We start from the raw sequence: 136,686 nt of genomic DNA on the forward strand, positions 1-136,686 counted from the left end.
CATTTAAGTAAATAAATAAGTTTCATGTTGCTTTATCAGGTCAGACCCACCTTTAAGAGCAAGATTTAATCATATGACCAAAAGTCTTCAGCAGAGGAATATTGTCACACTGCAGTAGCTGGCTGCTGTTTATCTCTGGTTTCTTGGATTTAGTCTGTGCCAGTGTCTATCAGGTTTAGTCTGTGCCAGTGTCTATCAGGTTTAGTCTGTGCCAGCCAAAGGAGCCACTTAGACCTGATGAGACCCTGATTATCGCAGCGTGCAGGACTGTTGCGTGTGTGTGTGTGTGTGTGTGTGTGTGTGTGTGTGTGTGTGTGTGTGTGTGTGTGTGTGTGTGTGTGTGTGTGTGTGTGTGTGTGTGTGTGTGTATGTGTGTTTGCCGTCTGCATGGACACGCTTACAACCTAAACACCTATCAGCAGTGAGTTTTGCTGATGTGCTCTTTTTTTTTTTTTTAGATCTGTCCTGATGCTATAGTAAGTGTAAGGAAAACCATATGTCCATGAAACAGTAGAGAGAAAAGACGCTTGACTGTATCACCTTTACACTTCTGTATGGTTTACAGAAATAGTAAAAAAGCATTTGCGTGTAAAAGTGAAATCAGTACATCCATCACATTACAGACAGATGTGTAGAAATGATTATGAGGACAGTGCGAAGTGTGGAGGAAAGTGAACCTATTGTTAGGCTTTTCCTGTTAGGTATACAGTAACGAGTATATATATATATATATATATATATATATATATATATATATATATATATATATATATATATATATATATATATATATATATATAAACATACCATTCGCAGTATAATTGTAGCATTAACAATAAACACAAAAAAAGGTATCAAAACAATAAATTTAATTTAAAGCTACATTCTGGTTAAACTTCGAACTTCGAACTGAATTAAAACTGAACTACAGTTCTGATTAAGTGTATGTTCCTTATGCTTAAAAGAACAGGCTGGCAACTATGTAATTCAATTCTTTCATACTGTATATTTAAGTATAAATACACACATACCCTGACATGAGCACTAGCTGTTAGAAGATTTTGCGCATCCAGTAAAACTGTTTAAATAATTTTGTAAACTTGGATATTCTTCATTAAAGCTCTTTAAAATAAAGTTTAGGATGAGAACTTTTTCAGGAAGATTCTTATAAGGTATTTATCAACCAGATTTGCAAATTTCATACATTACATCTACTGAACTCTATGGGCTCATGGCACAAAACTAACCTGTGTGACTTAATACCTGACTCATTTCCTGCTGTAGTGTCTGATACAGTCTTTAAGCTTCACAGTCTACAGTTTTTAAGCACTTCTTTTTATTAGATATTTAAAAAGTGATGTCCATTCAACTTTAATTACATACACTCAAAATCCAGGCCAAAGAGCCGATTTTATCTGCAGGCGATGACCAGTTCATTCCTCTATTCCCTCTGTCACTTTACATTATACTTCAACAATAATGAGATTCTTTTGCACTACTCTTATTGGGCACTTGTGTATCAGTTCTTTAATTAGGGTGTTTGGGAATGTGATCACAGGCTGAACTGAACTGAACCGAACCATAGACACATATTAACTCTTACATATTTTAGGGCGTCGTATTTTTTGTTTGATAATTGAGTGTCCATTCTGTTTGTTTTGGGCTGCTTTTGGATTGTAAATTTACCCATATAAGCACATGATACATTTTTGTATTTAACAGAATGTTCATGAATACCATATTTCTTCTGTGAAGTCCTTCATATTGGAATATACAGTAGATTAAAATAATTTCATTTTTAACCAGCGTGACAAATAAAAGCCAGTGTTTTTTTTTTTTTTACTTTATATCTTATATTTCTATTTTAATGTTACTCTTTTTCTGTGACTGTTACCGAACTGAACAGCTGATCATGAATACACTACTGCACTGTCACTTTCCGTCTATATTGCACCGCTTCATCCCACTATGCATATTTGCACCGTCCATAGTTTATCAGTGTACTACTGTATATTCCACCCATATTTATTCTGTATATACTGTATCATATATTCCTCATGTCCGCACACATGGACCCATGACATTATTTATTACATTCGTTATTTATTATAAATAGGCTACTTATGCACTTCTGGTTAGATGTCAATGGCTGTGTCCATGTACTTTCTACAATGACAATAAAGTTGAACCTAATCTAATATAAATTAGGCAGATAGCTGTCACTCTTGTGCGGATTCTGTTTAGAAGTAGCCTTTTTTTTTAGTTATTATTTTTTTGTTTTTGATTGACAGCAGGTAGGTAGGCTTGCAAAACCAGACAATGCACTACAATTTTAATTTGTGGCTGTGTTTCTACAAAGATGTGGTATACCAGCAGAGCCGCAGACTATATTTCCATATTCAGGACAGTGTTTCAATCTACAAACAACAATTTGCATTATTAATTGATAGGTTCTAAGAATAACCACAAAAACATCAAATGAAATGTAAATTACTACAGTATATTACTGTCAGAGCTCCTGGCATCTCTGTAGGCCTTTAGAATGTCAAGAGACCTTTGAACTGTGAAATTAATGAGCTTTTGTTAGATTTTTTTTCTCTTTTTCTTGGATTTGCAGGTGTTGAGGCAAACTGGCACCGTTTCTCTTGGAACTACGCAAGTGGGCAAGTGGGATAAAACCTTCCAGCCAAATATGTCCACCTCAGCAGCAAGTAGTGGTCTAAGCTTGGATTTAAGTTTCCTTTGAGGCTGAGCTCTGTCAGTAACTTTGCAAAGACAGACTTGTATATTGTGAAGGTTCTGTATTTGCAGAACGAATGAAACTGCATAAGAGACCTGAAACTTGTGTAAGGTGTGTACGATTGCTTTCATATATGCAGTGTTTAGTCTACTAGAATTGGTTCCTGGTGCGTCATCAGTCTTGCTGCAGGTCATCCAGGCAGGAGTCCAGGAAGTTTCAGCCGATAAACAAAAAGAGAAAATAAAAGGTGAAGGTGATACAAAAAATATCTGAGCTCCATTTTTAATACTCAGGCGATTGTCTCATTTCTGCACACACTTGGTGTTCGCTATTACATAGATATACAGTACATACCCTTTAAACCCTACGTGCAGTGTGAAACCGGAACAGCAAATGAACCGAAGGCTCTGATTTGGATTAATAGGTGTGAAAGTGGGATAAGTGCATAAAAACACAACATAAAAGAGATTCCAAAGACACTCAAGTGTTCCCTCTCTCTCTCTCTCTCTAAGGAGTGCAACATAGTTTATCCAGCACGTGTCAGTTGTCATGTCTTCCCAACCTTGAAACCTGTAGTGGCATGACAAATTCGCCTACCCGTCCAGCACGCAGCTTGTGTTAAGAGGTCTAAGTGGGGAGGCAGCGTGTCTGAACAAAGGGGCGACTCTTGAGCTAAGTGCTTTACTATGAGGGGGCCTCAGTCAGCGTAACCTGATCACCGTTTGAGCTTAACACGAGTGACAAGCCAGTGATTGGCATCATCCTCTCCCCCCCCTCAGATACGGACGCCATCCAACTGGATAAGGAGAAGGAGAGGAGCCTTTGTGTTCTTATCTGTATATACATAGAGTCGCCAGCTGAGTTTGCGATCTGTCTAGCTGTCTCTCTTTCACCTCCCTCAGAGAGCTTTAACAATAACAATCAGCATCACTGAAAGCTTAACACATACTGTACCTCATGGCGCTCATGCTTAGATGTGCGCTAAGGGCGGATGGAGCAGGGTTTATTATGGGAATTGCTGTGGGAAATGTCTTACAGGTTGCTGTGCTGATGCTACAGAAGATCTTTGCTCACCAGAGATAAAAGAATAAAGGAATACAAGTTATACCGCTGATATCTGTTAACCTTTACATACTGATTGTGGCTATGACATGTTGCATTTCAGCAAGGTTAGGTTTAAATTTTATGTTCTGAAAATTTTATATAATAATAACAATAAGATGGAAAATCATCGAATTCTCCAGGATATGAAATGTCTTACTGTATATCACATGAAATCACAAATTAGGTTTGTCATATTGGTCTGAATATAAATTTAATGTCAATTATGTTGGAAGTCACCTGATATTTGTTGGCAATCGACTTAATTTCCCCGAGCTCTGTCATGGGGGAGGGATGAGAGGAACTCGCACTCCCAGATTAATTACAGCTTTTCAGCCAATCAGGGGCGTCTGTGAGCTCGCGCACGCGAAAGGAGCGGCTAGCGCTTTCCTCCGAGTGTACGAGGCCAAGCAGACAAAGAGTCCAAAGACACCAACCAGACTTGCAAAGTTCTGAGATCACAATCTGATTGAGATCACTTGGGATGCACCGGACAAACAAGTCCAATCAATGGAATCCCCAATCCACATCCAAAGTACCCAAACAATCCACCGACAACGTCCTGGTGCCAGACACACCTACGTGGAAGCATGACCCAAGGGGCCAGAGCCGCCTCGATGGCACAAGGTGAAACCTGGGTGTTTTTAAAGTTACTGCTTTTAATGTAATGGCTGATTGGTGTATACTGTATGCAATCATTACACATACACTAATCAGGACATTTAAACACTTAAACCTGTGACCTGACTACAATAGTCCTTAAGTAATATTTAAACTATTACACATGTTAAAGAGGAAGTTGTATGATCTGAAATAAAAAATAAATAAATAAATACTTTCTGTCCTTTTTTGTCCCTCCAACTTTTTACATTCAACACTGTTGTTGTTGCTCATTTAAGGGCTGGATGCAGCTGTTAACAGCAAATAAACTTTATTAAAAAAAATCACAAATTGATCCCATGAGTTAGCGAGTTATCTTAGATGTAATACAATTAAAAATTAAAGTTTATTGTTTAAGAATTAGAAATGCTAAATAGAACAGAGGTCTTAACATCACCCACTTAGAAAACATTCCGATAAGTGTCTTGTTTAAGCAGTTGCTCACTGCATGAACACAACCAGCTGACACGCTCAATCATATTTAATTCCAGCTTCACAGATGAGCCATGCATTATTTAACCAGTTTGCATCTCATAGCCAAAATAATGACTCTAGAGATCTCCTCTAAATGACTTGATTTAAATTACACAGAAACTGTCAACATGGGACTTGTACAGATGCACAAGGTAAGTAAAAGGGCAAAATGACCTGGGCATAAGGAGAAGGGTGAGAAACCTATTTTTTAACTATACATGCAGTAACTGCTATCAGTCAGATGGTCAGGCATAATCTTATTGCAAAATAGTTATTAGGATTTTACTATTTGGATCTTTTCCAAATATCAGGGATTGTTAATTAATCTCACAATAGTTTGAGAGAGCAATTCATGCTTTTATTAGCTCAAGACTGGATTATTGCAACTTAATTTATGTTGTGATTAACCAGTCGTCCCTTGCTTGCCTCGGGGTAGTGCATAGTGCAACACATCACACCTGTTCTCCGCTCTCTCCATTGGCTCCTGGTGGATTTTAAAATAGATTTTTAAGATTTTATTGTTTGTTTTTAGGGTGTTAAATGGACTCGCACCTATCTATTTGACTGATCTTTTGACTATGCAGAATTGAGACAGACACTTGGCTGTCTGGAGGTGCCCAGGTCGAGGTGTACCCAGCCCAGCCGCGGTTGGTTATTAAAAAAACCTGGTTCTCTTCAACTCTGGAGTCAAGACACATCTGTTTTCTCTTGCATATCATTCCCACTAGAGCACAGTCTTTCTTCCTCTTCTGCTTCTTCTTCTTCTTATTATTATTATTATTTATCTGCCAGTTTTATTATAGGTTTTCTTCCTAATTTTCATGTTTTATTTTAACCTTGTAAAGCACCTTGGGCAACCGTCAGTTGTTTTAAAGTGCTTTATCAATAATGTTTTGATTTAATTTAGTATTTCTCCAGGATAGGACAAGAAAGATCACAGCTAGCAGGGAAGTGGTGAGGAGGGACTTTAAGTATTAACAGCCTGTCTGGAAATCCCATCCAAATACTACGTTAATAAAGTAAACTGAAATGCATAAAGTTTCTAATTCATGAAATTGCCAATCATAAATAAAAGGGAAAAAGAGCATATGATTTAGTTTGACAGAGTAGCTGCACCACGTTTGGCCCGTGAAGTGAACAGCTCATCATAAAGGTTTAATGGGCCATCTTCGATTCTGTTTGAACGTAACGAGATCATCAGTCTCAGTTTTATGATCCCTTGGCAGCAATTTCGCGATAACTGTGTTGGCTCTGTTCCTCCCATGCTATGAGACTTTAATATATGCAGTAAACAACACTCAAATAATATTAGTTTCTTCGCAGTGCAATAATCTAACATTGGGTGTCTGAAGTGGATGGAAATGCAACCTAGTTTTATTTAACTAGGCTTGAAAGAGAAAGTATTGTAGCATCGCACATTTTATAGATAACAGACTGTGAAGTTAGATTTTCTGTTGCATGGAACTTCCTGCACTTAACGTGTGGCTTGTCTTGTCCATACAACTATGGTTGGCTGAGAAATATTTTTTAAGATCCTTTTTTTAACCTGGGGATGGTTCCACATGACCATGATGCAAACAGCTGTTCTCTGGTGACTTGTGACCGCAGATGCTCAATAGTTCAGGACTGGAATTCCCTCGGCCAACTCGGCCTCCTAACACACAGTATGACTGCAGAATAACCCTGCTATCCACTATTACCCAAATGAGGATGGGTTCCCTGTTGTGTCTGGTTCCTTTCAAGGTTTCTCAGGGAGTTTTTCCCTGCCACCGTCGCCCTCGCCCTTGGCTTGATCATCAGGGAAAATCTGATCATTATGATTTATACGTATTTCCCTACACATTTCAAACTCATTTCCATATTGTTTTTATTCTGTAAAAATGCTTTGCATTAACCAATAACCATTGTTAAAAGTGCTATATAAATAAAAATTGAATTGAATTAAAATAGATCCGTCTTCTTATTTTTTCTTCATGTTCTTAACACACCTAAACACCTCTACTTCTCCTTCCAGCTCGTGGAACAAGGTCCAAGCAGGCCCAAGTCCCAATTGATACTCTACAAACATTGCTGGGCTTCTCCGAGGTAACTCGATATCTCTTTTGTGTCTGAGCATAAGTGGTAGCTGAGGACAGATGTGACATTTAGCTGGCTTGTCAGTTAGTGAGGGAGGGATAGCATATCCTGTTCTGTCCACGTTGGGAAAGAAATGAATCACAGCTACACGGGCTTTTAAGAGATTAAAATTCGCACTTGAATTTAATTATGCAATAAGGATAAAAAAAAAACATAAGGGTATCACCACAATGATGAGGTGCAGTGTACTTTTTTGCTGAGTGTGCATATTAGGTACTGAACATAGCATTTAAAGTTTTCATTCCTATGGAGAACGTTATTAATGTAGATTAATATCTATAATATCGGAATCTATGTAGAACAGTGCATACCATTATGTACCTCAAATGAGTTTTAAAGGTTCCCACCTTCCCCAATTGCAGGAAACATACTGAATTCCCCCTTAAAGTATATCACTCCGAGACAAGCATCCTCTTCCCTGAAGGGGACAGTTTAGCATCTTTTTTTTAAAGACTGTATCAAAAGTAATAAACGTCAGAGCATTGGTGTGTTAGACATGCGGCCTACTGTGTCCATTGACATTTACCACTATATAAAAACTTAGTAGGGCAGAACTATCAGATGAGCAGATCTTCATGAGTTAAAAGAAATCTGGCAAGCAGAAGACAGAGCAGAGTGTCTATGGCATGCCCGCAGATTCAGTGGCCTTTTCACGTTCAGCAGCTCTCATTCTCATATCTATTCTCACCTGTCAAACACACACCTCATTCACACTTCATTCCTGGGTGACTCTCACTGTGTTCAAGTCTTTTCCCCAAACAAAAGCCACTTTACGGAGGAATGTGACATGAGCAATGAACCTTTCCTCGCTCAGTGCATACTCTACTTCAGCTGATGGATCACTGACAGATAATGTAGTGGCACTTATTCAATTCAGGGGCCGGTGGAAACAAAATTATTTGCTATACCACCCGGTTTATTGCACGAGGGGCGTTCAACTCAAACTGGGACTTGTCGTGTCTGATATATGGATAGATTGTCTCCAAGTTGTGGTAGAGACGCATCTGTCTGTGGGAACTCAATACACAATCACGAATGATAATATACATTTTGCATTTTGACACAGCAGGGCCAGTAAGTCCAAACATGGCTCCAATTTACAGTACGGAGAAAACTTTCTACCTTGCTGGTATCCAAGCACTGGTGAAACCATAGGATACGGTAAGTGTATTAGTGTAGCAGGGGAATATATCAAGAAATAAAGGTAGCTTTTACTCTCATAACTGTGTTATTTTATTCTGCACAATCAAATGTCCTGGTTTGTACTGAACACCCCTCAAACCTCCCAAACTCCTATGAAATCCATGTGGGTATTTTTATGTGGACCGCTTCACTTTACATTTTACTACAATGTGTAAAGTCGATCAGATAAATTTCTGCAAAGACGAATACAAGCAAAATGGAATAAAGGAACGTATGTGTCAAAATAATAGCTGAAAACAACATTCAACATCAGCAAGTGCTTAACAGTGCTGAGAAAGTGCTCAATGATTAAGGTGTTGGACTACTGATCAGAAAGTCATGGGTTCAAACCAAAATCAAAAAGTGGATTCTCAGTAAGACTTCAGTATCATTTTATGATAGGATTGAGTATATGTTGAATATGTTATACATTATACAAACCGTCATGTTCAGTCCTCATTTCTGATTGGTAGAAAGGGTTCTCAATTCAGATTGATACTGTATGACTGGTTGTATAACAATATTAGACACTAGGCACAGTACCGCACTGTTACCAATGCACATTGTCACAAAGCCCCTTTACAGAAATCTGTACAAAATGTCAAAATGTGTTACTTATGATAATGGGAATTTGCATACTGTATGCTCGCACCATGATTAGAGTTTTACCTGTAGTATAAACTTACACAGAGGATGAGAAGCTTCTTTTTTGCATTTTTGGGAGGAGTCACAAGTGCCAAAGCTTTTGTAAAGCTCAGTAAAGAAGTAAAGTTGTAAATTTAAGGTTTCTGAAACAGGTGACTCCTCAGGACAGATATTGATCCTTGTGCTTTATTGGTAATATGATGAGTTTTTACTTATTATTTTTCAAATAAAACAAAGAGATAATGAGGAAATAACAATTGAAAGAAATGTGTTATTTATTTATTATATACAGTATGAAACTCTATATAACCTGTTGACCTCTCTCTCTCTCTCTCTCTCTCTCTCTCTCTATATATATATATATATATATATATATATATATATACAGTAGCAAAGACAGGAAAAGATAAGAAGAATAAAGTTTGGAATAATAAAGCATTCGGAGAGGGGGTGGAAAAACTGGTTGTAATAGAACCACATCAGTTCCCCTTGTGCCACTAGGTTGGCTCTGACCCCCTGGGGCATGACTTCAAAAGACCTCTGAGGGTGTGCTGTGGTGTCTGGCACCAGGATGAATAGATGATTTGGGTTCTGTGGGTCCTCCATGTGATGGAGCCTCCATAGATCACACTTGCATCCTATGGTAGGCTCAATCAGATTAGGATCTAGAAAGTTTAGAGGCCGGGTGGCAGCCTTGGGCTCTTTACAGAATAGGCATTTGGTAAAGTTGAATCAGACAAAAAGACATTGCCTTACGCTACACCAATTTCATATGGTGTAGTTTGCAAGTTAGCAAGACCTGCGGTTTGCCTGAACTGACCTGTGTTGAATGTGAATCATTTGACTAATGTTCTTCTAAACAAATTGGAGGCTTGAAACCCCTTGAGGAAACACAGTTAGTGAAAACGAAACCATCAGGACAATAGCAACAGTCATGATGTTTTTTCCCAGTGCCACAACATTAATGAATATTTTAGCAAATTAAGGTTCTTTTTTTTTCATTAGTATTGCATCGCACTAGACAAAAATACGGGCCTCTAGAATTTTCTTTTTTTTAACACAAGCTTATTCTTACTGCTTATGGGAATGAATAAATATTTATAAATTATGCAAAAAGAAAGCACGATTCAGTTATATTTTCAGCAAAAGTTCATTAATGATTTTGGTTCATGATCCAGACGGACCTTTCAGGCCATGAGGGCATCTTGTTTCAGTGCCAAACCCACACACACAAGCACACACACACACATATGCACACACACATATTCATCTAATCAACCTTACTAATGCGCCAGTGGTATAATCAATCCCTCGCTCACGAGAAACAACAGCATAATGATTAATCCACAGTGTTTATTTGAGAATAAATGAGGTGGACAGAAGGAGAGGTGATAATTGCTGGCTACTGTCCTCTAGTGGCTCAAACTACTATGTGTGGTGTAGAAATATCAATAAGAAAATACATATGACATCATAATACTAGGGAGTTGCTATAACATTATTGTACTGTATAACGACGGAAATCATGAGTGATAAAAAGTTGTTTAGATCTAAATAGGTTTAGAAAATATGTTTGTGATCAGTTTGGATGAGTACCAAGCTTTAGGAAGTTACCATCTACCATATACCATCATATCATATAATCTGGATATGTATAATATCTCACTGATTTCTATTTGTAATCATATGACTTGTTATTAGTGATCGCCTTATGTGATGTTAGATGTAAGGTTAATATGTATGACGAGGGTTCATCAGTGGCATAGAACAAATATTATGAGGCAAACTACAGTGTTCCCCTGAAAAATTGTCTTTAGTCTACTTTCATCTGCTTTTACATTTAATCTCCCAGTGAACAATTTTACAGCAAAATTAGATTTTTCAGGCATTTTTCCGATTTTTAGATTTTTCTGAATTTTTGAAATGAAGAAAGGAGTATTGCAAAAAGAATATTTGTGCATGTATTCTTTGAGTTATGGTTGTAAAAAGCACAAATGCCAAAATATTATGCTCAAATTGTTTTGTTTATATCAGCCATAATTTCACCTTCCCTAGTTTTTGTCAGAATGGATAAATCAGATCAAGCTAAGAAGTGCAGTGTTTTGTTGCTCAAAATTTTTCTTTTATTTGCAAATACAAAAACCTCAGGTTACATTATTTTACAGCTGTTTTAGTTTCACTTCTTTACTCGCCCACAGTTCCCTGTCATAGTACAGGTATGCACCGTATGACGTGTGTTTGTGAATCAACCGACCACATCCTTCTGTTTGCTTCATCTCAGTGGTAGATGAAGTACACAGAAAGACAAAGCGACCATGACAGCTTTCCAAACACAGCTTGTGCATCTCATGTCTCTTGTAAACAAATCGCTTGTGTGTCTGTCAAGTGTTGTAATGGTATTTTCCCACATTATTTCCTTTTGCAAATATTACCGTAAATGCATAATGACTCCTAAAAACTCCCCCAAAACCACAAAAACACTTTTAGTGACAGCAGGAGCATGAGGAAAAAGGGAAATGTTGAAGATTGCACTTCCAAATAACTTTACTACAGTGCTTACACTATAATATACCACATGGCTTTGTTGGGTATCTATTACATTATGCTTGAACAACATTCTGATTGCATAAAGTCCTATTTTACAGAACGTATCACAATGCCCTTTTATGGCTTCAACATTCTCCAAAAATTCACAAATTTGCATTTAATCCACTCGCAATATGATTAAATCAAATTCAAATTCAAATTTTATGTACAGTACGATATGAAATGAAATGCTTATACGACCGCCCATGACCTTAAAAATAAAAGTTTATTTATAAGAAATAAATATGAATAAAACAGAAATACAATAGAAAAAAAAATAGCTAGGTTATAAAATAAAAATATTCTGTACAATATAGAAAAAATAGAAATTTTAGTGTAAATAAAGAAAAATTACTGGGGGGGATACATAAAGGGTCTTATTAAAGTGACTTGTGTGACTGGTGTGATTAGCGTTTGCTTGAAAACATGTGGTTTGTTTCAAATGTGAAAGTTTAAAGCTTCTAAAATAAAAGTATATAGCAGTTTTCAAATATTAAAAGTTTTGTTAAAGTCAACCTGCAGATTGTTTATAGCATTTTTAAATCAAATAGTTTAAATGCATACAATCCAATCCATCCCAAACACCACTGAAGATGTTGTTAAGAATATATCAGAGAAACAAATGAAAAATTTCAGCTTAAATGTGAATAGATCAAATCTAGGAGGCGTTTTATTCAATCTAATCCCCTGACATGACTTTGACATGACTATGAATCTGCAGTCTGTTCTAGTAATAAATCAACCTCACTTCTTCAAATGACTTTGTGTAATAATTGTGATGGTGGGTGGCTCTGATGTAGTTGATTCCACGAGACTCGCAAAATAATCTACATTTTGTTTAAAGCATAAACAAATCTGACGTGGATGCCAAAACTGAAACTTTATCTCGGCAAGACAATAGGGGGTGCTAGCCATATGAATAAGATGTAGACGGCGTAGATAAACAAGAAAGACACCTGAGGAGCACTTTCCCATGACTAGGTAATAGATGTACTGGATCCTGGTGAGTATACACAGAATTATCAATGTTATCAGTTCGACTGGGGTTTATCTAACAAATTTGTCTTCCCGGATTATCCGTCCTTTAGCAGCTGTGTCTGGGGTTGGCGGGTGGGAGTTGGGGGGGGGGAGGTGGGGGGGTGTCGCTATGGTGGTAAAATCGCCCTCAAAGTGGGCAAACGCTGTACATTTGATAACAGGGGCATTTATCTAAAGACACACACATACACACACACATGCTCATAGACTTACAGGCCTCTTTGTGTTATGAGATAGTGACGTGCATGTTGTGTGTGTGGAGACAACAGGTCAATAGGCAGCGTGTGTTTGGATTTTGAGAACAGATTGTGGTTTTGGATGACTGCTTGTCACAGACACAGTGGGGGTTCCAGACTTTCTCAGTATTTTCTCACAGTCTCCATCCTGCCGAGAGCGATACCACATGTGTCCTTAATAATTATGGTCATGTCATGTAAATGCTTAGAAATGCAAATAATTATTATTTATGATGTTATCCTGTCATTCATCACATGAAGATAGCAGAATGCCTTTGAATAAAGAATTCAAATATGCATCCTAAGCGACAAAATCGATGACTTCAGAAATTATTGAGTCTACTATAAAAGGGAGTGCACATTTAAGGTACCACTTTTTACTTCAGTTATTAATCTATTTATTTCTCTCTAAAATTTTAATAGATTTAAAGCTTAAAAAGATAAAAAATATCTAATATGGTTAAAGATTAAAGCTCTACATGACAAAAAAAACTACAAGTTAAAAGATTTTACTTATTTAAATTTCACTTTTTTATTTAATAGATTAATCAAAAACTATTCCTGTAATATTATTTATTCTAATAATTAAAATGCCTAATATTTATATCTCCTCACTCACTCACTCACTCACTCATCATCATTACCCCTTAATCCTGTATTTAGGGTCACGGGGGCCTAATCCAGGAAACTTAGGGCACGAGGCAGGATAGGACAGGGTGCCAGTCCATCGCTGGTATTTATATCTCCTGTTTCTTTAAAAAAAAAAAAATTTAGTGGTGCAAGAACTATTCTTTTATTATTATTTTTACTAATATAATTAGTACTATTATATTTTTCATGAGGAAATATGTGTGGTTTAGTCTTTTAATTACCTACAGTATTACATATAATTTATACTTTAGTTAAAGGGCTATCACTATTAATGTCTAATTATGGCACTGTACAACACAAATTATTCAATTTCTTTCTTTTTTTATTTTTATAATTAACCATAATTATAAACATTTGTTCTAATTCAGTTGTAACCTAAATGATGAGTCTCATGTGCTGGATTAAAATGAATGTGTGATAATCATTTTATTTCAAAAAATATATAGCTAACATCTATATAACTATTTAAATATTCCTGGCATGAATTTCACATGGCACATCACTGCGGGTTGCTCCATATTGTATAATCTGACATGATCTCTCCACACACTAAACACACACACCCACACACAGGGACACGCACACACAGTCTGAAGACGTCTGGACAGCCGCAAGCAGCAGACGGCGACATCGTTTGAAGCTTTCAGCACTTATGAGTCACATGCTGTTGTAGATGGTCCCATATGAAAAATCCTAAAGATTAGCACTTACCCAAAACAAGTTACTCCCAACTTTCACCCTTTGCTTCAATTGATAGTCTCTCATGGATATTGTAAGTTTGTCTCCTGTAACATTCTTTCATATTGGACATCCTTATAAAACTCTTAGTACTGTTTGTCCTTATAGTATCACAAGTAAAAGATGCCATTATACGGCACCCCAGGAGCAGACAGGGTTAAGGGCTTTGCTCAAGGGTCCAACAGCGGCAACCTGGTGGAGCTGGGGTTCGAACCACCAACCTTTCAATCAGTGCCTCGACACAGCCAGCCCCGTAGGTAAGAGACAGAGGACCAGATTCTCATTGACGTACTTCAAGTCTCTTCATGTAAGAGATAGAGTACACGAGTGTGTATTAATCATCTGGGACATTATAACGTTTTAAATGACACCATAACACCACCTTCTGAGATTTCTTCCTAATCTGTTCTTTTGTGTTTCTGGTTAATAATAAAGTCATAAAACTTCAATAAAACCTCATTCTGATGTGTGCTTTCCTTCCAAAAGCAGGTGATTCATGAACTGATCTGGTCCGGTAAGTCCTGGGGACACACAATAATAGCTTTAGAAAGACAAGATTGGAAAGCAACAAAGGTGTGAAACTGGGTAAGGATAGTGGGGAATAAGATTGGAATTGGATAAAGTGTAAACAAAGTAAAAAGTAAATAAAATATACAACAAGACTTTGTGGCTAATTCTTTTCCTGTGAGATAGCGTTCATATTTTACATCTGAAAAAATAATAGACGTTAAAACTATGAATAAAAAAAACCCTGGGTACTCCAGTTTCCTCCCAAAGCACAAAGACATGCAGATTAGGCAAATTGGAATTTCCCAATTGCCTGCAGTGTGTGAGTGTCTGTGACTATGCTTATGTGCTCTGTGATGGATTGGCACCCTGTCCAGGGTGTACCCCGGCTAGTGCCCTGAGTCTCCTGGGTTATGCTCCAGACAGCCCATGACTCTGTACAGAATAAGCAGTATGGAATGAATAAATAAGTATTAGACAAGATCTCCAAGTCTTATGTGCTGTTGATAAAAAGTTTAAGTCAATGGTAGCACTTTACTCAAAAGGTATGTACAGCTTTATACAAACATTTTGCAAAGTTTTTTTTTTAAAGCAATTCTGGAGAATTTATGAATGCCTACAGCAATGCTGGAGGATTTATCAAAGCCTTATTTTATAAAAAGTAAGATGATATTATATAAGATTTTTATGTAACTTTCCATACACCATCCATAAATTATTATTATGAGAGAGATGATTGAGATACTATGTTATTGTCATTTTTTTTATCCGTATCTTGTACTATACTCTACTGTATTAGCTTGCTTTACTACCAGCACAACGCAAAAGACATGTACAGTGCTTCGCAGAAATGTTATATCTTGTATTTGAGGTTATTAAAACCATTTTTCTGTCTGGCATATGAGCGTCATAAAAATAAACTTTACCATCATCGTTTTTAAACAGAGCTATCATGTAGTTTCATGCTCATACTGTATAGGAAGTACACATTGTACCATGCAAGATTTGCTTAAGATATCACTTAAAATAATAATAATAAATTATTTAACTACGAAATGATTATCCACATTACAAAACCATGAAGTTTCCACTGCATTCTAAAAAATATTAAAGAATGATCGAACAGAGTTATTACTATGTCCTATCAGATTGCACCATGATCCTACCAGGTGCTTATCACGCACTTCCTACGTTGTCACTGCGTCCGGTGGTCTGTGTCATGCATATAGTACGTCAGTGAAGTTTCATGCATCTTGCTTTAATCACATCCTCATAAGACTTTTTCAAACAATACTACGTCCTTATACTAAACCATACTACTGTAATATTACTGCGTTTACTCAATTTCTTTTGCAGAAGTAGTGGGAGCTTAGTGCAGAGTGACAGGGTGTTTTATTAATTATTTATTCAGAAATATGATTTCAAGTTGGCATTTTGCTCATATTTTCACTGCTGGGATATCCATACTTCTCGGTTTTAATAGGTACCAAATGTTTCACACTGCGCCAAAAGTATTTAAAGAGTCTAAAACAGACTGAGACATATAACTTGCATTGGGTTTTTAAAGTACAATTACACATTGCTGTACAGAACTTTTAGAGGCCACAAGTTAATATAAGTTAACAATACGTTACTTAGTTGACTAATAATTAGTTGGTGATAATAAGGACATGTTATAAAATCGACATTATTATCATTGTTAGGTTAAATTAAAAGTGTAAATCTGTCGATCTGAGCCAGTCAGCTAATTAGATCTCTTAGTTCGCTAGCTGGTTTCGGTAAAGTGTGTTGTTAATTTATGTTGTGTTGTTAGGCCTTGTTCACACGAACGTTAAATTTTTGGATAAACGAACGCGCTCTGAACGTCCTGGACGTTTATGTTGTGTTTTGTAGTGGCGCTTGATTGACTTCTACACCGGCGTTCGTTTGGCTCTGTCTAACGCCAGCCTGCAGCCCAAATTGTTGTTTGTTTGTTAACCTGTGAGGTCAGTGTGTCGGGAACTGGATATGAAAGCCCTTGTCATTTTATTAGAGGTGCCTCCTTTTAATATGGACCATTTTGCTATATTAGACATTAATCTTCTTATTTTAAAAATTCTCATTATACGGCAATTTAGGGAAAGAAAAAATTGCCGCCGATTAAAGGATTTCGGATTAAAGGGAGTTTTTTTTGTGGTTTATGAAGAAATGCGAAAATTTTGATTGTCTGCTGCAGCTGGTGCAATACCACATTGCATGCCAATCAACCAATATGCGATTTGGTGTTAGCCCCAAAGAGAGACTCTGTGTCACTTTATTTGGCTTTTTTTTCCGCATTTCCCTATGTATAGCATGTAGGATTATCGGATATATCCGGTCCTCCAAAGTGTAAAATGAACGCGAAAAAAAGGCACTAGAAGCGTTTTCCCTGCGTTCGTTGGGATTTGAATGCCAAGAAAAAGTTGCATGCAACATTTTTTGGACGCCGTATAAACGCGCAGCCGCCAAACGCATGTCACCAAAGCCCATGTGAACACTCTCATTGACTCCTATGTGTAGAAAACCCTAGGCACTTGATCCGCGCTCACCGAACGCCACGAACGCCAGAAAAACGCTCGATTTTACCGCTCATGTAAACAAGGCCTTAATTTATGTTGTTGCATGTATGTAGCAGGAGGTACGTTGTTTCGTTTCCAACCATGTACTGAACTGTATATGGTTGGAATGACAATAAAAGCCTACTTGACTTGACTTGACTACTTGTTTTTACATAATTATGTAATTAATTACAAATTATTCTTACTAACTTACTCATTGTCTGTGCCGCTTTATCCTGTATACAGGATTGTGGGGACATGGAGCCTATTCCAAGAAACACAGAAACAAGTTACTGCACTGCTGCACCATGGTCACACTTTATTACATTACATGCCGGGAAGATGATGATCTAATGAGCATCTTGTTGTTATTTATACTCTGTTATTTATAACCATGACAAAGTAAAATTAAATTGAATAGAGTACGAAGCAGGATACATCCTGGACAGGGTGCCAATCCATCACAGGACACTCACACACATACTCAGTCACACACTATGGACAATTTGAGGCCAGCAGTTAGCTTAATCTGTGTGTCTTTAAACTGTGGGAGGAAACCGGAGTACCCGGATGAAACCCACAAGGACCAATAGAAACATACAAACACAGACACGGGGGAGGGGCACAAAGCAGGGTACACACTGGATGGAGTGCCACACAGTATGGGAAATTTGGAAACGCCACTTAGACTCATCTGCATGTCTTTGGACTTTGGGAGGAAACGGGAGTCCCAGAAGAAAACTCACCAAGCATGGGGAGAACATGCAAACTCCTTGCGGACAGACCTGAAGTGGGAATCGAACCCAGACCCTGGAGGTGCAAAGTGAAAGTTTTAACCACTACGCCACCTTATTATTGTTATCATTATTAATGTCAGTCATCACCAGCAGCAGTCATCAACTTCTACTTAAGGCGGAGTTGCATGTAAACTGGTGTGTTGTAAGTTTTATAACCTGTAAGACATTGTAAGACATTGTAAGACATCGTAAACTAATAAGAAGATTCCTGAGCCCCGTCACTTCCTTATGCCTTATGTGGTAACACCTTCTATATCCTGTACCTAGACGAATATACTGTACATCCAAATGTCTCTTGTCTGCTATGACCCTTTTGTTTAATCAGGAGAATGTCTCCCTCTATGACTGACATGTTAATGACTGGTTCTTTTAATGTTCGGGACGTAGCACCGTTTAAATGTGTTCTCTTAGCTGAGAATAAACAGAGATCTTCAGACATCATACCTGTGTGTGTGTGTGTGTGTGTGTGTGTCGGTCGCTTAGGCCTGGACCAGTGAGAATATCAAGGTAGGTTGGACACAACAAGCAATAACTCCTAATCCCCTAGCTTAAAACTTATCTTGGACACACTTGTTCTTCATTTCAACCTAACACTTGCTTAAGGGCCGAGTGGTGGCATCTTAAACCCCTGAGCTTTTAATCAGTGTCCCAGAGCCTCAACCTCCAGAGTCAACAAAATATTATTTTTAATGACTATTTAAATTCGTTCATTCATTAAAATCATTATTTAGATTAACTAATTTGTATGTGTCAGTCAAAGATTGTTCATTTTTTTCATTCCCAAAAATCCCTTTTATCCATCCTTCGACTGTAAACCGTTTATCCGGGTCACGTGATTAAGTGTGCCCGCGGGACTACTGGAACGTTAGTCTCGCTCGCCCTCTAGTGACGCGACAATGCCACTACGACTAACAGTTTGTTTGTGGTTGCCGGGCAACAGCAACCGGAAGCTGAAACTACAAGATTTAACACGAAGATTGAACTTTAATTCAGCATTGGGGGGGAAAGAAGATATGGCAACGGAAAGAAGAGTGAAAGAGAAAGAGCCCCTGGATATTGTTCACCAAAATGCCATTCATGTGGAGACGATCCTGAAAGAGCAGCGCTGCCAGAAGCTTTACACCGAGTTCACCATCAACCCTTTCAGAAAGTGTGAGTCGATAGCTGTTGTTGTTGTTGATGGGTTTATAAAAGACAAATAATAGCTCCCTGTGAAGCCCTGCCCAGTGATCCATGATTTTATAATTTTAATAGTATCATATTAAAGGTATAAAAGTATGCTATTGCTAAGCTGTTATAGTTATTTGCCCATTTGATTAGGCACTTCAGTTTGATGGTTTTAATTAAACTCTAAATAGCTTTCAATAAAACAGGGACTATAAAATATTAAATGCAGCCTAATGTATTCTAAGGCTTAAAAGGTCTAATAAAATTAAATAAAATAAAGCTGGAGATCTCAAATTATTACTTAACTATCTCAGTACACATCTGAGAAGTGACTTTAATATTTAAATCTGATCATGTTCAGAGCAGGTTCATGTATTTGTATTGTACATTTGTGCACATGTTGCATGGTTAAAAGGTTTTAAAACTGCAGAATTAAACGATATAATCAGTAGTATTTATTAGGATATACCTTTATTCGTCCCATAGTGGGGAAATTTCTAATAATTTTTACACTTTTTGGCAAGGTGAGTGAAGATTTAGTTTAAAAAATGACATTTTTGAGTCTCAAAAGACTCACCTCCAGGGTCCGGGGTCGATTCCCACATTAATATCCGCGTTAGTGTTTACTCTGTGTTAATAAAAACTAACTTATTTCACAGACATACCTTCATGTTAAATGCAAATATAAATATTTATTTATTTATGACAGACAGCACTGTGGCCTCACACCTCCAGGGTTTGAGCATTCAATTCCTGCCTCGGGTCTGTGAGCATGGAGTGTTGCGTGTTAGGTTAATAAATTATCCCAAATTGCCCATAGTGTGGGTTTGCACCCCGTCCTGGAGGGTGTACCTCGTTCTCCCAGTGACCCTGTATACAGGATAAAGCGGTATAGATGATAAGTGAGTGAGTCTCAAAAGAGTACTGAATTATACAGTTAATTTCCCTAATATTTTGGTCAGTTTTTCTCAAACATTTTGCAGTGCTACCCATTTTAAAAATATAATAATAATAATAATAATCTCTAGTAATCAAATGTCACCCAGTCTGTGAAAACCTAGCTAAAGACCATTTAATACATAAATCTGTATTAATTTATAAGTTTATACACCCTTCCTGATTTTTTTAAAATCAGAATTCACTGAATAGCTCCAAAAAACTCATTGCCAGTTATTGCAAATGCTTAATTACAATTGTTGACACCAAGGTTTGCACAAAGCGTTATATTAGGTTTAGGGGCAATTACTTTTTCAAATAGGGATAGGTAGGTTTGAACAGCATTTTTTCTCTTTATAAATGAAATCATCTTTTAAGAACTGCATTGGGATAAGGGAGTTGCTGATTAGGGAAGGAAGCACTTTATATTTTTATTCTAAGGAAGACTGGACTGGAAAGCACAGGGAAGCTGAGGAGAGTGAGACCTATAGATGGCGGTGATGCAACTTACAGAACTAAAGCATGCTGAGTGTTACTGAAAGGAAACATGTCAAGAAGAAAGTGTGTGAAAATTCCAGATAAAGGGTTTAATAAACAGAACAAGACAAGACAAGATCAGGGAAGGAAGCATTAGATGTTTTTTTTTTTTTTTTTAAGGAAGGCTGGAAAGATGAGGGAGGTCTACGTACATTTGGCGGTAGTGTAACCAACCTACTAGATACCAACCTTTAAACAACAAAGAACAAGAAGGAGAAGGAAAACTGCATTTCCTATTTACTCAGGTTATCTTTGTTTAATACTCCTAACTTAATATTATTATGTGTTTGACAATCTCAATCATTTACTGTAAGTGTGACAAACGCGCAAAACAAAAAGAATTCAGAAGGGGGCAAATACTTATTATAGCACTGTACGTAGAAAACAGTGAATGACAAGGGGGAAAACATTTCCGTAGCTCGTTTTTAGAGAATGGGTCTAATATTTGATTACTAGAGCTTCTTACTCTTGACCTTTGCACTCACCAGTGCTCTTTCTATTATGTATGTTTTATTAAAATTCTTATTTTAATAAAATTTTTATTTTCTTATTGACATTATTATGGTCATTTATGGGCAAACTTGCTTTGGGGTTTAAATGGCAGGTTACTGCCAGAGCTCAATAAGACTTACAGGATAATCATTTTTATAATGCCGGCTTATGAGTTCTAATACGGTATGGAGCCCATGGAGGTTTCATATTTGGATATATACTGTATCTAAGGATATCCTCAGGATGTTACAGTAAAAATAAAAAGTGTAGAGAAGTACATGTACTGCAGTTTTGAATCAAGAGCTTGAGTTCTGGATAAACAGTAAATCATCATCTTCATCTTTTATTTGTCTGACCATTAATTCAACATTAACCTCAACACTGTTTATGCTACTGCATGATCACTATGTGTATCAATGACAATGTTGTACATTTTCTTCCAGTGCATGTTTTACCTGATAAACCCATGTCACGAAAAACAAACGAAGAAGTTGAGGAGGACCGTATGTACATCTTTACAGAATTTACATTCACTCATCTGTATCAGGAATCATTTTATTTACATATTGGAAAAGCTATGTATGCTAATCTGTAAATAAATAAAGCTACAAAGCTATGTATGCTAATCTGCAAAAATCTTAGGCATAATATTATCTTTAATATAAATTTTTTTAGGTATGTTTATCATGTCTGCATTATTATGTACAAAACCGTTAATATTTCCAAACTTAATTTAAAAATTAATAAATAAATAATCTTACAGAAGAATATCTATCTATCTATCTATCTATCTATCTATATATATATATATAAAAAAAAAACTCAGATAAGACTTTTTGACCGAATAACATTGAACAATATTTAATGGGGAAAATACGTCAGCAACAGTAACTACGAGGGGTGTTCAAGTCAAACTTTTAAATGAGAAGAATAACAAAGCACAGTTATGAGAGTAAAAACTACCTTTATTTATCTACAGTTATAAAATCCCTGCTACACTAATGCATGTATCCCAGTTTTTCACTTTTCTTAGTACTATTTTCTTAGTACGCCAGTGCCATGATCGGACTGCCTGATTCACATCTGATACTCCCAGGGCCTCCCAGGAACTTCTATAATAACCCAAACATGAGGAAATGGCTCAGAGAGAGATCAGGGCCCATATTTACTAAGCGGCACGGAGTAGGAAATCTCTCCTAAGTGGACATACATTCTCAGAATTATGCCACTTTTAGGAGTAGGAGTAAGAGCTATTTATTAAGATTTAAAAAATAGGAAATCACTCCACCATCACTTAGGACAGCTCCAGAGGTGAGCTCATAAAAAAGATAGTTTTTTTTTTTTTTTTGCTTTGCGTCCAGGATGTAACTGGCCCATTAATGAACATTCCATATGCTGTTTGCGCAGGTTATAGGGGTTTCCCTTTACTCTAGAGGCTTTTTTACCGTTGTGATTGGAGCAGTCTGATTAGGATAACATCATGCAGCCGGGCTACACATCTGTAGGTTTTGTCTGTGTGCATAAAACTTTCATAAAACCGCCGCTGATTTCACTATTTCGCTTTTTCCAAAAACCTGTCAAAACTACAACACCCACTATAACGTGCAACAAATTCCAAACTGTCCCTAAAATCTTCTGTAATAGCTTTTTTTCCTCATTTATGAGAAATTTCATCATCAGTCTCGTTTTGACTTGAATGGCCCTTGTACTTTATGATAATTAAACAAAAAAAATAAAAATAATTGAAGTTCTCTGGATGTGACACAAATCCAGAAACCTTATTATGGCACTTTCGACATTGCTTCATTAATAATTAAGGTGATGTAGTGCAAAGACATAATATTTGACCTGAAGATTTGATTATTTCTGTAACTGGGAGCAGTGATTTGCACTTATAGTGTGTTTTTTAGCCTCTTCCACAGCTTTGCATTTTACATATTACAGTATGTTATTACCTGACATGGTTCTTTTGTGAACGAAGTAGTCCACAATCCAGCCATAGGTAAATGGGTGCTTAATCAAATTGATGTTGAATTAAATCATATAGGTGCTGAATCAAATCGCTGTTAAGTCGTTGGTATGGGTGCTGAATCAAATCGGTGTTAAAATGAATTGTATGGGTGCTGGATTGAATCATATTGGTACTGAATTGACTTACCTTACTAAAATTTGGCTTTCTTTTTTACCCTTAATGGTAAAGAACAATCTGTATAATGTACATAATTATCCTGGTATGTTGTCATTTAACATTAAGTATTATCTTTTATGGCAGCTGCTTTCCTGAAGCTCATTCGAAGATCATATTCAGAACCAACGAAAAAGTATCCTCGTCCAATGACGGAGTCTCAAGAAATTGGATGGATTTCCACTCCTCTGGTAGGGCAGTAAGGCAGCGAAGTAAGATATATTCCCTGTTATTAACTTATTAGAAAAAAAAAAAGTAACAGAGTGTATGCACTTTACATTTCAGATTGATTCAGATCGCTCGGACAGAAGACTGAACTTCCCACGGCAGAATTCTGAAATCACCAAATACATGGAACATGCCTGGCGTCTGAAGGAACAAACTCAAAACCTTAGATGAAAGAAGGCACATTTTTGTATCTTGTCTTTAACTGCCTTAAAAACATATTTTGCTTTAATCCTCCAATCATGCCATGTTCACTAAAAATCAACTCATCACAATAAAAGAAGTTAACTATCTATGAAAAAAAGAACAGAAATTTGTTCCGTAGTTAATCGGGTATCTAAAGGTATGTTTTTTGGAATGTGGGAGGAAACTGAAGAGCCCAGAGAAAACCCACATAGACAACTTGAGCACAGGATCAAACACGGGACCGTGGAGGTGTGAGGTGGCAAAATGCTACCCACTGCACCATCATACTGCCTGAAATTCACATATTTTGAGAAAAACTTGAAAGAGACAGATTTAGTTTGTCACGGAAAAAAGGTGGCTAAATTGTGAATCATGCCTAGCTATGTCTCTTGAAAATGGATTATATTTGAGTATTGCGGCAAAAGGTCATGTGATGGAGAAATATGATTTACAAGGAATAATTCTGCAAATGTGCACTTTATAAAAAGAAAAATCCATAATAATCAGCGCTGAGCTACATCTAAGCTAGTGAATCTGGTTAGCATGGAAACATTACATAGCTCCTGTTGTGGACTTTAAACATCAAAGCCAGCACAACCTTTACTAAAGTCCATCCTAAACAGTTCTACACTACTGGCATCATATTTGCAGCCACTTATCTACTTATAGAATATGAATGGAGGCTAGAGAACACTAGTTAACCACGCTGTAGATCTCCAGAGATAATAACACATCCTGTTCATAAATAGAGCCAGATGTTGAGTGCAATTACAAAAATTATATCTCAAGTCATTTATGCATAACACATACAAGCAATGTTAACTGCTGCCAGATATATGAATTTGGATTGCTGGCAATATGCCTTACAGGCTGCCTTTTATTCATAATGTATTTCTACAAGGCATGTTCTATTTCGCATGCTGAAGCAGGTCAATAGTAAATGAATAAATGAGGAATAAAACACTTGAGGTTGTGCTGTAATAGGAAAATAATCAACAACAGGGTGTTAATATGAAAAAAGCAAGTTACACTTATCACACATAATTTAATTATTTTTGGAGATTCATTGAACAATCTACTGTTTCCTCCCTTTCTGAATTCTGTTGAGCTCTTTTTATTATGGATAGATGGACATGCATCTACTGTATATAAAAAAAACCTGTATCAGAGAATAACACCATGGAGTAGAGAGGTGTGTTGATCAGGAAAACATACGTAGTGTGTGACGCGGCTGACGAACAGCTTGATGAACTTGTCTGAACCCACAGAATCAGTGAGCGCAATTTCCCGTAATCTATTTAGTCACATACTGTAAGCATTACATCAAGTATAGGAATAATAACAATAGTTTCAAATGCGTAAATATTGGAAAACATGCCATTTAAGAAACATCACAGTATTGCTTTGCTTTTCAAAAATATGTTTACTGTGAGGGAAAAATCGAGGCTGTCCAAACATTTAAACATTTAGGATGTTTACTTATCCTAATAAAACTTTTTTTTTTTATTGTGGGAACAACACTAATTGGTTCAATAATATAATTTGTGTTGTATTAACTACATAAATTTGGTTCACCGTGTGTCCGGTGCAGGGGATGCTGTTTGAGGTGAAAACACACTAATTAAACGCCCTGGAGACCCTGGAGCTGTAGGGCAAGAACACTTCTCACTACACCATGGTAAAGCGGGTAAGCAAGGCGCAGAAATCCCTTCAGATTACATTAGCGAAGGAAATTATTGACCCAAAAAATATAATAATAATAATAATAAGTCTATTGTCTCAGCATGAATAAAAGAATACACAACTTAAAATAAAATTGTTCACTATATTTTAATTAAGTCAACTAAACATTTAAGGTGCAACAAGTTACTTAACTATTTCAAGTCGGAATGTTAAAGTGAAATTAAAAAATAATAACAGTTTACTATAATTGCGTTAAAGCTTAACAAATCTGCAGTTTTTAGATCTGAGAAAAAAGCAGCATTTCATTTAGAGTGAACTGTTTTAGAGACATTTTATTTCTAAAAAGTTCTTTTTTATTTACCATTATTTTATTTATAACTTATTTAAACCTGAATATACATACAAGAAGTATTCGAGTGAAATCCGAACTTGTGATGAAATGTCTCATGAACAAAGGCACCAGGAGGGATAAGTGTATTAGTGTAGCAGGGGGTTATATAGAGAAATAAAGGGAGTTTTTACTCTCATAACTGTGTTCTGCACAATCAAAAGTCCTGGTTTGGCTTGAATGTCCATCACCATTAGTAGACTGTACTTTATTTAAGCCAACTAAACATTTTAGGTGCAACAAATCACTGAACAATATTAAGTTGGATTGTTAAAGTAAAAAAATATATAGATAAATATAATTAAGAGAAATCTGAGAAAAACAGCATTTCATTTTGTAGTGCAATATACACAGTTTGGAGTGTTTTATTCTGGCTGTGTTAACTAAAAACATATTAAAAACACATTAAAGACACAAAGTCCACTGAAACATCTTATATTCACCTTATTGGCCGATACAGTTAAACTTACTGAAAACTGGTTAGATGTTTCCTAAATAAAGTATAACGGGAAAATTGAAATTTGATTAAAAGGTAAATTCTGATCCCAATGTAATAATACATCAGTACAATATTTGGTCAACTATAAGAGCTTTGGAAAATAGAATGTGTAGTAAACAATCTTCCTGTTTTCAACAGATCTTGTGATTCAGATCTTCTTTCTAAAGCCAGTGACTGGTACCGTCGAGACGTGGATTAAATCTCCAATGACTCCCTGTTGCATGTGTAGTGCGCTACTGAGAATAATGTAACACTCTCTAGTCTCTATAGGAAACTTAAGGAAAGTAAGGAACCATTTAGGTATTAGCCTTGAGCTGAGTATTTTGACTGAACATGATGCAGCTTGGGTGTTAGATTAAATTGATTAGATTAGATTAGATTAGATTAGATTAGATTAGATTAGATTAGACTCTATTTTATTGTCATTGCACAAAGTACAGTACATGTACAAAGGCAATAAAATCATCACAACAAATATTCGTGTTTAGGTCGTTAGTATTTCTTTTTTTTATTTCTTTTTTTTCTATGTTTTCTTTCCACAGTTCTTGCATGAGGTATGCATAAAAACCGTAAAAAAAAAAGGTAAACAACAGCAAAGCTACTACACGTCTGTTTCTAATACGTACATATTTTGAGTAAGTCATTTTTTTATAATGTAAAGCTGTCAACAAAAAAAAAAATGACTACCTCATACTTCCCGAAAAGCAAACAAGATGTCTACAGAAATCAGGAATAAATAATCACCTGTCATTATTCCATCCACAGAACAAAAATGGATGCTTTTTCTTCCCCACTGGCTGGCTATACTGTAATATACTTATCATGGTTTATACAACGAAGCAAGGGTTGCTGTATAGTAAGTGTATGTCTGGCTGATTTAGCTAGTTGGTTTTCTTGATCGGCAAATGATTGAATTACACAGCCGAAGTTTTGACATTAAGCTCATACTGGCCTGAGGTTTAAAATGTCTTTTGGACTTCAATACACTTCGCTGGTGACTCACATATTTCCCCAATGCTGCTTTTTTAAGTACTGTAAGTTCAGATAGACTGTGTGCTCCAGATCCCGGAGTTGCTAGTAGATATCCAGACATCATTCATTCATTCACTACTGCAATCCAAGAAACCTGAAAGCAGGTTCGTTCCTGGCTAAAGCGGAACATTGAAAACTTGAACAACATGATCTAATTCGGATTTCATTTGGACAGCACGAAGAAGCATGGCTTGTAAGTGATATTTTATTTTTTTTGCTATCAACTGTATATGTTTTAATGACAGTCTGACTATTCGCTTGAAACACTTTATACCACTATGTCTCATTCAGAACACATATTGGGGTAATCACTGTGCAGTCGGGAAATCCACGTGACCATGACTGCACCTTTGAAACTGCCTTTTGAACCCCTGTCCTGGTCAAGTACATTTCCTGTGATTGATGCTCAGCTGGAGCCCTGGAGATCCCAGTGTCCTTATATGGTCATAACTTAAAAAAAAAAAAACAGCACCTGATTACAATCTTTGAGGAAGGGTGTATGCTTAGCTGGAAGATCATAGATGAGGCTGAAAAAGACCGCAAGGAGATCCTTAGCACGAAAAACAACCTGGAAGGAAATTAACGTATGACTATGGTCATGTCACCCTAACACAGAAACCACATGTCTTTCATGGTGCCTGGTGATAATGACTTTTTCTGCTCTGGAACAGAGTAACAGGTTTGGCCTCAGCAACGCATCTAAAGATAGTCCTGTTGGTAGATGAGGCTCTGCTGATTGTCAGCACCTCACATCACGGCAGGTGGCGATTTGGAGGAAACCATTCTCTGTGCTGTTTGTACTTTCTTTTCACTTGTAAAATGACTTCTTCCAGATGTCATGTCAATAAGGATCACACCCTGCTGTGTCTAGAATTCCTTTTTCTGCAAGTGCTGCCCTGGATAAAGACCTAAGGTGGCTTGTTTCCAGCATAGTGTCAAAGCCTTGGTCTTCCTTCAGCCCCAATATTAACAACATTTGTGGGGCCTGGGAGGACATATCCACCAATCTTGCTGTAGTGTTCCCACTGCTCTTGGCAGCTTTTTTTTTTCTTCCACCATTCTGTGGAACCATCACTCAGACTGGACCTTATCCCTCCTTTCTCTTGGTTTGGCTGGATTTCCCAAAGCTTGATCAAGGGACTTAAGCTATTATTCAAATGAAGACATTTTTCCCACTGGTCCCACTTTGTCATCGATGCAGTTATGTAAAGGCAACACTTGCATTGACACTTTAGTTAGGTCCCTGAAGGGAAATTGTAGTTTGATCCCTGGGCTGCACCAGTCGATGTTAGTAAAGCTCTTTAATACTACATGTGAACTCTCTTGAATTTGTCCTACTGTTTTGCCAAACCATCAAATTTTATATGTTGTACATTTTATTAACAATACAATCAGATCAGAAGCAGTAGCTCACTAGGATCTAGGCAAAGAAAGGCAAATCAGAGATTTTTTTAGGAATGATAATAGAGGTGGAGATAGAGCAGTGCACAGGTTTTTTCACCAAGGATTTAGATGTGCTTGTATGAACGTGTCTATCAATTTCACCCAGCTCTTATCTCTTCTCACAACACAAGAGCGGGAAAAAGCTGATAATGAATAATGAACCTTACTGGAAGCTTCAGATACTAACTCAATGTGTTTCAAATGATTACTACAATATAATTTGTTTATATTTTAACAAGAGAAAGAGCATGGTCAGATTTATTATAAACAGGCGAAGAAGTGGACTTTTAACCATGTCAGTTTTTGTGTTGGCCCTGATTACAATGAATGCTTGTTCTTAGGGCTGTTGAGTGTATCATAACTTTAAGAAAACCGTTATATATAAACGACTGTGATGATGACTGGCCTGAACTCTTGAGGCAGGTAGAATGGATGCATTTGACTGTGGTGTGTTCCATGTTTGGTGACCACGAATGGCAGCGAACAGTCATGTTCTTATCATCGCACCATTTGTCGCAAGTCATAAAATAAACTCCCTGTCCTTTCAAATTTCAATATTTGTCCAATCTGTCCTTGTAGACTGAACAGGGGGTTAAATAAACTGGTCTTGTACTAGGCAACTGAACCATGTTGTGCTGAACGAAGAGAGAATATCGCAGTTCATCATGTCACATTGCAAACAAATTTATGTCTTGACATTATCATGTTTATTTACTATGGACTGTACATTGGCACGCAGTATGCTGGGCAGAAGTGGAAAAATGCGCTTCAAGTTTTACACACCTGATTGCTTCTCCCGGTGATTTATTCATCTCCTCCAGACCGAGCTCCCATTGTTTTGATCACATTCTCTGCAAGCAAAAAGTAACTAATATTAGATTGTGATTTAAAATTCTTAAGAGCAGCAGTCGAGACAACATCTGGCGTAGATGCACCATCTGTGCCATCTTGGTGTGGCCTTTTTTATGTATGGAACATAAGAGGGTTATCAAACACATGGAGGAGGAAAAAAGAGTCGAGCTACAGTGCATCACAAGGCTGAGATGGAAAAGCAAATGCTGGTACTGTATCAAGTCAGGATTTGCCTTACATTTTAATATGTGTTTGTCAAAAAAAAAAAAAGGGTAAGAATATGTTTAATCCGGGCCAGCACTTAAATGTGGGCATTCTTGATTGAGTGTGTCAGATTGTAAATTTGTATTTATAGTTGAGTGTCTGCAGGAGGTCAGTCTCATAAAACAGCCCCAAATCAGTGTGTGAAGGCATGGTGTTTAAAACACATGGCAGCTCTCTCCTACCGGGACAATGATTAGAAGAGAGGGGACAGATTAATCAAAGGAGAGCTGGCGTGTGGCCGAGGACATAGCTGCCATGGTGAAGGAAAGGCGACGTTGGCCTCCATCAGTCCGGAACAGCGGGAGGGAATGAGCAATGAAGGGCTTGGCATAATAACCTTATTATGTCACTTTATAGCCAGTGGTAAATTAGAATTATTAGGTCATAATGCCAGCAAGGCAACCCTACAGAGGGAAAAAGAGACAAAATGATAGAACTTTAGTTGAGAAAAGCTTTTCTGTTTAGGTCAGTTTAGTAGATGCACTGATTCCACTTTATTTTCTGGTTCAAATAGTCGCCCCTGCTCCATTCTTGTTCCTTCACTTAACCTTTATAATTAGGTCTGTCTCTTTCTTTTCTTTTCTTTTATCTATGCGTGCATGTCTGTGCGTGTGTGTTTGTTTTGTGTGTGGAATTGTTTAATCCATTTGATAATTTTTTTTACGCTTCATGCACGTAGACCAGTTGATGTACTTCATATTCATGTAGACATCCATACTGCTGCTTTTTCTTTTCATTCAGAAGCAGACAGAACAGAATTCAGATATGGAAATGCTGGAAATGTATATGCAAATTAATATATATTTCTTGCAAACACTGCAAACTCTGAAATGAATAAAAAAAGGAATTTTATTGCATATTTGTGGATTTAAAAAAGCATGGTCCTGAGAGAGAGAGAGAGAGAGAGAGAGAGAGAGAGAGAGAGCGAGAGAGGGAGAGAGGGAGAGAGAGAGAGACGGAGAAGTATGAGTAAGAGTGTTGCAGGATATGTGCGAGGACATTGTGACAGTGGTGAGGTGTGTGCTAAGAATGACGGACTGGTTCAAGGTGGAGGTGGGATTGCATCAAGGATTGGCTCTTATCCCTTTCTAGTTTGCAATGGTGATGGATAAGGTCAGACAGGAGTCTCTGTATGACTATGATGTTGAAATGAGACTGAAGAGGTGGGAGCATGGACTGGAGAGAAGGCCGAGTACATGTGCATGAACTTGAAGTCTAGAGAAAAGAAAAAACACAGTGCAGGCAGAGTGGACTGAGGAAGATGTATAAAAGTTATAGGGAGATTTTAGAAGATGGTAGTCAGGCCAGCTATAATATAAAATAGGATGTGGTGCTGGAGTTGAAGATGCTGCAATTTTCAGTGGGAGTTATAAAAATTAACAGGGCTAGAAATGAGTATAATAGAGAGAGACTGGGTGAGCAGGATGCTTTGGAGTAAAAGTGAGACAGGTGAGATTGAAGTGGTTTTGGAATGTGCGGCGGAGGGATGTGTGGTATAATGGGAGAAGATTGCTGAGCATGGGCCACCAGGCGGTTAGAGAAGAGGGAGGCCAAAAAGGAAGTTTAAGGACGTAGTAAGGGAGGACATGACGGAGGAAGAAGACGAGAACAGTGTGCGGTGGAGACAAATGATGTGTTGTGGCAACCCTTAATGGGAGAAGCTGAAGTATGAAGAAGAAGAAGACAAAAAATACTGCAAACTCTGGAAAACGTTGAAAAGAAATCAAGAAGTTAAAATGTCAGCACTGTCAGCATGGTCTGTAGATTCCGGCTCTGACAGTTTCCTGATAACTAGAAATGGCCATTATTATACAGATAAGCTTCCAAAAATATGGTTTTCTTTTTGCCTTAATAACACACAGACATACTGTAGAGACTCAGCAGTTTCTTCTGCCCCAGATATACTCTAGATAATGATTATGGCTAATCAAAGCTCCATATGGCCTGTTTATTAAAACCTGTGATATGAATGGTTCTACACAGCAGGACTCTCTTGCAAAAAATAGATTCGAGGGATTGTGTCAGACAGAGATGAAGAAGGATGACTCCTTCGATAGTTTCGTTCATCCATCCACATACAGTACGATTGAAAGTATGAATGCACCGAAACTGCATATATAGCAGATTAAAATCGGGTTCAAATTACATTTAGGCACATTTTACATCTGTAAATCCATATGCCTCTTTAAGGTACATTAAATATTGAGGTTTTACCAAGATTAATGAGAATAAAACATTTTTATAAAACAACGTAAAAAACAAATGTAAGGAAATATTTTCGGCTGTAATGGTAACTCTGTCTATGTAACTAAAATGACTTTTTACTTTAAGAGTGTGTCTATTGTGTACAGTTTGTTTATACGCTGAAACATGCTAAAGAAGTCTCTCCTGTTACTCATTTAAGAGCAGCCCTTATCATCAAAAAAGAAAAAAAATCTTACCTTTTTGTGGTTAAAAGCATCTTATCTTAAGTTCAAACTTATAGTACAATTTTCTCTTGGGCTTTGTCCCTTTTATCCTAGGGAGGGCGACATACAGTATCAGATCATTTGATTGGAGTGACCCGGCACAAGTTCAATGCCAGATGCCCTTCCTGTCGCAACTCTCCTATTTTCTAACCAGGCTTGTGATTAGATTACAGTTTTACAGTAGGGTTTTTGTTTGTTTGTTTGTTTTTTTAAATAGGCTACTACTAGACAGTTGGTGTTTCCAAAAATTGGTGCTTTGAACCAATTAACCCTAACCTGCGTTGCGTGTCTTTGGACTGTGGGAAAGAACCAGAGGAAACCCACAAAACACAGGGAGAACATGCAAACTCCACTCATAGAGTGGGATTCGAACCCTCGCCCTGGAGATACCATGCCATCCCGTAGATTTAAGGGTCTTGCCCCAGGACCCAACAGTGGTGACCTGGCAGTGGCATGGCTCAAACCCCTGACCCTCTAATCAGCAACCCACAGCTTTAATCGTCTAAGCCACCACCTCCCCTCAGACTTACAGTGCAATGTCTGGTGCAAATGGCATCCCAATTGAATAAACATCCAAAAATATCTTTCTAATAATAATTTAATTTGTAAAACTTGCTTTGCCTTACTGATTCCCAAGACCCAAGACTTCCCAATCCCAAGACTATGGAAAACTGCTTCAGATTTGTTTCCTAATTTAAATATTTTTTGTTTTAGATGTTTAACAGTTCCTCAATGTCAGTACAGGGCCTGAACTTCTTTGGAGATACTACATATTTTCCAATGCATAATTCATACTGTATGAATTTCTAAGCTAATTTGGGTTTGTTAAGAAAAAGTAAGAAATACTCGTACACTGCTCAGTGATGCTCAGGAGGTGGATTTCTGAGGAGATGAATGCTGACAGATTGAGCAAATGAAGTCAGAACAGAAGAAATTCAAGGCTATGATCAATTCTCTAGAGGAAAAAAAGTTCCATGCACTTAATAATGAGATCCAAGAGAAAGATGAGAGCATCGAGACAAGGTATGTGTGTGAACAGGATGGTGTTGGATGGAAAAACGCGAGTTAAAAAAATAATAAGCGTGCCTTTGTGCCACATGGAGTCATGTATAAAAAATAACTCTCCATCATTACTGGTGGAATAATGTCTGACATTTAACTACACACTTCCACTGAGCTGCCATAAGACAAAGCAAAGGGAGGTGTCTTCGTTGCTCAGGAGTGTGCTAGCAGCACGACTGCATCTCATAAATAATCACACACTATTGGCATGTAAGACTCATTTCACACACCTGTTTTCTTTCTCCCTCTCCCTCTCTCTCTCTCTCCCTTATTCTCTTTTGCTCATAGTAATGGGTCAGTACAGGCCTGTCTCTTTTCATATCTCTATTTTTCTCTGCCTTTTGACAGTGCACATCTATTACCTCTCCGTCATTCCTCCATGCATGCAGCCCAATATCAACCACAAGGCTTGCAGTGAATAGCAGCTGCCACAACGCTCTGGTTGTAATACAGTGAAGGGGAGTAAATGCATGAGGCACTTTGTGTGCATTGAAAGACATTTCTTTTTTTTTTTTTCATGAAGATGCGATAGAACTGTATAAGATGCCTTTCCTCCATGTTCCTTTCATCGTCCCATGAATTTAGTCATAAATGTGTAAATAACCTGAGCTTTATGCACTTGCCACAAATGCTCGAGGAGAATGATTATAATAATATAATAGACACAGGGACAGCTCAAATGCCCCATCAATGTCACCTTCATTTTGGCATGAATTAAAAAATGGTAGGCATTACGCATGCATGCTGCCTACCTGCTTTTAAGTGTATACAGTATGTAATAATTTGTCTCCTTATTATGATCAAGGAAACCGCATGACATGATGATGTGTTGCTAATCCTAGTGATTTTATTGGCGAGATATTGACAGATATTGCATAAAGGAAAGCTAATATAATTAGAATATTGTTCATGATGTGATTACTTACGCTAGTCAGGCTGCTGATGCACACAATTACAAACTGTGGGTTCGGACCAAAGTATGTTTCTATTGTCACATATATATATATATATATGACATTTGGACAACAGAAAGTGTTGTTTAAACTGCCAGAGGAAATCGGGAAAAGTGGAAATTCGAATACAGTTGATGAATCTGCTTCTGCCGCTGGAAAAGTTTGCAGAGGTAAAATCTTACTAGCTGCAGTACCTCAAACCACACAAATCTCTCTAACCAAAGCTGTGTGGGATCGGGGGACAGGGACACAAAAGACCACCGGGTTAAGTTTAAAGTCATGTTTATTAAGCTGGTGATTTATGGTTAAAGAGGAAGCAATTAAACAAAAGGAATTGCCTTGAACATAATTTTAATGCTGTCTCATCACCTGTGAGGCCAATAAACTAGTGTCTCTGAATTTACTGTGACCCTGACTAGGATTAAGTGTTTATGATAGATAGATAGATAGATAGATAGATAGATAGATAGATAGATAGATAGATAGATAGATAGATAGATAGACGGATGGACGGATAGACGGATAGATAGATAGACGGATGGACGGATAACTACAAAGGATGATGAGGGCACTTATTTTTTCCAGCCACTGGGTGTCATCATAATTTTTTGTATAACAAGGTAAATGATTTAAAAATAAAAATAAGCATCAAGTATTTTTTCTTTTTAATAAAAAGGTTTAAACATTGTTGTGGGTCCTTATTTACTTTTACTAACAGAACCAGCTTTAACTATATATATACAGCCACCAATTGTACAAGTTCTCCCACTTAAAAAGATAAGAGAGGCCTGTAGTTTTCATCATAGGTATACCTCAACTATGAGAGGCAAAATACGAAGAAAAAAAAATCCAGAAAATTACATTGTAGGAGTTTAAAAAAAAAAAAAATGCAAATTATGGTGGAAAATAAGTATTTGGTCAAAAACAATCTTTCGTCTCAATACTTTGTTATATATGGTTTGTTGGCAATGACAGAAGTCAAACCTTTTCTGTAAGTCTTCACAAGGTTTTCACACACTGTTGCTGGTATTTTGGCCCATTCCTCCATGCAGATCTCCTCTAGAGCAGTGATGTTTTGGGGCTGTCACTGGACAACACAGACTTTCTATGGGATTGAGATCTGGAGAATGGTTAGGCCACTCCAGGACCTTAAAATGCTTCTTACGAAGCCACTCCTTTATTGCCCAGGCGGTGTGTTGGTGATCATTGTTATGCTGAAAGATCCAGCCACGTTTCATCTTTAGTGCGCTTGCTGATGGAAGGAGGTTTTCACTCAAAATCTCACTATACATGGCCCCATTCATTCTTTCCTTTACACGGATCAGTCGTCCTGGTCCCTTTGCAGATAAACAGCCCCAAAGCATGATGTCTCCACCCCCATGCTTCACAGTAGGTCTGGTGTTCTTTGGATGCAACTCAGCATTCTTTCTCCTCCAAACATGACAAGTTAAGTTTTTACCAAAAAGTTCTATTTTGGTTTAATCTGACCATATGACATTCTTCCAATCCTTTTCTGGATCATCAACATGCTCTCTAACAAACTTCAGATGGGCCTGAACATGTACTGGCTTAAGCAGAGGGACACATCTGGCACTGCCGGATTTGAGTCCCTGGCGGCGCAGTGTGTTACTGATGGTAGCCTTTGCGGTTACCATCGATTTTGGGGTAACCATGTGATTCTGGGATTTTTGCTCACAGTTCTTGTGATCTTTTTGACCCCACGGGGTGAGATCTTGCGTGGAGCCCCAGATCGAGGGAGATTATCAGTGGTCTTGTATTCTTCCATTTTCTAATAATTGCTCCTACAGTTGATTTCTTCACACCAAGCTGCTTACCTATTGCAGATTTAGTCTTCCCAGCCTGGTGCAGGTCTAAAATTTTGTTTCTGGTGTCCTTTGACAGCTCTTTGGTCTTGGCCATGGTGGAGTTTGGAGTGTGACTGTTAGAGGTTATGGAGAGGTGTCTTTTATACTGATAACAGATGCCATTAATACAGGTAACAAGTAGAGGACAGAGGAGCCTCTTAAAGAATAAGTTACAGAGCCAGAAATCTTGCTTGTTTGTAGGTGACCAAATACTTATTTTACCCTGGAATTTACCAATTAATTCATAAAAAATCCTACAATGTGATTTTCTGGATTTTTCCCCTCGTAAAATATTACAGGCCTCTCTTATCTTTTTAAGTGGGGGAACTTCCACAATTAGTGGCTGACTAAATACTTTTTTGCCCCACTGTACTGTATATAGCCATTCTGTGAGCGTGACACAGGCGTTGTAACAGTAGCAAAAATAGGTACGTCAGGGCAGAGAGTTTTACTGTAGGTTTTTAAATTTTTTAATTGGCTACTACTAGACAGTTGGTGTTTCCTGAAACAATTAGGGGATTATCTTATACGTCATCAGTTATAGTTTAATATAATAATCATAATAATATAGCCATTTTACATTTTATAACCAATTAATCTGACCTTTGGACTGTGAAAAGAAACCGGAGGAAACTCACAAAACACAGAGAAAAAATGCAAACTCCACACATACAGACTTGAGGTGGGAATCGAACCCTTGCCCTGGAGATGCAAGGTGATAGCGCAAAGCACTGGGCCACCATGCTGCCTTTATATAACAGTTACTTTGTCTGCAGTTGGTACTACTCATAGTTTTCACTTGAGCTAGACTTTTTTTTTAACTTTCTATAAATGAGAATGTAGAAGATATCTACAATTAATTTAAGAAACGAAGGGCCGGGTTCGATAGCCAATGCCCAAACTCCAGCCACTGTTAAATCTGGAAGGGGTCACCCGGCGTCAAACCTGTGACAAGTTGTTGTACAGATCAATAAGTAAACTGGTTGGTAACGTCTAGTGTGCATAAACATATACACACTAAATGTTTATACATGAGCATATATATATATATATATATACTGTATATGTGTGTGTAAAAGGCGAAAGGCAAGCTCATGTATAAACACTTAGTGTTTTTTATATATACAATAAAATATTTATAAAATAAATAAATAAATAAATATATATAACAATTATTGTGTTAACATATAAAAAATTATATATATATATATATATATATATATATATATATATATGTGTGTGTGTGTGTGTGTGTGTGTGTGTGTGTTATATACGCAAATTATTTTATATTTTATATTATAATATTTTAGGGTTTTATAATTAAAATCTAAATAAAATAATTGATTAAATATTATATTAATTAGGTTAAAATAATTATTATAATATTTTATAAACCTATACACACTAAGTGTTTATACATGAGCATATATATATATACGTATATGTATACTGTATATGTGTGTGTAAAAGACGAAAGGCAAGCTCATGTATAAACGCTTAGTGTTTTTTATATATACAATAAAATATTTATAAAAATAAATATATATATAATAGTTATTGTGTTTACATATAAAATATGATAACAAATATATATATAAATATATATATATATATATATATATATATATATATATATATATATATATGTGTGTGTGTGTGTGTGTGTGTGTGTGTGTGTGTGTTATATACGCAAATCATTTTATATTAAAATATTTTAGGGTTTTATTTAAAATTTAAATAAAATAATTAAAATAAGGATTAAATATTATATTAATTGGGTTAAAAAATGTATTATAATATTTTATATGTAAACACAGTATTTTATATATACATATATAGTATAAATAAGTTTAATTATAATTGTTATAAAAATAATTGTAATCATTTGTATAATTGTTAGCCAAAAAAATGTATACACACTTCAGGAAAGGAAAAACTTATATATGTTATATATTGTTATATATGATAATAGTATTATAATAATAATAATAATATGATAACATCACATCATACTATTTTTTTTCTCTTTTCCTGGTGTGTGTGTGTGTGTGTGTGTTACCTGCGTTAGTTACTGTAGTTACTCCCCTGGAGTCGACTCTCGGATTCCCAATACCTGAAATAGAGTCGACTCTTCGTTTCGATCGATTCTCAGGCACTTCTCAGGAAGGTGCGATATGAGACCGGTTTTTTTTTAAACCATTATCTACCTTTGGACCCGGACTTGTGTTCCTGAGAGAGACAGTGAGCGGTAGAGCGAGAGAGAGAGAGAGAGAGAGAGAGAGAGTCACCTGCCATGCTGTTCGCCCGGAGAGACCGACAGACAGCAGGAGCGATTTGTCGACGCAGAGAGAGGAGAGAAGTTGCTGATATGTTGTTGTTCCTCCTCCAGGTTTTGAAGCCATGCTGGTGCTGGGGTGGAGGAGCCGGCTTCAGGAGGGATTATAGGATTTAAGGAGCGGGAATGGAGGTAAGACCCGAGGTGTAGAGTGTGGAGGAGGGAAACACACCAAGTTTGTTCTTAATGTGGAACATCAAAGAGACGCCTTTAAATGTAGCGTTTCACTTAAACCTTCACTTTGATGTATGTATATAAAACCAGAGCTTATTAAAGTTCTCAGGTAAGTAAGACTTGTGTAAGGACTAGGCTTTAACTGTTTTAAATACATGTTTGTGTAATCATGTTACTGGATCACACTGAGGATATTTGATCTCTGTGCTATATTTTCATGTTGGAGAAGCAGGAAACAGTCCCAAGCCATTCACCCTTTGACCAGCATTATTGACTATAAAATGCATGATCTGTGCATGGACTATCGGTTTGATACACAACAAAATAACACGTGTTGTACTGTATTATACAAAATAAACCATTCGGGAAACCCTCTAGAGATACACAATATATCATTTATACATTTATATTGCAGTATTAGAATTTTCAGGTACAATACTTCCTTATAAAAAAAAAAATTAGTCCGCTTTTCTTTTTACAAGGGCTGTTCAAGTCAAACCGGGACCGGTGATGAAATGTCTCGTGAAGGAAGGCTTAAATCCGATCGATATTTACAGATGATTACAAGCACAATGTGGTGATGAGACTCCTAACTGCAATAAAACATTTGCAAATGTTTTAAAGAAGGCTGTACAGTATGTCTGTGAATGGCGATCGTTGTCAAGGTGGCACAGAGCCCAACTAAAGTCTTCCCGAACATTTAGCCTGAATTGATTGAAAGACAACACACAATCATTCACGAACACCACTTGCACATTACAGGAACTCAGCTGGGAGTTGTTGCCACAACCGTACATACAGTCCTGTCCTCGCTTCAAGCCGTTTCCACATGTTTGGGCTATTAAAGGAGTTCCTGGGAGGCCAGCATTTCGGGCAAGAAGCAAGTAGTCCAATCATGGTTTTGGTGTGCTGAGAAAACTTTCCACCTTGATGGTATCCAAGCACTAGTGAAACGCTGGGATGAGTGTATTAGTGCAGCAGGGGATTATATATAGAAAAATAAAGTGTGTTTTTACTCTCATAACTGTGTTTTGTTAATCTGCAGAATTAAAAGTCCAGGTTTGACTTGAACGCCTCTTTTATAATTTTATCCACTTGCAATAATGTTTTTCTCTGACTAGTGACAAAGATGTGTGTCCATTTTCCCAACCAAAAAATGTTAGGCTCTTAAAAATAAGGTTAAAGGTTAGGCTAAATTAAGACTTTCATAAAACCACAATAGTCAGTGAAAAGACATGCCTAACAAGATTGTTAAAGACTTATTTTTCTCTGATTGCTGGCTTTATCTTTAACCATTTCACATTAAACATTCATTGGTGTCTTTAAAATATATTTAAAGTGTTCTGTAGCCAATTAAACATAGCTTGTCACCAGGGTGGTACCCTTATCTTTTGGACCTTTGATATATATCATAGAATTTCATAAGTGTTTAAGGAGGAGTTAAGTTTGGCACTAAAGAAATAAACACACACGCAGTTCCTCATCCGTAGTCAGAAGGGCAATGCAAACCTGACATTCAGTTTGTAGCGTGGCAGACATCGGGCTACTGAGATTCCAGAAAGTTCTGCAGCAAAAAGGGAGAGAGAGAGAAAGAGAGAGAGAGAGAGAGAGTGGTGACTCAGAAGCTTTGAGAGAGAGACGGAATGGGTGCAGTCATCTAACCTGGCCTAATACTGATCACCACCAATGGAGGTCAGAATGGAGCACGGTGCCAGGTGGAAAGCTAGAACCCTGCCATCCTCCGATTCAGGTTAGGATTTTTGGGTATTGCACAGATGACCTGGAGGAAAGCCAGAGGTCTGCACTGTGTTTGAGGGAATGGAGATGAGGGGAGGGAAAGGTGAAGCGGTTTCCTTTCGGTCAGCAATGTAGAGCTGGGTGGATGTGCATGCTAATTGGTGATTTAATTAGTTCTTAAATATTGCAGCTGTGCACAATAACAGCAGGTTAGATGCTGACAAAAAGGACTAAACCAGAGGCGACGAAACAGCTTTGTAGTTGCAGTGCAAACAAATCTAAGCTACATTTGTTCAGTGTGTATTTTCCAGATCTATATCAGAATGTTCTTTGCAGGAAGAACACGTACATTAAACACTGAAGTGAGATAGAGCTATCCATCTTTGTTCTGTTTGTTTTCTGCTCAAGTGAAATGGACCAGCAATAGTGAGGACCTTTGAGAGAGAGAGAGAGAGAGAGAGAGAGAGAGACAGGTGGTTACAAAAGCAGATCCTGATGTGATACAGTGAGACGGTTACAACAGTAAACATCGGTTAAAACGCAGGGTAATAAAAGTAGAGTTTGTTGAAAGGCGGAGGGCGAGAGAGAAAACGCGAAAAAGGAGGAGAACCACCTTTGATTTTCCATCACATTAACCTGGCCAGCCAGCAAAACGCCAATAGTTCGACTGAGAGGGAGTTAGGGAGGCAGACATAAGAGGCCATTGAAGAAAAAAAAAAAAGGATAAAGACAGATTAAGGCAGGAACTCGGGAGATATGTATTAAGTTTAGTTGTACATCGTGAAGAGTTTCCTCGCTCTTCCTCATCTATCGCGGTAATCAGTAATCAGAGCTGTATGTGCAATCTGAAAAATGTGTTAGCAGGGTTTGCATTAGAACGCATTGATCTATCAGAAATGGTTGTTTCTGTACCTAACGTACTGTACGATGAATTCTGATTAATATACTCATAGATTGCAGGTACATGGTGTGTCTTTTATAGGTTGGAAAATGCCAGATAAAGAAAGGACACTCCAAAGGCTTTTTGTTTCTTTACATTACAATTTCTCAGATAAAAGCTCAGCTAAAAAGATAAACCCATGACAAATGCAAGCGCAAAGGGATTATGCACTGTACAGTGACTGTCCTAGTAAAAGAATCCATCACTTCATGTGTAAACATATTGTTAGCTAAATATTAATCAAAGCATGGGACTTAGCGACACATTGGAGCATTTACAGTACTTGCCTGGTGGTCTAGTTTATATATTATAAAGGAAACGATCCATTATATTAATAATAATAATCGCACTAAACAGGATGCAAGACAGAGTAGCCTCTTAATCCGACAGCTTCCACCTTGAAATGTCAATGCCTTTTTTTTCCCCTTTTTTTTTTCCTCTTTAGGACAGTGAGAAGTTAACCTCATCCAGGCCTAGACAAAGACACAGAGTCTCACTTCACGGTCTGTGTCCTGCAACCAGCCTGGCGAGAAACAAGGCATCGGCTGTTGCACGCTGACCAAAGACAAGAAAAAAGGAGGCTTTGTGAACGCTTCCTATTCAGACACGTCTCCCGTAGCTCTACAGAGCCTGACACCAAAGGATACTGCTTCACTCTGGATCAGACTGTGAACCCAGACGGCCTCGATGTTTGGCACGAATCAATCAGGAGAGGGTGGAGCCCTGTTTGCGCTTTACAGAGTTTTATATTAACCGCTCAGAACACCAAGAGGATATTTAGTCAAGGTGGTACGCACAGGTAAAAAGCCTTTCAAAAAACAAAAGTCACATAAATGACGTACGAGTATGATTTATATGTGTGTTTTTAAGGCAATTTACTCATACAGTCACATGTAAGAAACATATCATCATACAGTAGATATATATATATATATATATATATATATATATATATATATATATATATATATGAAATGTGTTTTTTGGTCATATTGAAACAAAATGACACCAAAGTCAGACCAACCTTGTGATCCTATCTCATGCCAACACCGGCATTTTTGTTTAAAGCTAGTTGTAGCTAGTTCTCCAGCTGGATGTGTGCTGTTTTCTTATCAGCGTCCGCCCATTTCTCGTTACCGTTTGTGTAAATTCCTGACCTGAAGAGATAAACAATCCTGTCAATAATCTTGTCTTGATCTGAGGAATTAGCTGCTTTTACAGTTACAGCTCATTTGCAAAACCCTCACACTGACATCAATCATTACAAAGATTTAAGCCAAGGTTTGCACTGCCATTTGAAGTGTCCATTTTTTTCCAATTCAATTTTCTTATTTAAAATGTACTGTAATTGAATCAGATCAGTTTACCATTTAATTGGCATATCTAGCTTTGAAGGTGCAAAATGGTATTATATTGTGAAATAAAGGATAATTAGACCCCCCAAAAAACAGATTTTGTGTACACCTCCTAGAGACCTAACGATTGAAAAGCTGGAAGGCTTGTAGCATATGTCTTTATCAGCTCTGCTCATCAGGATCCTGATATTTTTGCACAGTTTTCTTTGGAATTTCATAAGGGGTATTGGTGGCTCAGGGGAAGGCTTCTTAACATGCTACTGTATGTGGAACGCGTCCAGTTCAATTCCCACTTTATGCCCCAAAACTAGCCACTGGACCCAAGGCATTCTTAGTGCCAGTCTCAAGCCTGGATAAAAAATGTAAAAAAATAAATGGGAGGGTTGCATCCAGCATAAAAACTGTGCCAAGCTGAATCTGCAGATCAGATGATCCACTGTGGCGACCCCTTATAAGGAGCAGCGGAAAACAGCAACATCATCAACAACTTTGAAATTGCTTAAGCTCTGCGAGATTGGATGGAAACCATTGGGGAACAACAACTATCAAGTTCTGACACAGCATGCCCAGCCATCTTGCCCTCAACCCTGATAATAATAATAATACCACAATCCCTACTGATGAACATAATCCCCACAACAGGAAGCTTCACTGAGAGCATTCTGATCAGTTTCCATGGTCTCATTAGGTCAGAGAACCTTTCCCTTTTCACACATTTAATTGGATTTAATAGTAGATGGCTCAGTGGTAGGTTTCTTGCCTGCCATGTGGAAGGCCCAATGCCCAAACCTCAGCCACTGGATGCAGTGCCAATCCCAAGACAGGATAAAATGGCAGTAAAACCTGCTGCCAAAACTTTGTTGAACCCTTGATGGGAACAGCCAAAAGTCCAACAACATAACGACAACATTTCTTTAATCTTGTTTAGATTACATCTTGGATGTAGAAATCTCCAGCACCTCTTCAGCTTCCTGGTTGCTTCTGTGACTCATGTCATCCTTACTCAGTCACTGGCTTCTGGTGGATAACCTCTAGGAAGCGTTTTCCTGATTTTCTCCCTAATTTAGTTGTGTCCAATTCCTCCCCGTCACTAGGGGGCTCCCACATTAAGGCTACTACTTCCACTCAGTCGGAAGGGCCGGAGACTATCACGTGTTTCCTTCGAACGGAGTAACACACTCGGAGGACAGCGCTATACGATGGGATGAAGTACCTCTCATCCCTCCCCTCTGAGTGAGCTCGGCCAATCAGCTCTCTCTAGACCTCCGGCTGCGAGAGGTTACAGCATCACCCGGGAATCGAACCAGCGATCTCCGGATGATAGAGCGAGCAGTTTACCACTGCGCCACTCAGAGGCCTTCTTTTTCTTTTTATAGTATTGAATTATGAATAATGATTTATCGACTGTTCAATTACTAAAACTAATTTTGTTGTATTTTTATTCGTTAATAAATTTGTAAATCATTTTGCCAACTTTTAAATGGAAAGTCTATTTCCAATCCAGTTTAATGGTGGTAAATATTCTAAGGCTCTCCGTATGTACTTTTCCATTCTATGTACTGTTTGATGTCCCTTTGTAATGACGGGAAAACACCTGTTTGCATGCCACTCGTCATGCCAACACACCCGGTCTAGGTTTATGATAAATCATCTTATCGATGACGTCCCATATTATTTCTGGATGAATACATTTCCATTTTAGCATTGTTTATCTCCAGTGCTTTGCTCAGGTGCTTTCTTTAAATACAGCAAGCTATTTCAAAGCATTGCATGCTGGTGACCAGAGTCTACAGAGACTTAATTAACAATATCACATATGCTCTCATTGAACCATACTGTGATTTTAAGCACTCCGGATGAAAAACAATTATAGCCAACAGGAAAAATAACCTGCAAGGTGTTCGTATTGAGCAAGACTTGCGGCACTAGAGAAGTTTTTTTTTTCTTCTCTCGCTTTCTCTGGTTTATAGATCGGCCTTGCGCAGTAGTGTCTTTATTTTTTGAGAGTAGAGGTGATATTCTGCCAGGAAGCTGACTGCTGACTGCTCCACTAAAGCTGCTGACAGGATTTTAATGAAAAGCTGTCAGTGCCACAACCTCACTTTGAGGTTCACAGAGACCAAAGGGACATGCTGTTGATGGACAAATTAACATAGCAAGTGGGAATTTCTTCTCATAATATCCGCTCTTCCATTTATGTTTTAATAATAATAAGATGATCATAATAATAAAATAATAATAATAAGTGGGGTGTTCAAGTCAAACAGGGACTTCTCATGAATGAAGGCCTTAAAACAGATTAATATTTACACAGTACAAGGATTTTTTTATCAGAAGGCTTTAGGTCTGTGAATTAGTTCCCATGAACATTTAGCGTTGAAATTGTCACAACAGAGACACAACTGTCTGCGGAAACTGTTTACGCAAACACCCTTTGAACTTACAGTACAAGCATTTTCCACATGTTTGGGCCATTAAAGGGGTTCCTGGGAGGCCAGAGTTTCAGAAATGAAGCAGGCAGTCCGATCATGGCTCTGACGTACTCTTTTTAACTTTTTAACTTAACTTCAAGTATCAAAACTTTAAATCCATGAAATAAGTGCATTAGTGTAGCGATAAATTATATAGAGAAATAAAGGGAGTTTTTACTCGTTCTGTTTTTCTGCACTATTAAAAGTCCCAGTTTGACTTAAACACTCCTCGTAATAATAATAATAATAATAATCGAGTCTTGTATGTCGCTTTGCATAAAAGCATCTGGCTATTAAACCAACCTCAATAACACAATGTCTTTTTCCTGCATGGCAGGTGTTGCTCTCTGCCCCATCCCTGACATTGGCAGCGTTCCACCAAATTCCTAACAAGCAACATGTCGGAGCTAGACGACTTCCCTCCTACTCTTCCTTCTCGCGGCCTCAATCAAGCCGATCCGTCCCGTATTCAGCAGGACATCCTGGAGGAGCAGGTGGAGCTGTGGTGGTTCAGCGAGCCGAGGAAGTCTCTGCTGTGTTACAGCGCCTCCGTGGCCTTGGTGGTGGGTTGCGGCGTAGGTGGAGTCGGCCTGTTGTCCAGCACCACCAGCCTGTCCAGCGAGTGGCGCCTGGGAGCGGGCACGGCGCTGTGCATGCTGGCGTTAGCCGTGGTGCTCAAGCAGCTGCTCAGCTCGGCTGTCCAGGACATGAACTGCGTGCGCAGCCGTCAGCGCATAGACGTCCTGAAAAGCGGAGGCTTGTCCGACGTGCTGGTCGTGCTCCTCACTGGAATTTCCTTGGTCATCTGCGGAGCTGTGCTGCTCAACGTGGCTCTGGGATACCACATGCCCAAACCGGGCCAGGCTCTCAATGATATGTATATATCGGGAGTGGTGTTGTTGGCAGGTGGCGGGTTCACGGTGGTGGCCGTCACAGTTTACTCACTTGTGGTTTTCATCTTGGCGAGGATAAGATCCCAGAGGAGCTTGAGAGACAGAATGCTGGGAATTTTCACTGTATCGGGGCAGATGCGTGCCCGGCGGGAGACAGCATCAAGCCTGGCACAACTCATATGACTGTGGAATATTTTATATATATATATATATATATATATATATATATATATATATATATATATATATATAATAACTTGGACAGAACTACAGAATCTATTAAAAAAAATGGACCATCAATGTTAAAATTTTTTATGTTCTTCAGAAACTACACTGCAGAAGAGGTAATCAATAAAGAAACACAGCCACTAGTGACCATTTTTGCACATTTTGATGGATGAATGTATAAAACTAGAAGCGCGATGGTATACAATACATACTGTATTATCTCTCTTATATTATGTATACTAGTCTCACTGTGCTCCCAAGCCCAAGCCCTTTTATCGTTATGCACCACTATGTTTTACACAAACCGATGAAATACGGAATTTATTTTTTTTCTTCATTATGGACGTCGGCTCCTCACTGCACAAGCGTCGCATCCAAAACATGTTAATGAGCTTCACCAAACATCAATTCACCATCTGTGGGGAATCGACTGCGTGTGTCCTTCACACATTTATTTATGTGAGCGAAGAGGCGTGTCCCAAACATAGATCCATCTGGACCTTGCTTGTCAGAGCTGCTTAACGTGTGGTAGGACGCATCAGCCATGTCGGTTTGCACGTCTGTGACCTCCGTGTGGGCTCGGCTCGAGCACTACACACCGTCCGTCAAATAAAACCAGCGTTCCAGCTATACGAAGAGTGAAGACATTGACTGTATTTTAATTTACAGCTGTTTATTATTATTATTATTATTGATTATTATTATTGATTATTATTATTATTGATTATTATTATTGCACTTTTATCGACAAGTCATTTAATATGGCATAAAGTCATTTATCATTTTAAAAATATTGTAACTCTCGGTCAGTCGGGAGAGCTAATTAAAAAATGTTCAGAATTTCGATTGTGGGGGAAAAAGAAAAAAGTTTTCTATACAACACTTAAAAAAAAATTATTAAGCTCAGATTTAAATATGCTGTTGAATTATGGGCTCTTTCTTACATAATGAGAATATCATCATATCATACAGCTTGATTGAGTGTGAATTGAGGCTTATCAACATATTTTATTTGGGAAAGAATACACAAATATAGAATTATGAAGAAATATGAAGAAATATACATGGTCAATGTTAGCATTGTTATTAATATATTATACAGTGTTGAATGTTTAGGGATCATTTAAATAAATTCATTTTATTGTTTCATTGAAATAAAAGAAGAATCCTTGTTTTCTCAAGATATGCGTCTTTGTTGTTAATGAATAGATGATTATTATACATTTAGGTAAAAAAACAGGTTATGTTACATGTTCGAAAAAATTTACATTTAACCAAAAATACAAATAAATAGATGTTATGAGGAATGAGTAAAAAGTAAAAAGGAGCTTCATTTCTCTATATAATCCCCTGCTACACTAATACACTTATCTCAGCATTTCACTACTGCTTGCATACCATTAGGGTAGAAAGTTTTCTCAGTATGCCGGAACCATGATCGGACTGCCTGCTTCACCTCTGAAACACTGGCCTCCCAGGAACTCCTTTAATGGCCCAAACATCAGCAAGTTATCCATCGATTTTCAAGGATGATGGTTTCAACCGCTGAATGTAACGGGAACAACTGTAGTATATACGACGGAAGTATGGCATTCTTTAAAATGTTAGCTCCATTTAAATTTCCCACTGCGGATCAGTATCTCATCACCGTAATGTGCTTGAAGTCTTCTGTATAAGAAGCAAAAAGTTTTACACCTTATTTCTCGAGAAATTTCATCACTAGTCCCGGTTTGACTTGAACCTCTCTCCTATAAAATACTCACTCACTGACTACATTAGGAGGAAAACCTGTACACTAAAATCATTCCAAATTATAATTTGCCTTCATTACGAATATATCAACACATAATGTAATAAATGCTCACTGCTACATGACAAAGTTTCCTACTTATTTGTTTACATTACTGCGAGTTTAACCTTTAAAAATGCCAATGAAGAAACCTAGAGGCCATGAGAAATTGACTGAGTGAGTGCAACATTTGCACTTTTTTCCCCCCTGAAATTTATAAGCATGAAAACCTTAGAGAAACATGAATTAGGTCTAAATAAATGATTAAAGTCGTCCTTTATTGTTTGTAGTAGTGCTGTTAAAAATGCATGTTGAAATAAATAGCCACAGGCAGAATATTCCAGTCGTAGAGTATATGGTGTCTCTGTTTACTGACTGTGTGTGTGTGTGTGTGTGTGTGTGCATTGATCTTCCAGCTGAGTCAGTACAGGTCATGGAATGAAGGATGGGACAGGATGAGGGGGAGGCAGGACTGTGGTGATGTTGGTTCTTGCTTTCGACAGGCAGGCCATTGTGTTTAAACTCTGTTCACTCACGAACCGAACAATGACTGTGTCTGAAACCCCATTGTTGTTAAACCCGTGACCTCGTCCGAGCAGGGAACTAATTACAGTAGGGCTTGTATCTGGTGCCATGATGTACGCAGCAGATCTCTAAAGTCCTGTAAGTTGTGAAGTAATGCCTCCATGGATGGGAATTGTTTCTCCAGCGTGTCCCGCAGATTTTTGATTGGATTGAGATCTTCGGAAGGGCTTAGAAATCTTCATCACGCTCCTCAAACCATTCCTGCATTATTTCTTTTACAGTGTGCTGCTGAAAGAGGTTCCATGAAGGAGGTGTACATCAATGATCTGATGTACAGTAGCATCCACATGATGGGCAGGACTTAAGGTTTCCCAGCAGAACATAGCCAAGAATATCATACTCAATGAGTCTGGCTTGCCTTCTAATCATAGTTTATTCTGGTACCATCTGTTCCCCAGGTATAGTAAGTGATGCAGATGCACGTGGCCAACCGCATGATGTAAAATATAATGTGATGCATCGAACCAGGCCATGTTCTTCCATTGCTCCGTGCTGTCAAGCTCTGACGCTCACATGTCCATTTGGTAGTGGAGACTGGTTAGACCAGTTTGTGGCTTCACAGCCCCATACATAGCAAGCTGTGATGCACTGTGGGTTCTGACACCCTTCTATCACAGCCAGCAAATTGTGCAACAGTAGATCTTCTGTGACATACAGTAAGCCAGCCTTTGCTTCCTATTCCTAAGGTTTTCTATACAACTAGGTGTAATTTAATATGCTGTTGCAGTATCGGCTCTTTCTTACATATTGAGAATATCATCACATTTTATTTGGTAAAAAAATTAAAAAATTATAGAATTTTGAAGAATTAAACATGTTCCATGTTAGCATCGTTCTTCTTCTTTTTCTTTGTCTTTCGGCTGGTTTGGACATGTTCAGAGGAGAGATTGTGAATATATCGGTAGAAGGAGGCTGAGGTTGGAACTGCCAGGCAGGAGGTCAAGAGAAAGACCAAAGTGGAGATTTATAGATTTAGTGAGAGAGAACATGAAGTTAGTTGGTGTGAGAGAAAAGAATGCAGAGGATAGGGTTAGATGGAGGCAGATGATTCGCTGTATACAATGTTGAACGTCTTGGGATTATTTAGGCTAAATAAATTCATTTTATCGTTTCATTGAAGTAAAAAAAATCCTTTTTAAAAAGAAAATCCTGTTTTATCATGATGTGCTGCTTTTTTGTTAATGAACAGATGATTATTATACATTCAGGTGTAAGGCAGGCTATGTTCCTGTGAATTGTTTAATAACTCCATGTTTGAAAAATGAAAGAATAATACATAAATAATACAAATAAATAGATGCTAGTAGTAATAGAGCAACATGTGTAATGCATATAAGATATTAAAATAGCATTTCTTTTTTTTTAAATGAATGTTTGTACATGAGGGATGAGAGCCAAACTGGACTTTTGATTGTGAAGAATAACAGAACACAGTTATAACTCCCTTAATTTCTATCTATTTTCAATCCACTGCTTGACTAATGCACTTAGACTAGCATTTCACTAGCACTTGATTTCATGCACCATCAAGGTAGAAAATGTTCTCAGAACACCAAAGCCATGATTGTAATGCCTGGTTCACCTCTGAAATTCTGGCCTCCCAGGAACTCCTTTAATGCACCAAACACGTGGAAATGCCTTGGAGCGAGGTCAGGACTCTACCGTGGATGTGGCAATATGTCCTGTAATGCGCAAGGGTTGTGCAAGTCGATTTTCAAGGATCAGGCGTTCATCCGCAGTGGTCCTTCCTTGGACTACTTTTGGATACTAACCATCTCATACCAGGAACAACCAGAAGACCTGCTGTTTGGGAGATGCACTGACGCTGACTCAGTCATCCAGCCATCACAACTTGACCCGTGTCAAAGTCACTCAGATCCTTACACTTACCCATTTTTTTCAATGTTATTCAGGTCACCCTTCAGTGTTTATAATGTTATAGCTGATCAGTGTATACAGACAGTCAATTAAAGGACTTCTTCGCATAATCGACAATCACACAATACACAGTGACTATCTAAGCATTTAGATACATACACATTTTTTTAATTTCATTCAATAATAATTGGTGAAAACGCTATACAAAGAAAAATAAATTGAATCAAATTGAATTGAACGATGATGCTTTCACATTTGTAGGCAGGTGATACAGTTTTCAAATAATCCTGGTGTATGCTAGCACTAAAGTAAGGCACACTGCAAGTTTTACTTCCTATTCTTAAAAGGCATTCACTTTCTTTTTGTATAAAAGATGGACTTTTTATTCTTATGAACATCTATTTTCAAGATCGCAAACACATATAGTGTGTTCAGAACCTTATTCTGTTTTCCCCCAAAGTCCTTTAATTATATATATATATATATCATAATATAATGTTATAGTCTACTTTGCAATATACAGAATAAAGGCTACAGTGCAATATTTTTTGTATGATCACTACAATTGCTTTAATTCAATTTGATTTGCCTAGCGCTTTGAACATCGTCACAATGTATGCGGCTGGATTTAGATTTGGATCTCTAAGAAGCAAACCGGGATTGACAAAGAAAAGTAAAAAAAAAAAAAAAACTTTCTGAGAAAGCCTGAGGAATAAAACTTTGAGAGGAACCAGATTCCCAGGCGAACCCGTTCTCTTCTGATGTGACGCAGAGCAGTGGATTATAAATCATTACTCATCTACAAGTGCACGCTACACAGTGCGGTATTGACTAAAGATGACTGTACACACCCAGCAACAGCCTGATAACATTTTCCCTCCTTTCCTTCTATCCTACCTGTTTATCAGATCTAAAGGTTGATTGTCGAAAGGCACACTAACTTTGACTTCTTTCACCCTTTCATAACCTCTTATCAATAAATGAGAAACTGACTGAGTCCATAACTGGGGAGTAAATTATCCCTTGCATGTCACTGGTCTCTAGTGAGGAATGGGGGAGGATAATAATATACTGTATTATTTATATTGTATGTATTATATAGTGCACATAATATGTATTCAGCTGGCTCTGCAGAAGCGCGGTATAATATTCCAGACTCCCACCAGCCTTGCTGATACAGTAATGTAATGTTCTGAGTGCTGAATATGGAGAATTACTGATTTCTCCGCAATCAAATTTCAATGACAGTGGCAGAAAGGACGTGATTAATCATAAGACTTTTAGACAGAGCAAGAGGTATAATATTGATTCTCGTTCTTTCTCACTGTTGCATAATTCAATTGAAGCTGAACTAACACAGTTTATAGTTATATAACAAAAAAAAAAAAAACTCTTTCAAAGTATGAGGCTGTACAACTAAAGTTTCCTGGATGATAAACTTTCGTTCTTACACTACCTGACAAATCAGCACTTCTCTGCACCCGTGTTCTCTATTTTACCTTTGTGTACAGTATGTGTGTGTGTGGTTTGTGAGGAGCGAATCTCTTGACAATATACACATGGGACTTTGGAGATTACTAGGACATTTGGTCCTCAAACTTTGTTTTTTAAATGACATATACAAAAAGACACACACACACACACCATGCTCTAGTTGATAAGTTACTAAGGCTAAGGTTGTAAATGGATTCACAAACCATGAAGATTGTGTGTTACATGTGTTTATTTTTGTGTTTGTGTTCATATATATCTTCCTTTTTTGTGCATGTACGTCTGGTGTGCTTGTGTATTTGTGTTTGTGAGTGTGTGTCTAAGTGCAAAGAAACCCTCCAGGCTGCAGTGCTTGTGCGGCGAATATATAGAGTTACATGACCAACAGCCTTATTAATGATTGATTTCATGCACCAGGTATTTATTTCTTCGCTCAGTAAGGTTCTGTAGAAAAGAAGCAATAAAAACTCGGACATCATTCTGTATCTGTGATTATAATAGATAACAAGTCATATAAGATATATTTATTGTAGTATCCCTAAAAACAAAACAAAAAAACAGTTTTCAAACTGAACAATGTAACTGTAAAATATACTGCACAAAAATGAAGGGAACACTTAGTCCAAGTTTGACTTGAACACCACACATACAGTATGTGTAAATATACATATACATACACACACACACACACACATATATATATATATATATATATATATATATATATAGTGAAATCCATGTTACCCGGATTGCGAGTTAAGTTTCCACTATTTCTTATGGGAAAAGGGTTTACGAGTGTTTTGGAATACGAGCTCGCTTTCGGACCAAATTATGCTTGTAATCCAAGGCTCCACTATATATATATATATATATATACTATAGATATGATAAAACTGTAAAGTGCCTCTAGGGTCCGGGTTCGATTCCCGGCCAGGCTCGATTCCCGTCTCTGTGTGCATGTTCTCCCTGTGCTTGGTGGGTTTTCTCCGGGTATTTCGGGTGCCACCCAAAATCCAAAGATATGCAGGTTAGGCTAACTGGCGTTCCAAAATTGCCCGTTGTGTGTGAATGGGTGTGTGAGTGTGTGTATGCCCTGCGATGGATTGGCACCCTGTCCAGGGTGTACCCTGCCTCGTGTCCTAATCCTCCTGGGATAGGCTCCAGGTCCCCGCGACCCTAAATGCAGGATAAAGCGGTATCGACGATGAGTAAGTGAGTGAGTGAGTTGGCGTGTCTGTTCTTCGAAGATAATTGCGAAAAGATCATTTGGTGGGATGTAAGATGAGTAATAGAACACATCAAGATGGTTTTTGAATTTTTTCTGTCTGTTTCAAACTGTTTGTTTGTGCACGCATCAGGTAAGAACTACTGAACGAATTTTAGTTTTAATTCACAGGTGTATTTGGCCGAGCTTGAGTTAACATATAGGCTTTGTTTCATCACAATCGGGAAGAGAAGATATGATACTTTGAAATTTAAATAGAAAACGCCCTTATATCATTAAAAAACTTCAACAGATGGTGCTGTACATTTTATAATACATGCTTATGAGTGAGCAATAAAATACAACTTGAACAAAATCGTGGGCCGACAAACAAAGGGCAATTTGGAAACGCCATTTAGTCTAATCTGCATGTCTTTGGATTGTGTGGAGGAAACCTGAGTACCTGGAGAAAACCCATGAAAACTCCACATACTGGACAACAGTCAACAGTGCCAACCACTACAACCTGTGCCACCCTATATATATATATATATATATATATATATACATATACATACACACACACACAAGTCAAACCAGGAGTAAGAATTCCCTTTGTATGTATATATTTATTTACTGATCAGTATACAAAAAAAATTATAAACTTTACACAGGAACCGTAACAGACCACAATTATAAACAAAGTAAATACAAAACAACACTAAGCTAAATTTTCAAATCCATATTAGACTAATATCCATTGTTCTACATTGTTAGTTTTGTGTTCATCAATACCATTATCTGAACACACTCGATCACATACCTGAGCGATGCACACCCACACACCCACACACCCACACAAATCGTAAAAGGAACAGGCCGTAACGGCTCGACCGTTGTGTGAGAACAACACCACACTGTCTCGGTCTCTCTGTTTCTCTTATCTTCATGGAACAACCAGACGGAAGGTCAGCACTTCCTGTGCGATCCTCCGACCCACTCTGAACACTCCTTTCAGTTTGTCCTTAGCTGATAATCTGCCAAATTGGATCATTTTAAGAACACTGTTAGATGATATATCACTGTATGAACAGGTGTATCACTGTGTGTGTATTATCTGTGTACATTCAAATTTCTAGCAAATAACTGAAGCGAGATGAAAGATTCAAGTGTGTCTCGCTGTCCTCAGGTGTCGCTGATGCAAATGGAAAACTGATAGTCTACACTGTTGGTGTGTGAGAGAAAGAGAGAGTGAATGTCTCGCTCTTTCTGCCTTTAGACAGAGACTGTCTGAAATTCTGTGTGTGTGTGTGTGTGTGTGTGTGTGTGTGTGTGTGTGTGTGTGTGTGTGTGTTTGGCTCACCTCCACTCTGTGTAATATATCGCACCCATGGTAATGCCTGATATCCACTCTTCTCAATGATCTTTAGGTATCGGACCTGAACACATGAGGACACACATCGTTATACACACAGCTAGCCACTTTACTTAACACAGCTTTACTCTTTAAACACACCTGAACGCCACACTTCTGACTCTCGATATCCTGATTCACGATACTATGACACATGGTTTTGAATAATTTAACTTGCATTATTCATGGATTGTGAGTGAAAGATTAGTAAACTGTTCAAAATCGAATCGGAGGATGTCAGGGTTCTAGCTTTGCACCTGGCTCTGTGCTCTATTCTGACCTCCATTGGTGGTGATCATTATTAGACCAAGTTAGACGATGCACCTCAAAGGGTCACCACTCTCTCTCTCTCTCTCTCTCTTTTTTGCTGCAGAACTTTCTGGAATCTCAGTAGCCCGATGTCTGCCACGCTACAAACTGAATGTCAGGTTTGCATTGCCCTGCTGACTACGGATGAGGAACTGATCATGTGTGTGTGTGTGTGTTTGGGGGATAAGTGTTAAACTTATCTCGTCCTGGAATAAACATACATTTCTATAATACATATCAAAGGTCCAAAAGATAAGAGCTTTTCTGTGGGATGAGACTGGTGACTAGCTATGGTACTGTTTAATGGGCTACAGAACACTTTAAATATATTACACCACCGAATGTTCAGTGTGAAATGATAAAAAAAAAAATTATTTAAATTAAAAGTTTTTAAGCTCTATATATTTAGGAGCCAAACATGATCAAAAAACATTTTTTGCTTGGCGAAATGGAAACACATGGATGTCACTGGTCAGTCAGGGATCCCTTATTGCGAGTAGTCAAAATTATACAAAGAGAGTTCAAATCAAACCGGGACTTTTTGATTGTGCAGAATAACAAGACAATTATAAAAGAGTACAAACTCCCTTTATTTCTCTATAATCCCCCGCTACACTAATGCACTTATCATCCCAGTGTTTCACCAGAGCTTGGATACCATCACGGTAGAAATTTTTCTCAGTACACCAGAGCCATGATCTGACTTCCTGCTTCACGTCTGCTGAAACTCCTATAATGGCCCGTGTGGAAATGGATCGGAGTGAGATCAGGACTGTTCAGGGGATGTGGCGATAACTTGCTTGGGTGGAATGATTTTCCTCCCGCAAGTTAGCGACAAGTTATCTGTCAATTTTCAATGATCAGGTGTTCCACTCACTGAATGTTTAAGGAAAAGACTGCAGTGGGCTCCGAGCCACCTAGGCCGGGGTCATCATTCCCGGACGTATGGCCTTCTTCAAAAAATTTGCACCATTCAAGTATTTTACCGCACCTAAGAGTCTCATCAGCGTACTCTGCTTGAAGTCTTCTGTAAATGTCAATCGGTTTTACGGCTTCACTCACTTCAAAGTGTCTTTGAGCTTTGTGTAAAGCATTATAACTCCTCATTCAAACTCATTAGAAAGAAGCTTTAAGGAATAAAAAATAAGCTCTGTCTAGCCTTTGTGAGCTGTGTGTATATAAATATGGGTTAAAAAGTCAGTATTGATTTAAAGAGATTAAAGATGTATTTGGATTATCTCATTGAATTTTTTTTATCCTTTTTCACGAGCACAGGGGAATGTATTGATTAGCTATGACATTAAGACGACCGACACATTAATTAAATGACATTGATTATGAATTATTCAATTATATACCAGTAGGATGGTGACAAGATCATGGGCATCATGGGCACCCGAGGCTCATTTACGCCTGTGGGGAGCAAAGACCAGCCCGTCCGGTCTGATCCCACAGAAAAGCCAATGCTGCACAAACTGCTAAAAACGTTAATGTTGGCCAGGATTGAAGGGTATCAAAATATTAATTGCATTGTAGCCTTCTGCACACGGGGCTTAGCAAGGAACCTGTTCAAGGTTGTTCATCTGACAACTAAATTCCCCAAATCTCAATCCGACCGAGCATCCATGGGATTTGCCAGACAAGCCAGTTGGGTCCATGGAGGCCTTAAAGAATCTGGTGTTAACTTCCTGGTGCCAGTCACCACAGCACACACCCAGAGGTCTTGTGTAGTCATACCTCCTGGGGCCAGAGCTGTTTTGGTGCACAAACTGAACTTACGCAATATCTGGCTTAATGTTTCGGGTTGTAATGTTATGGTTGATTGGTGTATACTCTATATAGACGGGGATGAGGGATGAACAGAAAAAAATGATTATGAACATCCATGACATGATAGGGTGAAAAAGCACTAGGCAGCATGCTTCATAGAGATGGCGTGAATTTGTGACTGTAATGATTAGAAAGTGAGACTCACCTGAATACCAGACACTGTGAAATAAGGGATCTCAAACTTCACTGTGATTGGTCTCTTTGCCTCTTGTTCATCACTCTCCACGCTTGGCAGTCCAAAATGAGCTCTCATTATGTACTCCTTTCCTCCCTGCACGTACACACATGCCACACACACACACACACAATAATGGCTTATTATTTCAGGACACCATTGTTAAACTGAGCTCAAATATGTTACATCTGTTACATGATGTTCTGTTACATCTTGCTCCTTTTACGTTGACTGACGATAAAGATCAGTATAAAAACTAGTTTTGTACTACGCCAACGGGGGGCAGCACAAAGCTGCGCAGGGATCACTGACCTTCCTAAGCCATTGTTTTGTATACAACTGGTGCTAATCTGACCACGTGTAATAGTTACGACGTCTTCTTTTTCATCATGGACAGCAAGTTAGAACAAAGAGAAAATGTGAAATTTTTGACCGAGTGCATGCTCATCCTCTTTTTCGTGGCATTGTACATCGAGAATTCGTCCTCGGGGGCCAGACCAATTACGGCGAATTCAACTGCAAGGCTTTAAGTCATCTGAGGAAGGACATACGGCGAAAGCGATTGGATCTGTGTCGCGCGGATCACAAAACTATTTTATTCCACCCCATAGCTCGGCTTATGTGTGAATAAAACAACACAGAGCTAATTGAGAAGGACTTAGAAACTATTTTCAAGGAGACAAATTCTTGTTCAAAATGACAGCATTATAAGATCAGGTATTTCCTTGCTAAAACGCATCCATGACTGTTTTTTTTTTCAGTAACTGCTATCCCCTCAGTACTGCATTCCATACTGACCTACAGTACCTTCATTCATGCTGCAACCGACAGTTAGGGTAATTAATGATTGTAGATCACCTGAGACTCTGAGTGATGCATGTAGTTAAATGTCCCAGTGTTGTTACCATCCATTATCATTGAGATCACCGTCCGATTGCTCGCTCAGGACTAACTGCTTTACAATATTTCGTATGGAATCATTTATTATTCACAACCTGATGGATGTGACTGGGCATTGAGTCAAAAACAATTTGCAGTATTCTGGTGTCACTCACTGATCATGTACAGACATTCGCCACAGAAGTTTGCAATTCATATGAGAATTCCCTAGATTTAGCCATTTTTGTGCAGAGGTGGACACCCCGGCTTCAGAAAGCAAAATCCCAGCAGCTGATTCTAATTAGCAAAACTGTTCATCCAGATAAGAGAGAACTAATGAGTGACACCACCTGTTCCCTTATGCACACGGAGAAGCTACGTACAAATACTTTTTGGGCACTATTGTACTGTTTATAGACAGGAAGAGAGAGTAAGTTGACTTGAATTCACCCTATGAATAACTATGGTGAATTTTAAAAGTTTAATTGTCACTCGTCATTGTGGTTGTTTTTCAACAAATTTCTTATTTGTTAAGCTTTTTGCATTATAGCGCTTTTAAAAAAAAAAAACTTTTGTTCAGTCATTAGTTAGCTATTCACACTGGATGTTGACCTTCTTAGATAGATAGATAGATAGATAGATAGATAGATAGATAGATAGATAGATAGATAGATAGATAGATAGATACTAAAAAAGATTTCTTAGCACTTTAAATAATATTAAATATTTATTATTATAATAATATTAATAATAAATATGATGTAAAAATAAGATTAAAACAAACCATATATAAGACTATTAAGTTTATTTCCAGTCTAATTTTACTAGAATTGCAGGTATCTTGTTCTATTGGCGAATAAATTTAGCTACTTTCAAGAAATTAATTCCTAAAAACTAGCTAAATTATCTGCCAATAGAACATAATACTTTTCACTTGACAATTAATTATTTGCAAATTTGAGTAACATCTAGCTAGAAATAAGCTCAGTAACCTGATAATCTTCTATTTGGTTGGTTCTAAACTTATTTTTTACTAAATTACAGCTTAGATAGATTAAGAAATATTTTACTTGCTAAGGTGCTAAGATTTTCAGTGTAGGTCACTCTGTTTATCCTAGTTGCAGTACAGTGTAACCTTTTTAAACAGCAATTAAATTCTTAGGATTATACAGTATTAGTATTGTATTGAGTGAACACCAGAACCAAATTGAACATAGAAGTGACGGTGCATATACGTATAAATAGTGGTTAATGGTAAAGTTCATCTATTGCCTAATTAACTTATCTTAAGCCTGGCTCAGTGATAATGTGTCCTTCATCACCACTGCCTCAAAACAGTCCAGAAACCAGCCCAATCCCAAGTCAGACTTTTTGATCTGTGTGTTGAGTTTTTGCCCTCCCAGAACAGTGTTACGAAGAATGATCCACTGGCAACCACGGCCTGGATAAAAACATATTTCTGAAAACATTAAAGCACTTGAGCTTTCTCAGAAAGTAAGGCCTGCTCGTCCATTTTCTATACACCGCCTCGTAGCTGACCTTCCAGTCCAGCTTTAGTGTCAAGATCTACCTCAAGTTGGACAAAATAATCCAACTGTATCCAAATACATACACTTCAATATGGAGTTGGTCCCCCTCTTGCAGCGATAACTGCTTCCACTCTTCTTGGAAGGCTGTCTTTAAAGCAAAGTCCTTGCTTTGTGCACAGTCATGTTGGAATAGAAAAGGGCCTTCCCCAAACTGTTGCCTCAAATGTGCAAGCATAGCATTGTCCATGATGTCTTGGCATGCTGGAGCATTAGGATTGCCCTTCACTGATTATAGAGGGCCTGATTAAAACACCTCAATTCAATGATTAACAGGTTTGGCCAAATACTTTTGTTCATATAGTGTCTCTGTAGGTTTCAACATGCTCAGTGTAGTCCATAGTGAAGAAAAAGTGAGACCATACCAAGACCAAGACCATTCTTTGTGCACAACCTTCTGTGCAGCAGGTAATATATTTAGAATAGTGAAACTTTAATGATGTTATGAGTTAGGTTAAATAGTGTGTCTTCCCCACACCACAGGATGTAATGTTGTCATTGTTTTAGCCCTGTGACATCCTCCTTTATTCTTATTCCTCTGGCTCCTTCAAATACTATAGCAAAACTCATTTTCTAACAAACTGCCATATGTGATGCATCATGACTCCATATTCTCATATATTCTCATAATTTGTCCCCATTGTGTAATAAAGACGTGACAGTTTAATATGAGTAACTCATTGCTTCAGTATATACTATGGCTCTAACTAGCAGGTGTCTGCTTGTTCCCTTGAGCGTCATTATAGCGATCTGTCAGCAAATGACTTAAACCATATGTCTGGAGTGTTTAATTGCTAATTGGACATGTATTTGCATACCAATCACACTTTAGTTTGGACTTTTCCTACTTTTTCAGGGGTATATCACAACAGAAAAAAAAAATTAGGAAAGAAACACATGAATGCAAAACAGTGTTCTATTGTACCAAATGTTATTCATTATTCCATGAATGTTATCATTTCATTCTTGGGACCTAAAAATGTCTTAACATAAAAAAGTATGCTTCGAAATAACAGCCCATGCTGCAATACTAATATCAGTATGGGACTATTTTCCCCTGCCAAGCTGGGGAGACATTTTCTCTCTTCCGTCGCTACTGGGACTTTTCCTCCCTGTCCTGCTGTTACTAAAACAGTTAAATTCCCGGACTGTGCAATTTATTTTTTAACTTTTTGAAAGATTTTTATTTGCATTTACACACTCTTTGTTAGCACTCCTAGAATTACAGGCGGAGTCGTGGTTTAGCACGAGTCTGCAAAAGGGAGTGCTGTGATTGGTGGACAAACAAAAGGAGTTTGGATTTGAGATGCTAAAATTAAGCAATTGCTCTATAACCCTACAGGTGGTGCGCTCTAAACTATTCACACCACTCTAAACAGGCAGCATGGTAGGAGGAGCGAACTATTTATTACGTTTGTAACTGCAAATAATAATAATTTTAATTTATTAATGTTAATAATAATAAATTATTAAATATTACATGTCATGGAACAGAATCGCAATACAAACAGAATCGTGATGATATTATATTGGCTGATCCCTTTCCATTTACATCCCTAGTGTTCCGTCATTATATATTTGTTTTACAGTATGATGGATTGCAATTGGTTTGTTGTAGTGTCACTGTGTTCTTGTGTTGCAGTATAGTCCTGAACAAACTATATTATGTTCAAATATATACCAGTTATACAAATGATCTGCGAGTAAAATCATATTATATTAAGTTATATTAACTTTATAAAAATGTTATAACAGAAAAATCACATACCATAGTACATACTGAACACCACAATGGACTAAAACATACTTGTTGCACACTACACTTTATGGACATTTGCTCACACCAAAAAGACATTTATGGACATTTACATACATTTGAACATTCATGCACATTTGCACACTTTTTCACATTGCACATTTATGGTCATTACATCTTCACATTTCATACATATTTGCACGCTCCCTGGATATTTCTATTTAAATTCTGTCAATTTCCACAACAGTTTCCATATTTGTACAGCCATTGTCTATACTTTGTACAGCTAGGTTTTTTTTTTATTATTATATTTTATATTTTGCTCTTCTATTTTTTTTTCCTACAGCTAATTTGTTCTATATTTTATTTTTATTCTATTCCATAATTAATTTCTTATTGTTAATCTTGATTTTAAGGTCATGAGCGGTCGTATAAGCATTTCACTGCATATTGTACTGTATATGTGACAAATAAAATTTTACCTTTAATTTACTGTATAGTATAGCATTTATTGTTCATGTACTACTTAAATTTTTCACTTATTTTTTTGGGCCAATGTTTGACCTTGGGATAACCTCTATGCCAAAGTTCAGGTTAAAACTTTACTGAACGTTTAACTTCTAGGCTTTATAATAGTTAGTTTAGTTTTACATGCTAAAAAGGTTTTAACCCATTAATTGCAAATATTGATTGCATGCCATGTTTTTATAAAATTTTTTAAATAACCTATTCCTTCAAGGTTCTTCAATTCTTAAACATTAGCTGAATCACGATGATTACATAAAAGTCTCTTATAATAAAGGCTGAGGTATTTCCTTCTGGAAACAAGAAGCCAAGCACTTAACATTACAGTTGCTGACGTATAATGTAGCACTTTTAGACGTGAGAACTGCCTGTCCATTTCTGTATACATAAGGTTGATTGAACAAGGAGAGACGAAGGTCAGCCTGGCAACTAAGAAAACAGGATCAGCGCTCACTGTGTTTGTGACACTGCTGGGATCCTTGCTAAAATGTCAGCTTTTAAACATACAATAGGATTCCAGTAATTTCAGAGATTCCAGAGTCATTGTGTTTATGCATATTGGGTGTAATACAGTACATGGCACGGGTGAACAATGAACACATTACTGAGTACTGAATAGAATAAGATGGCGAGAAAAGTAGGGTAAAAGTGTCACTCACTGGGAAGGATTTGATGGTCCACTCCACGGCACTCTTCTCAGGTACCCACTTGGCATAGCCTGTGCTGGTCTTAAATTTGGGCGAGTCAGCGTCACTAGGCACGGGCACCAGGATAACAACGTTGTTGGCAGTGGAGCGGCTCTTAAACTGGCTACGGGCCTGCAGGACACCGTACACCAAACTGAAGTAAATATACAACAGCCACAAAACCGGCAAAACTACATAGTATTAAGAATAGAATTCATTAGAATTAAGAATAGCTTTCCCAAAGCTGAATGATTAAGTTTATATTTATGTGAATGATTGTGTTGTTGAAGCTTTGTAGCTTCAGTGCAAGAATAAAGAAGCCAAAATTGGACAGCGAACTTAGCTGTCTTGGCACTAAATTCACTTTCCCAGGTAAAATAAGGATCCAAAAAGACAAAAGTACCCTTGAGGGTTCAACCTCACTGACAAGGATCTGTGCCCTAAAAGGTACAGTTACAGTCCTGAGAGTTTAATAAAACAAATTGATGTATTGTAAGAGGAGAGAGGACTGCAGAGAGAAAGAAAGAGAAAGCGAGAGAGAGCGAGAGAGAGAGAGAGAGAGAGAGAAAAGAAATATACTAGTACCTTAACTTTGATCTCTACTCGGCTGTGGGAGAATTTCTCGATCACACTTTCAATCCATATGAGGGGCTTCACCTGTAGCAAGCACAGGCAATCAACATACAGTAAGGCATAATGAAAAAAGACAAGTCAAAAAGATATGGAGCTTTGAAGTAGGTGCTCACGGTGGTGTTGAGGCGGTAAGACATGAGTTCACTCTCTCCATCGGGGGGAATAAAGGAGATGGTCCGGTCATTCTCAAAGCGGGAGAGCCGCACACACTGATGAAATTTCACATCCTCCAACTCCACAGACTTGCTCTTCTCCCCTGTGGGTTAAAAGTCACACATGCACACAGAGATAAAGCAACAAAAAAAAGAAGAGGAAGTCACTGAGGAGAGCATAATTAGTTTTAAAATAACTAAACACCACATCGGATTTTGTACCATCTTAAATACTTTACATTCAACTTGTATAGATACTGTTTGACTATAAATTAATATAATATAAAGCAATAATGTTCAATGAAAGTTGCATGTATCATATATAAAAAGCTTTTTATACATTAATGCAATCTTGAGCGTGCATATACTGCATAGGGCAGAAACTATACATTCTTTCTTTCTTTATTTTTTTTTACATTGTCTATTTAGGCCAGATATTTCATTTCTGTTCAATGCCTTAGACAGTACTTTGGCCTACACATTTTTTTTAAATGTGCTAGGTATATAAAGGTGATCTGATATGTGTATGCTTATACAATAGAAAGACACATGAAATAAACATGCGACCTTTAGAATCCTGGAAAGCTGGCCAGAGTATCTGAAGCTGAGGCTACTTGCAAAATGACCACAGCTTTCTAGGAACGTAAAATAATAATAATAATAATAATAATAATAAAAAAAGGAAACAATATGATAAACCCCCTAATATGCTGTTGGTCTTCTGGGTGGCACTAAAACAGTTACGACCTGCCAAGACAAGACCTCTGAAGGTGTGTTGTGTGGTATCTGGCACCAAGACAAGACAGAGTGTGAGGTGAGTATTTTCGCTCCAGCACATCCTACAGATGCTCGTATCCAGCTATCTTTGGCAAGGAAAAAAAAACAAAAACACTCCGGAACAATGTGTGCAATGTGAGAGCATGTATTACCTTGCTGAAAGAGGCCACTGCACTAAGGGGAATAACGTTGCCATGACGGTGTATACCCGGTGTGCAACAATGTTTAGGGAGGCAGCATGTGTCAAATTGAAGTCTACATAAAAGTGTGGACATAGGGTGTCTCATGAGAACGTTGCCCATTGTATCAAAGTCCTTCCACCAACTTGTCTTCTTCACACAGGATATCTTCATGCTGTCACACAATAATTACATTTTCTATGACCTGCAGCCTTTTTGTTGATTTGGATTAGATGGGAAAGCCTTGCACATCGATGAGCCTTCAGGTGCTCAACACCCGGTCGATATTTCATAGTTTGTCCCTTCTTGGACCACTGTTGGTTTCCACTCACCAGCACAAGTGTTTCCACATTTGGGGTGTTCCAACCCAGTGTCAAAGGTGCTGAGGTTTTCTCGTCTCCCCATTTCTCCCACTTGACTGTGAGAACTGTCTGCTCGCATTATTTGCTTTGTCTGTGAGGGGTTCATTAAATTTTTATTTAAAAGTGATAAATAACTGCTTTCCTTCTTTTCCTCTTCTAAAAGAAATATCAATTAAGTTCAAGTTCAACTGCTTTTAACGTTTTTTTCTCAACCGTTCTTCTCAGTGATGGTAGGATGATGAAGAAATATCATACCGGCAAATGTCAAATGTTACCGCAGCTTGTTCGACCTGCCAAGCGTCCCAATTACAACATGCACTCTGTGCTTGTCTTCTGACTCATTTATCAAGCTGGACGCAATCTCATTTATTCAGACCATTTTAAACAAATCCAGGTAGTTCAGAAAAAAAAAATCTGATTCTGCAAGAGCAGGATATGCTCCTGAGTTTATGTAAATTTATGTATAGACTCATGTACAAGACTCTCTAATGTGAACCTTGATTGATAAGTTTTAAAGCGTATTAAAGTGCTGAGACTAATTTAATAACCGGATCACAATGTCAAGAAAAATCTTCAGAACCCAGTCATTTCATAGCAATGATCAGCCGTTTAATCAGGGCAAAAGAAATGGCACCCTATTAACAGTAAGGAGGATGCATTAATTCAATCCTGAGTGGAGAGACAAATTTTGCAATTTCTTTGTACTGTAGATCCCCAAAACAAACAGGTACGAAGTCTTGCTACTCTAAATTTTCCATGGATGTGATCGAGCGTGTGAGTAAATGTGAACGAGGGTCGTGCTGCCTATGCTGCAGGGTGTATTCCAGCTTCATCCTCAATGTTTCTGGAATAAATGAATAAATTTGAGGAGAAGCTCAGTGGTTACAGGTTTCACTGGATTAGGCTGGTGATTCATACTGGAAGGCTAAAAATCAAACACAACCAAGCTGTCACTTCTGGAGCCTTGATTAAGGTCCCCTAATTATCATCTATTCATTTATATCCTGCTTTATGTAATTGTATGTTGCCTCGGATGAAAGCGTCGTCCAAATCAAATGCATGCAAATTATTTTTTGACTATGAGACATTCATTTAAGACTGCTCATCAGATTGCCCTGTGTAATTTGGCAGACACTGAAAATGGACCAATGATGACCGAACTGCTTTTTTAAAACCCATTTAATTGTACCTTGCCTAAGAGAATGTTGGTTGTTTCATTCTGTTTACGGCTCAGCTGTATTTAGCATACTAAAACCCCTAATACAATCAACACTGGGAGATTAATGCCGTACCCTCAGCTCCAGACTACTGATTTACCAATGTACAAAACTGGGCTTGCTCCATGTGTGTGTGTGTGTGTGTGTGTGTGTGTTCACAACAGCATCACAATAAAGGAATGGCGCCTTTAGACAGGTGATCCAGGTCAATGCCGAGTATTCTGAATCGTCTCCATTTATGCAGTTCATCCCTTTCTACATATTAAATACATTTTCATTGGTGCACATAGATGTGTCTGTCTCTCTGTCTCATGGCTATTGGCATTTACAGATGCACATGAAAGCGCCATGAGGACAGTGTGGAAGGCAGAGCTCAGCAGTCTGTGTGCTCCCTCGGCAGCGGTGGAGGCCTGCTGAGACCCGACACTCATTGCTCATACTCAAACACCTTGGATGTCATCAGCCACGCTGCCTAAAGGTCACACAGGGGGATGCAGCCTCTATTTCTAATTTCTGTCTCCTGATTGATTCCCCAGGGGCAAGAATAAGAAAAACTGATTAGTGTGCTGGGATAAAGAGAACTTGTCTGTTTTAGCTTCTGATAATATTCTAGACATTTCAAAATTTAATGTCATGCTTATCGAATGATGGCTAAGAAAATAACCACAACTTACATTTACTATGACATGACAGTTACTGAATCATTTTTAGTAGTTTATGAAATCAAGAACCACAAGCTAAACTTTAACAGCCTAAAAATATCACAACTTGATACGCCTCTATTATCTTTAAAGAAATGTTGTCCAGAAAATCCTTAATAATCACAATAATTTACAAGACATATGGTACAAAGTATGCGCAACACATAAACATAAACACGTCCTCTGCTGATTTATCAGTCCTGTCCTGAAGAGGGCACTGTTTCCTCTCAGCTAAAGAACATCCATCACTGGTTTCGAATATCCATCACATCTGAGGTCAGATGACAGCAGAGTAATCATATCAGTTTGAAGCAGCTGTGTGATGCATTAGAGCATCATTTTAAAGGAAGGAAATCAGGACGTTGGTCTGTCTTCATCACTTCCTTAGAACTCTGTCACGATCATTTTCTTTCTAGACTTCTTGTTCTCTACTTATTCCTGCTGCAAATTTTAACACAGTGGCTTATTAACTGTTTACTCAATGCTATTTTTAGCACTCGACATGGATTACCTGTAACTCTCCGCACTGTCAGACTGCATAAGTGGGTGTGGATCATGGGGTTATTGACAGCTACGGTATGGTGATTCAGCAACAGATGGGAAGGTATCTATGACAGCAATCCAAATACAGTAGGGTAGACAATAAGGCCTTTTTTAAAAAATCATCTCCTCCTACTCATCTGTTGTCACATATCACTTCTTCTACATCGAACATGTCTTTCTGAGAGTAATAATTTTGTATGCAAATGAACTCTGCTCCTCTCAGTCTTTCATCCACTATGCAAACACATGCACACCTAGGGACAATTTAGCTCAGCCAGTTTACCCACTAGGAAAGTAGGATGAAAGCCCTAAAGAAGATGTTACAGTACTGTATACAGTAGACCTGCTTGATGTCCTACATTAGGTTTGTATGACTCGTCTCAGCCTTTTCCAATTGTCCTTTGTATCTAAAGCTCCTAGATCAGTAAGGAAACCTCTTTCAAAGTTACTAACAATCAGTCCCCAAAATAGTTATTGTTATTTTGCACTGTCTCCCACACTATTTTGGAGCTTAAACTCAATTATGCATATAGCAACACATGAATGGAACCCACAGACATCACCTACTGTAACTTCCTTAGTTCCTCAGGAAAACATGCTATTGTTAAGGGTCCTCCAAAGGTCCGGTTTCATTAGATGTTTTTTTTTTATTTTCTTCAGATGAGAGATTAATCACAGTCTCTTGTCTCAAAGTTTGCCTGGAAATCCCATCACCGGACGTTCTTCGGTCTGCCCTATTTCCTCTTCCCAGTACCATTTCAGGGCTTGTACGGCAGTCTTTCATTTCTGGCTGCTGGTGGTAGTTGTTGAGTCCTAACTCACATATTATTAAGGCTAATCTTGTCTGAAGAGTTTGATATTAAGAATATGTAACCACATACTTCCTGATGGTCCTCTGGCAGATTTTACTGCAGCTGTCTTCGTTCCAACTTGTTCTCTGTGAGTGACATGCATGGATGATTGACATTCCAATACTTCACCTAAAAGGTTCTGGGTTGCTTTCAATGTATGATTTGGGGCAGTGTCCATCTGCACTGTGAAGTACTGTTCAATGAGTTGTATATCATTTGACTGGACCTGAGCAGATAGGTTAACCAAATACAGTTTGGAATCTATCCTGTTGCTTTAGTCAGCAGTCACATCATCAATAAATATAAAAGGGAACCAGTTTCACTGGCAGCCAAACATGCCAATGCCATACGATAATATACTTCAAACCATGAACTGTTCTGAACTCAGCTCTTTATAATCTCCTTTTCCTATCATTTTGGCACTGGTTGGCGTTTGCCTTACCTGTTGCAGAACTGCACTTTAGATGTTTTACGAGGGTGAGCCAAAAAATATCCGCACTCTGTAGAACTGTAGAATTTATTTTAATTAACTTTTAGAAGGGACAAATACACTTTGTCCATCTGTCAATAAGCTTTCGGATTCCCTAATTAAAAAATGCACTCCTGTCTTCACTCCTTCATCAAAAGTGAATTTCCGTCCTCGCTGGAATGTCAGGACTGAAAGTCAGGACTATACAGTGGCTAGGATGCTTTAACGACTCAAAAGGAAGTTTTTTGCAGGGTGTCGAGCAGACGTTTGTGGACGTGCATCGTCAGGCAAGATCTGCGTTCAATCCGAGGTTTAGGCTTCAGCTCTTTAATAAGCGTCTTATTATATATATGCAACGACCATGTCTCGTCACCAGTAATGCTTGTCTTTAAGAAATTCATACTTTCAGCATCCTTTTATTTGTTTTCTTTTGTTGTATTTTTGCAGATACTAAATACATGATTTGATCCAATTTAATGTTTTTTCATCTCTCTGTGATGAATCCGATTCGAGTTTTCAGGCAAATAATGGCTAGCTTCAGTGGCAGTTACAAGTGTTTTGACTTCATATATCGAGAGCTAACAGCAACAGATTCTAAATTCAAATGCTACACTTGACGTGAACTCTAGACATCAAGGATCTACTTACTTTTAAGTCTATAATGAGAAAATAACACACCTCTTACCGTGAAATAGCTCATCAGCCACTGTTCCAAAAACTCTTAGTTCTTTAAAAAACAGGGGATTGCATAAAATTCCCCACACTGTTCACCCAATTTGGTTGCAAATACCTTCAAATTAAAGCTTTAAGTCTACATTTTGAGCTCATAATCATTATTTTCTTTCAACTCCAGTGTGGTAGGCAAAAAAAGAAATATGCACTGACTGTATTTCATTTCCTCTTGCCTTCTAATTCCAAAAATCAAGGTTAACTGAGCTTTTGTTGATCATTTTTATACATGCCGTAAAGCATGATAATTGCGTGTGCAGTACTTTGTTCTCTTTAGGTTTCTTCCATCATTTATTTAAGGTTTTTCCTTTAATTATATATAAATAAATGTAGACTGGTCAAAAATAATAGAACACAATTTCGCCCCGTAATATTTCACATATATCATCTCTACGTTCTTATGGGCAAAATGCAGTGTTGTTTACTATATTCCATTTACAAAGGCAATAAATATGTGCACTCACTGCCAGTGATTTCGAAGAGCACTTTGTCATTGAGGCCTAGCCTCAGCTCGGGCATTCCAGAGAGAACAACCTTCAATTTGATGGAGCCCAGAATCTCGCTGCGCAGGACGCTGCCTGTAGCACTGACCTGAGTGAAACAAAGGAGAAAGATAACATCATCATCATCATCGTTATCATCCTCATTGTTATCATCATCGTTATCGTTATCATCAAATGAAAATAAAACAAAAAATATGAAATAAGGATTTTAAATAAAAACCTAATCAGCTAGAATTTCCAGCAGCAATAGAGAAAGAAGCTGCATGGATGGATAATAAAGTCTCATTAGAAAGCAATAGGATGTGGTTCTTGTGAAATGAACTGCTGTGTGCTCATCTTAGGACAAGGCAGAGACCAGACCTAGAGAAAAAGTAAACAATCTTACTTCATGACTTTAGGCTCTGGAGAGCTTGACACTGCCTAGAGAAATTGCAGTGAAGGAGGCACAGAAGCCATCAAGATCCACCAAGAACATTGTATGCTGAATTGGTTCCATGTCACACTATAGGGAACTGAACTTGTTTAATGACAAAGGACACTTGCATCTTGTCATAACAGTTCAAGACTACCAGTCTAAATAACTCCAAGCTCCATTACTGGAAAAGATGTGTTGAGTCATTCCCAGGTAATTGTAAGTGTACAAGCATGTATATGGCAGGCAATGCCACACGTGTGCCACCCACACATTTGCAGATGGTTCCTTCCAGTTCCAGTCACAGATAACCTCTCTTAGGCCTGAAACATGATTAATGCAAATACAAATGATGGCACTTTGCCCAGGCAGCACCAATGTGCATCTCTGGTAAACATAGTGTACTTGACGTAGGCTGCTACGTACCTACAGTATGGATGCCGTCCACAAGGTGGCGATATATTCTATTAACTGCTTAGACCATTTCCATAACAATAGTAGTAAAAAAATGTGACATCCACTGTGGAATGTGTAAAACTGTTGTCATGGCAGTACTTACTAATCATAAGGAGAAAAAAATGATAGAATGAAGATGATAGAATGTGCGACCACTGAATCGTTCATGGAAGAAGGACAGAATTTCACAATGCGTTTTGATGAGAAAGAGAAGACAGGGTCAGCTTTCTCGTGATGTTTCATGCTATCGCGAACCATAGCAGCCATGCTAAGACTGCAGTTTGCGTGCCATTTTAAAATATTTCAGGTGATGCACTCATAAACGCAACGATGCACGCAACGGTCTTGTGTACCCTGAAGGGCCTGCATTTACATACCAGTGTGGACCATCATCATTTCAGACATCAGACCTCTGACAACCCTATCATAATCTCTATCTGATTGTGTACATTGTCCTTAAATAAGACTGCTTTGGTCTTTAGGGTTAAAAAGTAAATCTTACATGAAAAGTCTGTCGCTTTCTATTAAGATGTGCACCAATAAACTGGAGTAATGTTTTAATACACACATCTGTGCCCAAACTGGACTGTGTGTAATCAGTTTGTTCTGCTCCTGTTGCTCCATCGCAGTGGCCTTCCACCAACAAGGGCTCATTGACTGCTCACTAAACCTCGGTACAATCAGTGCCTGTGCCACTCAATTTACTCCTCTGCAGACAATTCAAGGCTTATATTGACTAAGGACAAAGCCTCTTTTAGGAATATTGTCAGCTGTACCAAGCTATGTGACCAAATATGGATTGTCATGGCGAGTGACTGTGATGGGCAAATCAATATCCCTCCTCGCTCACTAAATAGGCGGCCTCCCCTATCGGCAGGTGTGCGAAGGAGCAGGGTCGCGGAATTCAAAGGCGTACTCGCCTCTTTGAAGTCCCTGGGACGCGTTCCATTGCCCCGCTAGCTTGTCACTCTTCCTCGTTCTGTGCGAGTACGCCTTTGATCGCCGCGAAAAGGACAGCCAGGAGCTCACTACTGGAGCTCCCGCGACTCTTCAGCTCTCAATGGAGAGGCACTGCCCACCAGACCTGCACGTGCACATTCATTAATTCCCTTTCTTTCCGTCCTTTAACCCTTTCCTGCCCCAATTTTACCTTAATAAATTACCCTTACTCCCTTAAGACCTCGCCTCGTGTCCGTGCTTTATGGTGCCGCCAGTGCAACATGGGTCCAACCTGTTACAGGATACATATGGTATCTAGCAACCTTCTTGGATCTGTTAGAAACACTGCACATTATGGCATCCTGGGCACACAGTTTAAAACGGTGTTTCTTACCTAAATTATGCTTAAACTCTTGTAACCACCTTGCTCTTTCAGTGTCTGTGAAAATGAGCTACCGATGAACCACACCACCGCGAGAGAACAGCAGTACTGAGTGGAGTTGAGCAACAACCTCGGGTAGGGGCGATTCTGATCACAATATGGGAAGAACTAATTGGCTTGTTTAATACAAAAAATTAAAAAAGGACACATTTGTTTGGAAACCCATGTGAATGTGTATTACTGACGTCATACACAACAGAACACACATGATGTCACTTATGAATCCAACAGAGTTTCATTGTTTAGATTTTCTCACCAGTGATTGAAACCTACTGCCACACTTAGACATTAATTATATACAAATCTGAGTCATCAGGATTAAAGATATTAACGATTATTATTTAACAAACTTATTATAATTGGTTATCATACCAGTAGGTTGACAGACTCAATGACGTCCATGAACACTTCATTCTTCCTGTATCTGATGCCTTCTGATCTCCAGGATACAGCATTGGTAACTGTTGCCGGGGGGCGTGGTGCTCCCACCTCTAGTTTATGCCCTTGCTGGGTGATGTACCTGTAAACACCAACAAAAGAAACCAAGTAATTTAAAAAAAGTCACATTGTGTTATTTGAAACTGAGTGTTATAAGATATAAGATAAACGAGGTGAATATTTAAATAAAGGCAAATTATTTTACCGCAACAATTCTGTTTAACAATATAATAGTATATATAATATATAATAATGTTTGTAATAGTGGGCGGATAAAATGCATGGTATTAAAATAGGGGAAAATACTAGAGTTGATAATCGATACGTATGTGATGTACTCTCCAATAGAGTTGTGTGGTTACTTTTTCAGACAGGGTGGTTTGGGGTTGTTTTAATATGATTGGCTAAGGGTCTACCAAACAGTTTTACATACCCCTACCTGGTAGTCTGTTTAGTTTGGTCCACATGACCACATCGCACCCAGTTTGAAACCTTCTGGTGTCAAATGCCACATCAGTGGTGTCATTAGGTCAGAACATTTGGGGCAATAGTAGTTACCCCCTGAATATTTTAGGCTCATCCCCGTATATTTTCACTTTGAGATTAAGGTGTTTTATAGCAAAGCATCAGACAGACAGACAGAGTTACAGAGTGAAACTTTTCTTGCACTCAGGATTTAAGAGGAAGTAAGTACTGCACGCATAACTGGAAGACACACACCCAGACATCAAAAAAAGCTCTGGTTTTATAAAAAAAAAAAAAAAAAAAAAATATAGCTTTTTGCGCTCTTTCGAAAATATAAATTTAGATAAGTGCCAGTTTCATCCCAAGAGCCATGAATACACTTAATTAAATGCCCTCTTTAAAAACGTAGCATTTAGAATTACAACGGCTTTAATGAATAATTTGCACAAGAACTGTAATATTGCACAACCTGAACCAATTGTAATATGGAACATTTGCAAAACATGTACACTTAGTTTTTATATATACTGTATATATATATATATATATATATATATATATAGTTTGTTTAAAAAAATATATATATGGCATTGATGAAATTGAAGTTGCACATTGAATTTTGTTGTGCTTTAATTTAATTCAATATTAGCCTTTCACTACAACTAACTTGCCTAAAGGTAAAGTACCCCCCCCCCATATTAATATATGCCTAAATGGTATACTAGCATCCTTACCCCTAATAACCTACTAATTACTTATCTAAGCTGATCCTGATTACATGATCATTAATTTATTCTACTTATGTAAAGTGAATACATAAAGATTAAGCATTGCCCGCACAACCTATTCCACACCCTCAACTCACCCCCATCCCTGGAAGTGTGTCGACCCAAGGGTCGTTTTTTGGATTGAGGTCAACAGCTTTATGATACAAGCATAACCATTGTAGTAATAGGAAATGATTAAAACAGGGTAGGGTATAATTTAACAGTAAAATTATGAGGTGGTTTTGAAAAAACCATCATACCGTGAAGAGATATATTGTTTGTATAACAGCAATGTGTCCGTGATTACAATATCTTACTTTACGTGTGCAATATCCTTTTTTTTCTGTTTCATTAATTATTTGAACTATTTGCAAAACAAGTTACTTCCTATTATTATAAACATATATATGGCAGCTATAAATGTTCTTGCTAAATAACAAATAGATTTATCATTAGAAGGCTTAGAACCAATATAAATGTGCACATAAACATAAGCCTGAGGATTTAATCCTACTTAACATGACTTGAGCTCTATAATGATAGCATAAATGATTGGCTCGTTATTATTAATAAGTGCTACAGTCCCAAATAATACATAGCTGAGTAGGTGATGAATGTCATTGGATGATTTATGGTAGCAACTAACAGGGGATACAAGCATGACTACTTATATCTCCTGTAACCTTCAAAATTATACAAAGGTAATGAAAAGATCACTAGAAACAAGCATGACCATCATCATTATCATCATCATCATCATCATCATCATCAGGGTGTCTGAAATTGAAGTGTACATTATATAATTGGATTTAATGCAAATTATGTTAAAAATAAATAAATAAAGCATTCAATAAAGGCAGTGACCAAGGTGTTGTACTCAGTAAACAAAGCTCTGCTGTTAGTGAGTGTGTGTATGTGTGTGTCAGTGCAGCCAAAGACTCCTGGGACAATCAGGACATCCACAGGGACACACAGACACACAAACAACCTGTTTTTAATCTATTTGTGTCACCTACATGGTCCTGATACACATTTTAAGGCTCATGCCATACTCATAAAACATGGTCTTTAAAGTATTTCATGGATATTGACTTTAAGGACAATAAAAATACTGGTTGAAGGTTTTACACTAAATCGTGACTCAGTATTAAAAGGGTATGTGAGGGCAATAGATGTTATAGCTGCAATATAAATTCTTAGTGAAATAGAGAATAACAAGCCTAATACCAGAAGGACAAATCTAAATACAGATTTAGAGTATGTACTGTATACTTACTGGGATTAAGATTATATATTTGGGTTAGGGTTAGCAATCCTATGGATTATATCCAGGGGCTTAGAATTAACATATTAAACTAAATTAATTACAAATAAGTAATTATACTGTATAATTGTATGATTGCATAAGTAAAATTTTACTTAACGTTAAGTTTGTTCTGTTCCTGTAGACCCTAATTAGTTTTGTTCCAGTCAATTTTGCTGCAATCAGAAGTCCCATAATTGCTGAATAGAGTCCGACTGTGGGCAATTAAAGGGTCACATGATGCCAACATGAATACACCTGTTCCTGGAATACCCCATAGTTAGTGAGTAAATTAATCCAGCACTTAAACACTGGATTATTACAAAGACCAAGAAGTTCTCTAAACAAGTCTGGGACTACAGTATGTTCTGGCCAGTGCTGGGCTATACAACCTTAAATCAATTTTACAATTAGTTGAACCTTTTACGTTTGTTTACGATTATGTTTAATGGACTACTATTTTTAAATTATTATTTGTTATTGTTTTTTGCACTCATTGTTCACTGATAAAGTTTGTACAGTAAATCTCACTCACTCACTTACTCACTCATCTTCTATACTGCAAGATCCTGTATTTAGGGTCACAGGGACCTGGAGCCTATCCCAGAAGACTTAGGGCACGAGGCAGGGTACACCCTGGACAGGGTGCCAATCCATCGCAGGGCACACACACACTCACATTCACACACTACGGGCAATTTGGGAACGCCAATTAGCCTAACCTGCAGATCTTTGGGCTGTGGGAGAAAACCAGAGTACCCGAAGGAAACCCAACAAGCACAGGGAAAACATGCAAACTCCATGGATACAGAGACAGGAATCGAACCTGGCTGGGAATCGAACATAGACCCTGGAGGTGCAAGGCGACGGTGATAACCACGACACCATCATGCCTCCTCAAGTCATTAACAGAATAATAAAAATATATATACATGGGTTGGACAATGAAACTTGAAACGCCTGGTTTAAGACCATGATAATTCGAATGTACAGTATGGTGTAGGGCAACCTTTTGCGGCCAATACAGCATCATTTCGTGTTGGGAATGACAGATACCAGTCCTGCACAGTAGCCAGAGGGATTTTGCCCCATTCTTGCAGAATAGCGGCCAGGTCACCACGTGATACTGGTGGAGGAAAACCTTACCTGACTCGCTCCAACCCAACATGGTTTAATAATATTTAAATCTCGTGACTGTGCAGGCCATGAGAGATGTTCAACTTCACTTTCATGTTTATCAAACTACTTTGTCACCAGTCTTGCTGTGTGTATTGGTGCATTATCATCGGCACCAATACACGGCACCACCTTCAGGATACAATGTTTGAACCATGGGGTGCACATGGTCCTCCAGAATGGTTCGGTAGTCCATGGCAGTGACGCGCCCATCAAGCGCAAGTATTAGACCCAGGGAATGCCATGATATTGCAGCCCAAACCTGATCCAAACCCTGGGCATGTAACAGTCTGGGTGGTATGTTTCTTTGGGGCTTCACCACACCGTAACTCCCCAATACATGTTTCACATTGTCCACAGCCTTAGATTTTCGATGCTGGCACCATTGAAACCGACGGTTGGCATTGGAATGAGTGACCAATTGTTTGGCTATAGCAGCCCGTTTTTTAGTTTTTTGGATACAATCTGGGTTAGCACCCGGACATCCCTTTACCCTGGATACTGCGGCTCTTGGTACATCACAAAGACTTGCTGTCTTGGTCACAGATGCGCCAGCGAGACGTGCACCAACAATTTGTCCTCTTTTAAACTCTGATATGAACACTGATATGTCACCCATAATATTGTGTGCATTGCAATATTTTAAGCAAAACTGTGCTATAACTCTGCTAATTAAACCTTCACACTCTGTTCTTACTGGTGGAATGTGTGATCATTGAAGATTGGCCATCAGGCTGGTCAAATTTAGTCATGAAACCTCCAACACTAAATTGGCCAGTCTTTCAGTTTCATTGTCCAACCCCTGTATATATCTATCTACATGATTTTAAAAAATCTAAACCATTGAATTTGAATGATTCAACTGAGTTAATTGCCATGCCATTGTATGGCCTTTACCTGTTAGATAAAGTGTGTAAATCAAAAAGTAAATACTGTATTCTAATAAACCTCATTTCAGACTACCACACTACAACATCTAGAAAAGTTCAAAGAGGTGAATAGTTATGCAATGTACAGTATCTGTAATGGTGGTAGTAGAAAAAGTAAAAAAAAAAAGGAATACATACATAAATAAAATTAACAGTAAGGTACTTATATACAGTCAGTATATAGTGCAGTTCTGCATAGTCAACGCTACTTACATTATACACAGGTTGTTCAAGTCAAACTGGGATTTTGATTGTGCAGAATAACTGAACACAGGTATGAGAGTACAAATATAAAACTCATTTTATTTCCCCACAGTACTGTATATACCCCCTGCTACACTGGATAACATCCTGGTAGAAAGTTTTCTCAGTACACTGGAGCCATTTTCAGACTGCCTGACTCTATTCACGTGAAAATTTATCACAAGTCCCTGTTTCATTTGAACACATCTTGCATTTGCATACCTGCTGAACACAAGTACATCTCACATACCATATCAGGCAGTGCCTTTGTGTGAATTACTGTAAACCTCTGTTCGTGAAATATTATCTAGCTCACAGAGCATGAATGGAGCACAGACAGTGTGTGTGTCACAGCTGTGACTAGTAAATGGTGGATGGCGCTGGTTTGAGTGACTAATAATAAACAAACTGCAATTCTGCCAGTACTCACTCTAGTAAGATCTTGCTGTCTGTGGTCTGAGGAAAACCAAAATCCATGATCTCATCCAATAGCTCATAGACAGTCACAAAGTTGTCACGTATGCTCTCCTCCTCAACGACCTTGAAATACTCTGTGAAAACCTGTAACACATAAACACAGTGTTCAGCACAGGGCTCAAACGGAGTTCTGTCGACGGTCCACAACAATTACGGCATGCAATAATAAATGTATAAAAAGACAACCATGCTGTTTTTGAATAAATTAAATGTTGGTAACTGTGCCTCGAACCAAAGCATCTGTGATAATTTAACTATAATGCCACACACCCACTTTTTTACATATAGGGATCAGTGACAGCCATTACAACTTACAGGTCGTGCTGAGTAGGCAGGAACATGTGGAAAGGACACTCACCTCCACTAGCTTGTAGAGAAAAGAATACACAAGAGCAGCATTTGTATTCTTCTTAGTCACTGCTACCACTGACATGTGACTGTTAAGGATCTTTCAGTTTCTCCTAAAAATTTATACAGACAGTCAGAGAAATATACTGTAAAGTAGATTGAAAAAAAAAAAGACTTGGCAAAAAGAAGAAAAGATCAGTGACGGGAATAGCAACAGAGTAGTGGAGGATACAGTAGATGTTGTTGTGTTTGATGTACAGGAAGTGAGTCGAGCCGTGGCTCACTAGTGGTGACAATTCTGCCTCTTCCTCCCTCTTCATCATGATAGGCATGAGGTGGTCGATCTCACTCATGTTTACGTTACCCATGTAGTTCCGGCATATAAGCACCTAGACGGGTGACATTAAACTCCTTAGTACACAAAACAGCAATACAAATGTAGAAATTAGTAAAATACAGAATTTATGCAGTTTATGCAATGATCTTTTTTTTTTTTTTTTTTTTAGTTTTCTTCTACGTGGAATACTGGAAGTGTTATGAAACCCACATTCACGTGCTATAGTAGATGGTATCAGGTTCAGTCTTATTTGATCAAACAATAAGAGCTGATTCATAATGAGTGAGCAAGTGGGGGAAGCCGAGAGGAAGTCAAATATTTACTTTCAACTTTCACTAAATAAACTTTCGTTTATTTGCAAAAAAAAAAAATTATATATATGTATATATAATATATATATAAAATGCATGAATGCAAAAATAAATACATTCTGGACATAATTTAAAAAAATGCTCAGGTCTCTAATCACACTGTGTTGAGCAGAATCTATAAAACTAAAATAAAAAATAAAAATCATACATGCTGTTTGTATTCCACTAATTACTCAACAAGTTTCTGTAGTGTTTGTTTATATCTTAGCTGTGGTTTTGATCTTAAAAAACGATAAAGGTTTGATGAGGCAGCATGGTTGCTTAGTGGTTAGCGTTGTCACCTTGCACCTCCAGGGTCCCGCCTTGGAGTTTGCATGTTCTCCCTGTGCTTGGTGGGTTACCTCCCACAGTCCAAATACGTGCTGAATAGACTAATTAGTGTGTGTGCATTATGTGTGTGTGTGCTCTGCAATGGATTGGCACCCCACTCAGGGTGTACCTCTCCAGGCCATCTGTGATTCTGTATAAAGGATAAAGTGTTATAAGTGACATATAAGTGTTATAAGATATAAGATAAGTGAGTGAGTGTGGGTGAGTAATTTGATAAAAGATAAAATTCTGAGAAAATGTGATGTTCTCTCGTTATAAGGAAACAAGTTGTGGTGTGAAACTTTGGGCTGACAGCAAGGTTGCAAATAGGCCAGTATGGTCAACAGTACTGGAAAGTGGGGAGAGCAGCTGCCTGCCAAAAACCACATTTAAAACCAGTCACAGTATCACTTTCAGCAAAAAAACACAACTGATAAGGGTATGTCACCTTAACAACACTTAGTTTTTTTAGTAATTGCTTCTAGTTTATTCTGAATTGACCCTAAAGTTTTGATTAACAAGGCTTAATCCCAAATCCCTCTCTAACCCCAGAACAAGGCAATACTTGGTGTGTGGCACAGGGGATAGTACACCCTTTAGGTTTCCATTTTTTACGATATTTGGGATTCAACCCCAAAACAGGTAGAAAGCTGAAGTGGAATAAGTTTATATACAGTATGAGAGAAACAGAGGAGATGTTACTTTCACCTCTGACAAGATGAGGCTGATTAACTAACAGTGTACAGCATGGCTATGTACTAGTTTATAACAGAGAAGTTAAGCACTAAACTACACTGCTCTCTCCTTGCCTCCTTGCCAAATATTTAGTTATTGCACTTGTCAATTCACAACATGCGATAACCTTATGGGTTTTTACCTACACAGATTAACTTATTGTCTTATCATGTTAACCCCCATGTCTCTTAGTTTTAGCATTTTATAGTCTCTTAACCTATAAGTTAATGATAACTAGGCCATTCAACTGCTTAAATTTATAAAAAAGCTTAAAAATGCTTTCAGTGTGCTGAATTCTTTTCTTTGTAATGAGTTCTCAGGAGTTTTTCAGCTCTCTGTCACTCTTGGTGTTACAGTATCTAGTGGGCATAATCAGCAAGCTGAAAAACTCATACTCATCTAGTTGCAGCATTCTGTTTAACTACAGTCTATAAAGATCAAGCCTCATCGCCTTTGATAATAAAAGGTTTCTTTATCATGAATGAGTACTACCAACGTCTATTCTAGTTGTTGCATGCTTTTGTCATGACTGGGTGGGGCGGAGTCATGTCATTACACACACAGGCACACACCCACACACACACAGTAGTATGTTTTTAAAGCGACAGTACATAAACACACACACATTGAGGAAAGTACTAACATAATTTAAATTAAATAATTAATTAATTAATAACTGATATAGTTACGAAGATGATGTCTATTAGAGGCTCTGAATGTTAGTTTTGATTCATTTTGGGTTAAATTCCCAAACCCTAATTTATTGTATCTTTAAAACAGTTGTAGTAAAAAAAAAAATCTGTATAAAATAGCATAAAGTAAATCAGAATGTGTGTGTGTGCCAATATAATACAAAATACCTTAAGATATTGGATTGCTGAAGGACAGAGACAGGGGAGCTTTCATCACTAATGCTACAGACCCGGCCATATCACAGATTAATCCACCCGAGCAAAGCCCTCCAGCTACATACACTATGTCTTGGCCTTCATCTCTCTCTCTCTCCCTCTTTGTCTTTCTGTCTCTCAGAATATAATTATTCCTTACTAACCGAGGATGAGTTATAGCTAATTCAGACACTGGCTTTTCATTATAAGACTAAAGACCCAGACTTAAAAATAGACTAAGCTGAAGACCAAAATGTGAAAATAAAACAAAGTGTTTAGAGGAAGTATATGTGCCTGATAAGTATGCACAGATAGTTATCTTTCTCTTTTTCTCTTTTTCAGAAAACCATGTTTTTTTTTTAAACAGTATGATTTACAAAAAACTGAGATCAAATATGTTCTTTTATAAGGAAAAATTAAGGAAAATATTTAAAGATATTAAAAAGCCCTTGCCCATATAAGGCATGGCTGATATAAGGATAAAATAATTCTACTATATAATTCAATTACAAAATACTGCAATTTATTAAAGGTAATATACACAAAAGAGACGTATCTGTCTGTGGGAACTGTACACAATCATTCATGAACACCACTTGCACATAATGGGAATCCAGTTAGGAGTTGTTACCACATCCTCTGTACAGTCCTGACTTCACTTCAAATGTTTGGGTAAGATCCATGTAAGAAAATGAGGATAAGCAGGCAGTATAATCATGGCTTCAGCATATAGAGAAAACTTTCTACCTTGATGAAATCAAAGCAGTAGTGAAACGCTGGGATAAGTGCGTTAGTGCAGCAGAGGATTATATAGAGAAATAAAGGAAGTTTTACTCTCATAACTTCTGTTATTTTGTGGAATTAAAAGTCTCAGTTTAAGTGTTTTTTTTTATTTTCAGAGATATTGAGGCTGTTATCAGTTATTAGTGTATGTTAAAGTATATTGTATAGAAAGCTTTATTTCCATACTCTTCCTGTTAAATAGTTATTTTTATATGTTGTAAAATTAAAATAATGTTTTAATTTTGTCTGTTGTTGTTGTTTCAGTGTATTGAAGTTTTACTGGATTTTTGCAAATCTTAATACTGCAATACATACATGTGTTCATCAAATGTAGCTGATCAACCACCAGGTGTTCACATGTAGTATTTTTAACTACAGTTACAGTAACAGATTAAGTCATCATTATTACGCTAATAGAAGCTTGGCCAGTAATTAGTGCAATACACACTGTGTGTTAAAGACAGCACAGCTAACATGTTCTTAATCACTTGATTTTAATTATTACCATTCAACATATATCTACTATTTTTTTAAGATTTGTTTTTTAAATACAGTATGATAATTGGAAAGCATACAATTCAATATTTTCGAATGTATTAATTGTTATCTGGTGTGTGCAAAGACTTTTTAAATATTTGAATGAAGTTTATTTGTAGCATTGAGTTCATCTGAGAAAACTGGTTTAATATCAGTACTGCTAAAGGAAAGTTAATGTTTAAATCATGCTGAATCAACCGTTTTGCAAAACAGGGTCTGATCCTATCTGTGTGTCTATCCATCCATCTATCTAACTAAGCAGAACATGTTCGGTTAAAAAATGTAAAAAAAAAAAAAAAAAAAACAGTTTTTTTTGGGTTTATATATTATAGTGCATTCATATTTGTAAATGCATGATCTTTATTTCTAGTATAATGGTTAGTATGGGTGTTTGTTGTACTGTATGTAGGATGTCACAGGCAAATAAATAGATAAGACACGACTGTAAACATTGCATTGACAAGGTGCTTATTGGGATGGTGGGTTTGCATGGAGATGGCTTTTCATCATAGCCCTAAAAAGTATTTTAAATACATTTTTATGGCTATTTAAAGGCAGGTAAAAAAAAAAAAAATCCTGAAGAAGACTAGGCTTTGTATGTAATCTACAGTATATCAGGTTACACATAGCATATTTCTGCTTTTAATGACTAGACCAACACTTCAGTAAAGTCAAAAGTTGAGACTAAATGTCTTAGTCTATTAGAAAAAAAACATCAATAATAATAATAATAATAATAATAATAATAATAATATACATTTCCTTGTTTGCTTAAGTGTACAGGTTTATTTAACCTTTACTAGGTAGGCCTAATTTTTTGTACTTATGTGTAATGTACACATTGTCTAAAAAACTTACAATCCATTTACGTACCCTAAAATATGTTTAAAGGTGTGTAATTTATATCTAAATATAAATATCCATGTTAAACATAATTACTAAAGGTACAAATAAGGCACTATTAAATGTACTAACAAGGAAAGTGATAAGGAAAGGTAAACACACTGTACACTTCTGTACTAGTTGTTGTTTCACAAGTCAGAACTATAACTTATTTAATGCTTTAGAAACTAGCTTCAGAACCCTTTCGAGGTTTAATGTATGAATCTGTAGTTTATATTTCGTATGAAAGCTGCTGTTCCAGTCTATCTGAGAGACATCCTCCTGTTGAGACAGGTGCAGCTGGGAATGGATGATTATAAAACTCTTTACCTTCCCCTTCAGGTCCAGAATGAAGACAGCGGAGGCAGCCATTCCGCTCACACAACGATTTTTTTTTTGTTTTTAACAAAATGATTAACAAAGTAAAATGTTGTATATTAAGACGCAGCAGAAGACAGATGACAGACTTCCATCCCTCGCGTGCTCGCCTTCTCTGACGCTTCCGGGGTCTCGCGCGCAGTCCAACCGGTTTGTCGGCTTTTTAAAAGGTGCCTGCTGTCGGTTCAGTTTTTTTTTTGTTACTTTGTTACCTTTGATCATGACATCATGAAGTTTTGTTTTTTAAATCTACAGCCCAGCGCGTAGAAGTTCTTTTATTTTGTAACAAAAAAATTAAATAAAAGCTACAGTGTGTCTATCTAAAAATACTGAAGCGAAATGTGATGAGGTGTGATGGGCGAGTCGCGAACGATTTGTTTCTGTTTCAGCGAGTCTTCTGAACGAGTCGAGGGAACCGATTCGCGATTCACAGAAAGTTATGACTCTTGTCTTTGTGTTGTTTTTTTTTTGCATTGCATTGCAGCCACAGAATTAAGGAATCGATTCTACATTTCAACCCATAATGAGTGCATAATAGCTGAAAATTTAAACTATGATTAAAATATTGATTAGAATTTTTGAAAGTTGTGTTTAGCATAATAAATCATCATTATCATCATCATTGTCTATACCTTAATCCTGTAATCAGGGTTGCAAGGTAAGCCTGGAGCTTATGGCACGAGGCAGGGTACCCCTGAACAAGGTGCTAATCCATCGCAGGGCACACTCACGTGCACACACACTCCAGTTAGCCTAATCTGCATGTCTTTGTACTGTGGGAGGAAACCAGAGTACCCAAAGGAAACCCGCCAAGCACATGCAAACTTCATGCACACAGACCCGAGGCAAGAATCGAACCCAGACCTTGGAGGTACAAGGTGACAGTGCTAACCACTAAGCCACTGAATGTTTAAACTATGAATCAGAAAGAGCTTTATTGCCAAATACTTTTGCACATACAAGGAATTTGTTTTGGTGACAGAAGCTTGCAGAGATGACAAAACACACACGCACACAAAAAGACAAGAAATGGAATCGGATGTGGGGTGGTTAAATATTGATTTAGTTACAACATTCTTTTTCACGTTTTGAAAACATTCGGTAATGACCAAGAAGGCTTTTTATAATATGCAAGGCTTTCTCAAGCATTCCCGAATGTTCTCAAAAGGTGCACGTAGTCACATGACCTGGTATCTTTTTAATATTTGAGGAGGCTGACACTAAACTGTTAAGTAGGCAAACATATTCTGTATAGAGATGTTGTGTAAATTTGCACTAAACACTTTTTAATTACAGTTCACGTGGGACAGAAGTTTTATATGTTCTTAGTATCTCTGACGTGAAGTTCGCACGTTCTCCTCATGTGTGGTGGGTTTTCTCTGGGTACTCCGCTTTCCACCCACAATCCAAAGATATCCATATTAGTCTAACTGGAATTACGAAAACTGGCGTAGTGTGTGAATGAGCGTGTGAGGGTGTGTGAGTGTGCCCTGCGATGAATTGGCACCCAATCCAGGGTGTGCGCCCCCCCCCAAAATTGTACCCCAAATTTTCTGGGATAGGCTCCAGGTTCCATGAGGCCCTGTACAGGATAAGCAGTATTAAAAAATTAATGAATGATGAAAAAGTAGTATCTCTTGGTTTGTGCAATAGCATAAATCTTACATTTTTAATTACATTTCCTGTATTCTATACCTTTACAGTTCTAAAAAATGTGTGTCTATAATTTCTACAGTATATATATACAAAAATCTTAGAGGTTTAAAAAAATCAATAAGATAAGCCAAATATACATGTAAGTAGATAATTATAATATATTAATGCTTATAATGTGAACTATAGAATATCTATTTGCAGAATAAAATGCAGATTTTGCACAAAATGGCCTGCTTAAAGCAGTTAATTTAAAATCTTCCAGAGATCAATTCAACTAAACAGTTTAATTCAAAAGAATCAAATGAGTTATAAGTAAGTAAAAGTAACAACCGTGTGTCATGTGACATCTTACCATGCATTAACTCTCATTTCTTGTAGCCTGTTTGTCATTAAAATGATTTATTTAAAGTTGGCAAACAGAACATGCAGGTAAAACTAAAACCTTATAAAGGAAAAATGTATAAAGGTTTGCTATAGAATGTTATTAGAACTTTGATCACACAGTATTTTCATTTAGACAAAAAAAAAACTTACCCTGAGGAAGTAAAAATGTTACCGTTTCTACAAATAGAAAGTCAGAAACCCTGACATATAGCACTAAGTTACAATTTTTAGCTGGGGTCCTTAAACTTTATGTCAAGGCACCCTTTTAACTGTAAAATGTAATTTCACTGACCCCATCTGAACGCATTCCAACTATTTAAATAATAGGCTCATTATTGTGTATATATTAGGTGTACAAAAATATTGTGGCAAGATCTTGGAGCTATATACAACTATATTTAACCCGGAGCACACATCAAGGGACACATCAAGGTTAGGAGATAAGTGTGGCGATTTATTAATATTGACAAAAAAATCTTAAATCATAAAGAGATAGAGTGTTAGCCATTAAATCATTACACAACATGTTAAAGTATAAAAATCTTTGAATGTTTAAGGTAAAAATTCAATTTGTAGGATAATCAAGTCCAGCTGCTACTGTAGGTACCACATTCAATTTTACAGTAGAAGATTTCACACTAAAGGGAGACCAGTCTCCTGCAACGCCTAGTAAATGTTGCTTAACATTAATTTTTGTGGGTGGGAGTGGGCGGTCGTGAAGCTTGTAGGACACCCAAAGGCTCATTAAAATTTATTATCCAGTTCTTATACAGTGCATATGTTGTGCTTATGGTGCTAACTGTGACACTGGGTGACATTTTTTGCCTTCCTTTATTTTGTCATCAGTAACTGGTTTATCCTGGTAAGGATCATAACGGTTTAAATTACACATTGGTTTTTACAGTATTTTTCGACAGCTTTTGTCAGATTTTTTTTATGTGCAAGTTTAAACCATAATACCTGCAGGAAGAGACAGAATTAGTCAAAATTCCTTCAGGAGCAGTGATAAGATTAAAAATAGTCCCAAGGAGACATGATACGCAGCTCATGTTTTTGTTTATCCAATGCTGAACTCTTCCATATCCTCACCCTCATCTTCATCCTCATCATCCTCCTGCCAGTGATCAACCTCTCGCTCTGCTCTTTCCCTCTCACTTGCTTGAATGTAGTTGTCTTCAATAAATCCATCATCATCATCCTCCATGTGCCTGTTTACCATGTTTGAATTTGGGATGTTGCCGTGGCTGGAGAATCCCACTTCGAAATTCGCAGGGTCACACTGACTCGCCCCATCTCCCTCACTGAGCCTCGAGTGCCTGTAGCTGGCCCAATACCGATGGATAAGTTTACACTTTGCCCCAATTGTGATGAGCACAGAGAGACTGATGGCTGTCACCAGAGCTGCCACAAGGTACTTCCAGGCGTCTGGAGACCTTTTTTCATTGTCACCTGCGGACATATTACAATGAGGCAATAGTAAAAAAAAAATTACCATGGAACAATTATGAAAAATTAAAGTAAATTTATTAATTAACAACCAAATTTATCAACCAAACCTGTAGTGTTTCTGGTTTCTGTGTTTTCTGAGACTACCAGTAATTTACGTAGGAATAGACCATTGGTGTCCATGTTGAAATCTGCAGCAATAGAATGATAAAAATTTTTTTTTTTTTAAACTCCAAAAGACACCAAAAGGATCATTAATGTTAACATTATCTTAATATGCTTTAACAGAAAAGACATACCCTCACCAGAATGTCTCTTCCTTCTCCAACCAGCTTGCACCACCTCTTTGGGCTTGTCACTTCCATGAAGATTACTGGTGTGATCTAAAACCTCAATCCATCCATGAAGTCGAAGTACAGCAGGCACTGGGGTTTGTAGAACATCGTTATCTAAAAACAGCTTCTGCAGTCTGGGGAAGCTGAGCAGAGCTTCGGGCTTGACTGCAGCCAACTTGCATCCACTGAGGTCCAGTATTTCCAGAGAGGGGAGGTGGTAGAAGTGCTGCTTTACCAGCAGGGGGAGGTAATTTGCTGATAAATTGAACTTGACCAAATGCTTGAAGTGCTTTAACTTCTTTAGGATTTTAGTGTGTAATAAATGTAGGTGGTTCTCTGAGAGGTCCAGCTCAGTCACGTTTGGCCATATCTGCTGGGGTATGGATGTGAGGTTACGTCTGCTGCAGTCAAATGTAGCCTGAGAAGGTAACAGTGTGACTTAAGGTTAGTTAAATGGTTAAAGTGTTGAAGTTGAAGTGTAATCAGAAGGAAAATCCCCACTGAAGGATTTGTATATCAGTATGTGATTCATTTTTAAATCACGAAATTCTGAATTTATGTTTTTGGTTGAAACTTTTTTCATCAACAAGTTAACTATTAAAGTTTTTTTTTGTTTTACATCACCCCACAATGCTTGACTACTTGCTAATAGTGTTGGCAGTGAGATCCCTAACTTTATCTCTATCTGAAGACAGATGCAACAGAGCATTATTCGTTTACTCCTCCATCTGTTCAGTCTGCTCAAACAAACCAGCTTCCAAACTTTCAGCTTTCATGCTAATACCATCATCACAACGGATCATTTATGCTGGATATTATTAACGTTTTCCACTATCACTCTCAGTACTAGAAGGGTCGCCCATGGCATTGGGGCAGCAGACAACTGACAATGTCTTAAAGAAATAATGAAAATACATCACCAACCAACATCCAACCAACAGCAAATCCATTAGGACCCTTTGAAATCAGTTCAATAATGAGGTTTGTATTTGGCAACCAATAACTCTAAAACCTAAATGCACCAATTATATTCTCTAGTCATTAAATATTAGTTTAGTCAGACTTTGTTATCTTTACAAAGTTTGTCATTATATTATCATTAACGGAAAAAACTACACATGCCATACTTTTCTTCAGCCGTTTACCCAACAGCTTGTTGAAAACAGGAAACACATGAATGCAAACAGGATGTTTTTAATGTGGTTATGATTTTCATGGAGTGTGGAAAAAAGGGGGAGGTTGGGAAACTGTTTCTCACCCACCTCCTCTGTATCGGCCACACAGGGTCCCACGGTTACAAGTGTGTGGCACAAGCATGAGGCCCAGAGACTGAAGAGCATACACAGTGTATACGTTGAAGAGCACATCCTTTACTGTTTTCTGTTGAATGAAATATGAATATAAGATTGTTAAAGCTGATTCGAGATGCATCGTTAAGAGGCTGTTTTTTTATTTGTTTGTTTGTTTGTTTTTGTTTGTTTGTTTTCCCTGAAGGTTGATTAGTGACCCCATGATTGTCATTTTTTAAAACCATTTTATTAATAATGAAACCAAAAAACATGCACTTTAACATTCAAAGCAATATCACACAAAAATTTATTTTTAACAAGGTTTTTTGCACTTTTATATATAAAGGAATAACAAGCTTTTAAAGTATAAATAGCAAAAAATAAATAAAAAATGTGGTTAACTAGCATTTACTTCCCATAAATGATGCAGCTTCCTGAACAAGTTATAGCTATATGTAAAAGTTCTAATATTTAATCGAAGTAAATGTGTTTATTTAACAATGTTGACTGAAGGTTGTGTTAAATATGCATTGACAATGAGATGTGACACTTTACCATTGTTTAAACAATGTACATACTGTATATTTGTCAGAGCAATATCAGTGAGCATTTCACATGTCGTCTTTTGGGACAATGTAAGGCAGTCAGGATTGTGTTAGTAATGGATGTTTTCACTAAGAAAATAATTCCTTGGGGAAATATGAAAAATTATAAATGCTTTTTTCAACCAAACGCCAATTGGTTGAGATGTCACTTAATGGTAAAAGTATCTATAGAGTTATCACGTGGCATTTTTCTTTTTGTAGCACAAATGTTTTTGGTGCATTAGATCCACTACTTTATTTAGCAATTACGAATGAATATAAAAAGACATAATATAGTGGCTCTAGTAGTAATCTGGCGGATTCTTCTTTTGCATAGCATACCTCAACCATGTGGTAGTGTATAGAAGGTTCAGTCTGGTTACGTTTCACACATTTTTTTTTCCATATGTCGCAGTGACTCAAAATGTGCTCAACCCAAAGTGTTAAATAATCATGTATATCTCTGTTTCTGTATTCTATTTGTTTAGTGCAATGTTTACATGTATGGTAGTCTGTTGAATCAACTGCATATTATGTATTCTATATTTTATGTGTAGTGCACTATGGGAAAAACAATTAGAAAGCCTTTGAAAATTATGCAGGAGTTCACACCAGTGCATTTTTTTTTATGTTTTCCCCTCTTTCTTCTCTTAGGCAAAAAGCTATTGTTCAAAAACTCTGCTTGTGTTCTTAGGGCCTTTCCCCTCTCTCTTTCTCTCACTATTCATTGTCAGCATGTTGGCTGTAAACAGTTGTCAGTAGCTCACTTTTATCTTCCTCCCCTAAGATTTCCTCCACATAACAAATGCTCAGGTCCAAAACACCTTCAAGTGTGAGTGCGGTAACCATGTGTTTTTTGCATAATGTGTCTGAGACGAAAAAAAGAAAACAGGACATAATGGTCGTATAATGTAAATGACTACAAATACCATAAATGGCACATCTTTATGTAACAGGCAAAAGGAACACTGTGATATGACAGTCAGTCTGTAGTTAAACAATAGTTAAAAACACCATTTGTAATTACCCTTTCATACACAAGGAGCTACTTAATCTCAGCATATCACCTCATGGAACAAACTGGCAATGCTTTTTACACACGTCCTTAATCAAGCAACATACAGTTATAAGACAAAGTCCTTCAGCTGACCTCCTCGACAGCACTCAACAAGTTTATCGGCTTTCCTCCAAGTGAAACTCCTGCCGTCTTTGCCCCAGTCACTCAGTCAATCACTCAGTAATGATTACACTGTCATGGGGCCTCCCCCTTATTGTCATTTTTGTCAAGCTGGCGAGATCGCTAAAGACGCTCTGTCTTTGAAAACACTGCACATGCGAGGAGACACAGAGCACTTTGCCAATACACGATTAATCCTATCACCACGATTACCCTGAACAAACAGTGCAGGTGAAAAGTAATTATGCCCCCTACAGTACCTTTCACCACCTCTGCCCTACACCACATATAATAACATAGGACAAGAAATAACAAACGCTTTTATCCATAAATCCAGCAGAACAAGTGAAAACCTGCTTCCATACTGTATGTCTGTAGTTGAAGCCCACTTTCCTATTGTTTTTCTTGTTGTGTTTAAAGATAAAGAGACATTGCATTTAACCAAGCATGTCATGCTTATATTGAACACATTATGAGTAACAACCTCATGCAATGAAACATATGATACTATCCATTTCAGCAGCCTCATCCAGTTACAGTAGAGTACGTTGATATCAATGAGAACATGCAACAGGACCCAGCATGATGGTTTAAAGAGAAAAAGTTGATTATCTTTCTTTATATCACATGAAAGTTTTGCATTCGTTCCATTCTTGGGTTTTTTTAGTCGCAATAAATGAAATGTAGTTAATAAAATAAAATAAAAACAGTATACCACCATTAATAAAAAAAAGAAAAATAGTCATGTGACAGGTAAATACTATGACATATGGCACCTACAGTACAGTACCTACCTGAGCCTTGATCCTTCAGTCTCTCTACGTATAACAGAGAGGGGGAAGCGTCAACAATCACATTTTAGCACTGAGACAAGTCCATTTCACTTGATGTTTATAATGGTATAAAATGGAGGCATGTTGTGCAAAGGTTGCTCGAGGTGTGCCTTTAACTTGTCACCTGAGGAATAAGTTAATCAGTAACAAGATAACCGCGTTTAGCTCTACAGGAGTTTCCGGCTTATTGCAAAAACGAATTATGCGTATGTTAAACATCACGGGGTATTTAACTTTACAAATGTAATGTTTGTTCATGAACGTAAGCTGTTTTCACTTTTTAAATGTTGGATCACATTTTTATTGGAGTAAGCTGTGATCAAAGGCTTCGTGCTACACTAATATTTCCCAAAGCGTGCCATGATGGTGGTTTATTGCTACTGAAATTTGGTTGGCCTGCTCTTTACTCTTCCTGTTCAGTGAGTCTTTTTATAATCAGAAATGATTACACCTGCTCTGATATGGTTGAAGTACTACAACAATGTGTGTGATATTGAAAATCTGCCAGTGCAAAATGGATTATTGGAACCCACTCTGGTCCGGAAATGAATTCATTTTTGCTGTTACTTCTAAACGCCTGCTTAGCACAAAAACAAGGCCAAATTGGCATTTCCCCAACAGCTCTTAGTACAGTAACAGTCTTGTCACATTTCTTACATCTAGGGTTTCTAATTGTATTGTACCCTGCCAGGTTATCTTACTTGAATCAACTCAGTTGTAGCCAAAAAAACAAAATAAAGCACCATATTTATTCATGCAACCCATATTATTAGTTATAAAAATGTCTCAAGATGAATTATTTTGCTCTTGGTATGAAGAACCCAACGGGGTTTTTTTTTTCCAGACTATTGATGCGTTTAAGTCATGTCAGGTGATTACACAGATTAAAACACCACCTAGGTGTAAACCTTTTAACCAGCTGTTTTGACACAGCAACACCTGACCATTAAGAGAATGAGATGAATTATTAACTTTATTAATGTTATCTTCCACAAATTGTTTGGAATCTAAGTGCACATTGTCCAAAGTGCCAATTATGAAAAAAAGGACAGATGACAGAAGTGTAAATTTGGGAGTTTTTGTCATTGTTTTTTTGTTTTCTGTTCACCACCTTTGGTATGAATGTCATAAACCAGGAATAGAGCATTAATTTAATTCAATTTTATTTTATTTGTATAGCGCTTTTAACAATTGACATTATCGCAAAGCAGGTTTACACACTCAAATGAATTATTTAAGTTTGAATGAAATGTGAAGGTGTGTGAATCAAAATGATAAGCCTGATGAGCAAGCCGAGGATGACGGCGACAGGGGCAAGGAAAAGCTCCCAGAGATGGCAGTAGGAACCTTAAGAGGAACCAGACTCAACAGGGAACCCATCCTCATCTGGGTGATAACGGATAGCAGGGATTGATCTGCACTCATACTGTGTGAGACTGCAAGTTCAGTATAACAGGAGATGTGTTTAAGTTAATATGGATTCCAGTTCAATTATGGTACTAGAAACCACGAATGCAATTGTGTGTGTGTGCGTGATAATTTGCCTTATGTACTTTATATATTTATACAATTAGTCATACCACATGATATACCACATTACTCAAAAGTATTGGTTTAATTGTAAAGTTATTGATTAATATAAGATTTTAGGTTGAGCCCACCAATCTAACGTCAAAACTATCCATCACTAATACAACAAACTGGATTGTATTATGTGTAGGATATTGTATCAGAACAAATAACCTGGTTGAAGCTGTTTAGTGTGAGGCATCACATGAAAACTTTTTCAGAACACTAGTCTTAAACTAAAAGTGATTTCGAAAACGTCTTAAAGCAACTCTGAGGAAGGAAAGGACAAAACCCTTTATCTTAGTGAGGAGGTGTGGTTGACCCCATTGCTAGGGATCATGCAGCAGTTTAAGGACTGTGATTGGTTGATTGAAAATAACCTCTGACCTCTGTAAAGGTCTGAAATGTGCTCTTTGTAAAAATAGAATATACGATAATAGAATAGACATCAATAGAATACGAAAATTTAAGAGAAAAGTCTAAGAAAATTTCTTAATTCTAAGAATTTTCTTAGAATTTCAACACTAGGCTTTTAGGCGTAAGAAACTTTGTGAACCCTGGTTTTATAACTTCTTTTAATGCAATAATGTTTTGGATCATTGTTGTGGTTGAATATTCTGTTTACAGAGACCTGGAGGTTTTGTGCCAAAATAGGTCGCCATTTTATTTTATTTTTGGCTAGATCTCCAGCAGCCACCACCATGCTTTTAAATGCTCATTGTGTTCTTTAAGTGATAAGCAGCTTTACTTTTGTGATTTCTATTTTTTTCCAAGATTTCTCCATGACCTCATCAGTCTCTAACTTGGTCCACTAACCCAGCCACCCGACCCCATGACCTAGACGTGAAGAATACAAGAGATTGTTGTCACATGCAGGGAGTGACCAGTACTTGGCAGATGTTCTTGCAGCTCTTTTTTATTGTTAAAGAGGTCCCTTGGCGGCCTTTTTTACTTGTTTTTTGTCCAGTCAGTTTTGGAAGGGTGCCCTGTTCTTGTTAATGTCCCTTGTAATGCTGTGTATACCATGGCTTCAGGACTCAGATAAGAGCATCTTCTTGGCAGTTCGAGGCAGTTCCATAGAAGAGGTTGATCTATATTTGGGGTTAATCACAACCACTGTACTGATAACAGGTGCAGGATACAGTATGCACTTTTGACCTTTTTTCTGTGGGATGTGTAAACTATTTTTTAATAATGATATATCATATATTTTGGGCGTGATTGTTAAGAAATGCAGCACCACTTCAGCTATAAGTGCTGTTTGGATGGAAGTGTGCTACCATGACAGTCTTGAGTAAGGACGAGGATCAGAAGGGGCTGTGAAAACAATAGGGTTATTTCCTGTCTGACTCCTAATGTTTTGGCGCCATTACGGTGCCTTCAGATCATTCCGAAGATATATCTGTAAAACATTAGCTATGTGTGTGTGTGTGTGTGTGTGTGTGTGTGTGTGTGTGTGTGTGTGTGTGTGCGAAATTGGAAAGGAGAGAACACTGGAACATCTGCGGTGGCTTCACTCTGTTTCAAGGGGGAAAAACAGCATGAGGATGAAACAATGGACAATTTGTCTTACGGCAGATGCAGATGAACTGGTTAAGGAATGCATGTTTGGCACCTACACTGCTGTTATTATATGGTCAGTGCGGAGAGCATCCGCTGTCTTCCTTTTGGCGGTTTAGGGTTTCCAGCTAAATTAATCCTCCTGTGGATCCCCACGCTCATATGAACAAGTTGATCTGCTGGTCGGCAGTGATGTTTAACAAAACCTTCTTGAGGAAAATTAACAAAGGTATCTAAGGAAATTGCTTTCGAAGAAATTTAACCGTATATACTGTACTTGTCTGTTAACATTGACAAGAACTAGTGGTGTTGGGTTAATTTAATCTTCAGAGGAAACACACCATCATAGGCCAATATGCCCACACACACACACACACACACACACACACACACCTAGAGGCACTTTGGCATTAAAGCAACTAACAGCATGTTTAAGGACGGTGTAAGGAAATTGGACAACCCAGAGAAATCCCGGGTGGACATGAGGAGAACATGAGAAAGCGTGCACCAGGAGTAACCCGAGATCACGATCAAACCAAAGACCCTGGGGCTGTGAGGAGGTTAACCCTAATGCTAGATTTCCTATATTTTACATTCTTTATATAATATAGAAAGAATGTAAAATATAGGAAATCTAGCATTAGGGTTAACGGTGTAATATATATATATGTATAAAACCATACAGAATATGATCTGTGGAATGAAGTCCATGTTTAGGGTCAGACTCATATTAAATAGGCACATTACAGTCACAGATGTTATTGTTTTCAGAGCTGAACATTATGAAACTGATCTGTGAGCTGCATAAATATGGTCAAAAAAAAGTATTTGAGCTGTAAAAATATGAGGATCCAGCACCTAGCCAAGGGTTGGTTGTACAAAATGCAGATTTTAATTCAATAATATAAAAAATTAAAAATATAATGATAATTATTTTTGTTGTTGTTGTTGTTATAATTATATTGTTCACTGCTCTTTATAGTTTTCTGAACATTTATATTTATATAATTTAATTTATGGTGGCTTAGTGGTTATCACCGTCACCTTATCCCCCCCCCCAAGGTGTCCCAACTCAGGCCCATGTGCATGGAGTTTGTGTGTTCTCCCCGCGTGTCATGAGTTTCCTCCAACAGTCCAAAGACATGGAGATTAGGCTAATTGACGTTCCTGATTGCCCATAGTGTGTAAATGAGCATGTGAGTGTTGACCGAAGGACCAACCACGGTCTTAAAACAGGAATAAATATAATGCTAACCACCGTTGCCCTCCATAGTCCCTACAGTAGTTAAGAGTTTTCTAGATAAATAGATGGAATTATATTGATATAATTAGTATCATTATATTTAAATTTGAAACCATCTTTTTTTTCATTAAATTACATATATACAGTACTAGTATATTATACGTTCCCAAGGCTTTTGCATAGTACTTTCTCCCATAGCAATTTCTTAAATGTCCATGCTTCCCTTAGGTGGTCTTATTTTACTGACTATCTTTGTTGATTTGACTCTTTTAAAACGTTCAAAAAAAAAAAAAGCGCCTCAATTTCCTTTTGCAATGGGAATTGCCTAGTCTGGTTCGCGAGCAAAAGAGAAGCGATTTGTTCAAATGATATGTTAATCAGTGATTTTATCAGCAGAATGTTTGGCTTGGCCATGCTGAGTGTGTGAACACACAGGCAAAGAACCAACAAAGAACCTCAATTTGTGTTCCAACTCTGGGGAGTCGACGAGATGCTAGTAAACACAAGTCTACGTCGTCTTAGTACATCAGTCTCTGTTACTAAGCAACAGATCTCTTATTTTCCTAAAGGAAGTATGTGGAATCATAAGGGATAAACGAATTCCACACATTTAGTTTAAACACTTTTGTGTCGTCGCGTTGTCATCACCGTGTCCGAGCAAAGCCCAAGATTATACTTTGTTATCTCCTAGACAGTTATTTTCTCTCCCTGGTTTGAACCCTGGTTTAGTAAAGGGTTAGTATCCGCCAGCTGAGCTGTGATCCAGCAGAACCTCATGGGAAAGAGAGGTAGCTGGCTGAGCAAACACTCTTAGCAGACAGGAGACCAGCGGCTTTTCCTGTTTCTCCTCGCCTGCCGTTTGATTCCTGATTGGCGTGCTTCCTGGTCACATATCAGGTCCAGCAACACCGCTTCCTTTTACAAAGTCTCCACAGCACTCTCATTACAGCTGCTTTCCTCCACAGCTCTTAATTTCTAGTGCAAGTATACTGTATCCATCTGACTTTATATCTCCCTCCTGTTTTTATGTGTTTACTTTAGAGTGTGTGGGTCGTAACCTTCCTGAGGACAAAATCTCTCCCACCGAGGCAAACAAAATTACAAACATCATGCACCAATGCTAATGGGTTTAATAGCAGTTCTTGGCCCATAATGCACTAAAATGCTTTATTAGCAGTGACAGTGAAATGAAATCTTCTGCACAGACAATGGTGTTTAAGATCGAAGCAACGGGAGAGAAGATAACGAACACGTGGCTACAGGAAACAGGAAGGCGCATTCAAGGTTGAAGGCTATTTGTAGCAAAATACATGTACAACTTTTTTTTTTCATCCACATCCCATAACTGTTACTGTAAAGTCTGTGTCATCACTAATTGGTTATCGTAATTTAATCGTAAAAATCGTAACTATCATAAAAAGTTTTTTTTTTTCGTATTTTGTCAACGATTTTGTATTGTCATTGTTCTTTTTTTAATATATATATATATATATTAGTGCTGTCAATCGATTAAAAAAAATTAACTAATTAATCGCACATTTCTTTTGCAATTAATCGCGATTAATCACAATTTAAAGACTGAAACTTTTTGTATATGTAAATGTAAATAATTAATGTAAACTCAAGACAATTTCAAGACAATAAAACTATTTAAATTCAAATATGATTGTTTATTGGAATTTTTGTTTAACTTGTAACACAGATTTTCTCATGTAAACAACATACCTGCAATAAACCATCAATATCCTCCAAATTAACTGTTGGCTTGAAAGCCATATTTATTACAGAAATAAAAACACAGGTATGTGCCATTTGTGTCATTTGAATTTCAAAACAATCAATGCAATTTACATTGACGAGGCCCTGTAGAGATTGTTTCGGTGGGGTGTTTTGCTTTTAAGTGATGTCAAAGACGAATTACTTCTGTGGTATTTAAATTCGGCTTTGCAAAATGTACAGATTACTTTTGTTTTATCCACAGAACCATCCGGCAGAGTTTTATACTGAAACTTTCCATCTAAAAGTCCTTCCTGGGTCTAATCCATACTTCTTTGCATGTTGAATACACGTCGGCCACAACAGGAAATAAAAAAAAACTGCAACCGAGTTAATTGCGTTAAATTTTTTTAATGCATTAAATATTTCAAATTAATCGCATGCGTTAACGCACTAATTTTGACAGCACTAATATATATATATATATATATATATATATATATTGCTCCACAAGTTCTTTATGGTCCAGTTCACATCCAGTTCACGAAAATCTTTACAGTTACTGCAGTTCCTGTGAGCTTCTGCATGTTTCTACCCAAATGGACAACATTACCTCATCAGAAAAAGATGAGATGAGATGCGAGGGGATGAGCCTCTTAGGCGTAGTAAAAGATTTGAATAGTGCAGTGGCTTTAAAGAAGGCTGTATGTCTGTAAATGATCCCAGCCAAGGTGGCTGTGGAAAGTCTGATCCTTGAAAATCTATGCATAACTCGTCACCAACTTGCGAAAGAGAGGTCTGTGGGAACTCTACACACAATCATTCACCAACACCACTTACGCATTACAGGAACTTGGCTGGGAGTTACTCACACATTCCACATACAGTACAATCCTCAACTCGCTACCAGACTTTTCCACATGTTTGGGTCATTAAAGGAGTTCTTGGGAGGCCAGATTTTTACAAGCAGTCCGATCATGCTTCCAGCATGCTGAGAAAACGTCCTACCTTGATGGTATCCAAGCACTAGTGAAACGCTGGGGTAAGTGCATTATTGTAGCAGAGGATTATATTTAGAGAAATAAAGAGAGTTTTAACTCTCATAATTGTGTTGTGTTATTCTGCATAATCAAGATTCATGGTTTGGCTTGAGAACCCCTTGTATTTAAATTGCATTCAAAGGATTTTCCTTTAGTTGTATTCTTTGGACGTGAGTCATCTCCCCAGATAAACCTAAAAGAAGCCGTTTGATGAGATGATTCAAAGAGCTGGCGCAAAAAGCTGACATTGTGGAATAAGTCCTCACTACTTTTCACTCTGAAAACACAAAGCCAGCAATGATAAGGACGTATTGTTGTGGTAAGTTATTATTATTACTCACTGTTCATATTTATGTTAGCTCATGTATATGCTTTTGTCTAGGATAAGTTTCCTCTTCAAATGTGTTAATACTAGGAACCTCTGTAGTCCACCTAGGGACCGTGAAGACCAATACAAGGCCCATTTTGTACGACCGTGGTAGGACCTCTGGTCAACATTCACACAATCATGTTTTGTGTTTCAACTGTGGGAGGAGTTCAGGGAACCCAGAGGAAACCCACCAAGCACTGGAATAAAAATACAAACTCCATTTAAGGTGACAGTGCTGACCACTAAGCCACTTATGCCGCCACTAAGCACATACTCACTCTCACTCATTCACTCACTCACTCATTCACTCATCACCTGGGGGCCTGGATCCTATCCCGGGAGCTTAGAGCATGAGGCGGGGTACATGTTGGACAGGGTACACACAGTCACACACTCATTCACACACTTCAATTGCAATTTGGATGCAATTTGGGGACACTAATTAGCTTAATCTGCATGTCTTTGGACTGAGGGAGGAAAGCGGGGGGTACCCCACCAAGCATGGGGAGAACGTCCAAACTCCATGCACACAGAGACGGGAATCGAACCCGGCCGGGAGTCAAACGCAGACCCTAGAGGTGCAAAGCGACAGTGCTAACCACTAAGCAGGTACTTTAAAATCATAATTAAATACTTAACATTTTAATTAAGGTTACTAACCAGCAACATGTCTATTGTCAGTAATTTATTTTTATATATGTATGACCTTACAGCTTTATTCCAACTTTATACTGTTTCTTTAATAGAGACAATTACCAGTAATGATATCATATAATACTGAGAAGTGAGCATAATACCATTAAGCCATTGCAGCTGTGGAAAACACTAAAAAACCCCAGTTATGTTATGATAAACACTTCCACATATTTTCCAGCATAAAATAGGTAAAGCTGTGGGGGTGGTATTGATTTAGGAAACTGGGTCAGACGTGTACGCTTCAAACAGGTTCATTTATATAACCTGCACTTCCTGCTAAAAATAATTTGCAGGACAACATGGAGCCATGTTTCTCTTTAATAAAAATATAAAAACAAAAACTCGTTTCTGCCACAGCCTCAAGGTCCCTAAAATCATTTTTATACAATTGATTAGTCGACAATACTGTTAAAGCATTGCGGAGCTTTCCTATTTTCCTATAGTCGTCCCCTCTCTCTTAGTGGTGCCAGAGCCATTCCTGAGCCAAATTACCAAAGAACATTTATCACAACCAGCCCGTGCTTCCACTGGTTTAAGACCTGAATGATTACGGAACAGAAGTTTGCAATTATTGTTGGTGCCAGATCCCGTTTAAGAGATTTATCTGGCCGTTTTTTGACAGCTGACAACAATACAAATAATTAGAACTTTGAATAAAGCTAAACATGTTGTAGATTAATTTGATGACCAGCATTCAATTATGAGGGATGGGTAGGTGACTTTATACTTTCTGTGATTGTGTTTTGCTTTAAAAGAATGAAATAAACCTAGTTTTAGAGGTACGCTGACCTGCCACACTCACAATGCTGTAAACAATTATAACCTCCTTAAAGTTCCTTAATGCTTACGTTAATCTTTAATCTTTTCCTTAATGTTTAAGTAAATCTTTTTTTTTTTTTTAAACAGTTTACAGTTTAGTCCTAGAAATGTAGAATCTTTCATGGTGCAAAAGTATAAAACTGTGAGATTTGGTAGCTCTTGCATCAGCAACACTATCCTAAAAATGTCCTTTAGTGTCAATCAATGTTTAAAGAAAAACTCTTTTTTAAAAAAGAATTTCCACATTTTTAGGGAAAAACATTGGAAGCCTGGCAGCACTCCTGCATTCATGCTGAGAAGCCACGCTGGGCTCGGAACAGGGATTTCCACCTTACTGTCACCACCATGCCCTGTACCAACAATGAAAGTCAACGACTGTTTAAATTACATGAATCTGTTGTAAAAGCAATATCCATTACCATATTGACACCCATTATTTTAGACTGGACAGCTTCTTGTAGTAAATACATGAATTGGATTGTTAATATGTGTAATAACACTGTATACTGTACATTTCATTGGTAATGCAATGGAGCAATGTACACCACTGGTCTGGGTAAAATACAGAATCTAGAGCATTGAAATCCAGATAAATGTCTATTACCATTCTCACCTCTTGGATTTTTCATTTACATTTAGGGGACGCTCTTATCCAGAGTGACATACATTTTTATCTCATTACACATCTGAGCAGTTGAGGGTTAAGGGCCTTGCTCAAGAGCCCAACAATGGCAACTTGATGGTTGTGGGGTTTGAACCTGGGATCTTCCGAAGTGTAGTCCAATGCCTTAACCACTAAGCTACCCCCTGGGCTGTTTATGGTCACATGGTCATTTACATTTGACCATAAAAGAGAAGGCTCAGTCAGAAGGCTCAGTCAGAAGGTTGCAAGTTCCCTAACCCACGATCACAGAGTATTCTTTTTTTATTGTAAATTTCTTTTAATAAAAATATTTGCCAGATAAGGAAAATGTGTCAATCAGAGATAATAGTAGAATCCATCTATATACGAATTAGCCATACCATAAAACCCCAAAACATTATGCCCAATGTTGTATCAGTTCCCCTTGTGCATATCTGGCCACTGGGCCATGGCTCCACAAACTTCTGAGGGTGTTCTGTGGTGTCTGGCAGCGGGATGTTAGCGATGAATCATTTGGGTGCTGTGGGTTGAGGGGTAGGGCGTCCATCGATCGGACTGGTTTGTCCTGCATATCCAGTGGTTGCTCGATTAGACTGGGATCTTGGGAATTTGGAGGCCGGATCAACAACCTAGAACTCTTTGCCTGTTAAGTCACATACAAAACAGGCTGTGACGCACTGAGTGTTTCTATTATAGCTAACATTGACTTTTCTTTCAGCATTTTGTGCTCATTGTCTTCTCTGTGAGATCGGAGCAGACAGGCTTTTCTTTGGTCCCCGCAGGCATAGATGAGCCTTGGGTGCCCATAATCCCATCACAAGTTAACTGGTCTATATTTGATGATCAATGTTATTTAATTTAACTTTCAGTGGTGTTAGTCTTGTGGCTTATCAATGCATATTTGATGAGTTATTACAAACTTCTCTTTCGACTATGAATCAACACCAATCAATGGATCAATTTACCCGCATCCTTAAAACATTTTTTTTTGGTACAAATCAATTTCATTACCTGAGCTCTGGTCCCTGAAGCATTTGAATCAAATTGGGGGATTTAGGGGATATATTAAGACTGTTCGAATGGTCACTTCGTGTTTGTTGTTTTTCAAGAAGATGACAGGAAGGAGATCAACACTTAGCACAGACTTCCTGTACACTGTCACGGAAGGCCTGGAGCCCATTTCAGAGGACCCGCTGCACAAGATAAGGGTACAACCCTGGACAGGGTGCCAATCCATTGTAGGGCACATAAACACACACCCTCAGTCACACACCACGGGCAATTTGGAAACACCTAATCTGCATGTCTTTGGACTATGGGAGGAAACCCACCAAGCATGGGGAGAACATGCAAACTCCATGCACACAAACCCCAAAGCAGGACTCAAACCATCAACCCTGCAGGTGCGAGGCAGCGGTACTAATCACTACGCCTCTATCCCACCCAGATTTCTTTAAACAATTAAAAAGAATAAATCACAATTTACATTCAACTTTTATCCTTTTTGAATTTGGCTAAAAAAAAAAACATGGATGGATATATTAGTCCACATTTTTGCATTTTTAACCTGTGCATATCCTTGGAGTCAAACCTTTCCTTAAAAGAATCTCAGCTTTAACATCTACTATGCTGTACTATATGTACTATAGCGTACAAAGTAAGACTCCATGCAATAAACATCTATAAAAGTGCATAAACAATAAAGATAGAGATTATTTGTAGAGTATGTTTTCACATTTCACAATAATAAATTCAATGTTTTTCTGTGTTTGTCTACACAAGTGTTCCCAGTCCTGCTGATTGATGACATTAATAGAAAACAGCACAGTGAACATGCACATTTCTGGGAATTTCAATTCTTTTGACAACATCAGCATTAAATGATCATCATTTCTATACTACACAAAGCGGCCAGGCATGAAATCAAAATGCCTAATACAGAAATCTCCCTTGCAATCTGTTTCTCTGTCTTGAGATTACAGAGATAATGAAGTCTAGAGTTTGCTAAAGTTATGGAGATCATATGTCTTAACCTATAAATCTCCTCTTATCACTCTATAATGTAGAAATGTGACAAATTTTCAGACTTTAAAGAAGGGAATTAAAAAAACATGTTCTTGGTGGATGAAAATGGCATTTCAGCCTGGAGGGAAGAGCAAAACCATTATGACAAAAAAAAAATGCACTTTTAGATTTATGATGTTGGTGTAGACTAGGCCTCAACTATAAGTAAAGGTTTATGACTATAAATCCTGGACTGATTGATCATTTAGGCCACAAAAAGAGGACATTTTCCAGAACAAGAAGACTTCTGACTACTATCACATGCACCGACTTATTCCACATAATCTTCTCTTCAGGAGGCTTGGCATTTGGTTTCTGCCCATTTGTTTCTAATATGAGTTGTATGCCAACCATGCTCACGTTGTTCTTCGTACTCTTTCAGGATTATTTCCCTCCAGAACTTCAGCCTGCTTCCTCTCTGTTCCTTTCTGCCTACTTTCTGTCAGAGGTCCTCCTGTCTCTGGCAATTTGTAAACATTTCAGTATGGAGAAACTTAAAGACATTTTCTTTTCCTGTCCAGATGTTTGGGTGGGACATTCATCTGGGCCAGTTGCAGTAAATTGACATTTGTTCTAGTGGGAAACTTATCGTAAAGTTGGACTGGTGCAAGCGTTCATGTACAGTAAATGCATGTAAACATCCTTCAATATGCACATGAAGAGATGACAGATTTTCTTGAGAGCCTTGCAGTACAACAATTTTGCAGTCACTTTCTTGATTTTTTTTTTTAAACTGTTATCATTAGAGGATTTCCTGTAAAGGCAGAAGGGGCTATCAGAGCACCCACAGACTCCCGGGGTCCTGTGCTGGGCTTCCTCAGCAGCAGGAGTGACCCTGGAGGCTGATAGTGTGTCTCAAGCTCTAATTCTTTTTCTAAAATCCCAAGGAGCACGAGGAGTGTGTGTTGGTGCGTGTGGAAATCTGCCAGCTCTTACTACAATGGGTGGAAATGGGAATTTAATACAAACTTTCTCACTAAGTCCCACAGCTATTACAAACCACATTGTGTACACACACACACACACACTCTCTCTCTCTCTCTCTCTCTCTCTCTTTCTCTAACTCTTAGAAATCTAAGATGAAAATCCAAATCCTTCTAATTCTGTAATTTACTAAATTTTATTTAAAGGTGCCTTCAAAATACAGTATATTTAGAAGTATTGCACGAACATAAAGTAAAGAAAAACTCAAGAATTAATGCAAAGATTATACCCAAAACCCTTTTGAGCTTTATAAAGTGCTTTGTTGGTTTCCACTATGGTTGGACTTTTTCATATTGTTTTTTCCCCCTGTAATTTATTCAACTTTCTAGCTTGGTAACAATATTTTGACATTACTAACAGTACATTCATTGTGTATAGTGAAATCCTCTATAAAGCATTTATCATTTTAGTTTTGGGACATGCATTTTTCTATTTGTATGCACTGTATGTGTATCTTGTCTTCTTCTTCTGATTCAGTAGTAGCATGGATTTAATCGTTCAACTGAATTTTTCAAAGGCGCTCTTGTGTGTATGTTGCCAGACCTAATGTAAAATCAAGCCAGCCACCATATTGCCTGCGGTTATAGAAAGCTGGACCGGTGTTGTGCATGGAAAGTAAAGAAAATTTGAGATTTGCGGTTATCAGTCATCCAGCAGGGAGACGAGGCTAATTTTGGTCGAATCCTGAGCTCCTGTTGGTGATCACTTGCTTATGCTTGTGTAGTAACCATTTAATCTCGCATAGCATAAATTGTAACTCGTGTTCGGTTTACACAATAAATATGGAATATACATGATGTCATTGTTTTATGTTGCATTTGATTACGTTTTCAAGCTTCTTATACTATCCAGCAAGCATTTGGTATATTTTTATGCAATAATGCTCCAATGTTAAATTAAATAAGATTTCCTTTTTTTAAATTTAGGAGCATGGTTAAGTGTCATCTGGAGGTAACACATACGCTTTCCACCTGTGGCTTGTTATCAAGGTTACTGTATGTGTTGGCTTTTCTCGTGTGTGTAGCGAGGGAAGCTCAGAGAGAAAACCAGATCTAAAAACATTTGCATTTGTTTCTATTGTTTCTCATAAGAGAATTAATGTCACACATTTTTTTTTAATCAAACAGATTTTATCATACGTGCTTAGTGGCTCCACAGGTGTGAGCGCACATAGAGCTCCCTCAGTCACTCCTTAGACAGTACAGATATAGTGCCGTGTATCTTTATATAGTATTACACAAAGATGACCAGAGTAAATACAAAAATGCAGTTTTTAAATAATGATTTCATTAATTAAGGGAAAAAACCTGTCCAAACCCACCTGGCCCTATGTGAAAAAGTAATTGCCCTTTAAACCTTCTAATCAGTGGCAGCACCCATGGGGCAACAACTGCAATCAAGCATTTGCTATAACTGGCAATCGCTGTGGACTCACATCGCTGTGGAGGAATTTTGGCCCACTCTTCTTTTTACAATTGTTTTAATTCAGCCACAGTTTTTTCAAGCATGCAGCTTTTTTGTCATCTCAATCAGATCTATGACTAGGCATTGTTAAGGCCGCTCCATGACCTTAATTTAGGTTTTTTGAGCCATTCAGAAGTGGACTTTCTGGTGTATTTCAGATCATGCTTCATAACCCAACTCGACACTCTTCTTTAGGGTTTTTTGATGGTCCCATTTGATGGTCCCATCAATTCTGGCAAGTCATTAAGGTCCTGAAGCCATCACCTACCACCACCATGTTTGACTGTTGGTATGATGTTCTTTATCTGAAATGCTGTGTTCTTTTTATAACAGATGTAACAGGTTCAACGTGTGTCTCATCAGTCCACAGAATATTTGCCCAAAAGTCTTGGGGATAATCAAGATGTTTTTTGGCAAATGTGTGGTGAGCCATTTTGTTCTTTTTGGTCAGCAGTGGCTTTCGGCTTGAAACTCTTCTATGGATGCCATTTAGCCCCCAGTCTCTTTCGTACTGTTGAATCATGAACACTGACTTTAACTGAGGCAAGTGAGGCCTGCAGTTCTTTCGATGTTGTTCTGGATTCTTTTATGAGCTCCTGGATGAGTTGTCATTGTGCTCTTGGAGTCATTTTGGAAGGCCGACCATTTCTGGGTTAACCACTGTTAAAAGTTTTCTCCATTTGTGGATAATGGCTCTCAGCATGAGAAATGGCTTGAAAACCCTTTCCAGAATGATCCATGTCCAGGACTTTGTTTCTCATCTGTTTTTAAATGTATTTGGATCTTGTTTCTTTCAGCGTGCTTTACTTTGTCAGAAAGGTTCTATTTAAGTGATTTCTTGATTCAACATCTCTGGCAGTAATCAGGCCTGGGTGTGGAAAGTAAAATGTAACTTTTCAAAGGTAAGTTTTTTTTAAGTTAAGCCTTTATTTGTCACATATACATTACAGCACATTGAAATTCCTTCTTCGCATATCCCAGCGTAACTGGGGTCAGAGCGCAGGGTCAGCCATGATACATCACCTCTGGAGCAGATAGGGTTAAGGGCCTTGCTCAAGGGCCCAACAGTGGCCACCTGGTGGAGCTGGGATCGAACCCCCGATCTTCCGATCAGTAACTCAGTGCCTCTTATCTAGATAAGAATAGATACTACACTTGATCTTAGCCAAAAGGCTGAGAAGCGATCACCGTTTATTCATGATTTACAAGAGGGCAATTACATTTTCACATGTGGACAGGAGGGTTTGGATAGTTTTCCCTTAGTAAATAAAGCAATTATTTAAATTTTAATTTACTTAGGTTATCTTAGTGTAAGATTAACAAGTTGTGTTTATTAATCATTTGTCTTTGAGAAATGACATAGGAGTATGTTGGACATAAGAGCATGTTGGACATAGGAGTATGTTGGACATAGGAGAATGTTGGACATAGGAGTATGTTGCTATATACGTATACGAGGTACTTTCACGCCCCAAAAAAGGATTTTATTTTAGAATTTATTTCATTTTTTTATTCCATTTTTTTTTTCAAGCTTTTATTTCACAAATTGGTCCTGGAATATGCCTGCATCAGGGAAAAAGAGCTCCATAGATGTTATAACCTGGTCATTCAGTACATTTAGGTCATCATCTGACATCATTTTATTACCACAGAACATTGCCGAGCCTAGACCAGACCAACTGAAGTAACCACAGATCATAACACTGCCTCCAGAGGCTTGTACAGTGGCCACTACAGTGGCATGATGGTGCATGCATCATGATCTGCCAGTTGCTCTACAATAGGCTCATGATGAATTTATCAGACCACATGACCTTTTTACGTTGCTCCATCGTCCAATCTTTATAGGAAACTAAAGCCTTTTTTCTGACTATCCTGACTAACAAGTGGTTTCCTCATGGTCCTGCAGCTGTTTAGTCTCAATCCTTCAAGTTCTTATCACAATTAGATGGTCTTACTTTCACTACTTAACACTACTTAACATACTTACTGTTGAGTTTTTTGTTTTTAATGATGCAACTTGACCAAGCGTTTAAGTGATCGCCAATCATGGTTTTTTTTCTGACCACATAAACAGTTTTGTCTGAGAGCTGATGTCAAAACAACAGTTATAGATAATTGCAATAATAATAATAATAATAATAATAATAATAATAATAATAAAAGCAGACTAGAAAACAATGGGCGACAATGGTCTGAGGAAAGTTATGAGGGCCAAGTCTCCTCCTCTTTCCCCCTTTATTATACAGAACCACCCACCCTTTCTCAAAACACCCCAAGTTTGTATTGATACAGCACCCAACGCTTTCCCTTATGGCTTCCTGCTTCAAATACTCACTGTTCTCTATCAGCTTTTTATCTCTGAATGCAAAAACACACACAAACAAACACACACACACACACATGCACATAAACAGACATCCAAACTACTGTACAGTTACATAAAACAAACCTTTCAGGATATAAAAAGCCAGAAAAACGAACGTAAAATACTGTAGCATTTTTAAAAAATAAGCTCAGATTTTATTTCCTCATGCTGCCAGAAGTTTTTTTTTTTTTTTTCCCTTACAATTCAGTTCTTGCCATGCCACCAGGAAAGAAAAACTCCATAAATGTGATAACCTGGTCATTCAGTACATTCATGTCATCAGCTGACTTGTCGTGTGGCTGGACTTTCACACGAGTACGAAAAAGTCCACGCTATATCTAAATACAAAAACTTAATCTCTTGCTTAATAAAATTTTGTTTGTAGAAGGTTAATCTTTTCCAATTTGCCATTTTTGTCCCCCAGGTTCCCATGTTTGTCTGATTCCTCTTTATGCATGTTGTCTTAGGCAGAGTTTTTCCTTTCAACTATAGTCACAATGTTTGTTGTTGAAAGCACTATAAACATACAACTAAAATTAACTTGAAACTTACATATATTTCCTCAACATATACAGTAATAACTTTTTTGACAGCATGTGATAATAAAAGTCATTTTCTACCTAAAAAAATAGTGACATCTAAAAATCAGTAATCATGACGATCTGCGCTAAAATGCTCTTGGGAATAATACCAAAAGAAAGGTCTGTTTTTACGCTGTGGCTACAAAGACGGTAATCGGGAAAGACTTCAGAAAGGTGATTTGTTATTTGTCATTGTGTCAGGTTCACTGGTCTGATACGCAGAGCTGTAAACAAAAGCCTAAGGAAGGTCGGCTTCCTATCTTTAAACGTCTGCAGCACACCTCCTGCAACTGGCCTGATAACAAGATGCAATATATTTCTCATATCTTCCCACTATCGCTCTGCAACTCATACACAGTTGAGTAAGTGCTCCTATAAATATCATTAGAATTAACCTATAGCACAGTAAATCAAAATCTATAAATCATGCAGTATATAACCTCTGTTTTATTAATCATGCTAGAACCACTGGGTCACTGGAAAACAGGAAATACCAAACAATATTAGTGGTTCTGACTCAGCTTTGATTATCCGAGTGTAGCAGAAATCACTAAGAAAACAGAAAAACACTTATTTCAGTGCCCACCCATGCACAAATTAGATAAATGTGCATTCAGAGTGAGACAAATAATGGTGCAAACTTGCAGCGCAGGACTTTTCCTCACAGCTCACTTAAGTGAGCATTCAGACACAACATGCAGACTCACATTGTTCCAGCTTTTCCTGACTCGGACTGCCCCATTGACAGACAGGTCAGAGGTGCCCTGAGCCGTTTACTTCTGTTCTGTTTTCTCCTGGGGAATATATAGCAAAGCTGAATATACAGTATGTGATAAAAAGCTGGCATTAGTGTAAGATTTTTTGAGTTTTCAGTGTCAGAAACTGAAAACTCAGCATCTGTGCAGTAAGCTGTGTCAGCACTAGAGAGACTGCATATGAGCGGGCGTTAAACACACAAGTGACAAAACAAACTTTTAAATTTTTCTGATTCAAGCAACTGATCATATTATGGTGATATACTGTATACAGTATATTGATTTGTTATAAAGAATTTCCCAAGCGAAAGCCATTGATTGCTTCTTTATGGAGCTTACATTATAATGCCTTCATTATGATGGCTTTTCCTGAAGCAACACTCACACACAGTCCTGTGCAAAAGTCTTGAGCCACTGCTTATTTCTTTATATGAAATACAATTGAATTATGTAGATTAAAAATGTTTAATGCAACAAGCTGCAAATTGCAAAGTTTAAAAATTGGTTGTTTATGTAACAGCCTCAACAGCAACCTCATTTCCCCTCTCGTCTGTTCTAATCATTCAGCATCACCAGTACACTAATCACCAGCCTGATCATCTGCACCTGTTTCTCACTGGTTCATGCCTTAAGTTAGATGTTTTTTAAGCTTGAATGATTCATAGGTCACTGTGTTTCCTTATAGGTAACACACAAAAAATATTCCCCTAAAACTGGTCAGATACAGGGACTGGATGAAAATAGAGAGCATAGAGAGAAACTTGCCAAAAATGAGGGCCAAAAAAAGTCTAACACAAAATTTAAGAAAGTCTGGCTGTATGGAAGCCAAAAATTAAGAACTGAGGGGTGGGTCAAGACTTTTGCACGGAACTTGTACCATGTATTAATGAATCTTTAGAAACTGTGACTTAGATTAATTTGCCCATATATTATTAACTGATGATTTAATTGATAACCTTTATTTAACCAAGAATTTAAAAACTTTAAAGATCTCGTTTTCAAGAGTGTCTTGGCTAAGATACAGATACATTATTTTATTGGATACAGTTTTTGATGTAAAAGTCAATAAAAATAACAACCAAAAACCAATGAAACAGCTACAGCTAGTAAATAGTTGTAAATGTCCTTTAAAAATACAATGAAACCAGGTTATGAAGATTCAGATAAATTTGTAATTGATGCCAGACTGAGTACGCAGCATAGGGGTATCAAGTAAGAAGGAATTCTATCCATGGCTAACCTATCGATCGAGGCGCTTACTACTCGCAGCATGTCAGCCATAAGGGTTGTTAGGACTTGTATTTGGGCCAGGTCACTTTGTACGACCGAAAACAACTTGTTGATGGATCTGATGGTTTGGTCTAGGAGAGGGCTATGGGTATTTAAAACAGTAATGGTGCCATTTAGAGACTTACCAAAGGTTTGTAGTGCTTTGCTTCTTTTTTACAGTCTTCATACGGTGGCCAGAGTGTGTGGATTAGCGGTGTTTCGTGCCGATGTGGAACAGAGTTCCTAAAGCCGCAGCAGCCCCCAGTAGTCCGCCCCAAAATCGTTTGGGACGGTGATTGTACTCGCTTAACTCAGCCTGGGTTAACATAATTTTTTGTATTTGTGGGATGTAGCCAGTTGTTGGGTAATGAGGATGGATGCCATTTAAGCATATTGTGATGAGTGAGGGCCTTTGGAATTATTGTGGTGGGCAAGGGTCATCATCGAGCCAGACGACACCAGCTCCAGCTTTCAGGTTGCCCTGGTGATTATACGAGCAGCCATCGACGAATGCCGTATGCATTCTCCACCATTATATGTAGGGTTTTCACTCTGGGTCAGAGGTAAATCAAATCTTTAGCGATTCGGGTTAATTTGTTTAAACTGATGTAAAATTTATAGCGTACACTTTCTATGTGATCCGTCCACAGTATAGCATGATTGAGTGTATCTTACCAATCCTGTTTATCCCGCGGCCAACGTTAATAATACAAAATTGGGTATTTATTAATTATGAGCAAGGTTACGTAGGATCTGGGCATATGTTCAAGAAGCAACAATTTATTGAACTAATCTACATTACATGAAACTATGCGATTTAATCATACACACATAAACACACACAAACACACATATAGTATACATACACATAAACAGTTCAGAGGGCGAAAGTTAGTTGAGTTCTTCTAGTACGGTTTATTAGAACTAAGAAAGTCACAAGAGCAGAGCCTCGGGTTTAATCTTACAGTTTACTTATGAATCACGCACCACTTTCAGCAAGGTATGAAGCTTTGTATGTTTTACTTGCGTTACATGAGGATTGGTTCACCTTCAGAGAACTGATTGGTTGGTAATTGGTTGGTTCACTGGGTTGAGGGGACATCTTTCAGAAAAGCCCTTGGCGGCGTTTGGTTCCCTGGTTACCGATGATGCCGCTCTGGGACTTCTTCTGTGTTCCTCTTCGTTGCACGGAGATGGTATTTATGTGTCGTCGGAGTTCTAACCCAAAAGTTTCTTTAGATGTCAAGGAGAGCGGAGTCTTTGATTGCTTGGTTGCGCAGGTCAGAAGTCAAGGTTCAGGCATTGGGAAAGAGAGGAGAACCTTGCGTTTTTAATCTCATGACATGGGTCCATTCCACAGCCATTTGTTCCAATCAGAGCTGATTGTGGGTGTAGCCACACCCCGCATGGTTCCTCTTTTTCGTGCATAGATTAACCTGTGATTTATTGTGTCACATAGGAGGCCATCTCAGTGGGCTCCATTTGTGGTGGCCTGTTAGTCCCTACAGTATATCACTATCTAATGAAAACTTGCATTGGAAACATTTTGATTGCTTGAAGACTGTTGATTTGCGTATTGAAAAGAAATGAAATAGTCTCAAGACAGAACCCTGGGGAACAGTTTATATGAATAGATACATAGAAGTGGACTAGAGATACTTATACCTGCCACCTGCACACACTAAGAGCTACCTGTTTAACAGTTGTCAAACCAACAGACCGTGTGTCCTGACTATCCAATATCAACTAGTCTTTACTTATACTATTATTGCATGATTCACAGTACCAAAAGTCTTTAAATAATTCAATAAATATTGCACAATGATTCTTGTTGTCTTAAGCTGCAATGATATCATTTACTACTTTTGAAACCATTGTAGTTGTAATATAATTTTTCCTAAATCCTTATTGAAAATCAGATAACAAAGTAAATAGATAGGCCAATAGGCCAATTTCCAAATAAAGGGTATTTCATTTGTTTTCAGGGAAAGGTTAAATACATATGCTAAAGGTGATGCAATAAAATCTGCTGCTAGCTTTAGACAGTAAGGCTCCAAGTTATCAGGGGCTGCTGATTTTTAAATATCCAAAAGCTTTAAAGCTTTATGTACCTCTGAGACTGTAAGCGGTTTAAAACTCAAGGGTTGACTAATCTTAACATGACCATTTAAACAAGAACTTTGGGAATATTCTTGAGTAACGCTGGAAGAGTCAAACAAGGAACCAGAGTCAATAAAATGTTCATTAAATCAGCCAAGCACTTCAACCATATCAATATTCTTTCCTTTAACAATGCAAGGGGGAAGTTCAGGAGTAGTTGTAAGTCCTGTCAGAGATTTAACAGTCTTCCAAAATTTCAAGTTTTTTTTTTTTTTTTGCGCAATTGATTTTTCCATTAAGAAATATTCAGCTTTGGCTTTCCTTATTGAAACAGTGCATGCATTGTGCAATTGCCGGAAAGAAAACCAGTCTGAATCTAGTTTAGTTTTCCTGGCTTTTGCTTTTGTCACATTATGCTCAAGCAGTAAATTGGACAGATCTGAAGCATTGTTTTGACCTTTTACTTTATATTTTCTCAAAGGTGCATGCTTGTTAACACTATCAATCAAATGAAAACATGAAAATAATTCCAGGCAGTTTCTACATCAGCAATCAAGAGCATTTTCTCCCACTCAAAATAAAACATGAAGAAAAAAGAACTAGCTCCATAAAATGCTTCTTGTTATGTTATGTTTATTCAGAGCTGGTCAATAATCCTGATTATTAATAAATTAATAATAAATTATCAATTTTCCCTGTTGCCATCACCCATGGCTTGGACATCTGGGACATTTTGATTTATAATTTTGATCTCATTTCCCTAATTTTCATTTTGATTTTGTAAAGCTGCTTTGAGACAATGACCATAATGAAAAAAATATATATAAAAAAAAGAAAAGAAAAGAAATTGTAATGTTAAAGTCTCATGTCATAATCTAGATTATTATTATTATTATTATTAATAATAATAATAATAATAATAATAATAATAGCCTCATATGAGAATTATATTTTATTCTAACACATATTTTTCCATAAATTTTGGTCTGCCATGCCAGACATGTTCAGATTTTCAATGTCTTCTGAAGCAACACAAGCTGAATCCATAAATTTTCCTTCACCATAAATGGCAAATAGTTACAAAATTTAGCTCAATCCTTTCTCAGAAATTTCCTCAAATCCTCATGTGTGCAATAAATACAACATTTTTAAAAAGTTCCAGGGATTTCTTTGAGTTTCTGTCTTTTGTGTGTTCATGAGGTTTAGGACATTCTAACGGAAATCTTTCACAAGCTGTGATTTGCCATCAGTTATTTACACTTGTATTAGTGAGTTGATGTAATGTGTATCACTTTACATTAAGACTTTATGTATAATCCAAGGATTTTTAAAGTTGCCAGAGATTCAGAAGGTGTAAATTAAGTGGGTGTAAAACCTAATTAAATACTATGTACGAGTAGAAAAATGTTTAAATATTAAACAGTAAATCAGTTTTCTTCATGCTACTCCAATTTAAAACTTAGTTAACACCATGGACCAAAAGAAATAACATTAATTGTTAATCTGCTCTCTCCCCCTCTCTCTGCCCCTCTCTCTCTCTCCCTCTCTCTCTCTCACACACACACACACACACTCACTCACTCTTTCTCTCCGCCTTTTCCTTCCTTTCCCACCCTTAGTCGAGTGGACTGGTCAGTGAGTTGAAAGAAGAGATTCAGGATTTGGTGTATGAATCGTGAACACGCTATTAGAAAAGATTGGTCTTGTGAAAGAAGATTTTACTTCAACATCCTCTACTTCAAGTTCCAAACTCTTTTTGGAAATGTGTAATACTGTGTGCTGCCACCTGCCAAACTGGGAACCCCAACTGGAATGTGTTTTTTTCTGATGCCAAACTCACTTGGATAATTGCATTTGGATTTCCAAATAGAAAAGCAGGATTTAAGTAATGATTTACCTCATCAGCCTTTTGTGTTTCATCAGGACATCAGGTAAGTTCACTCACTAAATGTTTCAGAATTTACATCACTTTTGACTCTTAATATTTAATTCTAGCAGTTACCATATGGCTTTGATTGAACATTGCAAGGATATTGCCCATATAGTAAAAATGTGGCTAGGGGTGAACTAATAATTTGCCAAATAGCTTGACGTCTGTAAAAAAACCTCTGACATGCTACAGAGACACACTTCTGCATTTCTATAATAAAACCAATCATTTCTTTTTATCTGAAACTGAAGTTTACTAAACCAGATGTGGTGCTCTATTCTTCAATATTAACATGCGCTGACATGCTGCAGTAAAATACTGAATAACTGTGCCCTGGAGGACGAGGCTATAGGAATATAACAATAGTGTTGTCCATTTGCTGTAGTAATTTATTTTAAATTTGTTCAACTAAAATTTATATATGTTTAATAATTAGTATTTGAATTTAATATTTATATATTATATTATATTATATTATATTATATTATATTATATTATATTATATTATATTATATTATATTATACCATATCATGTCATGTCATGTCATGTCATGTCATGTCATGTTATGTTATGTTATGTTATATATAACAATAGGTTTAAACATACTGTAGCTTGTAGCATTTTTATATTTTTTAAATCTTTGTTATTTTTGTTTAAATGTATTTAGTGTTTTTTGTTTATTAATTTATTGCTTTTTTGTTTGTTTTCACATTTCAATTTTAATTAAATGTTTTTTTTTTGGTTTTTACTTTCAATTACATACATTTGTTCATTCTCACATCACATTTTTCTATTTTCTATTTAATTTATTTGCTTGTTTATTGGTTTTTTTATTCAATTTTAGTTAAATATGTTTGTTTTAACAGCTTCAATAACATTTATTGATTTATTTTGCTTCGCATTTTATTTAATCATTTATTTATTTATTTATTTATTTAGATGTGTTTAATACGGTGTACTAACTCTGCTGTGGGCACTTATGGTTCATCCTGGTTTCCTGGTATTGTCCTTGCCATGCAGACATGGAATGTGGTGGAATGGCAGGATGTGGATGATTGTGATAGGAGTTCACATGATTTAACTGTTTCAGAAAGAAATCTGAATAGGTCTTCAAAAATAATGAAATAACTGATGTATCTTATTGTATCTCACTGACAGATGCAAAAGGTAAACCTAGAAATCTATATTTTTGTTTGTTTGCTTGTTTATTTGTTTTTTGTTTGTTTGTTGTAATCTGACATATTTATTGGTGTAAACATTATCAATAAAATGTTTTAATGATTATCGAAATCATGACCATCCACTGGTGAAAAACCTGTGAAAAAACATGAAGGACCAACAACCATAAACTGGCCTTTAACATCCTGTTGACAATCTGCTGATTGGCTGGGTGATTACAGTCACATGAGAGTTTGTTGTTTGGCCTCAGAATGTGTACAGAAACCACATTGAGTTTACTCATCTTATGTGAAGAGCAAGTGAAAATGCTTAACCACATTTTGTACACTAAAAGTACAAGTGACATACTGTAATGTAAACAAAATATGATTAAGTGTGAGGAAAAATGTATTATATATGTTTTTTTAAATCCTGGGAAATTAAAAAACATAGGTACGGCATATGAAAAGACTGTTGTATTTGAAAAATTTGTGAATCCTAACTAAAGCATAAGAAATGTCGAAAAGCCGCATGTAGAAAATTTACATGTGAAGGTTGCATCACTATAATTAAATTTCATAATAATAAAATATAGTTTGGAGGTAATCTTAAGTAATAGAAACAGACCGGATGCCCCAAAAGACTGCTGCTACAGTGGATATTTAGTCCACAGATGTAGATTAAGGTAAATATGTACAGTATATACTATAATGTTTGTATACCCTCTCCAGATGCAGTCATGGATCTCACCATGAAGTCAAATGGGAGCAATCTTTCACAACACTTTGCCCTCTCCTGCATCACAGGGGAGCGCAACACTGATGGATTAGAGCTTAGCATCAAAAAAGACAACAGCATCATGCGCATGACAAGCGAGCCTAGTTTCACTGTACAACATCCTCATTCTAGAGAAGTGCTTGCTACTGGTTTTACTGGCATGGACCACAAGGGCATCTTTTATTGCCATTTGAAGCAGGGCTCAAACCATCAAACCACTGTCACTCTCATCAGCAACTACAAGGGTAAGTGTCTTCACAGGTTTGGGAATTTTTTTTCGAGTCTAGGAAAAATTACCAAAAAAAAAAGAGGTTATATCTGGTCACACTATGCATTTTTTATAAGGTCACCTAAGACCACAGAGGCTCACCGTTGTGGCTAATAAAGGAGACACAGTATATCTGGCAATGGAAGTCGTGGGCAAGGAAGAAAGAGATGTCACATGGAAATTTAACGGTAAGGGATTCGCAATTATTCTCTAGATTCTTTTTTAATTTTTCCATGATAATAGTGAAAAATATGTTGTTCTCATAACACACACACACACTCTAATCAGTCATAACATTAAAATCACTGACAAGTAATTTCCTTGCTACAATAGCACCTGTGAAAGGGTGGGATATATTGGGTAGGAACTACTGTATCCAATCGGATCAAGTTGAGAGCCAGGAAGAAATTGGCAGGAAAAGTTGTGTTGGTTGGATGACTGGGTCAGAGCATGTCCAAAACGGCATGTCCTGTACAGTGTTCCTGGTATGCACTGGTTAGTACCTACGTAAAGTGGTCCAAGAAAGCACAACCGCTGAGTCTGCGACAGGATCAAGGATGCCAGTGGCTCATTGATGAACCAGTGAATGGGATGGCTAGCCTATCTGTTTTGCTCCCATTACAAATTTCAGAAAGAAGGCTGGCTATGATAGAAACTATGGTCTGCAAAGCTGCAAACCGGTCAAAGCTCCCATGCTGGTCCCTGTCCGACACTGAAAGCACATACAACTGAATGGACCAGGGTGCAATAGAAGAAGGCTTAGTCCAATGTTTTCTTTTATATCATATCGATGTCCAGGTGCTTGGGCGTCACTTATCTGGAGAAGAGATGGCACCAGAACTTTCAGGAAGAAGGCAGGCCAGCAGAAACAATGTGATGCTCTAGACAATGTTCTGCTGGGAAATCTTAGGTCCTGCCTTTCAACTGGATGTTACTGTGACACATACCACGTATCTACGTAAACGTGGCTGCAGACCACATACACCCCTAAAGACAATTGGATTCCCTAAAGGCAGTTGCTTCTTTCAGAAAAAATAATGTTCTCTTCAACACTGCAACATTTGTTCAGGGATTTTTGAGGAAGCTGTTGCCACCAAATGTGGGTTCTGCTTCATAAAAAAACAACAGATCCATGGAGGCTCTATTTCACAGCTTACCGAACTTAAAATATCTGCTACCCAAGAATTGGTGCCAGAATTCATAGCACACTTTAAGGTTTGACAGGTCAGAACTGCTTCAGTCAGGGCCACTAGGGGGACTAATACAATGTCACAGCTGCTTTAAATGTTTGTGATTTATGAATAAATTAATAAATGAATGAATGCATGTATTAAATAATTAATTTGTATTTCAGGGAATTATTGCTACATGACCAACTGGGGAGATGTTGAAAATCGGACAGCAGTTCTTACCCTGAGTAATGTTGTGCCAGACAATGCAGGTATATACAGTGCAAGCTACGTAGGAGACAGTCCACTCTTTGGAGCCTGGATGCATCTAATTGTTCGAGGTATTGTACTCGACTTTGTATTTGGTGTTTATACTAAAGTTTACTTGTAATTTTTTTTCCTCTTGTTTATTTTTTCTTACATAATTTTGTTATTTATATATTTATTTAGATTGTCCAAAGAACAAATGGGGCACATTCTGTGACAAGGAATGTCCTGAGTGTCTTAATGGTGGGGTTTGCCATGACAAAGGTGGCGACTGTGTTTGTCCTCCAGGCTTTATGGGGACACGCTGCGAGACAGGTATTGTGCTATTACAGATGCACTGGGACATCAGACCACTGGGTCAGGTTATAAGTCAATGATCATTTATTTACCCTAGAGCTATTTATCTAATTGATTAAGAAGGTGGGTGTATTAAATGCCTTTTGTGTTGATGTGACTCGTAGCATGTCGGGAGGGGATGTTTGGAAGAAACTGCCAGGAATCCTGTAAGGCAGAAAATGGGTGCCAGGGTCAAACCTTCTGCCTCGTTGAACCTTATGGGTGTTCCTGTGCAAGTGGCTGGCATGGACATCACTGCAACAAGCGTAGGTTTGATTGTTAAATGGTAAATACATTCACTGATTATTGTTAGTGGAATTTTTGCACTATGTTCTCGGTGTGCGATTCTGGACTTTACAGAATTTCAAATCCTTTGGCAATTATTAGACTCAGTCATGGTTGTTGATGCTCCAGAGGTGCATTACAGTGGGTGACCCTGAGCTCAACGAGCAACTCCTTTCCCAAGTTGGGATAATAACAAAACTTTATAAACTTAACTATAGGCTTACCGACTTTGAGTGGGTACTGGCAGTGAACTAGCTTAGTATAACTGATGTGACTTTGATGTGTAAACATCAGCCTTAAAGTTGTGATAATTACATCACTTATAAATATCACTATGCAAACTATTGTCTATAAACACTACAAGTAGTATAAAATAGTAGAATGCACATAATGCATTCAGGAAAAAAAATTACAGGGTATTTTTAGATATGAATTTTCATCCACTGTATTTTGACATAATTAGAAGGTTAATGGTTTTTGTTCATCTTGCTCTCGTTTCGTAGCTTGTCCTGAAGGAATGTATGGAGCTGACTGCCGTCTGAGCTGCAATTGTAAAAACAAGGGTAAATGTAGTCGCTTCAGTGGCTGCCAGTGTCCTAATGGTTGGAGAGGACAACACTGTGAGAAACTAGGTTAGCCTTCACTGTGTTTTCCTCCTATTGACTTGCATTTGTATGATACAATTTACTCCTTCACTTATATAACAATTCATCCCCCCCCATAGATTTTGCTCCACAAATCGTTGACATGGCCAGGAACCTTGAGTGGAACCTGAACTCCAGCCCAAAAATCATGTGCTCTGCCACAGGCAATCCTCCTCCCAGCCACAACAGCTTCGAGCTTCGCAAGCTGGACAGCACAGTTCTTAAGGTTAAAGACATATTATCATGATAATAATTTGGGCTTGTTGCAAAGGACCACTCCCATTGTACTTATTCGTGTGATATAGATTGTTTGAGAGAGAGTGGCTTTAAAGTTGTAGGCTGTATTTTATAAATTCAGTGCAGGATGGCATTTTTTTTACCACCAAGTGGTACGAAACCATTTTTTCAGTCTGTTTATGTGTGTGCCCGCTCTATAAACCTGATTATAGTCCATGTAGTTTTTTTTTTTTGTGTGTGATTTCTAAACCATTTTTCAAGGGGTGACATTTTATTGACCTGATGTTTACCAAAGAAGTAGAGTTTTTCGAGCCAATCACCGTGCCATAGAGGATCAAAGTGGTTCAGGACAGGTACTGAACCACTTTGATAACTAAAAAACAGCGCATTTTTATCCTGGGGCATATTTTCATTTCACTGCCACCCGAGAGACCTGGCTGAACATTTTTGATATACGTTTTGTTGGAGTGCATGTACAATTCGGGACCATACACCCGTCTAATCCTGAATCTGACAACCGGTAATTTGGGAGAAACTGTCAGTTGGATCCCTTAGAAAAGTAATAGCAAAGGTTTTTGTGCTTTGAAAAATACCAATAATAATAAAGAAGAAAAACAGGATAAGGGAAATAAATATCATGAATATATTTGAAATCAGGATGCAGTACCAGGATGCATGTAGCAGCAGAGCCTAGATCTCCCAATCCACATGGCCCAATAAAGAGGTGTTAAAGAGCCATATGGCCCTGGAGACAATGGATTTTCTGAGCCTGTCGGTTGAGCAACTTTACGACAGAAATCTTGCACTGAACACACTATTCTGCTTGCCAAAAACTCCATGCAGTGGGTGGCATTGATTCAAAAGAGTCCAGCTCCAAGCCAAACATAGAACCAGCCTTCTTGAACACCTTGTCCAATCGGATAGTATCCATGCTTCTGCACACCTCTCCAGCACAGTACCACATATAAGAATTCATTGGCAATGACCAGCTGATAAAACATTAGTATTTTTTTTTTTTTTTACAGATGTTAAAAGAACCTAGCCTCTCAAGAAGAACAGCCAACTCTAACCTTTATTGTATAGTCTGTGATCACTGTCTATTATTGATTATTAGTTAAAGTAAATTTCCGTCTTATTCAAGATGATATGGACATTTTATACTTTATACTTGTGTGGAATGTGGAATGTTTATGAAAACATAATCCAAAAAATTAAATTTTTTGGTTCAACAGGCCTCCCGTACCACTATGGATTCTGATAAGAGCACAGCTCAGTTTGAAATCCCACACTTGACTTCTGAGCATGGGGGGCTCTGGGAATGTCGCGTCTCAACTAAGGGAGGGCAGGACTTCTGTAAGTTCAACCTGACTGTTAAAGGTGAGACCTACTTTTTTAAGGTTCTTTATTAAACTGATCATGACGTGTTGACAATCTCAGATTGTTTGTATTTTTTAAGTGATTTTGATTGGTGACTAATCGAATAACTCCAATTATCATAAATCTTTAACAAGAACCCCCATATCCAATAACTCCTCCAAAATTGATTGAGAAGAGCTGCAAACAACTAGTTGTGCAGCCTTTGGAGCGCTTTAGAGGCGATGGGCCCATTTTGTCTATGAAGATCCTCTACAAGCCTATGGAGTCAGAACACCCCTGGTCTTCCATTATAGGTGGGAAATGGTCATTTATGTTACTCATTTTTATGGAAATCCATCATTCACATGCTAAAAAAAATACTAAATTCCCATTCTTGTGTTTATTTTTTTTATTTTAAGTTTATGGCAATGAGCCTATTATACTAATGAACTTGAAGCCCACGACCAGATATCAGGTTCGTGTACAGCTTACTCGACCAGGAGACGGGGGAGAGGGGCCTTTTGGTCCAGAGGCTGTCATGGAGACTGAGTGTCCAGGTGAGTTACTAATATTATATATTATGACACAAACACTTATGGAAGCTTGCCCCTTCACATGTTGTCCAGACCATGTTGTCCCTGTGGAGCCCTCAACTGCTCAGATGTATAATAAGATAAAAAGGTGTAAGTAGCTCTAGATCTCAGCTTCCATTGGTGCTCCTCTAGTTCAAAGGGCTTTTCTTTTTCTTTTTCTTTTTTTAATTAACAGGAATCACGGTCTGAAGTTAAACTTTCAACTTTTATAGATAGGTCTCTTTAAGCTAGACTAGAATGGATTTCATGGATAATCTGCTGTGGATTTAGAAGTAATTTGGGGCTCCAAAGTCTAGGCTGTTCTGTGAGGTGCAGGCCGGTTCTGACTGTGCATTCTGTGTCATTAGAGGCCACAGCCAGGCTAGAGATTGATTTGAGCTCTCAAGGATTAGTGCCTGTCAGCTAATTTTTAGCACAGACTGAAAAGTTAAAAGCTAATCATCTGTGGTAGCCTATGACCTGCATTAAAACCATAGTCCATGCAGCTCAACTCTTTCTAGTCATTTATTGTTCTCTAATTGGTTAGATATTTTGTAGAATAATTGTACTAACAGGGGATTTCATGAAAGAAAAAAAATACTACAGCTTCTTTGTGCTCTATCAACCTTCTTTGAAATAGTTGCTTTTAATATGGAACATAAAATAAAGTCAAATCTCTTTATACAGTCCATCTGCCCTTTTCATGTGGACTACTTAGATTGTGAGCTGCATGATAATATGCAGGCTAAATTTGCACCCTTTTTCTCAGCTCAAGGTCCCTCTTCCCCACGGAATGTCCAGGCTAAACCCTTGTCCGTGACCACAGTTCGAGTTCGCTGGGAGCCCCCTGAGGATCTCAGGGGAGGCATTGTGAAATATGTCATCGAATACCAGACAGTGGGCCAGGACAGCCTACACCCATGGGTGGACACTGATGATGGAAACAAGACCCTCAAGGATGTGACAGCTTTAAATGGAAGCACACTATACCAGTTTCGAGTGCGGGGTTATTCAAAGGTGCCCGGGGAGTGGAGCAAGTTTGTGCAAGCCAGAACTCAAGGAAATGGTATGAAATAAGAGAAAACGAATGGAAGCCAGGGCATAATTTTGTGTAGAATAATTTAACAGAGAATATTGCGAATGCATTTTTTAAATCTCGGAATTGATGTCCAATGATAATTTGTCCATCAAGGCCCTGTCAGCTTCATTCCAACCACTCAGGAGGTTGGACGGCCTAGGAAGGAGGAGCATCATCTACTCTGGGCTGTGATTGGTTCAGTTTCAATTACCTGTGTCACCATCCTGCTAGCACTACTGGTCCTCTTCTGCATACGCAAATCCATTGTCAAACGCAGACGCACATTCACCTACCAGTCTGGATCTGTGAGTGTACATATTTTACTTTAAATCAAATTTCAGATTAATAATACCTATCAACTAACACACAATTATACACATATAGGGGGAAGAAACCATCCTGCAGTTCAACTCGGGGACTCTGACACTGACTCGGAGACCGAAACCCACTCCGGAACCCTTAACCTACCCTATCCTGGAATGGGAAAACATCAAGTTTGAAGATGTCATCGGTGAAGGCAATTTTGGGCAAGTCATCAAGGCAATGATTAAAAAGGATGGAACCAAAATAAGCGCTGCAGTCAAAATGCTTAAGGGTGAGGCTCACACTGTAAATGACCTTGCACCGCAGCAGCGCTGCTCCCAGATGCCTGTTTAATAGTGATGTGTTTGTTTGTATAGAGTTTGCCTCAGAAAATGACCACCGGGATTTTGCTGGGGAACTTGAGGTGCTGTGCAAGCTGGGTCAGCATCCCAACATTATTAACCTTCTAGGGGCATGTGAAAACAAAGGTGAGTGGGACACCTATTGGTCATACAGGTTGCACCCACATACTGTACCAGGGGTGTTCAAATCCAGTCCTGAAGGACCTGCATTACCTTGAACATACCCACTAACATGGCAATTAATAGATCAGCTGTATTTGAGCAAAGAAATCACAAAAATTGGCCCTCCAGTACTGGATTTAAACACCAGTGCTGTATCCTAAGCAGCTACCGTAGACATGAGTTACCTTAGGTTAAATTAGTGCCAACTCTAAAGCTATTTTGAAGGTAAACATACAGATTTATGTATGCTACTGACAAGAGTTTGTCAGACAATCCCTTTCAGTTTCTGTAGATCTGTGTGAAAGGAAACAAGCAGTTATTTTTGTGATTTGTCGAGTGGTTTTTTATGTCTTTTTCAAATGAATAAGAAAAACGTTTGTCAGGCTCTCACTTTCAGTCTTACTAGTCAGTGGCAGGTCTGTGAAAAAGGAAACAAGAATGTATTTTCGTGACTTGACAAGTGGTTCATGTCTTTGTTGAAATGAGTAACAAATAGGGCTGGATGAATTATAAAGCTAAAATACTACTGGAATACAGTACAATTCAAATCTTTTACGATGAGAAATATATAGATATTTCAATCATCTAATAAATAAACAATATTTATATTTGACTTTTGATAGCATATACAGACCTGATTTCTGTTGACCAAAATAAGTGAAGAGGATTATAGGGGAAAAAATGTTAAGTTAAGGTGCTTAAGTCTAAACCATTGCAAGGTTGATTAAAGAGCAAAATATGGTGTAATATCATTCATCATCTATGATTGATTCAGAATTTACTGGATACAAGCAGCCGACTGTCTGTAGAATTTTTTAGTTTTTTTTTTAATAGTATTTGACCTCATAGGAAAAGCTACAGATTACAGGTGAAAAAACTGATTTTAATTTTCATGTGTTTTTTTACCATAAAGAGGGCTTAGCTTTTTTTGCCAAATAGAATGATCACAATTAATCAGCTATTGAGTAAATTCCAGCTTAAAGACTTTTTCTTTTTTTTTATAGACATGACATTGTTTTGTTGTTTAAAAAAAAATGCAGTGGTTTTTAGGGACAAACTCTGTGCATTTTTCTAACTTTCTTCATCTTGTTTTTGCTTGCAACTTATCATCCACAGGTTACCTATACATTGCTATCGAGTATGCTCCCTATGGGAATCTCCTGGATTTCCTGAGGAAGAGCCGAGTTCTGGAGACGGATCCAGCTTTTGCTAAAGAACACGGCACTGCTTCCACACTCACTTCACAGCAGCTTCTGCAATTCGCCGCAGATGTGGCAACAGGCATGCATTACCTTAGTGACAAACAGGTAAGCAGACCAAACACTATGCACAAACTATACACATACACTGTATATATTATTGGAAGTGTAAATTTTAAAATTTTATCTTAGCAATTTAAAGTTTTACAGTGCTTTTTTTTACATAGAAGTCAAGTCCTGTTACACTGACACTGTGCAGAGATTCCCTAATGATTTCATAATAGTGTCCTGTAAATACTGTCAAATAACATTGTCATCAATTAGTAACACATTTCTTTTTTTACATTTATTTATTCTGTGCTGCTAGTTTATTCACAGAGATCTGGCAGCCAGAAATGTACTTGTTGGAGAAAATTTGGTGGCAAAAATTGCTGATTTTGGGCTCTCACGTGGAGAGGAGGTGTATGTCAAAAAGACCATGGTAAGTGAAGTTGTTGGTGTAAGTTTGAATTGTGCAGGAAATGTGAGAATATGATAAGAAAAGTGAAATGCTCCATAAGTACTAATGAGAGGACTGTTTGACAGAAAAACATTTAAGACTTTTACTCATTCTGGCAAATTATTTGTATGTCACACAAGGTTGTCTATAACAATTTTTTCAATTACAATTTTTTTTTAGCAGCTTTCAAATTTGAAATTTTAGGCAAAATTCAAACGATTACGTTACGACTACATCATTACTTCTTTTTGCCATGTGATCAGTTAAGCAAAACTACTGGTTGCTATAAGTGAATTAAATGTGTTTAATGGATTTCTGGAGAACCTGGACACAAAAAAAATTATTCTTTACACTTTTAAAGTCACTGCGTTTACCCCGACATTCACGGGCTACAATTATGTGTCACTTAATGCCTGCAATAGGTTGTGGGATACTGTAGTTTAAACTTTTCTGTTTCACTCCCAAATCAATACTTTTTTAACTCATGCTGTTTCTATGACTAGCACTGGTATAGTAGTATTTTTAACAGAATGAGTGCTTTGTTTTCTATACATGTTACATGCACTATGTCCCATGACTTATGGCCTAATCATAGTTTCTGAACTTTATTATAATCTTATTAGACTACAGGCAGATATATAGTTAGTTGATGCCTGAGCTTAAACAATGCATACCTATGCCCTGCCTAGTGCCCCAGATTCTCTCCCCCAGCAACCCTATATGAGATAAGTACATGTTTGTGAGTAAGTGAGTCAGCAAATCCTTCTTCGTTTTCATTAGATTTTTTCAAAACCACAAAAATGGATGTAGCTCATTTTGCTGTCAAACTGTTCAAGTGGTAAAGAAGATGTGAATACCAGATGTGCATGTTAATCATGCCTTAAATGGTACTGACTGAACTTGTCAAATACAGTTTAGTTGTAGCATTAATACGTTTTTGTTACAGCAACACAGGAGACACCTGGTTTTTCAATGAACAAAATGATGATGAGGGAAAAAAAAAAGTCATTCAGTGCAGGGGAAAATAACAAGGGATATGAACAATAGTGTAGAACAAATAGAGGAGGTGCTCATTATTATGTTGAGTTCACACCAAGCATAACAAGCAAAAATGGTGTCACCCAAGTAAAAAGTATGGTGGTTTTGTACACGTGCTTTGCACACACATGCATGCGGGCAAAAGATCGGACCTGCTTCTGTTATTTTTGTAACCACTGCATTTTATCTATTCTGTTAACTCCCCATCTCTCTCCCTATGCTATAATTTTCTTTTTTGCAATGTTAACATATATGACATCTGATATCAGCCCGTTTGCATTGGGTTTACATATTAGCTCTGTGTGGTATCTGAGATAATATGCATACTCAGAAAACACACCAGTTTTTTCTTCTATACTGTCCCAGCATGGACAACCAAAATTCATTACATAAAATGCCACACCGTGCAAAAAAAAAAGAAAGAAAAAAACATAAATAAATAAACTAGACTTAGTAATTCACAAAGCAACTCGTTTTTCCTCAGGGGAGACTTCCTGTCCGATGGATGGCTATCGAATCCCTCAACTACAGCGTCTACACCACTAAAAGCGATGTGTAAGTATATCTTACAAATGCATGTGCCTATAACAGTTAACCCTGAGTTAGGCTTACCAGTACTTTAATTAAAGACATATTCAGCTTAGATTTTACCTTAAACAATCACAGTATATGTATGATCTTTTTAATGACGAGTCATTCAAATATTTGCTCAGTGCAAACAATTTCTATAACATGAGAAATTCCCAACAAAAACAAATGAATTAAAAAAAATATTTTATGCAAGTTTACCTGAAAGGTAAAATTAGTCACATGACTGTGGCATATTATAATATTTGTTTAAGGAAACATAGCTGATGCAGAGATGAAAAAAATTGCATGCAAAAAAAAAAAAAACAGTAACATAATCTTCAAAGAGAAAAACGTTCGGTAAGTTCCTGTAGATCACATCACTTAGAAAGATGGACATCATATGATTTTTTTAAACACTATTGATACATTTGTAATAAATAAATAAATACATAAATAAATACATAAATAAATAAATAATAAAAAAATAATAATAATAAATTAATTGATTAATCAAAATGATCTTATTTCATGTATATGTTAAAATATGCAAAGCAGAGCACATCCTAAAATAGCAATACTCTTTCCCTGAGAGTATTTTTGTTTGGTTAAACTCATAAATAGAATTTCCTTTAAAATAATATTTCAAGAAATATTATATGGTTTAATTCTCCATTTCGTCTAGAAGTTTCCTGCCTGTTTTTATTTTAACTACATTGTTCAGAACACTCAGTTATTACAAAGAGTCGTGTGTCACGTCATACTGTGGTTTCAGTGCAAAACAACAAATCATTCTGCGATCATCCTGTCTGTGTCCCTCTCTCATTGGTCATTGGGCAACTGATAAATATGAAGCGAGGAACTGATAACAAGGCAGGAAACTCTAAAGCAGCTAGCGCTCTTAGGCCACAACGACTATGTTAAAACCCTATTTTTAGCTGTACTGAAAAGATGCAAAACAAAGAAAGTAGTAGTTGTTTTTCTATACTTTATGTGTTGAAGTTGGTAAAACAATGGACTGCCAGAATCTATACTAAAACTTTAAATTTCAAATTCAAATTTTATTTGTCACAATGCACAATACGTAGTACGACGTGTAGTAAAATTCTGACACCAATGCCAATGACCAGAAAAATTAAATAAAGTGTAAAGTTCAATCAGATTCACAATAAAATATATAACACTAATAAACACTAAGAAAAATAATCATTGCAGTAAAGTCGGATTTACACGAATAAGAATAAAATGTGAGCAATACAACGGTCTTGTGGTCACAGTCTGTGTGCATGGAGTTTGCATGTTCTCCCCGTGCGTGGTGGTACTCGGGTTTCCTCCCACAGTCCAAAAACATGCAGATCAGGATAATTCCCGCTCCCTAATTGCCCGTAGAGTGTAAATGAGCATTTGAGTGCGTGCATGTGTGTGCCCCATTGTGAATTGGTGCCCCGTCCAGGGTGTACCCTGCCGTGTACCCTAAGTCTTAGTTATTAACCTAGTTAACCCAGTGTAAGTATGTATCCAATGTTGTAAACATTAAAGCACTTTTTGTAAATTGCTCTGGATAAGAGCGTCTGCCAAATGCCTAAATGTAAATGTAAATGTAAAGTCTCCTGAGCCCCCACAACCCTGTAGACAGACTAAAGAGCTATAGACGATAAGTGAAAGTGGGTGAGAAAAGAATGTGCAGTTATGAGTAAAATGTGAAAAAGCAAAATAAGAATAAAAGGGATAAAATATACAGAAAGTTAAATCAAATAAGTTATATTAGGGAAAATAAAGAAAATGGAGATATGTAGAGATGCAATAATATTCTGGTATATACTGGTATAAGTTCTCTTCTTACAAGGTTAAAAAAAATACATGAAATTGGCAATATGCTATGATGTTCAAACAATCAGCCCAGATAGGGGAAAGAAAATGTAAAAATCCATGAAAATGCTTTCTAATGAGATGCATTCAGTTGAGCAGTTTACATAAATGCATTGAATGAACTTCCACACAGTCTCTGCTACAGAAGCCAAGCTGAACTATAGTCAGTTTAGTTTTATTATCTCTCTTACAGTATTTTTTTAATAATCAGTTCTCTATGCTGAAATACACAGAATGCACTAGATAAATGTAAGACACTGGATGAATTTTAGGTGAATTTGAGTGTAATATCTTAGTCTCTTGCCTATGATAATGCAGAATAAAGTGCATGTGAGTTCACTATTACTATGTACTGTAAAAGTTTAAGTAACTTTTTAGTAGTTAAAATTCCCAAGTCTATACATAACGTACATGAATGTTGTTCGTGTTGATCCAACACCTTTTGTGTTCCTTTCAGTTGGTCTTTTGGGGTGCTCCTGTGGGAGATTGTAAGTTTAGGTAAGTTTGCATGGAGTATAATCACTACACCCTCCATAAAACGCTCAAGCATCCGACCAGCAACAGACACAAATATCTGCACAAACTTCAGCAGCACAACCAAATACACTTTAACAAGCAGATATTTTAACAGGAAATTTACTATTCATCCACTCAAACCAACCAGAGAGCTAATATTTTTGGGATTTATAGGGACTTTTAATTGTGCAGGATAACAGAGCAGAGTATAAAAGCTCCTTTTATTTCTCTATATAATCCCACTACAAAATACACTAATGCACTTATCCCAGCGTTTTAATAGATCCATGAGCAGACGGCCTGCTTCTCTGCCAGGAACTCCTTTAATGGTTCAAACATGTAGAAATATCTAGCAGCGCGGTCAGGACTGAACGAGGAAAATTACTGAAAGCTACACTAAGCTTGTAAAAGTAAAACTTACAGTATGTTTATTTCAGTAGATAACATGGAAAAGAAATCTAAAAATTATCTAAAGAGTATGGGTTTTATTGCGATCATCAACATGTGCACCTGATTCTTAATTACCAAAAGCAGATGTTAATTTGAAAATACTGGTCAGTATTTAAAAAAAAAAACTGTTTTCAACTGTTAATGATTTTTTATTTAATAAATAAAAAATTTTGTTTAATATTTTATTTAATAAAGACTGACAATTTACATATTTTATGCATTTATCGTAAATCGAAAGTTCTCCTGTTTCGAAAAGAAACCCTTAACAAAAGACTTTTATCTCCAACTGTTATAAAGCTCTGACCCTTAAGACTCCTTCCAAAAAAAAAAAAAGTAAAAAAAAAAAAAAAACTTTTTTTTAATTAAATAAAAAATAAAATTTCAATTTGTGGTAAAATTTAAACAAGTGGTCTGGCATGTTAACCCTCTCGGTTGTTGTTTACATTAAAAATGTTAAGACATAAGAATGACTGAAATAATATGAACCTGCAATATGAACCTGCATTACTGTAAATATAATATAGAAAATGTATCAATACGTTCTGACCAATCAGAATTCAATATTCAACAACACTGTGGTATAAATCTAAATGCACTCCATTTGGACCGCAGGTTTTGTTGATACACGCAGTATTTAATATTTAAGCAATTTACTCCATGTTTTCACATCAGGAGGAACTCCTTACTGTGGGATGACCTGTGCTGAGCTCTATGAGAAACTTCCCCAGGGCTACAGGATGGAGAAGCCCAGAAACTGTGATGATGAAGTGTAAGGGTCGAAATGTCTCTGGTTCTTGGTTTAATTGCGTTAAAAGCATTTATTTATTTATTTATTTATTTATTTATTTACTTACTTACTTATTTATAACTCATTAATAATGTAAATTACTGATACACAACTAGCTAATCCTTGCTGTTATATGTAACATTTCTTTTCCAGGTATGAGTTGATGAGACAGTGTTGGAGGGACCGGCCTTATGAAAGGCCACCGTTTTCTCAGATATCGGTTCAGCTGAACAGGATGCAGGAGGCGAGGAAGGTAAGGACTACACTAAAGCTACTTTGTTAAACTGCAGAACCTTTACTGGTCCTTAGATATAGGGTCCTAGATAAAGATATAAAGAAAACAAAAAAAAAAAACTATTCTTAAATATGTAGCACATTAATTTATTTTAAAAGACATGTTTTTTAAGCAATATAACATTCAATTGAATAGCCGTATTTTGGCATTTGTGGCAATATTAGTAATAAGCTTGTCTTCATACATTTTTATTTTACAACTGGTTGATGCTAACCGATAGGCTAAAACATACCTAACGTCATAGTAGCCATCATCATCCAGTTCTGACAGTTAGCTATTCTGATAAAGACAGTAAATCACTTTTGCCTTCATGATCACATTAATGTAACAAGAATAAGAAAACTCAACATCTATAACCTATCTACATTTTGATCAACCTTTCAACTTAAACAGCTAGGTAATTAATAGCAATCATAAAAACATAACATTTACTTCTCCCTTTATATGCTACATAAGTAAGGTAAAACCTTTGCCATGTAAAACGCTCAAGTTTCCGTTGAGTTTTAAAAATATCTACACTAAAAATTGAGTTAAATTTGTCATGCAGATTGTCATGTAGATAGCTGCACTCATACACCAGTAGATAGGAACTGTACATGCAGTCCAACTGGTGCTGTTTAACTCTCACCCAATGCATACCTCCTGTGTGTTTTCTGTACAGGCATACGTAAACATGGCTCTGTTTGAGAACTTTACCTATGCTGGAATAGATGCCACCGCTGAAGAAGCCTGACTACTCGCCCCCCCAGATTCCAGCACGTTCCACAGTCCAAGGGAGGCTCAGCACAGCAGGGCGACACGTTACTGCCAACCCCCTGTTGTTCGATTCTATCGCTCAAAGAAACGACACTCGCCCGGGACCATGGGCTGTAAAGGAAAGACTGTGAAAGGACACTTGTAGGGTCCCTATTCCCTTGCGCTAGACTGTGGAAGATCTCGGATCATCGTTATGCTCAGACAGAAAATGGCATCTAAAAGAGATCTTATTTGTGTACATGCTGGGATCTGTGGGGATTTGTGATAACTTTGTGGTATTGTACTCTATTATGAGGTTCCTTGTAACATTGTTGCAATGAAAAGCACATCAATGCAGTTCATATGGATGGACAGCTTTCTATGTAGCACTTAATTCAACGACAGAAAACCAAGTGTACCATAGTCTTTTCAATACTCCATCTCTACAGTATATTTGACCTTGGCTGAGCTTATGTTATATGTCTGTAACGACATTGTTCATGAAGCAAAAAATGGGCGGCGTTCAAGTCAAACCCGGGACCTCAGAACACAGGTATTATTCAAAAGAATTCCTTTATTTCTCTATATAATCCCCTGCTACACTAATGCACATATCCCAGTGTTTCACTACTGCTTAAATAGCATTAAGGTTTTCTCAGTACACTGAAGCCATGAACGGACTGCTTGCTTCAAGCCTGAAATGCTGGCCTTCCAGGAACTCCTTTAATAGCCCAAACTTGTGGAAATGGCTCGGAGCGAGGTCATGTACTCGCTGAATGTTCACGGGTTCTAAAACCCTTTAGATGGTATCATCATTCACAGATGTACCCACCATTCAAATGTTTTACTTCAAAGAGTCTCATCTTCTGTAAAAGGCAATCCGTTTTACGTCGTCGTTCACAAGAAATTTCCCGGTTTTACTTGAACGCCCCTCGTACATGAAACCATTATGGGTTCCCACTGATAACACACATAACCTACATCTTCTATAGGTTTATCACAAAAGCTGCTTCTTATCAAATGTGATATCAACTGAACAAAACACCCGAGTTAACTTACAGATTTTAGATAACCAAAGGTTAAGTTAGGACAGGACTTTTCAGGCTGAGATACTTTTTGTCTTGACCTTTGTCGCTGACCTTTGTTGTGTCTTTTTTTGCTATGTCCGAGTCACATAATGATGGTGATTGTTATGATGTTACTTATTCCGAACCAGAGAAATAATACATTGTACAGCTTTAACACTGCCAATACGAACAATTTAAGCAAAAATATGAATCTCCAGAGAAAGCATAAATAACTCTGGTTTTAAAGTGTAAAAGAATTGTGTTTGTTTATCGCAGTAGATACAGTATTAGCACAAAGCAGATTTTGTTATGGTGTTGTACTGGCACTACTTTTACTATGCAGCTGTGTTATACAGCAGGTTCTATCAATCATCAGTGTCATTAAGAGCATCTTCAGAAGTGTTCTTTTTTACTTACTTTTTTTTTTTTTTTTTTACAATTTAACTCTTGCTCTCCATGGCAACAGAAACTTTTGATGTAGGTTGTATTTATGACAGCCTTTTCCATTGTAATGAATGTCTAAGTTGATTCTAAGAGCTTACAGTACAGTATGTAGGTGTTACATAAGTGTATATATAGTGACGTCATGCTGTTTGCTTGGAAAACACCCTATCGAATAGCTTTTCTATGCCTATATTAGCCGTGTAATTAGCAGTTGCATAAAGTTGTGTCTCTGTCTGCATATATTGCATGTACAGTTAAAAAAAAAAAAAAGAACTGGATTTTTTTTCTACATTTCATGAAATTTTATAAATAAAGCATTTACACAAATGCATTATATATTTGATACCCTACACCCCACCACAAACCCTCCTTCTCTCTCTCTCTCTCTCTCTTTCTTTCAGTCTCTGTCTGACAGCAGAGGTATTGAGGTTGGGCCTCTCGCCTTCTGTAGCTCAGTGATCTGTCAGATGGTTTCCTCCCTAAGCGAGCCACAAGCACTGGACTTGTCACGCTGAGGACACTCAGTTTCCTTCCCACTAGCACAATCTCTCACAAACTTTTGCTTACACATACACGCTATTATATACATCCATTTGAGGTGTCAACAAGTCATCAGTCTGCAGAACAGTTCACGCTACTCCATGTCCCCTTTTTTAATCATTGTTTTCGTACTTAAGAGATTTTTTGCTGGCTTCAGGGGTGTTTGAATAGCAACAGTTGAAAAAAAAAAAAAAGACAAAATAATTTTGTTTATGGAAAAGCTTACAATATCTGGTTACATTATTGTGTGCAAACTTCAACATAGTTAAAGCAGCATTGGTTTTTAATACACCCATAATTTTTTATGGGTTTTAAATATTTGCTCAAACATTTTTTTTTTCTTTCCTAAGACATCCTTTGTTACCATGGAACTGTGTTTTAAGTAGTTAGCATGCAAAGGGGGAAGAATGTTCTGTATCGCCAGCTGCCTAATAGAGGCTTTTTGGCAAAAAGATTGATTTTTGGACCTATACATACATGCCAAGTGTGATTCTGCATTTTAATGAACCAAAAACGGATGAAGTAACTGACATTTAACATCAGATGCCAAAGTATTGACATATACTAATGACTGCCAGCTGGCTACTTGCTTCTCGTTGGTTCCACATTGTTTTGTACATTAAAGTTGTAAAATTGCCTCCCTTATTTTTTCCAAGCTTGTGTGGTTTAATGCAACATCATATCAATTAAAAATGTATCATTCGCCATGTCTCCTAATGATGTCACTAACGCAACCGTAGTAACAGATTTAAAGTAACGAAATATCAGCGGTCTTTGAACACAGCTCATCGGAATAAACTATTTGACCAACTAACTTTTTCTTTTTATAACATTGGTTAATGTTAAGCGAATAAACGTGTGTGCTACCATTTTTAATTTCTTGTTTTGCTCAAGCATTTTTATTTGTCATCTATACCACTTTATCATATGTTCAGGTACGTGAGGTTCCTGCAGCCTATCCCAGAAGACTTAGGGCACTTATTTGATTTGGGAATGCCAATTTGCCTAGGTTTTTGGACCCTGCAAGGAAACCTGACAAGCACAGGAAGAACATGCAAACTCAATGCACACAGAGACAGGAATCGAACCCGGACCGCGTTGGTGCAAGGCAACAGTGCTAACCACTACACCACCATGCTGCCCATTCCTATCTGTTTTCATTTAACTTTCGTTAGTGGCTTTATTCGCTTAAAGGTGTGTGAAGTTTTTAGAGTCATTGTTGTACTAGTTGCCAGATTTTCTCCTTTTAAAATAAATATTTTTTTAATAATTTTTTTGAAAATTAGTTACAAGAAGTGAAACTAGACATTTTGTCTGGGGAAAAAATGCAAAAATATTACTAAGACAACAATTTCTTCTCAGTTCCATAACACGCTATAGAATTCTATTGAAAAATTCACTTTAAGATGCATGGTTTATAGACTTTTTACTTAGTTTAATTACATGTTTATAGACCTGCAGTATGTCTCTATAGATTGTCTACTATAACATTGATTCTATTGTTCTATAGAATTCCTGCTTAGAATCCTAAGGATTTTTTAAAAAACAAACACAGCTATTTTTTATTATTACTTTTTGATAAAAGTTTCGATTACCAGTGGAACCAACCCTAGTCACTGATGGTTGCACAAGCCATTGCTCAGTCAAATGTACAGTAGTAACAGAAAGAGCATCTAGCCTAAAACTTTTACGTAGCTCATAACTAAACCATTTCTATTTCTAAAATATTTATTTTTTTTAGCACAAGAAAACCATCCATAGGACAAGCTCTATAGGGTTTCCTGGGATTTCCTTTTGTTTTTCCTGCAAAAAAAAAAAAAACTATAAAATTTCGACTTTCGATTTTTTTTTTTTTTTTTTTTTACAAGGTTAACCAACCAGTCATTTTATCTACTTGTAAAGATGTATTCAAGTTTAGTGACTAACGGTCCGTAAATCTGCAAAAGCATGTGAGTGTGTGTAAAAGAGTGTGTGTATGAAGAGTGTTGGCATGACTTCCTGAGCTTAACAAAGTAGAGCCACCCACCACATTCACATTGTACTCAACACCCAACACCAATTCGCCCATTAGCTGTGCTGCTGTACCAAGATGATTACCGCTCACGTTTCTGTATAGTCATGGGTTAAAAGGGTAACTGCACAGACAATGGATCTACAAATCAGCTGGTCATTATTGTTCTTCTGTCTGATCGTGCAGGTGAATTGCGACCATCTTGTGTCAGAACAAGGTAGGCAGATAAACAGAACAGCACTTTTTCTTTGTATTAACTTAACACAGGAAGTGTACACTTATTCTAATGTATAATTTTAATAAATTGTGTTGATAGTATTAAAATGTTTCAAGTTTCTAGCCAAGATTTACTTGTGTACTTTAAAGTCGATTTGCTTTTAATCCTTCTGTAAGAGAACATACGTACAATTTTTTGCATCTTATCTGTTACAGACTGATGTTTATTTAATTGTTGGCACATGTACCATGAAATGTGATACCACAGTGCTATTGAATTCATGAATTTGATTGGTCAGAAGGTGTCGATTAGTAGTGCCAGGTGCATGTTTTTTTGGGGCAGGTTTAAAGCTGATGTAATATAATGACTCTGTTTTTGCAGATGTCTACATACATGCATGTTCTACTAACATATAATATTGTATGTTATTTCTTCATTAATGAAAACATGAATTGTTTTGTACATTGCTGCAGTATAAAGGCAGTACGCACTTTAGGATGTACCTGTTAATGGAAAATAATTCTTGGAGTGGTAATGGTACACGACGTTCTGCATTGTTCTGTATTTACATCACAGAATTCATCATGGTTCTATTTTTTAGATCTGGCGCTGCTGGCTGCTGAGAAGTACCCAGTGTGTTTCACTAGAAAGTTTGAAGACTTCACCTGCTTCTGGGAGGCACCTGTGGGGAAATCCTATGACTTTTTTTATAAAGTAGATTATGAGTAAGTATTATACACAGTGAAACTTCATGCATCCATTTAAGAACCTCTGTAGTTCAACTAGAGGCCGTCGAGGCCAATGGTGACCATTGTATTCATTCCCCTTTTGTATTATTGTGGTAGGACCTTCGGTCAACATTCACACACACATTTACACACTACGGGCAATTTGGGAACACCAATTAGCCTAATCAGCATGTCTGTGGACTGTGGGAGAATATGCAAACTCCATCAAGTCAAATCAAGTAGGCCTTTTATGCCGTTCAAGTCAAACCCGGGATCTCAGAACACAGTTATTATAAAAAAAAAAAAAATCTTTATTTCTCTATATAATCTCCTGCTACACAAATGCACTTATCCCAGCGTTTCGTTAGAGCTTGAATATCAACAAGGTAGAAAGTTTTTCTCGGTTTTACACCAGAGCCGTAATCAGACTGCCTGCTTCATGCCTGAAACACTGGCCTCCCAGGAGCTCCTTAATAGCCCAAACATGTCTAAATGGCTTGGAGCGAGGTCATGTAATGTGCAAGTGGTGTTCGTGAATGATTGTAGGTACAGACTCTTCCACAAGTTGGCGCCTCTTTCCTAAGTTCGCGCCAAGTTATC

General features: G+C 37.5%; 6 protein-coding genes and 1 pseudogene across 10 annotated transcripts in view; 4 read left to right on the top strand and 3 right to left on the bottom strand.

Moving 5' to 3' along the window:
- The first annotated feature begins 19,020 nt into the window (after window positions 1-19,020).
- On the top strand, window positions 19,021-23,882 carry cfap144 (cilia and flagella associated protein 144). The gene is made up of 4 exons (XM_053499486.1): window positions 19,021-19,219; window positions 21,643-21,702; window positions 23,472-23,575; window positions 23,670-23,882. The coding sequence occupies exons 1-4, from the start codon at window positions 19,081-19,083 to the stop codon at window positions 23,781-23,783; spliced, it is 417 nt and encodes a 138-aa protein (XP_053355461.1). The 5' UTR covers window positions 19,021-19,080; the 3' UTR covers window positions 23,784-23,882.
- A 14,645-nt stretch (window positions 23,883-38,527) lies between these two features.
- LOC128526140 (transmembrane protein 125) lies at window positions 38,528-46,423 on the top strand. 4 transcript variants are annotated; one of them, XM_053497727.1, is made up of 3 exons: window positions 38,528-38,922; window positions 41,936-42,289; window positions 45,654-46,423. In XM_053497727.1, exon 3 carries the CDS (start codon window positions 45,715-45,717, stop codon window positions 46,390-46,392), a length of 678 nt encoding a protein of 225 aa, XP_053353702.1. In that variant the 5' UTR covers window positions 38,528-38,922; window positions 41,936-42,289; window positions 45,654-45,714; the 3' UTR covers window positions 46,393-46,423. The 4 variants fall into 4 exon arrangements, with proteins under 4 accessions (XP_053353702.1, XP_053353704.1, XP_053353703.1 ...); XM_053497729.1 differs by having other exon boundaries at window positions 38,528-38,885; XM_053497728.1 differs by having other exon boundaries at window positions 38,528-38,771.
- A 7,487-nt stretch (window positions 46,424-53,910) lies between these two features.
- ap1m3 (adaptor related protein complex 1 subunit mu 3) lies at window positions 53,911-83,647 on the bottom strand. Its single transcript, XM_053499654.1, has 12 exons — window positions 83,227-83,647; window positions 78,288-78,444; window positions 78,066-78,133; window positions 77,661-77,791; window positions 72,282-72,429; window positions 69,622-69,748; window positions 63,291-63,433; window positions 63,130-63,201; window positions 62,518-62,676; window positions 57,083-57,208; window positions 54,748-54,823; window positions 53,911-54,421 (listed from the first exon to the last, which is right to left on the bottom strand). Exons 1-12 carry the CDS (start codon window positions 83,266-83,268, stop codon window positions 54,399-54,401), a joined length of 1,272 nt encoding a protein of 423 aa, XP_053355629.1. The 5' UTR covers window positions 83,269-83,647; the 3' UTR covers window positions 53,911-54,398.
- A 2,100-nt stretch (window positions 83,648-85,747) lies between these two features.
- c6h1orf210 (chromosome 6 C1orf210 homolog) lies at window positions 85,748-91,059 on the bottom strand. 2 transcript variants are annotated; one of them, XM_053499054.1, is made up of 5 exons: window positions 90,940-91,059; window positions 88,358-88,475; window positions 87,066-87,513; window positions 86,871-86,951; window positions 85,748-86,763 (listed from the first exon to the last, which is right to left on the bottom strand). In XM_053499054.1, exons 2-5 carry the CDS (start codon window positions 88,460-88,462, stop codon window positions 86,372-86,374), a joined length of 1,026 nt encoding a protein of 341 aa, XP_053355029.1. In that variant the 5' UTR covers window positions 88,463-88,475; window positions 90,940-91,059; the 3' UTR covers window positions 85,748-86,371. The 2 variants fall into 2 exon arrangements, with proteins under 2 accessions (XP_053355029.1, XP_053355028.1); XM_053499053.1 differs by having other exon boundaries at window positions 87,060-87,513.
- A 15,171-nt stretch (window positions 91,060-106,230) lies between these two features.
- LOC128527277 (uncharacterized) lies at window positions 106,231-106,331 on the bottom strand (annotated as a pseudogene).
- A 7,539-nt stretch (window positions 106,332-113,870) lies between these two features.
- On the top strand, window positions 113,871-132,917 carry tie1 (tyrosine kinase with immunoglobulin-like and EGF-like domains 1). Its single transcript, XM_053498945.1, has 22 exons — window positions 113,871-114,150; window positions 116,040-116,330; window positions 116,431-116,541; window positions 117,708-117,863; window positions 117,973-118,104; window positions 118,251-118,391; window positions 118,914-119,042; window positions 119,135-119,280; window positions 120,524-120,668; window positions 120,803-120,961; window positions 121,067-121,204; window positions 121,989-122,285; window positions 122,412-122,602; window positions 122,682-122,892; window positions 122,978-123,088; window positions 124,241-124,431; window positions 124,691-124,804; window positions 126,345-126,415; window positions 128,754-128,794; window positions 129,935-130,031; window positions 130,203-130,302; window positions 131,006-132,917. Exons 1-22 carry the CDS (start codon window positions 114,108-114,110, stop codon window positions 131,075-131,077), a joined length of 3,087 nt encoding a protein of 1,028 aa, XP_053354920.1. The 5' UTR covers window positions 113,871-114,107; the 3' UTR covers window positions 131,078-132,917.
- Window positions 132,918-135,172: 2,255 nt separating this feature from the next.
- The window catches only part of mpl (MPL proto-oncogene, thrombopoietin receptor), a 9,470-nt gene continuing 7,956 nt past the window's right edge, over window positions 135,173-136,686 (top strand). The window contains exons 1-2 of the mRNA XM_053498656.1: window positions 135,173-135,358; window positions 135,960-136,083. Coding sequence (XP_053354631.1) covers window positions 135,277-135,358; window positions 135,960-136,083 — 206 coding nt within the window. The 5' untranslated portion in view covers window positions 135,173-135,276. The remainder of the gene's footprint in view (window positions 135,359-135,959; window positions 136,084-136,686) is intronic.

This window comes from Clarias gariepinus, chromosome 6 (genome assembly GCF_024256425.1).
Source record: "Clarias gariepinus isolate MV-2021 ecotype Netherlands chromosome 6, CGAR_prim_01v2, whole genome shotgun sequence".
NCBI classification, from domain to species: Eukaryota; Metazoa; Chordata; class Actinopteri; order Siluriformes; family Clariidae; genus Clarias; species Clarias gariepinus.

Excerpts from the sequence above, each read along its gene's own strand:
- cfap144 (XM_053499486.1), top strand. The coding sequence starts at position 19,081 with ATGGCAACGGAAAGAAGAGTGAAAGAGAAAGAGCCCCTGGATATTGTT. Across the intron at positions 19,220-21,642 it reads CATCAACCCTTTCAGAAAGT|TGCATGTTTTACCTGATAAA; the intron begins GTGAGTCGATAG and ends ATTTTCTTCCAG. Across the intron at positions 23,576-23,669 it reads GATGGATTTCCACTCCTCTG|ATTGATTCAGATCGCTCGGA; the intron begins GTAGGGCAGTAA and ends TTTACATTTCAG.
- LOC128526140 (XM_053497727.1), top strand. The coding sequence starts at position 45,715 with ATGTCGGAGCTAGACGACTTCCCTCCTACTCTTCCTTCTCGCGGCCTC.
- ap1m3 (XM_053499654.1), bottom strand. The coding sequence starts at position 83,268 with ATGGCTGCCTCCGCTGTCTTCATTCTGGACCTGAAGGGGAAG. Across the intron at positions 77,792-78,065 it reads TTCTCTACAAGCTAGTGGAG|GTTTTCACAGAGTATTTCAA; the intron begins GTGAGTGTCCTT and ends TATGTGTTACAG. Across the intron at positions 63,434-69,621 it reads GCTCTTCGAAATCACTGGCA|GGGAGAAGAGCAAGTCTGTG; the intron begins GTGAGTGCACAT and ends TTTAACCCACAG.
- c6h1orf210 (XM_053499053.1), bottom strand. The coding sequence starts at position 88,462 with ATGTGCTCTTCAACGTATACACTGTGTATGCTCTTCAGTCTCTGGGCC. Across the intron at positions 87,514-88,357 it reads GTGTGGCCGATACAGAGGAG|GCTACATTTGACTGCAGCAG; the intron begins GTGGGTGAGAAA and ends TTACCTTCTCAG. Across the intron at positions 86,764-86,870 it reads AGAAACCAGAAACACTACAG|GTGACAATGAAAAAAGGTCT; the intron begins GTTTGGTTGATA and ends ATATGTCCGCAG.
- tie1 (XM_053498945.1), top strand. The coding sequence starts at position 114,108 with ATGATTTACCTCATCAGCCTTTTGTGTTTCATCAGGACATCAG. Across the intron at positions 120,962-121,066 it reads CCCCTGGTCTTCCATTATAG|TTTATGGCAATGAGCCTATT; the intron begins GTGGGAAATGGT and ends TTTTATTTTAAG. Across the intron at positions 124,432-124,690 it reads ATTACCTTAGTGACAAACAG|TTTATTCACAGAGATCTGGC; the intron begins GTAAGCAGACCA and ends CTGTGCTGCTAG.